Source organism: Anas platyrhynchos, chromosome 14 (assembly GCF_047663525.1).
Source record: "Anas platyrhynchos isolate ZD024472 breed Pekin duck chromosome 14, IASCAAS_PekinDuck_T2T, whole genome shotgun sequence".
NCBI classification, from domain to species: Eukaryota; Metazoa; Chordata; class Aves; order Anseriformes; family Anatidae; genus Anas; species Anas platyrhynchos.
In genome coordinates, this window is record NC_092600.1 from 19,790,068 (window position 1) to 19,934,246 (window position 144,179).

General features: G+C 40.0%; 3 protein-coding genes and 2 long non-coding RNA genes across 14 annotated transcripts; 2 read left to right on the top strand and 3 right to left on the bottom strand.

The window, feature by feature from the left end:
• Positions 1-524: 524 nt before the first annotated feature.
• On the bottom strand, positions 525-4,418 carry LOC106015182 (uncharacterized). 2 transcript variants are annotated; one of them, XR_011803380.1, is made up of 4 exons: positions 4,069-4,418; positions 3,642-3,701; positions 2,813-2,894; positions 525-2,507 (listed from the first exon to the last, which is right to left on the bottom strand). It is a non-coding gene; the product is annotated as an uncharacterized lncRNA (long non-coding RNA). The 2 variants fall into 2 exon arrangements; XR_011803381.1 differs by lacking the exon at positions 525-2,507 and adding an exon at positions 2,514-2,708.
• Positions 4,419-4,473: 55 nt separating this feature from the next.
• Positions 4,474-34,429, top strand: PWWP2A (PWWP domain containing 2A). Of its 3 annotated transcripts, none has more exons than XM_027465309.3 (3): positions 4,480-5,315; positions 16,872-17,839; positions 31,730-34,429. In XM_027465309.3, the coding sequence occupies exons 1-3, from the start codon at positions 4,618-4,620 to the stop codon at positions 31,741-31,743; spliced, it is 1,680 nt and encodes a 559-aa protein (XP_027321110.3). In that variant the 5' UTR covers positions 4,480-4,617; the 3' UTR covers positions 31,744-34,429. The 3 variants fall into 3 exon arrangements, with proteins under 3 accessions (XP_027321107.3, XP_027321110.3, XP_027321109.2); XM_027465308.3 differs by lacking the exon at positions 31,730-34,429 and adding an exon at positions 10,913-11,025 and having other exon boundaries at positions 5,181-5,315; positions 16,872-19,713; XM_027465306.3 differs by lacking the exon at positions 31,730-34,429 and having other exon boundaries at positions 4,474-5,315; positions 16,872-19,713.
• A 7,343-nt stretch (positions 34,430-41,772) lies between these two features.
• LOC119718352 (uncharacterized) lies at positions 41,773-44,065 on the top strand. The gene is made up of 2 exons (XR_011803382.1): positions 41,773-41,985; positions 42,684-44,065. It is a non-coding gene; the product is annotated as an uncharacterized lncRNA (long non-coding RNA).
• Positions 44,066-44,829: 764 nt separating this feature from the next.
• Positions 44,830-78,337, bottom strand: TTC1 (tetratricopeptide repeat domain 1). 7 transcript variants are annotated; one of them, XM_027465314.3, is made up of 8 exons: positions 78,103-78,337; positions 77,366-77,716; positions 65,960-66,020; positions 64,004-64,116; positions 61,631-61,667; positions 59,762-59,910; positions 53,678-53,732; positions 44,830-45,447 (listed from the first exon to the last, which is right to left on the bottom strand). In XM_027465314.3, the coding sequence occupies exons 2-8, from the start codon at positions 77,705-77,707 to the stop codon at positions 45,314-45,316; spliced, it is 891 nt and encodes a 296-aa protein (XP_027321115.1). In that variant the 5' UTR covers positions 77,708-77,716; positions 78,103-78,337; the 3' UTR covers positions 44,830-45,313. The 7 variants fall into 7 exon arrangements, with proteins under 7 accessions (XP_027321115.1, XP_027321114.1, XP_027321112.1 ...); XM_027465313.3 differs by having other exon boundaries at positions 78,064-78,336; XM_027465311.3 differs by having other exon boundaries at positions 77,985-78,142.
• Positions 78,338-95,762: 17,425 nt separating this feature from the next.
• Positions 95,763-113,871, bottom strand: ADRA1B (adrenoceptor alpha 1B). Its single transcript, XM_005009311.6, has 2 exons — positions 112,419-113,871; positions 95,763-96,995 (listed from the first exon to the last, which is right to left on the bottom strand). Exons 1-2 carry the CDS (start codon positions 113,419-113,421, stop codon positions 96,433-96,435), a joined length of 1,566 nt encoding a protein of 521 aa, XP_005009368.2. The 5' UTR covers positions 113,422-113,871; the 3' UTR covers positions 95,763-96,432.
• Between the last annotated feature and the right edge of the window lie 30,308 nt (positions 113,872-144,179).

The window sequence follows — 144,179 nt, forward strand, 5'->3', positions numbered from 1 at the left end:
TACATAAGGCCTGAATCAGGACCGAGTTGCTTGCCAACTTAAAGCAAGACATACTATTCAAACGGAATGGAAAATAGAGACTTGTTTGTAATCAAGAAAAGGAATGGAAAATGGAGACTGTTAAGTCATGGAACTTAAAGGATTGTTTGTTACCTTTTCTGATTGTACATATGTATAGGCGTACTCGGGTTTAGTATGTAAAGCAATGTTCTGTATATTTAGAATGTTTGATGTTTGTGTGTGCACTGTGGTAGAGCATAGACTCCCTGCGCACCCAGCGCTGTTTACTTGCCTTTTATAAATATTCTTTTATGTTACTAAATTCAGAGTTGAGACTTCATTTATAACACCTTTTGTACCTTTTATAAGTATAAATATTAAATTCAGATTGAGATGAGACTTTATTTATAACAAAACCATACGTACCACACAGTTGAAACATATACATGTACATGCTGTGACTGTTCACATGCTTCAAAATTTCCTATTCATATTTACTTCAGTCCAACAATACATTCCTGTCAGGACAGAACACATCAGTATCATTAATTAGTATCTGGCAGCACAAGCCTTTAAACAGTCAAGTCTGCCAGAGGTGATCCTTATCACATCCCAGCTTACTCAAACAATTCTTCCAGTGCTGTATACTAATACATACAGATACAACCATATCTGCTTCTTACAGGAACCACACAACCACATCACATCCGTTCAGTCACTCAGCTCAAGCTTACTACAGCTTCTCCTGCCACCCCCAGTCTGCCAAAATGCAGTTAGCACATCTTCATATAGCTTTGCATTTTCCTACTTTCAAATTCATGATACTTACTCCAATTTTATGAGTTCCTTCCTCTCTTAAATTCTTTTGTTTCTTTTGTACTTATGGCCTTTCTGCCAATTGCTAAACACAGACTCACTTTAATCTACAGCAAGTGTGCATGAGTACAATTTGTTTCATTAACTTTATTCATATGATTTTGGCAGCTTGTAAAGGCTGCAGGATAGAAACAAGGCCCCAGCTATGCTAATCACTATGCAAACCAGCCACAGGAAGGCAAACCCTATTCTCAAGAGACTGAAGGCTAGATTTAAAATAAATAGAAATTAAGTGGTGATCAAAGAAGTTTGAGATGGAGTAAAGTTAAAAAGCAAGAGCTTTTTTGTTCAATGAACAAGTTTCATCCTGCATCTAACGTGCCTACTGTTAGCAGGCTCCCATCTAAGGGCTACCTATGGTATCATATTTCTGTTGGCCACTAGATTAAAGTGGCGTACAAATGTCTTTATTTGCCTCTTTTTAAAAGCACATATAGCACCTTTGAACATGTAAATAATATTGCCAAAGAGCTGTTTACATAGCATTTTTAAGACCCTCTTGCTGGGCCAGGCACATTAGCTCCTGTTTGTTATTACAATGATACAATTCAAGCACTGTTAACAAAGCCATACACCCAAGTTTGTTTCCCCTGCTTTGCATAAGGACTGCTGGGGACTCCAGTAGAAGTAAAAGATTAGTTTTAGCATTTTAATGGTAACTGTCTGCCATAAGCAACACCTGATGAAAAGCAGAGTGGCTTTCAGTAAGCATTAATCTCCCTGAAGTTTTGGAAGAGGAAATGTTCTGTTTTATGTTCATCCTTTACAGAAGCTGAATTTAACATAACAAAAAGCTTGCTGGGCAGAGCTATGTCCCATTAGGTCAAGGGCTGAGTAGTCTTTTCCTATTAGTTGGTAATTTCTTGTAGGCTCAGAATTTACTGCTGTTCTTCGTTGCCACGGCAGAGCAGCACTAGAGAAATGAACTGTGGCTAACTGAACTGACCAGAGAGCACAATTCCCCAACCACATGAAGCACCTACAAGCCATGCTGTTTTGTAGTAAGGACCACACCAGTTCTGGATTCTCCTGAATGAAAGCTGTTTGGTAGCTTTGCTTCTGCAAACTTCTCTGAGCTTCCTGATAATCAGAAGTTTTTGACCTCTCTTGAGTAAGTCAGTTGAGCATAAGATAGAACAGATGTAAATAAGCATCCCTGCACCCTGCCAACCCTACTAACCAACCTGATGCCTTTTCCTCACAATATCAGACTTAGGTAGAACAAATAGATTACTGTGAGTGTGAGACAGCGTAGGGAAACCAGCCTTAGAACAGCTGAGCATACCTCTGCGTATGCAGAGTATGGTTAGGTCTACTGGTGAAATACAGTTGGAGTACCTCCAAGCACAGTCAGGTTCTCTGCGTAAGAGAGTAATATAAAAACAGTTCTGGTGTTACATATGAGCTGTCTTCACTAATGGCTTTTTAATCCGCTCTAGGACTCAGCTGAATAAGGTAAAAAGTTTCTCCTGTGTATCACTTGTTGTCACAATCACACAAACAAAATAATGAAAGAACAAGCAGATCACTTCTTTGATCACTTCTTTCTATCACGTGCTCCTTCAAGATAAGAATTATTTTTGCATCATTTTCAGCTTCTGCAAGTCTTCCAGTGCCACTCTTGCATTCTCCTTGGGCGAACAAACAGAAGAAAAAATCTCAGATCTGAACTAAAACCGAAATCCTTGCTGAGGGCTAGCTCTGAAACTAATGTAATTCAGTGGCGACACAAACTTTCTCACTATTCTCTGGAAATCTGAGAAAGAACATAATTCTGAGAAAGAGCCCGTTAGGGGCTCACGGACAGTTGCCATCTTTCAAAGTGTTACAGCCTGAGGATACAGAAAACAGGTATTTTGCAAATTTAGTCAAACAAAAATGTTTCGAAATGATTTAGGCAGTAACACTAATGGTAGGCAGTTTGTGGAAAGCTTACCACATTCTTTCAAACCACAGATCATACGCTGAATCCATCTGCTGTTTCCCTGTGATACTGATTGACAAAGCTGCAAGGAAGGCTGTGAAAAAATAATTAAAAAAAATCAGTACCTACTACTCATTCCCCTAATAAACACATTCTAGTCTACCCACTCATACTACCAAACCACTGATTTAATAGATATGGCAGTAAAACATAAAAAGGTATTAAGCAGTTTTATTTTTAGCAAATTTAACTCTAGTTCTAATCTGTCTCCAGAAATACGCCTGGCTGTTCTTCCTGATGTTCCTGTATGTTTCTTATACACTTCGCAACACCATGCAAAGAAAAGCATTATCAGACACAACAGGCAGAGACTTTATGTGTGTTATGTAAGTCAAATCACAACGTTCAGGTCAACAGAGTAGGTTAATCATACCTATACTATCTACTAAAATCCTATAGCTTGCACGATTGTGTTTTACTAGCTTTTTACTAGCTTATATTAAACATAGCTTTTTTGCTTTTAAAGAATACTCCAAGACCTCATTTATTTTAAGAATTGCTTTTGTTACTGTAATCCTTTAACGACACATGATTTTGTCTTCCTACAATGGAAAAAAAGGCAAGTATACTACCAGGCCTTACACTGGGCCAAGGATTTCTCCATGTACCTCTTGCAAAAGTTTCATTAGTACCTTGTGTCCATTAGCTATAAGCTTCAGGAAAAAGTTGGATGTAGCTCTATTTCTAGCTTAAGTATGTGCTTGGTAGCAACTTCAAAACCTGAAATAGAAGCCACTAACTTGAAAGAAGAAGAATATTTTATTTTTCAAGAGATTCTTACAGGTTTTACTTGTTACTTTTCAGGAAGTTCCGCTTGTCGCCGAGCAATGCATCCCTCACCCTAACATCAGAAATAAAACCCTTTTGTCACTTTTTTTCCCCTCATCCCTCCTTAACAATTCCCTGCTTTCTAAAAGCTATCAGGTTCCCTGAACGTAAAGCGTCACATGAAACAACTAACTTTCCTTCAGGAAATACAAGATTTCCTACCTGGGGGGAAAAAACGTGTCCAATATCCCCCCCCCCCCCAAATCAACTACCGGCCCCACAGGCAGAGGGCCCCAGACCCGGCACGCCAGGTGGGCAAACGCTCGCTGCTCTCCTCCCCTTGTCGCCACCCCGCTCTCCCCCTTCGCCAACACACCCCGGTCGCCTTTGAAAGCCCAGATTTCCATTGCGACAGGAACCAAGCCCCCCGTTTCCCTCACGTTTTCTCTTTTCCTGTGCGTTTTCCGTTCATCCCCTCTCCCGACGAGGGCCCTGCCCAGCCCCACAGCAGGGCGTCCCCTCAGGGCGCCCTGCAGCGCGCGCACCGCCCCCCCGCCATTTTCTGCCCCCCTCCCCGCTCGCCGTTAGAGCGCATGCCAAGCGCCGCGCGGCTCCAGCCTCGCGCCCCCCTGATGGACGTCAGCCCCTGCCAATCAGCGGCCTCTCGCGTGAGCGGCTCCTCCCTCCGCCAATGGGGCGGCGGGACGGCCCCAGCAGCCCAGCCCCTCTGGGCCGTAGCGGCCGGTGAAGCGCGTGGCCACGCCCCTTCTTCCTCTTCCCGGCTTTCTATTGAATGAAGTCCCCGCCGGCCAACAGCAAGTTCCAGGCGGGCTTGACGGACGGCTCCTCTGTCCAGTAGGAGCAGAGAGCCGCGGCGCGCCCGCCAATAGGCCGCCGGATGCGAGCCTAGGGGGCGGGCCCTCCCTCCCAGGCGGGCGGGGGAAGGCCGCAGCTATCGATCCCGCTGCTGGAGGGAGGCAGCACACAAAATGGCGGCCACGGCTGCGGAGGCGGCGGCGACTGCGGCGGTGCCGGGCGACGGCGGGGCCGGCGATGCCGAGCCCGAGCTAGAGCCCATCCCGGGCAGCGAGGCCGGCGCGGACCCTCTGCCCGCCGTCACCGAGGCCGTGGAGTCGGCGGTGCCCGACGGGGAGGAGGCCGACGGCGGCGGCGGCGGCAAGGTTGCTCCCGGTGAGGCCGAGGAGCCGCAGCCCGCGCGGAGCCCGGCCGGGAGGCGGGAGGCGGAGGCGCAGAGGCCGGAGAAGCCGCCGCCTCCTCCGCCCGCCGCCCCGGAGGCGGTGCTGGCGGCGGCTGCTTCGGCCCGGGCTGAGCTGCGGGGAGCGCCCAGCCCGGAGCCCGAGCCCTGCCCGCCGCCTGCTGGGCAGCCCCGACTTCCCGAGGAGGAGCCGCAGCCCTGCCCGCCGGCTACTGGGGGCTCCGCGAAGCCGGAGCCCGGGGAGGAGCCGTCCCGGCCGGAGGAGGAGGAGCCGGATGCTGCTGCCGCCGCCGCTGCCGAGCCCGAGTCGCCGGTGGCCGGGGCTCCCGGCGAAGGGGAGGCGGAGGCTCCGCTGCTGCCCGGCTCGGAGGTGCGGGTCACCCTGGATCACATCATCGAGGACGCCCTGGTGGTCTCGTTCCGGCTGGGGGAGAAGCTCTTCTCCGGGGTCCTCATGGACCTCTCGAAAAGGTGAGATCTCCCGGGGGAGCCAGCCCGAGCCGCCTCTTCGTTCTCTTCCCCCTCCTCCCCTGCCTCCCCAGGAGGCCGGAGCCATGCGGAGCCCCCCCTCCGGGGGCCCTCAGCACCGTCCCCTGGTGGGAGCTGGGCACCGTTGCTCCGGGAAGGGGGCGAGCACTCGGGATCCCCCTGCTCGGGGGTGGGGGGGGGAAAGCCCCGAGCTGCAGAGGTGGGCGTGCATCCACGCCGGCTGCCAGACCTGGAGCTCTGCAGTGCTTCTCCTCCTTGGCTCGTGTGTACCATTGCCTAGGTAACCTTAATTGCACTACCTGCTTTTTCCTAGAATAGTGGTTTCCAAGCCAGGCTGTTACGGTCCTGAAGTGTGGTTATTAATGTTAATTGCTCCTTGTGTGCAGAGAACGAGGTGAAGTTTAGGGTTTTTATTTTATTTCATTTTGGGAATTGGTATTCTTTCAAAGTAACTTATCAGATTGCAAGGTGTGGGTTTTGGTTTTGTATTGACTTCCTGTAGCAGAGGGCTCTTGTTAGTTACAAGTTATCATTGTGAGTCTGTATTTATAAACACCAACTGCTATTTACAGGTGTAAAATCTCTGTTCTTGTTTTGTTTTATGAACATATAAATGCTATGCAACTACATGGGAGAAAAGTGAAATTTGACCAGGGTTATTTTTAAAATGAACTGCAATGTGGAAAATCTAGATTTTGTCAAAATTTAGACTGCACATGTGTGTCTAATTACCATCATCTGTTTAATAATTTCTGTAATAACAGTATTGACAGTGTTTTCTAAAAGAAAGCTATTAGTGACCAGCACTTTTGTCCTGGACCTAGCATCTTGATTGCTTTTTGAAACAGAAAGTCTTTTGTGAAACCTAAATGATGGATAAAGTCATGGAAGTAAGTTTTAAACGTGTAAGTCATTGGTAACTTTGCATTTCAAATCACAATTTGTCTTTTCAAAGCCAATTACTCGAATATGATCTGCAGTCTGTATTCTTTTGCAGTGTGAAATACTGAACGCCCCAAAGAAGGCCAGGAGGAGTTAGGTTATAATGCTAGTTAACATCTGTTCTTTTGTAGGTCTGAAGGTCTGGTACACGGCAAAATCACATTATTACCTTGGTTAGGGAGGTGACTGAGTACGTGCTTCTGTACTTCTAGGGATCTGTGCTTGTGAAGAAGCAAAATGAGATGTCTGCTCCTTTACTCCTAAAAGAGATTATATCTTTTTATACGTGTATTGACCACAAACATCCCTTACTTGCCTGAGGTTTTGTTGTGCACTGACGATCCTTTTCTCATGCAGCAGATCTACTGCAGCCCTGTGCATTAAAGGTCACCTGTGGCAGGCAAACGCCCTGCTGCTTCTGCATTGTGGCTTTGGTGGAAGCATGCATCTCAGTTTCCGCTGTTTTGAAGTGCAGGCCCTGGGGAAAGCCTTCATCATAAGGACTGGGGAAAGTGGCGTGTGAAAGCTTGTACTATTTCTCCCAGATACTCTTGAAGTTGAACTCTTTATTTCTTCATCTGTATGATCCTGGACTTACTTCAAGGGCACTTGTTATATGGGAACTCACAAGGTGAAATTTGAGGTTAAATCAAAACCACCTCAATTTCAGCATAAATTTACATGAAAAAGGTGGGATTTCTAGTATACAAGAGGGGTGTTTAGGGATAGATGTCTCCCCTAGGTCATCCAAGTACATCTTATAAACTTTCCTAATGCAAATTTTGTTTCCTGTAGAGCAGTATCGGAAGGCCTCTGTAGGAGAGTTCTCGTTGAGTAAATGTGAAATTTAGTATTGAAATACACTCATTTAATAACTTCAGAAAGTGGCTGATGTGTTCACTACACAAACTAATACTGTTTTCGTTATATTTTCAGAAGAAAATAATTCCTGGTCCTTTTTGGATCTTAATTTCTGCTTTTTTCTTCATGGCAACAAAGGTGCTTATTCTATACAGCACCATGAAGAGTACCTTTTAATGAATGTTTAGAAAAAAACTGTCTACTGAATTCTTTTGCCTTTTCAAAGCATCTTCTAAATTTTGGAGAAAAGGAAAAGCAAAACTGTCTCATTTTTTTTCCCAATTCTGTTTCTGTTGTTAAAATGGTGTTTTGACTTCACGTTTTAATATCGTGGACCTTGATATGAAGTTAATGGTGTATTAAAGGTTTGATTTCCTTCTGTTCCCCTTTACCACCTGCCCACCATGAATAGGATGTTCATTTAGGAGTCCGTAACACAAGGATATGGGTACCTCAGTGTTCAGTGGACTTTCCTCTCACCTTTATTTGAGGTAAGGAAGTAATCTCTCTGCCTTTACTGATGGCAGTGTGATGTACTGAAGATCAACCTGTCAGCTGCTGCACTGGAAGTTTTGAAAATAGGAAGCCATGTCTGTCAATCCCAGATCAATATCTTATACAGTAATTCATCCTTTCAGTAGGGACATACCTCCTTTATTTATTTATTTATTTATTTATTTTTTTAACTCTGAAGGCCTACAGTACAAGTTAAAAATGTGATCCTACTGTTAAGATATAATGACAGCAGCAGCAATAACATGTAAGTGCCTTATTGCCTTGTATGATGAGGTTCTGATGTGGGTTCCTTGGCAGGGACATGATGGAGCTGTGCTGATAGAAGAGGCAGGAAGCGCAGCCAGCCATCAGGCAGGGGAAGGCAATTGAGTTGGTTTGTCAAAGCAAATACTGGAAGGCTTCGTGCAAGAACGTGGTTAATTTTCCATGCCATTGTTCAAATTTTCATTGAAAAGTCCTTGTTAGGCCTAGATAGGGCTTTTAATCTTGCTGTATCCAGCATTTGCTAGCTCTGTTTGCTTAGGGTATATGAGATGTTAATGCCATCTGCTGGCTTAGAATTACTGTAAATCTTGCTCTGCACCTGGAGGAAATGTACAGAAGGAAATAACTGATGAGAACAGCATCTATAAATCTGAAAGCATAGGATTAAAAAGTTCTAGTTTTAGTTTGTTCTTCTGGAGAGAGGATAACTAATTCTGCACTGTTCCCCTCCTGCCTTTCTAAAAACTAAGTGCTGGGGGACAGGTGAAGATAATTACATTTATATTCTGTTGTGTAGCCATCAGCCAGGACTTGGGCTTCGTATGGCTTTACACTTGACTGAAAGTTTGCTTCTCATCCTATACTTACGATTGACACTTCTAGAATCACAGAATATCCCAAGTTGGAAGTGGCCGATAAGGATCGAGTCCAACTCATGACACTGCTCTTGTCTACCAACAATGCAAACCACTCTTTCTCTCTAAGCTATTTTCCCTCTGACTTGCATGTGAACGTTGTAGCTCCTGGGGGAGGAGGCAGTGGGAGAAGAGCAAAGGGTTGTTTTGTTACCAAAAAGCTGTAGATAGCCAAAAGATGCTCAGTTTATTGCTAGAAGACAGGTGTTTAAAATTACATCATAATTGGGGTTTGATTGTGGAAGAGAAAGAAAGACTTCCTGCAAGGCATGCATTTAATCTAAGATGAAAATAAACTATTATAGATAGGTTCAAATTGTGATAATTTTAGTAGTAGTTTTCATTTATAGCAATCTTTCTTGGAGACTCTCAAATCCTGTGCTTCTTCCGATTTATTCATTGGACTTTCTACTGCAAAATAAAAAGGTTAAGTGAACAATTGCATACATTCCCTACTTTGTGTTGTCTCAATCTGAAAAACGTGTTATATTTTTAAATCACTTACATTTAACACTTCTTGAAACTTGCAGTCTACATACACTGACACTTTGTTGACATTAACTCTGCAGGGTGAGTCTAGTGCATTGTAACTCTATGTGCCAAGGGAAGTGGAGGGGGTGAAAAAGCTACTCCAAGTTGTGAAAGATTCAGGATGTGATGTGAGGAAGAAGCAGCAGAAGTGTTACCTGGAAAAAGATGTGGTGCGTTTGTCTGTGCTGAGTTCTCTTTCCCTGCTAATTTAATAAATAGGGACTGTTGTTCTTTCTTGGCAAGGGAAAGTTTAAGCTCCATGGAAGTACTGGTATTCTCAGCAGTGGAGAAATGTCTGTGTTACTTGGGGTTGTGGGTTTTACTTTTTTTTTTTTTTTTTTTTTCCTTGGTAAATTTATACCCAGTTTGCAAGATGTTCCTAAAAATCATCCCCTATTCTCTTTTGTTGTTTCTCAGAAGTATGAATGGGCTTAGTGGAATGCTAGCATTTAAGGAATGCCCTTAACATTTCTCTGGCATTTGCTTTGTCCCTAGAACACTGGAAGCAGAGCTCTGATGTGAATGTGTGTGGTTAAGAGCATAAATTACACGTACGATTCAACATAACCTGTCAGTCAGAAAGTAGAGTGTCAGATTTAGCTTCAGAGCACAGGGTTGGATCAGAGGACCTTGTAGTATTGCTTCCAACCTAAATTTTTCTATGATTCTGTAATGCTTCAACTTTTGTATATGAATATAGCTTCTCTTGCATCTCTATCTACATCCAAAACTTTACTGAGCCTTATTTGTGGTCACTTCTCAAGTGCTTTTTGAAAGGCTTACCCGTTCTGTATTTCCACATAGAAAGTAAAAATGGCTGACAGAACTGGACCAGCTTTTAGGGGGCTGTTAGTATAGGTATAAAACACGTTAACAAGTGCTGCTTAAACTGAACAGACAGACTTTCCAAACCCCTTCTGGCTTTGAGTGAGTACAAAAGTGTGACATTTCTGTCCCCTGCCCCTTCTCAAAGCAGTGAGCCTTAATCTCCCTGGTATGTAGGGTGTCTGTGGATCGTGTCTCCAACTTCCATTCCTTAAAGTATTTGTAGTCTATGACTGGTCTTTATTGGACTCCGATGCACTGGATAAAGGCTGAACTGTCATTTCTTCTCACTGTATGCTTTCCTGTATTGAAATTATGTATTTCTGCTTGAGTTACATTGTTTTCTGAGGGCAGCTTGACTTAGCTCGAAGTATTGAGAGCCAGAGGATTTTGAGAGCTCAAAGTATTGAGAGCCAGTGAAGTTTTCAGTATATTTTAAATGACTTATTTTCTTATGTTTCTATGGGACTGATGAAACTTGTACATCTAGACACCGAATTGATTTAAAGTTCCTCCATTAATAAATCATACTCCCTTCCACGTTTCTTGGGTTTGACTGTTATATGGGTAATCTGGAAGTGTATATTAAAGATACCTTATCATAAAGCTTTGTCATTTTGTAACATGTCCAAATATATCAGTAAAGCATCCACTTTAAAATGGAAACCATGTGTGTAACTAACAGTGACAACAGCTGTAAAAATTAAAAGATAACTTGAGTTTCAACGGACATTCAGCCTTACAAACATGTCAGTACAATTGCAGTAGTTAGCAGGAAGCCTAAACTTAAAACACACTGTATCTTTAAAATAAGTACTTCTGCATCCTTGATAGAACTCATAAAGTTACAGAGAAATGAAGGAAATTCTGGGAATTCACATGTAGATTCTTTGCAATGAAAAAGTGAAAGGTGCCTTTCTCCTTTTGGGGGGAGGGAAGGAGTAATTAAGAACCATCTGAGTACCCTTCAGGCTTGTCAACTTAGAGATTGTTCTGTCTCTACAGAGGCTAATTCTTCAAAGTCTGCATCAACATCCTGACTACATGGACTTCTGTGATCCAGTTTCATGGAAGTTGAAGTCTTTGAAAGGACTTGTAACTTTATGGGGAGGTGTGCTGTAAGTTAATATAGCCTTTGGTATATTTGCATATTGTTTGTAATCATTAGCTGGTTTCTATTTGTGTAGTGATTGCAGTAGGATGATAGTAGTTAGCATCTGATTTAAGTCATTCCTACCTTGAATACTTCTAACTGGCTATCTTGAGATGCTCTTTCAAGCTCATTTCTATGCATACCCTGTTTTTCTCTTATATTGCTTGGGAGGTGAGTAAACCTTTCAGCTGATAACTTGGCTTATGCATATGCTTTTTTTGATAAGGTGCCTGCCACTAAAACCAACGTGTTCTGTAACATGCTGTATCACACCAACTAATTCCTATATTACCAATGTCACTGCATAATCTGCATCTTGGATACAGATCATTTTCAGGAGTTAGGAAATACTTTGTGTCGAAATAACTACCATCTAATTGTTTATTACACTGGATATTATAATTTAAACCTGCAGTTTGGATATACGCATGAAGCAAATATACTTAGCCCTACCCTTACTTAAACACAGTATTATATTCCCAGCATTCAGTCTTTGAGCCTTTATCCATGAGATATAAGAAATCAATTTTTCCTGTAAGGATGATACTGAGCAAATAAGAGCAACACATTAAAAGGTAATCAGAGTTTACCATAGTCTGACTTTATAAAAGCTCTCATCTTCACCATTATCATTTCGAACAGACTTAACTTAACACAGGAAGTTACTGTGTTTTGTTGACATCGACTCAGTGCTTGCAGACAAATATGAAATACGTGTGCTTCTGAACCCCTTCTGTGGCTCTTGGCAGAACAATGTGCTTTTACAATTCTTTCCTTTTTTTTTTTTCTTTTGGAGAAGTAAAATTGATTCATTGGAGATTAAAGATGAGAACATAAGACTTTACATTTGAAGTAGATACTCTCTGCCCCAAGATGTATTGTTTAGATATTTATGTATGTGTAGTTGCCAGTTTAGCTGGGATTTGTTCCTTATCTCATGCTTATTTAAAAATACATTTCAACGGTCCTCTGCTTTGAATACAAATTGTATAGTAATATGTATTCATTGTAGTAATCCTACTGTAGGATTTAGGTATGAAAGAAGTGTTCTTACCTTGCTTGAAGTACCAAGATTTATATATCTAGCATCCAAATTTATATGGCTGTAAGTAACAGACTTCTAGGTTTGATATCAAAACCATCTTTTAACTAACTACAAAAGATGCCATGGCTGTGTATTAATTAACCTGTGGTTGACAAACTCGGGAAGTAAAACTTGACTTTTTAAATCATATTTCTATCTCTGCATACCCTAGCCAATTGATAGGTTTTCTTTGTGTAAAGATCCCCAGACTGTTAGAAGGGGTCTCTTTTTTACCCTGTTACTTTTATTTTTTAAATGTAGTCCCTGCTTCTCCTGTTGCTATTTATTATTTGCCTTTAATGCATACATATGTGTGTGTATAAATATATAGTAGAAATATGATTAGATCCTACTGATTACTCTGGTTACTTTTAAACCTCCTTGGAGGTATATTTCTTACAATGGGCTGTATCTGTATTTTCTTCTAGAAGTACTTTTTCAGAGCAAAAAGAGACAGGACAGTTTTATGAGGGAGGATGCTTGGCACCATGGAAAACTGTTTCTAATTTTGAATAGGTACGAAGCAGCAGTGCAGTGCTTTCCAGAAATGCCTTGATTATGGTTTTAATGCCTGTTTCTTACTCTTTTTTTCTAACGGTTCGGTTTCAGAACCTCCATCAAAGAATCTCTTTATTCTATCAAGTAATATTCTAAAATAGAGCTATAAATATAACGTACTATCTGCCTGTACAATGAACAACTGGCACTTATGCACAAATTGACTTAAGCAAATTGTAACTGTAGCATGTCTTTCCAAGAACAGTCTTTTCTGGACAAAAATAATGTTGTAGTAAGGACAGGTTATATTCCAAAAAATGTCACTTGTTAGAACAAAGACAAGGCAATTCCTTGTGGCATACAAGCATGCGACATAAGAAATACATGTAGGTAGTTATCTCATTGATGTAGCACCTCTTTTAAGAGGTGATCTACTATTCCCTAGTCAGCACTGACTGACTAGGACTTGCAACTCTTATGTGTGACCTATGTACGTGTGCTACTCACAGATGTTTCTAATGTGTAGCTGGTGTAACAGAAATCATTATTGTGACTGTACAGAAAGCACTTGTCTTCAAGGTCCAGAGGTATGAAAATAGGGCTTGAAATTCACATTGCATATTGTATATTCAGTAAATACTCAACTTCATTCAGGTGCTCTGTCAATGCCTTGTCTTGAATAGGTTTGTTTTGGTCACATATTCATTCTGTTTCTTCTAGTAAGAAAATAAACCATTGTCTGTTTTCTCTGTCATTCTTCTTTCTGTCTTTGTACACTGTTCTGTGTCGTTTTCTCTTTTCTTAGGTCTTTCTGCCGTTGTTCTCTCTTTAGTTTTCATTTAATTCTTTCAAGTTACATGGCTGGAGAAATTTACCAAGGAGGAATCAACAGTCATGTAAAAACTGAATGTTTAGGAATGTAACCTGCTATTGGATGGGGCCAAAGAAAAGATGCAGTCAGCTGCTGGAAGTAATATTCAGTCTCTGGGCATGCCCAATTTGTCTTGTTTCAGATCAACTATGTATTTGCTAGTCAAGTCTTTACATATTAATGCAGAATTTACACGAATGGTCTTCCTATACTCTTACATAACCGGTACCAGGCAGTAGCTGTGAATGTTCTATAATCTTACAGATTCTATTTATTTTTATTTTTTTTTTAAGGTAGACAGGGTCAGCAGATTCTAGCTCATTTGTTAAAACAGTACCTCTTGTGAGACAGGCCATAGCCTCAAAGATTTGGTATGGATTGGTTTTGTCTTACTAAAGCAGGTTTGTGTCTTATACAAAAATTCCACTTCAGCTGTCCTGTTTGTCAACTTTTTCACTTGTATATTACAGAAGTCATTGAATGAAAAGATCTATATTAGAGATTCTTGATGGAAAAGATAGTCTGAGATAGATTAATGATCTTAAATGACATAATTGTTTCAGTCATGTGTGGAGCTTTCCATTAGGCTCTTTTATGTGTTTTGAGTGCTGATCATGCTGACTTTGCTTGTGGCACTAGAAGAAAAATCTAGAAGAGATGAAGTACTTGAATGGAATGCTTCTGAAGAATCTCTTTGCAGTCTTCTGTCTTATTTCTTCTCAGATCATTGCTGATAATGCTTCATGTCCTAACATCAAGTCGGTATAATTGTCCTCTAGAAGAAAGGCTTATGTATTGGGCTATGGATGTGTCTTGTAAACAACTAGGAAATACAATTCCTTAGAGAAAAAGAAGTGTAAGTGATATACTTCTGTATGGAGTTTGCCCTTTAAATATCACAGTCCTATCAGTTCTACTTTCCTGGCGTTCATCTGGGATTTAAATTTTTGCAGCGGAGTTCTCTCCCTCTAGGAGTTCTTGTTCTCAGTTCGTACACCAGTTTTCCCAGCTCCTGTAATCTTTATCAGGTGGCAAAAGATGGGATAGAGATCTTTTTGCTGTAAAAGAACCTGAAGTTCTTGATGCAAGTAACACTGAAAATGTTGCCAATTTAATTATCAACTGATAGGTGTATGTGTGATTTTTGTTGCTTTAAATCCCACATGGAGCTCAATAACCTATTCGTAATCCTTAAGTGGAAGGAAGAGTGTTTGTAGCAAAGCGACTTGTTTATGCTTGGTGGACTTTGGGACTTTAGGGAACTTAAAACTTAGTTATGAGTGAGTCTTTGATAGATTAATGCCAAACTGTGGGCTGGAGAAATGCCTGTATCTGCTGCTAAATGTTTGTAACTCTTTGTAGCTATCAGTGGCAGTAGACTGCATTTAATTGTAGCGGTCGGGGCAGGAGGGACGTCTGGAAGGGGCCCAACCCTGAGAAATCAACTTCTTTGGGGCGGGAGGATATTTTGTGGCAAAGAGCACTTACGGACAGATGCAGGAGGACAGAACAGTGCTGGTGAGGCTAGCCTGGCTCTTGCCTCTGGCTTTAGAGTTCAAAGGTAGCAGCAGAACAGCATCTAGGGGTAGGGGAACAATAGCGCTGATGCTGATACTTTTTAGCTGAAAATTGTCATGGGTACAACTGCTGCTCTTTTTATGATTAAGAAAATGGTTGAGATGCCCTTTGATTAGTTATAATAGAGTGCGAGCTGGATGGGTAAATCAATCTTGGGTTGCTTGCTTAAATAACAATTTTAAGTGTAAAAAGTAGCTTATCAGATATGCAGAAGGGCAGATAAGTGAAGACTCTTGCTGGTGACAGTGTAAAGAATCTTCTAACATTAGATGACGCATTTCTTCAAAATTTCTTTTGAAAAAGAGCATGTAGGCATTTGAATAACCTTTATGTTTATTGCAGGAAACTACACCAGTATTCAGCAGTTATTTTCAGTTGAGAGACAACCACAGATTGCAAATAAATTTCAGTTCAATCAATTAAGATGCTGCTACAGTTAAAGAGCTGAAGAGCACTGTGAGGTAGTGTTAACCTGAAGACAAATCCTGGATAATGGCTTAATTCACATGTCTTGTGGGATAAACGCGAATGGTGTTCAGTGATTTGGAATGGATGATTTAATATTTGAATTGCAACCTCATCTGTCATGTTCTTACTGCATCAAGCTAGACCATTAAAATATAACCTCTTGTAAGCCAAACACTTCTGTGTATATTGGAGCTGGAATCAGGCAGAGCTTGGGTGCTGAACAGTCTCGTGAAAGCTCTGCTGAAGTTGATACTTCAGATGGCAGATTCTAGTGTAAGATACAAGAAACATTGAACAGGCTTTTGTAATCCCTTTCTCCCCATTCTAGGTTTTGAAAGACACGTTGAAATATGAATGTATTTATCAGATGGCTTTTCTCTCTAGAGCAAGCAAATATAATGCTTTGTAGGCTGATGAAATGTTTCCCTTAGCATAACCTTTTGCAGAAGGTACTGGTTACCTGTTGAGCAGGCCACGTCTGTTAGTACAGGAAAGCTGAAGTAGTGCCTAAGACTTGCTGGGATTTTTCTGTCATCTTAATCAGTGAGAAGTCTTATGTGTGTGTCAAATAAGGCAGCAGATATCATAGAATACTTAGAGCTGCCTGCTCTAAGGTAGGCAATATCTTAAAATACTGATTGTGTGCAGAACAGAGGGAAAGGATTTATACAGCACTGAAATTATGAGGGTAGCTTTGCTGAAAGAAACTCAATCTACTGGGCCAGCAAGCTTTGGGCTGTCATGCATCAGATGGTCAAGTACTAATCTTCTGTGGGTATTTATTGTACATAAAAAATGATAACATTCTCTTAAATGCCAGTACTTACACATTGTGTGTTCAGCTTAAATCTGGAATAAATTCAGCCTTTTGTGCTGTGCCACAAATTGAAGAACTCTGTAAAAGTTATTGAAGATGCCTTCCTCACATAAGTTGAATTAGTATGGAAATTAATCTTGTATAGATTTAGAGTTGATGGGATGACTCGCTGAGTGTTTGCGTGCGTGTGTTTTCTAGAAGTATAAGGTTAAATTTTTTAATACTCTTCTAGGTAATACTTTTTCTTAACAACAATCCCTGAAAATATAACAAGCATATAAGTGAAGTTACATACTTCATGTTCTCTGCTGACTTGGTTATTGGTATTCTGCCTTTTCAAAATTTACCATAAGGCTTGGTGTAATGCTTCAGTTTTGCCCCGAATTCATGTATTTCAAATGGCAGTTATGTAGCATGGACAGGCTTTCAAATGCTTTTTAGTAAATGCAGTGAATGATCCCTCAAAACCTTTAATGTTCTTTTGTTTTCTTCAAGGTTTGGGCCCCATGGAATCCCTGTGACCATATTTCCTAAAAGGGAGTACAAGGATAAACCTGAAGCCATGCAGCTCCAAAGTAAACCATTCCAAGATGAGGCACAGGTGAAGTGTGAATCTAATGCTGCAGTCCCTGATGACTCTTCTCTCACGCAGCCATCAGAACCAAGCTTAGCTAAAAGCCTATGGACTTCTAAACCACCTCCTCTCTTTCATGAGGGAGCGCCATATCCTCCTCCTTTGTTTATCAGGGACACATATAACCAGTCAATACCTCAGCCTCCGCCCCGGAAAATTAAGCGGCCCAAGCGTAAAATGTACAGGGAGGAACCCACTTCTATAATGAATGCTATCAAACTACGACCCCGGCAGGTCTTATGTGACAAGTGCAAAAACAGTGTTGTTGCAGAAAAAAAGGAAATAAAAAAGGGTGGCAATGCAAGTGACTCTTCAAAATATGAGGATAATAAAAAACGAAGAAATGAGAGTGTGACTACTGTGAATAAAAAACTTAAGACTGACCACAAGGTGGATGGAAAAAGCCAAAATGAAAGCCAGAAAAGGAATGCTGTGGTCAAGGTTTCAAATATTGCCCACAGCAGAAGCAGAGTAGTTAAAGTTTCTGCACAAGCAAATACTTCAAAAGCGCAGTTAAATACAAAAAAAGTTCTCCAGAGCAAAAACATGGATCACGCAAAAGCTCGGGAAGTCTTGAAAATGGCCAAAGAAAAGGCACAAAAGAAGCAGAGTGCAACCTCCTCTTCCAAAAACACACATTCAAAGGTCCACTTCACACGGCGTCTTCAGAACACCAGCTCAGGTTCCCTCCCACCTCGATTGCGTTTAAAGCCACAAAGATATCGGAATGAAGAAAATGACTCTTCTCTCAAGACAGGACTTGAGAAAATACGGAGTGGCAAGATGGCAACTAAGCCCCAGTCTCGCTGCTCCTCCACCCGCTCAGCAGGTGAGGCCCCTTCAGAAAATCAGAGCCCCTCAAAAGGCCCTGAAGAGGCCAGCAGTGAGGTTCAGGACACAAGTGAAGTGCATGTAACTGTTGATCAGGATGAACACCAGACATTGGGCAAGAGAGGCAGCAAAAGCAATATAACGGTTTACATGACCCTTAATCAAAAGAAATCTGACTCTTCCAGTGCATCAGTTTGTAGTAGTGATAGCACAGATGATTTGAAATCTACCAACTCTGAGTGTAGCTCTACTGAAAGCTTTGATTTTCCTCCAGGCAGCATGCATGCACCTTCCTCCTCCTCCTCTTCAAAGGAAGAGAAAAAGCTCAGTAATTCCTTGAAAATGAAAGTCTTTTCCAAAAAAGTCTCTAAGTGTGTTACACCAGATGGCAGGACCATATGTGTAGGGGACATTGTTTGGGCCAAGATTTATGGCTTCCCTTGGTGGCCAGCCCGTATTCTGACCATAACTGTGAGCCGGAAAGATAATGGCCTTTTAGTTCGACAGGAGGCTTGTATATCGTGGTTTGGGTCCCCAACAACATCTATTCTTGCTCTTTCACAACTATCCCCCTTTTTAGAAAACTTCCAGTCGCGCTTTAATAAGAAGAGAAAGGGTCTTTACCGCAAGGCCATCACAGAGGCAGCTAAGGCTGCTAAGCAGCTGACTCCCGAAGTTCGGGCCCTGCTGACACAGTTTGAAACGTGAACATGGAGAGTAAGGTAGGCAAGAAATCCGGAGGCTCCACAAAATTCATAGCCTAGTTAGAGAACTACCATGAAGGACTTGCCAAGTCAGAAGTTGCACTCGGTTGAATGCTCTTTTTATACTAAAGTTGTTCCATTTGTAGCGGTTTCTTGAAAGTTAAACAAATTGAACATGCAATCAAAATTAGCCTAAAGTGAGAATTTCAGTATTTTTCAAGTGACAATTTTTTTTAAAGAAAAAACTCCTCCAACACCCAATGCATAGGAGCCATAGCCTCAGCTGAAAGGCAGCTTATTTGCAGGGAATTTTTTAGTAGTTTCTACCCAATATGTACCTAGTTGCTGTGTGGCAAAGGGTTAACACAAGGGATGAAAAGTAGTAGCTGTGATACTTTATTTTTTTCTTTAGGTGGCCCATCAGGGAAGTGTAGAAATGTAAGCCTTGTCTAAATGGTCTTTAAACATTATTTCAAATACTCTCTAATGTGTTTAGTCTGGCCAGTGCAAATTGGTTTGATGCATACGTAAACATTTCAGAGGCACGTTCCAATCCACATAGGCCAGTTTAAATGCCATTAGGAGACTTGCTGAAATTTTTAAGGAAGAAAAATTAACGTAACTAAAGACCAGATTAAATGGGGTTTAATCTTAGTGACCAGTTCTTAAACACTCAGCCTTTCTATGCACATGGGGGCACAAATATTGACACTTCAGGGTCTGAGAAGCTGAGAGGGATGCCTGTAGCTCTAAGACAAAGCTGAGAAGTTGCTCAGTATTTGGGATCAAGGGCTGTTAATGCTGCATAGGTGTGAATCATAACTTCTGGTCTTTCTTCCTGACGAAGTCTTTCAGGCTATTTGCCTGGAGTTTTAGATTAAGAGAGGCTTTGTTTTGAATGTGTAAATAATTGATTGCTGAAATTGGTCAGATTTTCTCCTGACTGGTTGTTCCTAAATTCTTAGGATACGTCCTAGTTAATTACACTTTGTGAATTGTCAGATGTGTAATTGTTGCATTTTGGATGTATCTAACTTCATTTTTTTTAATATTTCCGTTTAAGGTATCTGTTTGCAGGTCAGAAAATGAGAATATGTAATTGTGTAATGCTCTGAAATGTAAAAAAAAAAAAACAAACAAACTGTAAATAAAATTGACTAAATCTGAATTATTTGTGTGTGTTTCTCAAAAAGCTTTGAAAAAATCTAGGATGTTAGAGTACTTTATATGTATGCCGTATTTAGAGGACACCTTTTTTTAAAAAGTAAATAGTCCTTTTTCACTCATTTTTAAAGATAACTGCTTGATGTAAAGTACTATTGGTGTACTTCAGTCTTAATTTTGAGATTAAGCAATTATCTCTCCCTTTTTGTTTCAGAATTAGCTCTGTAGAGGGCTTTCTGTAAAGTTTATCATTTTTCCCCCATAATTAGATTGTTCCATATATTTGAATAAAGATTGTCATTTGTACAGTGGGGAAACGTTTTCAGTTTTCTCCATTTACCAAAAACTAAGCAGACCCACTCACCACTGTTACTTCAGCTTTTCTTGCATGTCTGTTGCTCAACGCAGAGCATTTTCATGCAATCAATTATGTTTTTTGCTCTAGTTTTGGTCCTTATCTGACCATAAGAATTGCTCTCTTCTTTAACCCACTCCTGTTTGAGCCTTGCAATGACTGGTGAAGAATCTGTCAACATTCATCCCAAAGCAATTTTCATCCTGTTTTTTCCATAATTGCCCAAGTAGGCAATCGTGACATGTAAAAACTTAAGCTTAGACTGAAAATTGAGATTTTAAACAGACATGAAAATGGGGTAAGGATCTAATCATCAAACCCTTAAAATCTTTTAAACTTGAGATAAATTTCATATATCCATGATAGTGTCTGGTCTTTGCAAAGCATTTGCTTTCTTTTAACCTTTTAAAATTATTCTGTTGTGCTCACAGAACTACTTGAAGCCCAAAGTGTTGAATACATGACCATTCAAATTTCTTCAGAAGCTCCTGGTGAACTCTGCTAGGTGCTAGTTCAGCTTCCAAATATATCAGCTTTTCCTTGGCATTCTAACAGTTACAAAAAAAAATCAACCAACTGGTCAATGCTTTTTGAATGTGATAAACACACAATAAATTTCATAATGCAGAAAAAAAAATCCTGTTTCACTTCTATGTATTCTTTCCTGCAAACAGAAACAGTTACTTACTTATTTAAGTAAATAAGCCGTATTTGTTACTGAAGCAGACTGCTTTTTGAAGCCAAGAACCCATACAGCATGGTTTAGATGTCTATGCTGGTTTCTTGAGGTTTAGAATCTCAAGCAAACTGGTTATAAGTTAGAGTTGTTCTGACTTAAGTAGTGGTAAAATCAATATTTACACTGTATTTTTTTAAATACTTGGAAGCTTTGTATTCAAGCTTTGTATTCTTTTATTTAAAGTTAGCATAGTACTAGAGCATACGTAGTTGAAGTTTGATCAGGTGTTCACTGCTAAGATTGAAGAGCATGAAGTTTGAGGGGGTTTCTTTTGATTGCTTTATGTTCAAACAAACTTTACGAAAGGTGTTTAATGAGTTTGAGTTTTGTAGGCGGTCAGTCTTAAGAAGTCTTTCCTAAGTTTTATAGTGTATACTAAATGTGCAGTATATCATTGCCTCAGACTTAACAGATTTCGAAACCACCAGAGTATTTTTTTTCTTCACAACACCATGCTACCTTATATTGAAAGCTACCTTATATTGAAAGTATCCTATTCATGGGTCCATGGTCTTTCTTTTCACTCTGAAGTAGCCAAAACTCTAGACATAATAGTTGATAATAGAGAAAATGTTGGGCTTAATGCAAAGTCTGGTTCTGACAGTAAGTCACCTTAATTATAGCAGTATGTATGCTGTGTATAAGATTGGCTTTGAAAATTTACACAGCACTAGGCTTTGTCTTAGCTTTAAACTGCAAAAAGCTGCTTTCTTACGTGCCTACCTGATCCCAGCAGTGCCCGCAATCTGAGTGTGAACTGCTGTTCTTTCTACCATCTCTGAATTAGCTTGACAGTTTAAATGACTTATCAAATAACTAATGACAGGAGCATGCCTGTATGTTGCCAGCATAGTGCATCTGTGTAATTAAGCCGTGCAACTGTTGCAAGCAGGCTGTGCATTACGAACACAAACAGTAGTGTAAAGGCTGACTCTGTTAGTTTTATATCAGCTTAATATAATGAATTGCAGATGATGCCTTTTAGAATTAAAGAAAATCCTCAGCATGGTGGTTGTATATGCAAGGTATGTCAATTTGGAGTAAAAAAAATGTGATAGGTAGTAACGAGTCTTTTATACAAGCCTACTATTCCCTAATATTCCTTTGAAAACCTTTAATTTCAGATGAAATGTTTTGCAAGAGGGTAGTTATGTCAAAACACAAAGATTTGTTTGGGGTGTTTGGAAGTTTGATCGTTTCATGAGTAAAGCCGGGAGCAAATGTGAAATACTTATTTTTCTGGAGTTCTACAGGAAATTGAACAGATATTTGTTATTTTTCTAATCAGAGTTGTAATTTTATGTCAACACTTAAATGAGATAATTACCTCTGATACACCACTATTTTCCTCTTATTGTTATCTTTAGTTTGAAAGCTACGGGACTGACATCTACCTCACTAGCAGGGACATTGGGGGTGGGTTTAAGTCAAATGTGCAAAGCCGAGAAGACTTTTTCTTTTCAGCGTGTTGTAAAATACTGTTTTTGAGAGTAAGAGAGAAGCTTCAAGGTGTGATTAGTTTGAAAAAATATCAATGGAAGTGATGAGTTGCTTTTTTCACTTCTGGGCTTGTTTCTCATTAACTCTCCTGAAGTTAACTTTCCCAAGTCTTGAAACTAATGGCAGTTCCTGTCATCTATAAGCTTTTGCTGAAGTTGTTAGTGTATAATGCAAACACAGTTTTTGAAAGTTAAATCCAAGTAGCTTGTCCTCAGTAGCAGTATCATATGTCCTCAGGCACGTTCTGTGAAGTACACAAACTGAGCAGTCTTGGCCGAGGAGCTCCACTACAAAAGAAGCCAACAATCGATGATGGCCATTTCGGTTCTTCTCTTTCTTATAATTGGATTCTAATAAATTCCTACAAAAACAAGCAAATTCAGCCAGTACAATGGGATCACTGTACGCTAATTTGTAGATTAAGAGTGTGAACTGGAAGAAAAGTATAGTGAGTTTACGACTAAAAAGACAACTATTTTTTGCCATAAGCCATTTGGTAGAAGTGTTGGTATATTATTCAGAAATGAACTTGAAAGGGGTCTTACAGCACAGAACTTACAGTGGTTAAAGGCTTAGATGATTTATCTTCCGTTCTTATTTTCAGTTTACTTTTTAAGTATATAAATAGAAAGGTCATAGGGAAGCTGAAGGAAAAAGAGAGGAACTTGGTATATTGAGTTAGATGTGATACTGTATGGAGAACTAGGAGGATAGCATTGAGACTAATATGTTACTCTGCAAGAGCAGTAGGAGGGAATAATTCTCATATTTGAGGGATGTTACAGGAAAAAAAATAGCAATGTGTGTCCTTGCCCCATGGCCAACCGTTCAGACTTAACCTCATCTAGAATTTAATTCAAGTTTGCAGAAATAGAGTGCCTTTGTTACCAGATTTTGTCAGGTGAGGCTATGCTTATGTGAGGTTGGTTTACTGAGGGGATTTTTTTTTTTTCAAAGAGAGGATACAGTAGGATACCTTTTGGAGATATAGACAGGTTATACTTGGCAATAATATGATACAATTATCCCTATAGATAAAAATAAGCTATCAGTACCAACAGAGGCCTACTTGCATAAATGCCTTAAGGCTTCTGTCATGGCTGTGGTGATGACTGATCAGCCACATTTAGCAGCAGGGTGGGTAGAGGCCTACAGTATCACAGCTTCTGTAGTAGCCGTTAAGGTGTCTAAGGCATTAGATTCAAGCTTTTGAGATGTGGATCTAAGTATTCAGCTTCAAATTGTTAATCTGTAGTGGGAAGAACCTATGCTTCATGGCCTTGACAGTCTGAGTCAATGCTGAGTTCCTACTCAACGGGTATAATACCTCAGTTGCTGTCCTCTGTGACAACTCGGTATTTTAGTTTAAATAGTTCCCTTAGTGTGGTGTTATGCTGTAAGTGTATTTGTAGAATGTGGCCATGTAACTGGACAAAATAAGATCCGCTTGTAGGATGTTTTTTTTTGTTCCAAGCTCATCTTTACCAGCATTTTTTTTGCACCTGTTCTTGTTCGAACTCATCTTTCTTTGACATCAGTGGTAAGAACTGTTTATAGTGATTTAGATGGGGTTTTGCAAAACTCTTAAAGTGTGGCAGTCACTCTTCCCTAAATCAGAAATCTCTCTGGAGATTGTTTTTTAGTTGTTAGATCCTAGTGGTAGCTCATAGTTATCCTGTGAGTTACTCTTATGTTTCAGGTTTTCTTCAGTAATACCTCGAATACGTATACCGATCCATACTGTAATTTAGCTTTATATACATATATATAAGCTATACATATATATGTTAGCTTTATATATATTTAGCTGAATATTATATATGTGTGTGTGTGTGTGTATGTATATAAAATCAAATTGTGACACACTTGCCCTTCTGTGAACACAAGGGAAAACAGCGGTTCCCAGGCTTGGCTGTGGAGACACTGCTTTGCTGTCCGTGGTGTTGTGCCTTTTCCCTGCACAGTTTTGTTGCTGGCATCAGATCTAGCAGCTGGGGATAACTCTCAAGGGTGGACCTACAGCACTGGCTGGCTCACTGCCAGTTACTGCTTGTGGAAGGGAACTTGGATCCATCGCTCCATGTACGTATGTATTTTTTCGAGAAAAAGCATCAGTGTGTTCTTGGTGTGGAGTAGGATAAGCAGCAGCATGGAAAATAAATGTAATCGATAATACAGGGTCTTCTACATCACCCTCTTGGGTAGTTTTCATATGCACAGTGCTAAAAACTTCTTACCTACCTACCCGTGGTCCAAAGGGATAATATTAACAAAACAGGCTGCAGGTGTATGTTGGAGCAGGGAATGTACCAGGATCCCCTGTTCCAAGTTTAAATTCAGGCTCTGCTCTTCCACTGTATGAAGACAGATGGCTCTATGGAATTTGTCTGGGCTACAATTGAGAAGTTATTTTCTAAACCAGGACCATGCACATTTTGAACAACCATAATACAGTTTCTATGCCAACGATCTTGGCAGAGAAGGAATAAAGGGCTGATGGAAATGAGGATATTGGACGTCTGCGAATACCTGACAGACAGGTGCAGAGACAAAAGGGAAATACATTTCTGTTTAATTGCAACTAGGACAAGAACTACTAGTAAAAATCACAAGACAGGGAGTTAAGATTAGACACTAGAATATTTATTCCAGTTAAAGCAGTGAAATCCTGGATGTTGTTGGGAGAGCTGCATAGCTTCCGTAATTACAAGCTTTTAGAAACAATAGGTTAGGCTAACCTCTCTCAGGAGTGGGTTAGTTAAATTTATCCTGCGTTTGGGTATGGGATAGAATTGATGACCTATCCTGGCCCTGTCATAGTTTTGTTTTCTGTAATTTTGTCATTAACAACTCAGATTTAGGAAAGAGAATCTTTGCAGAAACATCCAGATAGGGAATTATCTGCCCCATGTGTCCTGTTCTCAGTTGTGCAGGTCTCTCACTTCGTATAAGCTCCTGAGCTGCACTGTATCCATGCCAAGGGGCCTCTACTATGCAAAATAATGTTTGGATGACATAATTTATATCATATGCCAACCTTAAATGAGTTGTTTCTTTTTTTTTTTTTTTTTTTTAACATCTAGGTCAGTTTTCGTGTTTACTTACTAACGGTTCTGATGTCAGCTATACAATATGAGTAAAAAATATTCTTACATGTACCAGCCATGTACTATGCCTTTGAGATTTGGAAGGCAGGCTGTGTTCCCACCAGCTGGTTACCATCAGCAAGAGACTCGGTGATGGAAACGTAGCATAATTCTGGTGGCAGGCTCTGCCCTGATGGCCTCACCTGTCTGTGTTTTAGCAGGTGCACAAAGAGGAAGAAGGTACCTGCTTTGTCAGTAAAGCAAGCATGTACAATTCCAGGCAAATTTTTACTTAAATGCTACACTGCTACAGTGGTTCAGAATTATAAAACACATGGTGCAAATATAAAATAAAAATCACTCCCCCCAGCCTTTGTCTCCCATAACCCTTTCCACCCACACAAACTGTTTGCTTATATTTCTCTATGAGAAAAAAGGAAGTTTTTTGTTGTTCTTTTGCGTTGCTTTTTCCTGTATATGTTGCTGTTAAAATCATAGCTAAAGGTTTTGAGCACTGAATATTTTTGGTCGTAGTATTGCATTAGCACTATTTGATTATTGTAAGGAAAAAACAACACTTACCTTGAGATTTTTCAGACGTTGAGGGCTTTAGAGACCTAATCTCTTCGGATAGGTTTACACAGAAAAGCTGGCTTTGGCATGTTTTTAGAAATTCTTGGTACTGTGTTATGTATTTCAGAGAATTAGGCACATAAACTGAAGAATGGGTTGTTGCTCTTGGTTTGCCTTGTAGTTAAGGCCCAGTTGCTGAAAATCATCTTAGCCCATATGGGAATATGACAGTTCTGCTTTCTTTTAGTAATCCATAAATTGGAAGAGAAGCCTATTTTAACTCTTCATGCCTTCATAACTTTGACTTTGTAAGTCGAAGTTTGAATTTGTTGCAGTTAAATAACTTTTGCCCTTTCTTCTGTTACAGAGTTTTGTATGTAGACCATGCTAGCAAGCCGATGACCTTGTTTGTTACTGTAATTATTTAAAATTTGAAGTGATAGACTTAAAGAACTAAGTATGTTTTCCTTTGAAGTTTTTGATGGGAGATGCTGCTATTTTTATTCTCCTTGTCCTTCCCAGCTGCCTTTTCTCCTTGCTGGCTGGCCTATTGTTTCTCTGCTTTTCCTTTGAAGAGCAAAACAAACACTTTCAAAAGCAGTGTTGCTCTCTGGCCATTAGTGAATGCATCGGCCCTGTGAAAAATTTCATATTAGAAGTCTGTTTTTCAGCCATAACTCCCAGGAAAGAGACTGTGTAAAACAGGGTGGAGCGGGGCAGACTTGGGCAACATCAGCAGAATGAGGCCACCAGCTGTGCCCATGCTGGTCCTGACACACATGCTTACATCTCTCACTGCCAGTGGTTTTTGTGGTGGCTCCACAGATTATAGCAGCTGGATGAAGTGACTTCAGGCCGGACTTCTGGACATGCCCCCTGTCACGTGGAGGATGGGGTTCCTCTGTCACTGATCTACAGGCCACAGCTGATACAGGGAAGTGAATGAACACAGGGACCAAGCGGTTGATGGGACGGGCGGCTTGCTGCACCCATCAGGGCCAGGGAATGCAGTGGCAGATGAGGAGCTGACGCAGGCGGCCTGCATGGCAGCTCGCTCTGAGGAGCTGGGGCCGCTTGGTGCTCTGTGGCACCTCGGCTCCTTGTACCTTTGCTCCCTGCCTTGCCAGCACATGCACAGTGTGCCATGGGGATGAGAGAGGTTCCTCTACAATATAGCTGGTGTGGTAGTAAGAGAAGAAACTGCAAGTGTGGGGGGTTATTTTTCAGTCACTAAATCCAAGGAGACTGATTTCATTTATTCCTGCCCAAAACAGTTTGTACACAAAACACTGCTATTGGTCCAGATAAAAGTAGTTTTGACTGGACAGCCCCTTTGATCAGACATGCCCTAGTCAGTTTATGTACCTTACAGCAAGGTTACTCCTCGGTTATTCCAAGGTTATTCCGTGGTTATTCCTCGCTGGTTTGCTAAATCCACACGCAGTACTCTTAACACCCGGATAACAGCAACAAGACAAAGGCTCCATCTCAAAATATTCCGTATTCATGAATTTTCCCAAACGTGCAGGTAACAAGTGTATGTTTAGTATGTATTAGAATAGCAGATTCTGCAGTAGTTGAGTTTATTGATTTCAAGAGAGTATTTCTATCTTTTTCATCAACTTTTTTTCCCTGGATCTTTGGCTCCTAATCATAATAGGCTTGTGAGCAGCTGGTCCATTGCTCTTTCACCTTTTGTTGTCTCAGATTTCTTCTATACTATAATCTTTTCCATGAAGATTATATTGCTACTGCCAGAAAGGCTCTGAATTTCAGTTTCTAGGCTGTGAGGAGCCAAATGGGGATAGTTGTTAGAATACTTATAATAAAGTGAAGCAGCACACAGAGAGACTCCAATATACTCTACAACTGAGAGTCATCTGCTTTTCTGTTAAGTGACTTTAATTACTATAGTAAAGAAATGCTGGGTAGTTTGACCATTGCTGATGAGGTGTACACAACTGTGCACAGTTTTATGTGAAGACACAAAGCCAAAGGAAGATGCAATTTCATCTTTAAGGTTTTTACCTGGAAAGGAAAACTGGTGTCTCATCTGCTTCATGTTCAAAAAGGGAGAGGAATAGCTGCTGTTTTTCACATTTTAGAAATCAAGACAAATATAAGACATGGAAGAGAGTGGTGATTAATTGGCTTTGGCTACCAGCTGTATGGCTGCAATGGCAAGTTGTCTGCCTAGCTGTCATGCTTGCTTTCCTTTTTCAGTAAATGTGGTTTTTTTTCTTTTTTTTTTTCATCTTTTTTAGTAAATCTGGTTTATCACAGGCTTCATTACAAACTGGATGTAAAATGTCATTGATTTTGAGTAGACAGTACCCTAAGTTTGCTTTTTTTTTTTTTTTTAACTTCAAAATATAGAAAAGGTCACAGTCACCATGAACTGTAACCAATTGCTTCAATTTTAACTTCAGAGAGTTACTTCGTGCAGCACAATTTCAGAGTATTGCTCCATCTTTGAGCACCAAAGTCTTCATTGGGCAGTACAGTGTTTGCACAGGTACGTTGCTGGTGTTGACACTTTGTTTTGCTGTCTGCTAGTTTGTTTGCAAAATGATGTGTTATTTCCCATGAAGGTAAACTCTGCTGGTAAGGTCTAGTTTAAGCACATAAAATTAGTATCATTTTTTTTTTTTTTTAGCATCTTTTCATGGTATGGTGTTTTCTGGAGAGCAAAAGTAGTCTACTCAGTAAGAATTCAGGCAGACAAGGAGGTTACTTGTTTTTTTTCCTCTTTAAAACATCACAAATTCTCTACTTCCATTGACCAGATTTTGTCTACCATAGATCTCAACGACTGGCAGCATTTTACATCAGCCTGAGTCCTGCTGCTCCCTTGCAGTATCTGACAGCCTGCTGTGGATTCAGGTGGGGGCTTGGGAGCTCTCTGCTCCCCTGCCTTGGGAGAAGAGCACATTTGCCAGGAGGTACTGGCTGGGCCAGAGGTGGTGAGCTGCTGGTTATTTTATTTCCCTCTTCTATTTGAACACTTTGGATATAGCTGTTTCCCCTGACCTGCCCTAATGTCAGGATGTACGTGCATGTTCTTGAAAACAATCACGTTGTTTTTCTTAAACAACTTGAAGACTTGCATTAAGTGATCAGATTAAGTAATGTGGCAGGCATAATGTAAAAGTAAAAAAGAATAATTTAAAAATAAGATTTTGTCTAAAACCAGCCATCCTCAAACACTATTGTTACGCGGATCACATCTTAGTAAGAACTGCCTTGTGGCAGTTCATCTGCTGCCTATGATTATAGGCACTGCTGATGTGTAAAAGTAGTATTAGGAAAGAAGTTAGTAACTTTTTAGTCTCTTTAAAAGGAAGTTTAATAGCTAAAACAAGGAAAAGAATTGAAAACATGAGCAGGAAGACCTTGGTGGAAAACTTAGTAGACATATGGACTGTAGTTAGTGAGCTACTGTTCTAGGAAAATGAAGTTTATTATCTTTTTTTTTCCCTTGTTCTTTCCAACCTCCAATCTGAGGGAGAACCCCCATTTAGGGAAACACTTAACATGCATGCTTAACTTGAAGCGCTTGCCTAAGTCCATTAGGAAATACAAAGCGTGTGTTTAAAGCCAAGCAAATACTCAACAACGTTGGGAATTCCAGTCCAAGTATGTACTTACTGCTTGGATTTGATGTGCAGGTGCCTTGTAACTCTTGAGATGGAGAGAAAATGGGGCAGTGAGGAGAATACAGTTGCTGTAAACAGAGCTCGGTTTACACGAAGTCATGATTTTTACTGTAATATAGTAATGTAAAAAGGTGTGATGCAGTTCTATGTCATTGCATTAGGTCTGGAATTAGTGGATATGCACTGGTTTTGGTTTCTGTAAGCTGAGATTTGGTGGTGATCCACAATGCTTTTCAGATCCACAGGATCTGCAGGAGTGTGGATCACACAGGAGTGTGGATCTGAAAAGCATTGCAACCACATCAATCACTAATTTGGTAGATGAAGTGTCAAAACCAAAACTGCGTGTCCTCAGAAGGAGGGAACACCACTGTAAAGTTAGCTGTTTGTTTCCTTAGACGTAGCTGTAGTTGTACGCTCACTCAGATAACTAGATTCCTGTCTTGCCTTGTCCCTTCATAGACCATGGATGTTTGTGGGCTAGGAATTGTGTCCCTGAGGCTGGAGCTGGGGAGCACAGGTGCTTGGACATACTGGCTGAACTGTCATCCAACTTTTTGTAGGATTTTTGATATTTCTTAGTAGTGTTTGGTTCTCTGACAGACTGTAAAAGCTTCTTTTTCAGGACTTCATGGATACATGGTACTAATTTAATGTTAATCTTATTTTGGATAATTTCCTATTGGCTGTGTGCTTGAAGGCCCAGTACTGGTTGTTTTGCTGCCTAGGACACTGCGGTGTTTAGTTCCCTGCACCAGCAAGTTCTGTTGAATATGGGGGGACTTTGTCTGGCATACTTCTCTTTACAGAATGGCTATGCATGTTTATTTCATTTATCTCGGAGTGGAACACACTTAAAATAGATTAATTCTGTATCAGTTCTGAGTATCATAACCAAATGAGGATCTATTGGGTATTAAAATGAATGCCTACACGTTTGCTGTCAAAGTATAGCACCTGGGTGCATCTTTGCCTGGCCCAGTTACATTTTGTAATTAGTCCTTGTTTTTTCTGTATCAGCTTTCCCAAAATTTCATTCCTATTTGAGTTCTGTCTCATTGTATACAATGTGTTCTCTGCTGTCCTTTTGTGGCATAATGAGTAACCGAGCAGTTGACAAATTCCACATTTATCTCCTGTATCTTCCCTGCCTCCTCTAAAGTAAGACCTGTTTTCATGAATTCTTCTCTTTTGTTTCTCATTTTATATATATTTCTTTTGGATATTATTTGGGAAAGTTATCTATTCAGAAAGAACTTTAGAATTTTCTCATCCATGGTATGAGTCTCAGCTGGATTATTCAGAATGTCATTGCCAGTACTGCAAAATGTGCATATACATCTAAAATAGCCCCAGCAGTCTGAAGCTCAGCATGGTGGTAAAAGGAGCTAACACGGCTGGCTGGGTTCTGTTGGAACCTCTTTTGTTCTCCTGTGTTTTTTTGATCAAAGGGGTTGGACTAGAATACCTCTAAGAGGCCTCTTTCAACTTCGATATTATTATTTTAGAGAACTGTTTTCTCCACACTACAAAAGTGGCAAGTCAGTGCAGACTGTATTAATTCTCTACTGCCCTGAACAGTTGGGGTTCTCATGCAGAAGCTGTTACTTGGACTGTTTCTCCTGCCTTATCACTTCATTTGAGTTCTGTGGAACAAGTGGGAGGACACAGTGAGCAGCTTTATTCTTTTGTGCTCCCATGCATTTTTTAGGTCTTACATTCAGAGTGCCATTACAGCATCAGTTTGTCTTATTCTGTCAACTATACATCATTGGATAGCTCATTGTATAGCTTTTGTGTATTAATTTCCTTCCCTTGCTAAAAACCTCGAAACATCTTTAAAAATACAAGTTCTCTCTTGATGCTGAAACGGGGTGAGACGTAATAGACTGGTACGGTAGCTTCTCTTAAAACTCCGGTCAACTGAGGAGTTTGTTCACTTGTGTATGTCTTATGATAACGTAAATATATTTTTTTGTCTTCTGCACACAAGGCACAAAACTGATCAGGCGAACTGGTAACTTCTCTGGCCACCTCAGATTTCATTTACCTACTTTTGCAATATATTCTGGAAGGCATTTAACCGTTTTCCCTTTCTCTCCCCTTTTCAGCTCAGAGACACTAGTCAACTGCTGTTTTTATGGAACCTCACTACACTGCCACGAAGAGCACCAGCTCATCAGGACTGAAAGAAATCTGAGACTGAATTGTCCTATTTTTCCTCTGAAATCTTCACCAAGTAGTAAACATTTTTTGAAGGGGAAAGAGGGGGTAAATATGTTAAAGCACCCCCTCACACCCAGTTAGGGCACCTGTACCTAATGTACATTTTCTTTAAAATTTAAAAAGATGTTAGGAAATATTTTATAAAACTTTTTTGCAATAAATGACGCATGAAATTATTGAAGATTATAAGACACTTACATGCAAGGAACCACTTGAATTATTAGTATGAAGAATCACTGCAAATAACTTTTTTTTTGTAATGTGACAGTCACGTTTGTATGTTTTGATAGGTGCCAGTGATGGAGCCAATTGCCTGGGAAGTTGACTGTAACTTTTGAACTTTTATTTTAATTCTTAACTTTAGCATTGCAATTTTCCATTCTATGAGGCTTAGTTAGTATTTAGTGCAGGTGTTAGCAGAGCTGTGACCTGTGATCAAAAGCATGTCCAAAACCAATTGTATTGTAAAATATGAACAGTCCTGCTATATGAGACCAATGTTTCCCATAGAGGTGATGGAAAGGACAGTGACCACAAACTCCATGTATCTCTGTATTATGGGAAAGCTCCTTCTGTGTGAATATGGTTGCATTTTATTTATGCTATTGTAACACTTAGGGAATTGACGATTGTGAAAAATGTTAAGAAGGGCTACAACAGAGAGTAGCATTTTGCTTATGATACTATAAGATGGGAGTCATGAATGGAGAGTGATTAAATTGAATGGCATTTCTCTTTCTAACCATGGGTTAATTTTTCCTTTTGACAAAATATTTTTCAGATAGGTAACCAGTAGAGCAAAGGTTTTATTAGTGTTTCTGATGGTTGTTGATCTCAGTTATATTGGCTTGTTTGAATAGCTGTAAATCAAACAAAAACAAACACAAAGAAACAAACAAACTCAGTGGGTTTTATCCATTTTATTCCCCTCCCCAAAAAAGTGTTTGGTAAGACTTACTTCAGTGGAACTTGTGAATGCTGGACATGCTGCTGAAATACTGAGTTATTAAATATTAATTTATTTGTCACTGACTATTTGACATTGTGTGCACACTTTCTCAGCAGTATCATTTATTACAATGTTCTTAACTGGGGATTTATTATATAACCTGTGAAAATATTTGTTTTGAAGAAGTGAAAATGTGCACATAATCTACTCAAAGACAAATTTTTGTTTCTAGAGAACTGAAAAGACTTGTATTAATAAACCCTTTTCTTCCTTAATATTCTGATTCAATTGGAGAAAATAGTGTCTTTGTCCAGATCATTTAAAAAGAAAGATACCTTTCCAAGGGGCATCTGTATCAGCACAAAGACAAGTAAAGCCTTCAAATACAGCGCCTGAATTAAGTAACACTGAATTTGAAGTGAGGACAACTCCATTGTTTGGCTTTGGTGTTGGCAATGGTTTAAAACTTGTTAAGCAGTTGGGGAAGAGGGAAGTGAGAGGTGAGGACAGTCATCCAGATCCAGGAAAGGTGTATCAGTGATGCACACACACTGAGCCAGGTCATGCTTAGTGTTCACTCAATTCCTTTTTTTAAGAGGTAATTTATTTATAAAGCCAGAAATTGAATACTTACTGCCTACTTCTTAACAAATAGCTGTATAATGCTATGCAGTAGGTTCAAATTGTACCATTTTTCATAATAAAATAAGACTTTTTAAAATTTCAGATTAATATTTTACAGTGCTCCTCCTTTTCACCAGTCAGAAGAGGATCAGTGGTTTGGTCCTGTTTGTGGCCTGAGATTTAACTAGAATTTAGAAAAATGAAAATGTCTGATTTGGTGAAAGAGGAAGCAGTTTGGTATAGAGTATGTGCTAGCCTTTCACCCTCTAGTCACTAAACGCCAATTGTATTGATAATGTACAAGGGTCTTGGCCTATTAAATAATACTTTAATACACACACACACAAACACACACACACAAAAAACAAAAACACAACCAAACAAAACAGAAGCCACCAAACAACATGGCACAAAACAGTTTCTGCTCAGGAAAAAGGCCCAGGACTGTAATAGCAGGGTTATTGCACATTGGATTGAAAACTGATTGATGTTGTAAGTAGAAGCCAGTAGTGCCTGCCTGTGTGACATCTGACCCTTAACCAGTGCTCTTATTTCCTCATCATCATGAGCACTTGTGCACAGCAGCTGAAATACAGAGAAAAACAAAAACATTCAAGAGTGATGCAGATCTCTGCATTGGATAATATGGGTATATAAGCAAATAGCATAAAAATAGACAAGGTAGCTAATTGTACTTGCATTTGTTTTCACAGAAGGTATTGCAGCCGTTTTGTTTGAAACCAGATTTTCATTTTGAAATGAAATTGTCAGGGATATTCTAATGATAGAGAATTACAGTAATGTATTGCTTTTCACTTTTTTGCTTTAGTTGCTTAATATTTAAGCTTTGCTCCGTGCTACCTTCTTGTCTGTATATTGAATGATCACTATGCCTCTTTCATTTTGTAGACTTGAATGAGGAAAATATGATTCATCCTTTAAGGTTTGCTGAGAAGTAAATGATAAAGAATGTTGTGTAACATTTATTCAAATAAAGCCTTGATTTTTTTCAGTGCTCTTTTAAAGGGAAATAATGTTGAATAATGTTTTGATGTATTAGCTTCCTTGTTTTTTTAGTCCTTGACCCAAAAGCCTTTGATTTCTGTTTTTTATTCTTTTTTTTTTTTTTTTTTTCTTTCTTCTTCTTTTTCCGTGAATTAAACAAAGATTAAACTGAGGTTACTAGTCCACTGCTGGAAGTGAATCACCTGGACAAATCCCTATTCAAAGTTACATTTCACCACAGTGGCTAAAAGATGCTAAGTCACGCTCAACCAGCCGGATGCTTTCCATGGGGAAAAGCTCTTCTTTTTCTTGCCGTGTCATTAATGAGACAAGATTACCCATACTTTGTAGAGACAGATACAAAGAAATCCTAATGGCCCCATTTCATGGCTGTGACTGAGACGCACCCAGCTCAGTTGAAGGAGGAAGGTGGAGGTCCTGCTCAGAGGCTGCTGCCCCTTTGGCCATGCTTCCAGCACAGTCGGTGAGTGCCGAGTGAGCTGCAGAGCTGGGGGTGAGCTCAGGGCTTCCCTGGACCCACTGTGCAGAGCGAATCTCCCCAGAAGCACGAGGGCCGTGCCATCACCGCTGCAGCAAGGCACAACGCAGCAGGAGCACAGGACATGCTTGGCCTCTGAATACCTGCGCCCCGCCTGCTCACCTCTCCCTTGACTGTTTTTCACTCACAGCACTAACAGTTTCAGACAAGTTGTCTATCGCAGGTAAGTGTAATACAGTGTTTCTCCATTTGGGGAAGAAATGCTTTATGCTGAGTTGCATTCTCTCATCATGGTGCCCTAAAGGAGGGGAGCAGGTTGTGCTGTACCAGTTGCCTTGTGAAACGGGGCTCTGCACCTCCGGCACTGTGGTCACAGGAGGGCGGGTTGGGAGACACTTCTTCAGGTGGTAGATTTGTAGGAGATTATTATGTATGTATAAGATAGCATGTATACAGATTTTTTCCCACTTGTATTTTTATTACTGTGAAGAAAAGACATCCTAGTTGTAATAGAGCACTTAGGTAAAAGCAAAAAAAAAAAAAAAAGAAAAAAGCTCAGGTAAATTTGATTTCAAGGAAGTTCTTCTTTCAAGGTAGTATTGATTTTCTTTTGATGCTCGGTATGCGTGGAACTAGAGGGCAAGACAGAGGTATTAACCCTCCTGTAAGTCAGGCATTTCGTTGCAGTGACCTGGTGTCAGCAGTAAAGTCTTTCCCAGAATTGATTCAGCTCTGGAGCAGAGTGAGCACATGCACGTATGCTGTCTGTAGCAACTCTGACCTTGGCCCAGGACCTCTGTGATGCTTTTGAAATCAGTTGGTGTAACTGTAACTGTGAGCAAGTCTCCACGTCTGTCTGTGGCTTGGAACAGAGCTCCAGCATATGTTTCTCTTTGCCTGCACATTCTGTCCGGATTACAGGAACTCCCAACCTCCTTCTCTCATTATTCATTCATTCTTGCAGCAGTTCCTCTTGAATTGGTTATCCTCATTAGGGCTTGGTAGAGAGGGGAAATCCTGCTGAAATGTAATTGCTCACTAATGGCTTTTCTTTTGTGACAATGTGTTGGTAGCATCTTGCTGTGGACCCTGCTGGATTTGCTGGAAGACTGTGAAACCCAGAGGAGAGGTTAGCCATACAGCTTTCAGAGTTCTGCAATTACCCCATTGATTAATCTTCAGCGGTTTGGTGATGAAAGTATAAAAGTAATCCAACCTTCAGCAGCGAAGCCAGTCCCACACAATCCCATTCAGTAATAATGTTTACTGCTTCCCTGAAGCATCAAAAGGGTGATACTTAATGAGGGCAAAAGTGCATGTAGCAGCTGCTTAATGCAGCTTCTGGTGCAGGAAGGTTGGCGATGACTTGCCAGCTGAAACGTGAGGGATTGACACACAGAAATAAGATTTCTTTTAGGGTGAGACCAATGGGAAGACTTCTTTAGGAAATCAGATAACTCACTAACAGAGAGATGATGTAGTCAACTCAGACACTGTCACATACGCGTTATTTTTAAGCATTATGTGGTGAGGAGCCCAGCGAGAGGGAAGCCAGTTACCTGCCCGAAGCCTCATCTGTAGTTAAGGAAATCACACACGGGACTTCTGCATTACCCTTGTGCTCCCTGGTGATGGACTGGGCTCATTTCCCTGATAGACAGTATCCTCCAAGGCTATTAAAAGTGTAAGGGATTGCTGAGATATGCATGGTAAAGTCATTTTGCAGCTTTTGCAATTCCTAGAAAGTTGGGAGTGCAAGAAGCTTGGAAGCTGCTCTGCTGCACGGCGTTGGTGTGGTAGTGCCATGCACGGAGTGCTCACAGTGCAGTAGAGATGCGAACTGTGCTGTAAGGGAGCGCCTGCCGTGGCTCAGTTGGTGGCACTGCTATGCCCCAGCTGCCAAATGTTAACGAGTGTGCCAGGCGACTCAGCAGGATGATGCAGCAGCATGGCTTTGGTACCAACTGCCCCTCAGTGTTACCATTTTTCTCTTGTTCTCTTGTCCTTGCTCAAGTCGTTGGAAGTGGATTTGTTGTTTTCCCTCTTTGTGCAGGAAAGGCTGCATGGAGGCACTGCCTGGGACAGGCAGAGCGTGGCAAGGCTCAGCACCTACTGGGTGGCATTAGAAAAAAGCTCAGGTTATTTCCTGTTTCATACAGTGCTGGCTGTTTTTTGTTTGAGTCCTGCAGTCTGTTTTTACGGTTCTGCTCAGGTTTTTCCCTTGTATGTTTGTGTGGTTTTGTTTCTAGTCACTTGCTGGAACCCAAGCCTTGGGCGCTCAGGGCTGGGCAGGCTGTGACCGGTGTATCAGCTTTTGGGCTCTTCTGAATTTTGGGCAAGTATTCAAAGCCAAGGAGAGGTAGTTCTAACTCTGAAATCCAGATTTTCAGCTAAGAGTTCCAAGTCTTAAAAGCTTAGGGACTAGAATTTACAAATGTGGTCATCTTGGTCATTAAATATTAAACCAAGGCTGTGCCTGCTTGAGGGCTCACTCGAATACTGAAGTACTCTGAGACATCAGAGAAAGGGGTTGGGGCTCTGGGGTGCAAAAGGAGGAATATTAGACTGTGCTAAAGATGAGATTCCAGAAATACTTCCTCTGTACAGACTGAGAAGGCTAACCCTCTCATGAGTCACTGTTTGCTCTGTTTGCCTTTTCAAAGCTGTGAGGACAGGGACTAACATCCATACATCATGTTTCCATTCTTACAGTGAAATTGTATCAGAGCTTTCAGTTGCGTCTTGGCTTAGTAAACTTGCTTCTGGCTGCAAGTATCATTGCCTCTGCTGCGTTTGATGTGGGGGACACAGGTACTTTGGGGCGGAGAGCTGTCACCTAAAGGGCAGGGGCAGGCCCTTGGCCAAACGCAGTGAAGTGCCCACACTCCCGGCCTCCTCTTTCCACAGGTTCCCAGATGCTGCAATTCTCAGTTCCCTTCTCAGATAGAAAAGTGCCCCAAGATGGAATGCTGCAGCCAAATGAGCTAATGGAAATGTGTCAATCTCACTGAGATAAAGAAAGATGCAATTGTTGGGAGCAGTGTGTGGATGCAATTAGCCCAGCAGAGCCCTGCTGCCTCCCCAGGGGCCCGTTTTATCACTTGGTACCTGCCATCACCACTCCAGGAATATGTTCAGGAAGCTATTCCAGCAGTCAGGCTCAAATCTACAGCCCAGGCTGGATAATACCATTTCCCCTCTCGCTAACATCTCACCTCACCAAGACATCAGCTGGCAGCAGGGCTGTTGTTCAGCAACACCTCCCGGACCGCTGCACTCAGGGCTGTGCCTGGGGGACGGGCTGGGTTCACATTCAGGAGTGAGAAACAGAACAGAAACCCACCTGCCCCACAGTGTGTGTCTGGCTTGAGTTAGGGAAGGCAAACCTCTTCTCTTTCTGCCGTGTCCATGTCGGAAAGGTGGCTTTGTAAAAGGCCTTCTCAAGGGCCAGCCGCTGGGAAGCGGGCAGGTATGGGGAATCCTGCCTGCTTCCAGGCTGGAGCCGGAGCTGCAAATGGTGAAGGCCCCAACTGGGAGGATTAACCACTGAACATGCAGGGACATAAAAACATGGTTAATGGCTTTCGGCTGTTTTAGGGCATTGCAGCTATAAAGGACTTTGCTCTGTCAGGGTAGGCTGTGATGGCTCTGGCTGAATGCCACAGCTGCTGAGAGCCTGACAATTTACTGTGCAGGCTGTGTCTCTGACAATCAGGCTACTCAGAGCCTCTGCTGATAGAAGACACCCCCAGCACATACAGGCATCCAAGCAGGAGGCTGAGCAGGCTTGGATAAAAATTAGGCTGCTGAACAAGAAAAAGCTGGGATTCTTCCAAACATGGAAAGCTTGTGAATGAGCAACGCATTAATGCTGTGCATTAAATGTGCCTGTAGTCATCTTTACCTCCTGTTAAAAAGAGGTGGTACTTCGATATAATTGCATCTTGGCTGCAGCAGCCGGCAGCAGAGCTTGGCTGTTGCAGGAGTCCCTTAGGAATAACACAGCTAATTAAAGCACAGGAGCTGGTGACCGGCAGCTTCTTCTTTCTCTGCAGCTGCCTCTGTGCTAATCAGAGGTAGGTAGAGCTCAAGGAAGTTTTGTGCTGAATCGTGCTAATCAGGGAAGGAAGGATTCGGCTTCAAAGCTTGGTCCTTTATGAAACCCTAAATATTCTGGTGTGAGGAGCTGAGAGAGATTTCAGATCCCTGCTTACTGGCTGGGTGGGAGGGGATCAGCGGCACTGTGGTTACAGTAAGACATGGGCATGGATTATGTTAGTCCCAAGGTCTCTTTTCCTAACTGGAGACTCTTGCCTCTTGCTTAAGACTGGTGTTTTGAAAGACAGCTCTTACAATGTAAAGGGAGCACTTTTTATTGTTATTATGCTTTAAAGCAACGTTAAATCCCTTAAATCCTTGGTGAGGTGGAGGGAACTGCAGGTGTTCGGCTCCTCTGAGCACCAGGCCTTAGGACTCTCATGGTCAGAACCCAAAATCAGGTGGAAAAAACATGCTTTGGGCTCAGAAGCACCACACCCCCCACAGATCCAGCTGAGCTAGGCAGGGTACTGTTTATGCCCTCTGAGGGTGCTGTGCAGGTTGAGCTGAGCTCGTGGCCCTGCTTTTATCCTTTTACCAGGGGAAAACAGCAGAGGTGGCTTTGCTGGGCACTTCTAACTCGTAGCTGGCCGGGCTCCCCTGCTTTGAGCAGCATGGTCACAGTAAGCAGTGCCACAAGGGCAATGACACAGCCAGTGGGCCCAGGAGCCAGGGGAGAAGCAAGGCTAGGGAGAGGCTCTGCCCGTAACAGCCTCGGTGAGGGAGCCCAGTGGGGTTTGAGACCTAAGCATGGATGGCCCAGGGATGCGCAAGCAGCAGTTTTGTTTCTCAGGTGTCGTGGCAGCGGTGCTTTCCCTTGGGTTTGCTCACCAGGGTACGTGACAAGACGCTTCAGGATGAGAACTCAGGGGTGCCCCACGCCCTGCTGTGGTAAGCCACAGCAAAGGGCTTTAAAAACAAACAGGATTTTGACAAGGTTTGTGGAGACCTCCTTGGTGGCTGTTTGACTGGCTGCCTTTTTTTGCTGAGGAGACTGTTAGACAAAGCTTTTTCTGGGGAATAAGTAAGAGCCTTTGCGTTTTCAGGAACCTCAAATATACAGCCTAGAGCTTTCTGAACCACTGATTCTGGAAACCTTGCATGTCTGCCACCACTTGTGTCTACGGTGTGCCTTGGTGCAAGCATCGAAATGCCAGCTACAGCTACAAGGCTGGGGGGTTACAGAGACCCAGCAAGTGTCTGCTGCTGGTGCTGAACACAGGAGGGAGAACAGCTTCTGGGACATCCTGTGAAGCTGTAAAACCTCAGTGATTGAGTAAGTGAAGACAGGCTTTGGAAACAGCCCTACGTCACTGCACGCCTTGGATTTAGGGCACAGAGAGCTCCCTCAGAGGGAAAGTCAGCTTGAGGGGGCTGAGTGTAGCATGCAAGCTCTGCTGGGACAGCTCACCTGCTTGTGGCCTGGACTGTCTGGATTTTAAGTAACTTAGGTTTTAATTTGTGCTAACCCAAACACCCACCCTGTTAACTTTCTCTTTGTCCAGGTCTGATGCAGGAGCTGGACTGAGTGGTGGTAGAGAAAAAGAGGGTGAACACAGCTCTTTTGGGTATCCCACTCCCATGGAATGAGAAAAAGTAGAAGTAACAGAAGTGATACAATCCTAAATTTAATGTAAATAACCTGCATTGAATTATCAGAGAGCATTTACTCCTCATATTCCTGTACAATAAGAAAGTTGGCACAGTCTCACAAATGAGGACAAAAAAAGATAGAAGCTGTAGCATACGGTAACGTGCTGTAATGACTAAACTAGCAGTTACTTGGTATTACCTATCCTGAAAGCATAGAACTGAAGAAGGAGTGGCAACTTTAGATACCATGGACTAAAGAGGCTACTGAGCACATATCACTGGATGTGCTGGTAAAGCTCAGGAAACGGTGCTAACAGCCCCACCACAAAATGGATGAGCTACTTTTTGAGTGCCCTCGTAATGGAAAGCTAAAGTGATGGATACAGACTGGACACTCAATTTTCTGAAGTATGTCATCCTGGATATGTTACTTTGGACCATATTATGATGTCTAGAGACAAAAATCCATGTCCTGGAAGTTTGTGGCTACAATATAGTGTTAGTCCATCAAAAATAGATCTTGTCATTGAACCAGGCTTAGTAAATTTAATTATAGAGATGCACTACCTGGCATTGCACTCAACAATATAGGTAATGTTTATAGATAAACATCCACAATATTAAACACATGATGCACACTTAGATTAAGGATCTTAGATTAATCTCAGAAAAACTTCTGCTGTCCTTCAAGTTGGGATGCTTCCCATGAGATCCTGCTAGGCCTTCTGCTAGTCAACTCTCTTGTCTGTGACTGAGAGGCAAACCAAAAGCCACTCCTGAAAATGGCGGTAAGCAACAGTGTGATAGGAAATCATACAAAACAACTTGTATTTTTCAGTAAGCTGGGCCTACCAAAGAAGACATGACTTAATTCTGTGTTTAGCTGCAGTAACACAAGCAAGGAAACTTGCCCACAGCTGCAGGAAAGAGGGGTCTGTGTCTCAGGAACCAGTTAGCCCAGAAAAGGCTTAGGAGAGGTCTAAAACTTGGCACAGCTGTTGCCAAAAGGGCTTACTGAGTTTGAGCACTTAAACAAGGAAGAAGTGAGCAAGAACATATAGAGCAGAACGGAGACAAATCTCAGCGTCAGTTCTGATGTCCTCTCTTCAATCTCAAAAAAAAATGAAGTTCCAAGACACAAACATTAGGGAAAGCCTGGAGAAAATTCTTTGTAGGGAGAGACTTGAAGCCCGGTCTCTTCAGCTCATAGAGAACATCATCAGGCCCCCTTATTACTATGCAAACATGCACAGGGAGAAAATGCCAGGTACTAAAAGCATTTATTCTTGCAGAGGAGTAAGAAGGAACAAAGGCTGGGAGCCAAGGACAGACAACACCAAGCAGAAAAAAGGAATGTTTGTTGAAAACACAAGGTGAGTAACTATTGGAAGGCAAGGGAAGTTGTTGGTTTAGAGCATTTATATTTAAAAGATTGTTTCATAAAATATTTTTTCCTATTAGAGGTTGTAAACCCAATGCATGCGCCTCAAAACATGCTGGCAATGCAGTGGATTTGCGGCCAATTACAACAGGAGGAAGTACCAATTACATTTCTGTTGACAGCTGTGATGAACAATTTGGACATAAAAAATCCCTTTAAAAATAAAAAGCCCAAAAAAACACAGCTGTTTATGATTCGGACAATGCAAAAGGGCTTCATCAGGCAATTAATTGGAGTTTTACCTAGAGGAAAACTTGCTGTAATGTCAGATAATACAGTCCAGAGGTTTCTATTCTAGCACTAGAATGGCACTTTGAGTACATCTGACCTATAGATTTGAGTCCTCTGTAACGGTGCATGCAATTTCCAGTGACATTAAGCCACCTCTTTCGCACAGTGAAATTAAATTACAAACACAAGTGTGAAAAGCAAATCAACTGCAATCATTCAGCTTCATTTGTTCTTCCTTTCATTTGGAAACTATAGGCACACATCAGTCATTCAGCAAGGAAGTTGCACACTTTTTTTCTTTTTTTTTTTCTTTTTTTTTTTTTGTTTTTTTTTTTTGTTTTTTGGTGCTTGTGCAGCAGGTAGAAATATTAAAAGTTTTGTTGTGCTTTTATTTTCCAGAATAACTGAACCGGCCTCCCCCCAAGAAGGCATATTTGCAGCCCTCCAGGCCTTCAAAGATATGAAGCCAGAACAGAATGGAAGGAAGAATATTTGTCACCAAATTCCTTTGTAAGACAAAGCAACAGCTTGCTAAGTCACTGCCTGTAACTTTGCACAACAGCCATACACTGGTAAATAATAGGTAAGCACACACAGGCTGAGTAAAGGTAGCCGTTAATTGGTAGTAAAGGATACAAAGAAAACATACGGTGTGCACAGTAGCTTCCACATGGTTCCATTTACATGTGGTCTAAGAGCACGTACATATATTGCAGTTGAGTGAAGCTCAGAGTCCAGACCTAAGCTGCCTCATGCAGTGATGCAGGACTACTGCTGCTGTTGCTAAACCAGACAAAACCCTAGATGTGCTCCTTTCCCCACCCTTCAAGGCATTACCTAGTGAAGCTCCTCAGTGGAGCCTTGCTTCAGCTCCAGCCAGACCATACCACTTCCAGGGCCAGCTGCTTTTCCAATGTGGAGTCTAACAGCAAGTACTGGCATCTCTATCTGGTGTGTGCTCAACTGGGAGCTCTGGTGAAGCACAATTCACGTTCCCCAGTGGCTCCTCAGTTTGGGCTCAGGCCAAGCTTATGCATTCCAGCCAGCTCAGCACTGCTTCTACCCAGGGCGCCTTCGGAGCTTGGACACCTCTGCTCCATAGTACTCCAGGTTTCAGGAAAAGTTAGCAAGATTTATACTAATCCCAACATTCTGTCCAAGCTAACAAACCTTCCCTGAGCCTGAAGAGCTCAGTTCTGAAAACAGGATGGTTTTACAGCTGCCAGCAATAAGCCAGCTAACAAGCCACTCTGGACCTGCAGACACTCCAAGTGTGAGCACGCTTCTCTCCCAGCACATTCTCTCATAGCCCAGGTAAGCTCAGCCCACCTCCCTTGATACCAGAGCCCAACACACCCAGCATCAGGCTGGCAAACACCTCTCCAACTCCTGCTACCTTGTGGCTGCTCCCAGGAGCAAAATCTTTCTTTAAAACCTCCCCTTTACACACCTACCAGTCTGCCTGATTTTAGGTAAGACAATTGAGCCTTGCACGATTGGAATAGTACTCCAGTAAAACAAGACATGGTTACAGTTTAAGCATATGGAAATCCTAGAGGCTCTTTTTGTTTAGTTAAGTGACATTTTAATTATGCAGAAGATGTTAAAGGCAGCTTAGGCCTCACTGTGAATTAGGTCTTCTTTTGACAATGACGACATTTTACTTCCCACAGATATAATACATACTCCTTGCAGACATGAAATGGTTTATAAACAGTTAACAACAAAGTCAAAACTAAAAATGCATGAGAATACAGTTAACAATTAAAAAAAAAACAAAACAACAAAACAACACCCCATGCCTCTAAGCATGCACTGTCAAAATGGAAGAAAAGCACCAAGAAACCTTAGCATGAAAGACTATTCCTTTCAGGCCTATCAGTGTAAAGGCTGGAGCTCAAGACATGCAACCACTACGATTTCAGTCCTGAAGGACACAAAAAACGCTTCTTGAAATGTAAGATGATAACTAACAAACAGCTATCAAACAGCTGCTACTAATTACTTAAATCATATACTGAAATCTGCATGGAGACAACTGAAAAATGCCTGCAATGTAAACATTTCAGCATTGATATAAAAACCAGTTAAGTAGTAAATACAAGACACCCCTTCAAAACCTGAAAACCCTTGAAAAACCACACACATGTATATGTATTTCTTTTTATGCATCTATTTATAGATAGATGCTTCAAAGTTCTCAAAGTCTACAAGAATCTTTTGCAATCAACTGTAGTATCACTTGTTGGCCACTATGGTTAGCTGTAATATGAATGAATCTCAGACAAGCAAATTTCACTAACTTTAGGGCACTGTTACAAGGTGTATATATATTGGCATGTAACGTCCATGTCATCTTCAAAATAAATAAAAAGTAAACTAACTCTGAGGTAAGGGTAGTCTCTGGTGCTGCTATAAGCAAAAGAAAAAAACCTCAAATGGTTCAAAGTAATGTCTTGCAAGTATGCTATTTATAAGCATTTTTAACAATACTACCCCCATGGGAACGAATCATACAAGGCAAGAACTTCACAATACAAACCAACAGAAATACTAAGCCTTTATTACAAAGAAAAAAATATTCCACAGAAGAGGTCAGCTTGGTTCTATGCATGCTGTCAGTCATATTCACCTGCTGAGTGTGGAGAAGTGCTTCTGCTAGATGTATTAATCCCTCAAGATGCTGTTAGGCTTTGTTCTTAGCCACAAGTGCACGGGCATTTTGATTTAACTGAATTACTTGTTAGAATGTTGTTGCCAGCATTAAATGGGCCAAAATAATGAACCTGACTGTTGGACATGCCAAAAACTGCAAGTGAAAAATCACACACTGAACATAGTTATTACTAAGAAATCAAATTACTTTCTGTACATCCACACTGTAAATAATTTTACAAGCAGGGAAATGAAAATGCTTGAGTCTATCTTCACTTGGATAGCGTGAAGAATGTCTGCTGATTCCTTTTAGTGGTACGTGCAAGCACAATGTCATAAAGCCTGAAAGCCAGCAGAACTAGAATGAATTCACATTATCTATTGTTGTTTGGATTTTGAACAAAATTGATGGAATATGAACCAGTTGATGAATCTTGTTTTATCTGGAAATTTTCTGTTGACAGGCCAAAGGGGCGGAGAACCAAATTCCCAAGATCTTTCAGTTTGCCTACAATGAAAAAGAAGTATGTGAGTAGTAAGCAGAGGGAAAACTCCCACTGAATTATGCCCAATTACACAGTCCAGCTCTATTAGTTTATCTACAGACTTAAGGTAAATGCTATGGAAATCTCTTCAGTTAGTTGAATATTTAAGCTCTTCCATGAACTTAAAAAAAAAAAAAAAAAAGCAGTTATGATGTCAACTTTGGGGGTTACAGCTGTCCAGAAGTTCTTTGTTTCCCCAGGTCATAAGGTCCTAACTAAGGAGAGTTGAACAGCTCACAGAAGAGGACTGGTCTCCCCTGTACTTAGATGTAATTTTGATAGCTGCCAATGCTCAGTTTTCTAACACAAGTTTTTCAGTTCATGCCACTTTTGGTGCAGCTACAGTTCTATAAAACATTCACATATGCTATAACTGCCCGTTTTCCTAGACTACCAGAAGAAACAGAGAAAACCAAAACTCAAACTCTGCCTACATGTAATTGCTACAGATCCCTTTTTAAGTGTGTACATTGATATGAAGAACATTAAAAGAAATTAATCCACAGAAATGTGCCTGCACCTGCAAACTAAGCAGTTCCCTTTGAAGTATACAACTTTATAACTATTTTGCTTGCAAAAACTTGGCAGTGTCATCTGACGTGTTATCATGAACTTGCCTTCCAAACTACAGCTCTCTGTAGCTAACTTATCACTGGAAGGAGTTCTAAGCACTCATTATTTAATTAGTACTGATAAATACATAGACAGTATGATAGTTAATAAAATCTAAGGGCTTTGATTAATATATACTACACAAGGTTTCTGACTCTAGAAAAGGAGTCTTGCTACCACCTATAAAAGAAGGACAACCAAAGGACACCATTGAAAAATAATAATTATATAGATTGTAGAGTAAATAAATCAAATAGATACAATGCATAAAAACAAACAAAAAGCAGAGGTAGCAACATTATGTTGGCTAAACACAAGCTAGCTGATCCCTGGCATAATAAGACAAAGGAGAAAGATGGTTGGTTACCCACAAATTATTTTTTTCTTGGCTTCAATGCACAGAAGTAGACTAACTTCCCAAAAAACAATCAGAGGCGTTGACAAGATGAAGCCTACCCTAGGTTTGCATCCACAGGCTATGCACCACCTTTTAAAAAGCCTACTACTTTGGCAGGAATGATGAACAAATACAGGAATGTACAACGCCAAGCCCTACACAAAGAGATGAACAGCATTTACATGGCACAAATAGATCAAGTCATTTGCCTTGCATGATGCTGCAGCCCTCTGACTGTGCTCAGAACTGAAACTCTATCAGTCTCAATTTAATCAGTGAATGTAAGAGATAAGGGGCATGCTATTTGGAAACCGTTCAAGTAAGGTTAATCACCACCCCAATAAACCAAAATAGACTTTTTTTAATGACATCTGCAAAACTGAATGGGGGGGCAGGGGGAACTTTTTCCTGAGTACATTCACAGAAAATACAAAAAGAAACAATCCAGGGGAAAATGTAAACATTTTAAGGAACAACTCAATCCTGCATACAGAAACTAACAGTGTTACTACAGTACTCCTAAGCATGCTAGTGTAATTAAGCTTTTGCATTAAAGTGCTGGTTCACAACTGGATATCTTTCAATATTTGTGTAACTATTTTAAAGCAAGATTGGTCTTTGTGAGTCAAAATGGAAATTCTGTGGCCTTTTACAGGAGAAAAAAAAAAAGAAAGCAACCTTGATCTACAAAAGCAGCTAGTTGGTAGGACTATTTCTTCAATTTGATTTTTGCTCCTGTTTGGCTTTACAGATGAGGTGGCTGAGTGGTCTGGCCAAGGTTACTCCAGTGGGTGGCTCAGCTGGGATTAGCTTCCTTCTACGGTTTATTTATTTATTTAAAGCTACACTGTTTGGTATAAATTTCTAAGTCAAGTTCATAATTCTACGCTGCATCCTAAATGCACTCTGGTTATAAAGCTCTACAGATGTTCATAGCATCTCTAGGATGGGGATGAATAGTTGCTATTGTACTTTTAGACAAACACTTGGTCATTGCTTAGCTCCATGTTTTGGGGTGAGATGCATCTTTGTCTATTGGTGGAAGAATTTGGCATAGTCTGGCATTCCTACAGCCAGTTGTAAACAGTTTACAAGTTATCCCAGCACTGCAGCTGGCTCAGGAGCAGGCAGACAAGTTTGCCTGTTTCCTGAAACACTGAAAGGCCTTTTCTAATTGGAGTATGATGGCTCTTTTCCGGTCATGCCAGAGCCAATAAACACAGAACAACCGCCTTGGCATTCTTACTTGTAGCCAGGCCAGTTCTTTGGGAGAAGCTAAAGATTGTATGATATATTTAATCCTTTATTCTTTGTCTCACACAAGCTGTAACTGAGTATTAAACAATACAGTTAGAGGTCACCAGCCTATCACTTAAACCCACATACTGCAATGCCTTTTAGTGCAGACACATTTATTGAATTGTTAATAAAGCAGAAGAAAGCCTTGCCTTTTCCGGGAACTCAAGCCCCAAGCACTGTTCCTGCTGCTTGAAGCACATAAACCCATCGTTGTAGGAAAGCACTATTTCCTCCTCCCCCACTCCTCTTTCATCCTGAAATTTAGATCTGTAGTTAAGTCCAACCTCCCCCTTTCCCCAAAGACAAGTTCTCTTAAAAGGGAGACTGTGCTTGCAGGAGACAAAAAAGCCTGTGGGGCTGTGACTCAGCTGCAAGGAGTTCTTAGCAGTCAAGCACTCACTTGTCCTGGAGCAGGGTCACTCTCCTGAGACACTATTTCCATAGACCTTGTTCTTTGTGTATTAAAGAGCATACGTCTACTTCTCACCTGGAACTCCAGCATACATGTATCAAATTTATTCAGCAAAACAATATTCAGAGGTTAACAGGAAAACTAACTAGTAAAAGTCAATTTAGGGCTCAGAAGTCTGTGATTGATCTAAACTGAAATTTAATGTCCTATTGCAAAAAGGCAGATGCACAAAAGATTTCTCACTATTTATTCCTGATATAACAGCCAGAATTGACTGCTGTTGAGTCTTCTTGGTGATTCTTTGAATATAGTTCCTAGTGTTAATGTGTTGTTTGGAAGCTGAAAAGCCATATATATTTTTAAATAAGTTCTGTGGGAAGGTCTCATCTTTGTATAACTTTTTGCATTATTAACATTTAAGTAATTGAAAGAATCAGGACAAGTCATCCTCCCTTCCCTAAATAATAAGGGAAGGACTGAACCCAAAGTAATTGCACATCAGATCTGGTTTGAACTATTTAAGTGACCTCATGTTCTCCCTACACACCGTACAGGGCTTCAGCAGCTTAGCATCAAATACACTATGTCCTTCAGTATCAAAGAAGAAACTCATTCTTCAGGCATTAATCCTAATAAATATTTTCACTAACCTTATGTAGTTGGAAAGAGCTCTTACTGATCAGAAAGTCCAGGTGATGTGCTCTGATATGCCTTTCCATTAATCACAGGTACATTATTTTCTGGAAGTCACTTATTTTATAAATTAAGCTGAAAGCTGATCAGATTTGATGAATTATTTGTATAAAATGAGTTACACAGATTGGCATATTCCATCCTAATTTTGTATATCCAATATACTTTGCTATCAAATGGCAATGCAGAAAATTGCATCACCACCACAGATCACAAGCTGTTAAACTTTGCTGAAACATGTCCAAGCTTCCTCTCATCTCATACCCTCTTCCCAAAGGTGATGGTCCTAGTTATGCTCCATGCTCAGCAATAAAAGCTGGAATAAAGATGGAGGAACGGGAGACATTGGGAGTGATGGCTGCTCTTGGCTTGGACTGGTGCACGCTTCGTTGGGTTAGAAACTGGCTGGATAGCCGGGCCCAAAGAGTCGTGGTAAATGGAGTCAAGTCCAGTTGGAGGCCAGTCACTAGTGGCATTCCCCAGGGCTCGGTGCTGGGGCCGGTCCTCTTTAATATCTTCATCAATGATCTGGGCGAGGGCATTGAGTGCACCCTCAGTAAGTTTGCAGATGACACCAAGCTAGGTGCGTGTGTCGATCTGCTCGAGGGTAGGAAGGCTCTGCAGGAGGATCTGGATAGGCTGCACCGATGGGCTGAGGTCAACTGCATGAAGTTCAACAAGGCCAAGTGCCGGGTCCTGCACCTGGGGCGCAATAACCCCAAGGAGAGCTACAGGCTGGGAGAGGAGTGGTTGGAGAGCTGCCAGGCAGAGAAGGACCTGGGAGTGATGGTGGCTAGTCGGCTGAATATGAGCCAGCAGTGTGCTCAGGTGGCCAAGAAGGCCAACAGCATCCTGGCTTGTATCAGAAACAGCGTGACCAGCAGGGCTAGGGAGGTGATCGTCCCCCTGTACTCGGCTCTGGTGAGGCCGCACCTCGAGTACTGTGTTCAGTTTTGGGCCCCTTGCTACAAGAAGGACATCGAGGTGCTTGAGCGGGTCCAGAGAAGGGCGACGAAGCTGGTGAGGGGTCTGGAGAACAAATCCTACGAGGAGCGGCTGAGGGAGCTGGGCTTGTTCAGCCTGGAGAAGAGGAGGCTCAGGGGTGACCTTATTGCTCTCTACAGGTACCTTAAAGGAGGCTGTAGAGAGGTGGGGGTTGGCCTGTTCTCCCACGTGCCTGGTGACAGGACGAGGGGGAACGGGCTAAAGTTGCACCAGGGGAGTTTTAGGTTAGATGTTAGGAAGAACTTCTTTACTGAAAGGGTTGTGAGGCATTGGAACAGGCTGCCCAGGGAGGTGGTGGAGTCGCCATCCCTGGAAGTCTTCAAAAGACGTTTAGATGTAGAGCTTAGGGATATGGTTTAGTGGGGACTGTTAGTGTTAGGTTAGAGGTTGGACTCGATGATCTTGAGGTCTCTTCCAACCTAGAAATTCTGTGATTCTGTGATTTGTCTTCCCAAAAAAAACATTACGCATGCTGAGCCCTGCTTTCCTGGCAGTGGCTGAGCACCTGCCTGCCCATTGGAAGTGGTAAACAGATTCCTTGCTTTGCTTGTGCAAGCAGCTTTTGCTTTACCTAGTGAACTAGGCAGTAAACCATGCTTTTTCTAACAACAACAATTTCATTAATGACATATGTTACCATTTACATGCAATAATTCATAGCTAGGTAGACTGGATAAGAACAGCCAAGGATGTATACCCTGGTTTATTTACATATACGCACTGGTGAAGTGGTTTCAGCTTCTGACAAACTGCATGGTAGTGAGCCATAGCACTAGAAAACAGGAAACACACTTGGGGAAGGAGGAAGATACACCTTTTTTTTATAGTATACATACATATGTATGTGTGTATATTTTCTTTTATACACAGCTCCAGTTTTCATGGCATTACTCAGCTGGGTAGGTGCACAAGTGCTTCCTTTCAGTTGTAAGAATAAAGACCTAGAAAAAACAATGTTACTGACTGATTCACTAACTAAAACAGGAATTCAAGGCAATATCCAAACTTCAAAAGGAGCCAAAGCATGCTGAAGTGTTACATTCTTTCCAGAATATGTTGTCAATTATTGAACTTCAGTGCAAGTGCTCCTGGACCAGGCTGGCTCTGGAACTATTTGGATGATCTCACTTGCTCCTGGAAATCACAAAATCTGGGGTAAAACTAGACACCACAGGTGGCTCTCCTGTGAGCAAACAGGTGAATGAATCCTTGCACACCTGCCACTGTTTAACCAATAATCCCCTAATGGATTACAGCAAGCAATTGTCTGTTCTGACAGTACTTGATGGGTAAAGAGTATTAATGAAGTTCTTGAAAAATAGTTGAAGCAGCTTAAAACAAATTCAACAAGAAGAATCCAAAGAAATGCCTGACCATGCTGCATCAAGTTTGTCATGTTATACTCCTAGACCTCCCACTTAGCCCCCCCAACCCTTTTTCAGTTGTCAGGTTTTTATTTAACCTCACACAGAGCAGCAGCATTTTGAAAACCCAGAGAAGTATCTCCTTCCCAGGCCTGCATCACTAGATCCGTGACATCACTGCTGCCTCTGTTGAATATGAGATATGGCATTTAATAACGCTTAAATAAATGAGTCTTGTTCTCGCCCATATTCAAAATTTAATTTCACGTTTTCTGTTAACAGAATGTATTACAGAAAAATATCCCCAATTTATAAACACACTAATGATCACAACCAGTGCCAAGAATAAATGCCCAAATTATACCATGTAATTATGACAAAAATGTGGCAAATTTATGTGAATCCTGTCACACAGTTTGTCAGTGAAAATAGGGTTATATGCTATACAAACCCACTCTTAGTGGGATTTTCCTGACTGTTTACACCAGTAAACATCAGAACATCCCCTTTCACATATTTATCACCACCAAGAAGGGATTCCCATCTCTAGGATTCCAATATACACAGCCTAAACCGGTTCCCAAAAGGCCAGTCCACTTCTCAAATCCTAACTGCTACTGGATCAACAATTAAGTAATTTCACATCTACTCTGAAATCTAGACAAAAAATACCAATATAGAATTAGGTTTGTAATGACAGTTTGTAATGCTGGATTTACTGTGTCAGTGCAGGCCCTTCAAACATCGTTAAAGATGGTACAAGGGGAGAATTCTTCAGAAGCTGTTTTCTTACTGCTCGGTTGAAAACCATCCTCATCCTACAAATAGTTATAATCCTTCTGAATGTTTTCTGCATTTTTCATTTATTTATACCACTACCACACTTAACCTTCTTTATTTATAACTTAATCTAAGCACAATGGTGGGAACAAAATGACAAAATACGATGCACAGCAGCTCTAATTTAATAGGTCAAGACAGATACAAAACAAGAGCAAATCAGACTCCCTGCACAGCAAGGAGCAAAAATTAAAGGAAAATATCAACTACAGCAGAAGCTCTTGAAAAAGTCTCTTCTTCCCAAGTATTTTTAGGAATTAATGCTATTGTATGCAAGACAGACTGAGTTTGTTTGACCTGATTCTCCACAGAATAACAGAACACTATCCCAAACTGACAAAGCCTACTCATCTTAAAAATGCTTTTCATCTACTTGTCACACCTAGAATGAGTAAACACGTAACTGCTGACAGCTGTTTCTGAAACAGGTCAGGTACAGACAGTTTCTCTTTTTTATCTTACACTGTCATTTGTCCTTGCTCTTGTGTGTGGATTTTCTAAACAGCACAAATGAAAAGATGTAGAAATAGAAACTCATTTTAAAAAGCACCAGACTGTCAGAGTAGCTTCTGCACTATTTAGAACCTATAAGAACTTAACACATCCTTCTAACTGGGAGGCAATAGACAATGTTGGCAGAAGTCTTTTTTTGGGGGGAGAGGTGGGGGGGGAAAGGGGTGTCACCCTAAAATCATTGGTTTAATCATAACTCTGTGAGTTATGCACAGAAGTGCTTTATACAAATTAGTATTACACAAAAAACAATTATGCTTGGGCAATTTTACTGAAGTAGTTACTCTTTTGAAATAGAGCAGTCCAGTTACCGTGCTATCCAAGCGATACCACACAACACAATGCTGGAGACCCACGCATTCAAATGGCTTATATTAATCACATTCTCTTTTCCACAAGTTCAGTCAACAGTATCGTTTACTATGAATTGTAAAAGTCAAGATATAATGAGCTAAGTAGTCAGAAAATCCAATTTTATCTCAGCAAGGCCTGTCTGAAACACAAGGGTAGGCCTAATCCAGCCTTAACACAAACAAAGCTGAAACACTATATAAACCAGGATAAACATGAAGACTTGGAGGTCTATAGGTGGAAAATGCTAAAGAGAACTAAATTTAGTTCTTCAGACACAAGATCAAACATGCTCAGTTATTACAGCTGGTTGACTTTTTTTTAAATGTATGGTTTAGTGAAAACCTGTTTTAACCCATTCATGGGAATGCCTCCTTCAAATACTTACTTGCAAAAAGGACAGAGCAGTTGGTCTGTTTCAAACTATTTCCCCCTGCTTTTACATGTTGTTTTAGAAGGTCTTGAGTATTTTTGTCTTTAAATTTAACTAATAGCCTTTTCTGTAGGGGAAAACTATTTGGCTAGAACTTACTGTAAGTAGAACTAAACAACGGAGAACTAGAAAGAAATTGTGAATTTTGTTTAACACAAGTATTTCCTTTAAAACTTACCTTCTTTAAATTTTATATTAGATTCTAGTCACAAATTTTTATCTTCCTAGTAGACTACAACGATTATTATGCAAGTTACATGTACATGCTACTTACCTAACATTTCTTTCTTTAATTTTTCATTCCGTTCTTCAATTTGCCTAGGTAATCGCTGTGGAGAGGAAGAAAAATTGGAATCAGATCCACGCTTTCAATAATACTATAGTTTAAGCTTATGTAATTTTCATACACATACCAAGGATATACAGTTTACAGCTTAAAAAAAATCCTTACTTCAAATCAACACTTATCTTATTTTGGAAACCTGTCATTCATTCTATGACATCAATTCATATAAGCAGTAAGTGATAACTTGCAAATGCAAGTTTCATATAGGCATGAATTTTTACTACTGAGAAACAAATCTGATCTGTTTGCCTGGTATTTTGACTGAAAAGTTACTGAATTTAAGAGATTTACAATTAATGTACATTTTAGCCTTATCTCCTCTGATGCACACATTAAATACGTTTAAGAGAGGTCAGAGGAATTAATCAAACACAGAATAACATCTATGACACCTGCTCCCACTGGCGTGCTGCTTCAGGTAAATCCACAGTGAAAACATGAAGGTCTACATACAAGTATTTTATCAGAAGATCACTGAATTGCAGGTTGTAGTTTAATATGCAGCACCTTATTATGCAATGTTGGCATCGCATAACAACGAGTAAAGAGTATTACAAATGGGTAGGGAACTCCCAACAAGTTCATCCTGAGCAAGGTACTAGTCCAAGGAACAGTTCATTTATTTATTTTTCTCTCCTCAAAACCGAGGAAGTTAAGATTTGTGCACCATCATAGATAAAGTAGATAAAAGCTTCTCATGTTTCTAATGAGCATTACATAACTGCACATCATTCCTATAATTTGAGATCCCCATTTACACCTAAACCAGCTGTGACTCATCTCCCATCTTTATACAGTGTTTTACTCAATGATTGTAATCACCATTTAGAATTATAATTTTATATTTACTACAACTAAGTTTACAATTTCATCATTTATGTATTCACTTTTCATAAGTTAAGTATTATATTAAAACAATATATTGTGAATGAGAGGTTTTTTTTTTTTTAAAACCTTTTTCATATTTTCAGAAGCAACTATTTCAATTTTTTATACCATACTTATTACTATACAATCCTGGCAGGTCAGAATGCAGTTACATTCTAACTGTGCTGTTTCTTCTCATGAAGGTCACTGTAGATAAGGCAGACTTGCTGTAATGGTGCTATCAGTAAATTAATTACGGTCACAAATCATGGTAACAGGTGTGCAATTCATTCCTTATACATCTCACTTGTGATAATTGGCTTCTGAACATAGTTAAAGAATTTAATTTCCCAATCTTGTTCCTTCCTGTATTTTATAGCTCCAGTCCTCACAGAGCATCAAGAGTTTGTCATTCTGATATCATTGCTACAGAGAAATAAGGTGTTCTCCTCTGGAGGAAAAAAACCAGAACAAAACACAAAAATAATGTGCTGCCAAGACTGTCTGACTATTCTTGTTCAAAGCAGTATATACACTGATGAACACAGCTAAATACATTCATATTCTACACTGATGGGGAAGAGAGGTGGTATACCCCCATAAGAACTGAAAAATGAACACTAAGGAGTACAATGCACATACACATGGATGGATAAGTCTGAAACCAGACCAGACCCAGTATCACCAGTGAGCCAGATTTAATTAGCCCAGTCAGACCTTATCTGACTCCTGCTGACTCAGAGGGGCTTATTAAGTTGGGTGCAGATCTGGACCTAAGCTGCCTGCATGAAACATGTGTGGATATCCCCAGGCTCCAAATTTGGTTTGCACTGTGGCTGTCACATCTGCTGAGTCTTGGATTATTTAATATACACACAGTCTCTCATTTGGAGATAGTGCTTTAGCAGGAAATAAAGGCACAAATAACTTGATTTGGAATACATGTTCCATGTTTTGGAAGTCTGAATAGTCCTAGTCCACAGACTCAGCACTTCTCACACCAGGAACATACCTGCAAGGCTATGTATCTATAGAAAGGTATCCATAAACACAACTATTTATCTGGTGTCTACAATACTTTTCTCCAAGTACAGCTTCTTTTGGTAAATAAGTTTATCTGGTCTGCCACTCCCTCAGAAACTGTGCCGAAGCTAAACTTCAGCAAACACCTGCATAAAAACTTAACGATTGATACCACATAATTAAACACTTTCCAGGAAAGGATCAATAGGGATTATTTGACCACAAAACGCTGTAATTTCCAACTGTTTAATTTGACATTGAGGATGTCAAAAGTAACTGAAGTGTGTAACAGGGGGCTTTAAAATCAAAACATTAGCACTGTACTCCTGAAATACAAACTATACTGAAGTTTTAGAGCAATTTAAAAATCAAGAATCAAAGAACTACTGTGTATTTAGTTCTTTTTTATAACTATCATTTAATAAGATTATGACATTCCCTAAAGCAGCATGTGAAATATTTTCAACAAATGGGAAGAAGAAAGATTGCAAATTAGCCTCATTCACTGTTAGAGCCAGATTCTCTTGATGTATCATTTTCATTACCAGTGGGGGCACAGAAGTGCTGTACTATTTCTGCAAAGAGCACTGCACTTTACATTACAACAAAGCAGAGCCTCTAAGTCCCCCTGTGTATTATAGACATGCTAACTACATACGTGGAATCTGGAATTGTTTTTTGTTATAGAATTTAGATATTATGGATATTTTTAAAAGTGTAGGACTGGCTTTGTTAGTATTTCATTAACAGATTTTCAAGAGGTGAGATTTAAGCCGCAATCTCATAAGACTGCTTCTACCCTGAAACTTGACAAAGAACAGGATCAACTCAGAGCAGAATGCCCTACAACCCACTGCAGTGTAAATTGAGGGCATTTTGTACAAAGTGTTCTGCACCACATGTGAGCCTAAAGTCTCTGCCTAGTAAAAGGAGGTTAAGGAGCAAAAGGCACGTGTATCAGTCAGCGTTTGTACTTCCTAGCTACAAAAATTAAGAATTACTGATCATTCTAAAACATTTCTGAAAGACAGCCAGAAAGAAGCAGCATTTTTTATGATCCTTTCCTAGAACAAGTCTCCAGTGGTAACTGAGCACTGGCACTTTTATGAGATTATTAGAGGCAAACTAACTGAAGGAAGATTGTGGTATTATAAGAGATATAAAAGAGACAATACCTATATTTTTAGGGAGTTCTGATCAGCCAAAATATAAGTATTTGAAATGCTTCACACTTTAAACCAACTACTGACAGTGTTCCCAAGTCTTAATCTGTGGAGTCCTGACTAGTGGTTCATAACAAGTTGTCTGATCTATCACAGTCACTCTTTGTATGGAGAGCTGCTGAAATGCACTAACGACTACTTTACTAAATAACTGACTAAATTACAATAGGCCTCTTTCTGGATCTAGGCTAATGCTAAAAGGCTAAAAGCTACAAAAACCAAATCCTGTCGTTTCGTTTGGAAACATCAGCACGCTCCTTGGCTGAATTCCTGGATCAAATAAGCCACTGTCTCAGCTAAAAGACTATAAATGAGGCCAATACAAATAATCTTTTCTAGACTATGATAGATGCATCGCATTCACTATCCATGCAGTAATGATGTTTGACAAGCTCATCATTTATTAAACCATTGTCGTGCATGCAACAAGCATCAGGGGGTTGTTTCACAGTAGGGTAAACTGACCTTATCACTGGGTGCTGCCAGAAGTGATGGCCCCAATTCCTGCACTGCCCTGACCACATTTTCTTTCCTTCTCACTAGTAATTGCAGTAGATCTGAGTCTGCATTTGCCAGCAGAAAGCCATGGTTATATAAAACTATTCACTTTGGCGGTTATTGGTTGCTGGCTTTTCTTTCCTCGTAGATAATTGGTTTTCCTTTTGGCATATTATACATATAAAAATAACCAGCTATCCATGTAGGGTCAGTCATGAACTTGTACTAGCACTAGCGCAAGGAAAGCAACTGGACAGCTTTTAAAGCAGCTGGCAGTTCATGGGTTTATCTGTTCTTACCCTTAACACTAACAGGAGTTACATGGTTAAGCAGAATATTTTTCTGCCGTAAGTGCAATTGATCCAGTCCCAAAGGAAGTAATTTTAGGCAAGCCTTCTTGTCTAATATGCTATTAAAGCAGTTTCTAATGTACCAGTACAACACCATAGTGGGGGGGACGAGGGAGAAAGAAATTAGAAAATAAAACTGAAATCACTACTAATAATTTATCCACATGGAAATTAAAATAATTAAACAAACCTTGCAAATACATTTCTTCATTAACACAAAGTTGCTTTAGAGATAATTTTGTTAATTTCTAATTTTTTATTTTTAAGGGAGTAGAATAGGTTGCATGTTCACTGATATGAAGCTGAACTTAAAATAACGATGCCCTCTGAAAATTTAACAACCTATTAGAAGTCAAGTACTGTCATATGGATTTGCACGCTTAATTGTGCATTATGTTTTAAAATTGCATCCATTTATCTTAAAAGGGAAGAGATAGTTCAGTTGTTTTCCCTGCAGAAGATGGTCAGCTCTTTCCAGACTCTCTAGTGCTTGCAAGTCATTCACCCACTGTGACCTGAGACTCCCACTTTGACATAAAATGACCACTACTGTACGTTTGATAGCAGCTACCTTCCATTAGCATGTTCCTCCAAAACCACATGTTGTCTAGCTGCATACCTACCACATTTCAACACAGCCTCTTTTCAAAAAGAACAACAGTGTACACAGAGAGCTTTGTGCACGAAACCAAATTGCCCTTCTTGCTATACCAACTCTTGCAGAAAGACCCTTTGAACTTATCAAAATCACAGCTGTTTTCCATACCAAGCATTAGCATACTAAGTATCACTAGAAAAATCCCTTCCTGCTTGTATTTTACACAAAGTTATTTGAAACCTCAAATGAGCAGGCTGCAGCAGAAACTTTAAGTCACCACTGAGTAGGGATTATTTACATGATAGACTAGAATTTCAAGACATCCTAGATGTTTACCTTTGTTCATCCAAGCTGCCATATCCTAAAGTCCAAGGTAACTTTAAAGCATTTTAATATACTTCCAGAGATATGACAATGTTTCTTCAAGAAGCCTTTAATACAGAGAAGTATTTGTAATGTTGACTGAAAATGGACACTGGAACATAGTACTGCAGAATTTGTGTGTTTGGGAACAAAAAAGTAATTTAATCAGAAAAGAGTGCTGTTTGCAACTACAAAGTTCCACCTTCTTCACATGGAAGACTAAGTTTTTGAAAATTAATAGCAGACTTCAGTCACATAATTCAGACAGCTACAAACAGATCTTGTCTACGCTATTCTCTTAATCAAGTCATCAAAAAGTATCTATTTTATAATTATGCCATAAAGGCATTCGACTGCAAATTCACTAATCAGAAAAATAATTCTACTAAAAGAAAAATTGACTCCCACTAATTAAATAGCTAGCAAGAACTGATTATGGGGTACTTGTATTCTGATTTCCAAATTGCAGATCCTTATTGAAGTGATGGCTACTAAAATGCAGCAGTGGCTCACTAACAGAGTCAGCACTGTACAGGTTCTGACCTAAGCAATCTTTTCTAGTGCATGTATAAGTACAATTAAAAATCTTAAGCAAAATTTCAATGTTTAGTAGAAATTTATCAGAAATTTATTTGTATTTGAAAAAGCATGTATTGAAATACCTTTGTTTGAAAAAAGTTAATGCATTTAAACAGTTCCAAGATATTCCTAGTAGAGAATCAAACTAGAAGAACTGTGATGTATTAATCGATAAGTTGTGTGGGAGGTGACCGCGCATGCACACATATGTATTGTGGGGGACATAGGGTAGGTTATTCAACAGGTGAAGATGTAGTTTACAGAACATACATTTACTTCCACTCATTTTATAAAGGTTAAAAGAGGACTATGCTTCATGGACCTAAGTCTTGTCATTACATTTCATGTAATCTTTCTTATGTATAGCCAGAGGAGAAAACCAGTATACTTTTTGATTCAAAGTTATCATCACTGTGTATGAAGCAGCTTGCATAAACAGCTTTAAATATTTAGACTAGGAAAAGAAAGACCTTGTTTTAAAGTTGTGCCAAAGTACACTGAAAAGGCTTACCATGCAAGCTTCTCTGGCCTGATGAACTGAGGGGTCTTTTTCTAGGACTGCTTTATAATCCTCCAGAGCTTCATCTAGTTTTTCTGTTTTTTCATATAGTTCTGCTCTCCTCAGTAAAGCTCTAATATAGTTAGGATCTAATTCCACTGCTGGAAAATAAGAACACAACACAGTATTTTACTTCAAACGTTTTTATACCCCCTCAAATAAATTCTTAAGCCTGTATTAAAGTCTTAATGTTAATAGATGTTTTAACGCAGCTTAGAATCAGAGTCACAGTTTAAGAGAATTTAGGGAGGCACCCTTTACACCCACCTATGGAGGTCTAACGCAATTGACCATAGATCATAGACATTAGATGAAATATCACTATATAGAAGAAAGCTCTATTTGTGCATTAGAAATCATGTGGCACTTCAGAAACATGAAGAATCCATAACATTTTTCAGTTTTTGCATATATAATAAGTCTATATTATTAGATTACACCTAAAGTTAAATGTACCTAAAGATATACATAGTAGGGAAACCAAGCATTTCCTTGCTTATCTCACTGCAAGCTGAGACTAACTCCAGAACAACTACTGGTGTTCTTCTGAATATCTCTAAAAAAATCAAACAGTTAAAATTGGGTTGGGAAGCCACAAAAGTTTATACTAGCTCTACAAATCACCACAGAGGCATTCAGACTGAATTTAATCTTTTCTTCTCCTTATACCCTTGGCAATTGTGAGCATGCTTACTGGTGCAGTTAGGATTGAATGCTGAACTGAACAGTAGCCTGTGCAAGGTAATTTCTCAAGGATTTCTTCATCCATTTTTCATCACATGAAAAGGAAATACAAAAACCTGCCCATTTTTTAATTGCTAACCCATTAAAATTGTTCTCAGGACAGCTGAACCCCAGATTAGGTAAATATTCTAGTTTATTTATTCTGGAAGGAAAAAGAGAACCCTACAATCAGCAAGTTGCAGGTTAATGTGAATTGCTTGGCTGTGCGCTAAGATTTGCATTGCAGTTTGTAAAAAATAAAAAACATCCCTGGGCAGTGTCAAATGATGGTTAGTTTAAGTCTCACTGCAGTAAAACAGACCTGTTCCCTTTTAGCCACCAAGAAATTACCAGGAGTGTTTTTCAAAATGCACCACCACCAAAACAAGGCAAAACTCCACAGTAACAGAGGTCAGCTAGATTTTGTTACTTTCAAGATTCCTTTTATAACATACAAACTGAGATTTACTGTACAAGCACCACTGGCACTCAGCCATTGGATTAGTTTTTTGGTTGGTAACTTTGGACATTTTTCCCCAGCTGTCATGTGCAGTTCAAGAAATACTTGAGCATGGGTGAATGGGTAGAAGAAATAAAGCAATACATGGCTGAAATGATTTTACTAGAAGTTGCAAAGATAAAACTATGCAAGACAAAAACATGAGAGCATAATCCCTTGTGACCAAGCAAAAGGCTTGTATGAGGACTTGATAGTGCTTTTAATTCTGTGAGGCCCCACACGTCTTTGGAATCTCAAATTAAACCAAGATTTGGCAGGAATAGCAGGTGGAAATATGTTTAAAATAGTAGGTATAAGGAAACAGCTTCCATAAAATATTTCATTTTTTTGAAAAAAAAAGTACCAACAGCAGTCTTATTGTCACAGGAGAACAGAAAGTAGATTATTATAAGCAGTAAGTTTAGCAGACATTTTAGAAAACATATAGTTTTAGATTCACGTGTCTTTCACTATAGCCTTTCTATAAATTCTTCATATAGAAATGCCCAAAGTTACAGCTCTGTAGTAAAGCACTAACTGCTTAATTTATCCATGAAAGATCTGGCAGAAGAGTGATGCACAGGAAAAAAGAGTCATACCTTTGCTACAGTCACTTAGGGCAGCTTCTGTCTTGTCCTAGAACACAGAACATATAACAAAATTGTATGTCATATTTCTTGGGAAACAGCTTGTTTACAATTGCAAGCAAAAAGGTTTGTCTGTCATTCCAAGGAATAGGGATGTTCATGTAATCAAGGCTTTTCATACCACTGCTTCTGATTTAAAGCCCTTTATCAGCGATTAGCTTCCTCTCTCTGAAAGCTGCCAGTGTTCAGATTGCACGGCTGCCCCACTAATCAGTCTGCACTGAACAGACAACAGCAAGCGACTGTCAAAAGGCTGAGTCACATCTGCAGGCCTTGGCTGAACCAAGCTACAGCTTTCCTACATTTGTCAATTAATTAAGGGGTTGGAATAGGCAGTTCCCAGGACTCCCAGATAAATTCCTGTCTGTAAGAACAAAGACATTTGGAAAGCACATACGATACTGCCTTTAGCACTAATATAGGCATTGTCCCTTGCAGAGGAAGCTGAGACTGCCAGGAGTGGTAGGGACAAGATGTTAGTGTGCTCAGACAACCACAGTTAGAGGATGAGAGTCAGGTAATCTGCTTATAAAGATAAAAAAAAAAGAATGCTGAGACAGAGATCCTGTTTTCATCTAAACTAAAAGGGCTTCAAGAAAAAAAAGAAAACAAGAAAAAGGCTGTTCTGTGCCTGTATTGTTGATTGACGCAGTAGTATTCATAAGGGTAGTTCCTGCATTTCTATACCCCAGGAACTATTTTCTTCTCCATTAAACGGAAGCTGCCTCACAGAAGAATGCCTGACAAGCTTTCATGGTAGTGCAAAGCAAATGGGTGATGGAAGTATAGAAGTAAAAATACTTAATGGGGGAAGTTAAAAATGTGGATCTATTTTCAGCGTAAGGTATGGGTCTGTGAGGTTCTACTATCTATACAGGTGATACAGTAGTTTGTGCACAGTTTTTATTATCCTGTGCTCATCTGGGAAATATTGCATTGTTTTCCTAGCTAACATCTGGATTATGAAGAGCTTTTTCAGGTTACAGCTTTCATATTTGAAAGGTTTCAACATCTGCTATTGCAGAATTCCATTTTTTCCTTGCCTGTTCAATTTAGTATCCCAAGAGTGAATTCTAGTTGAGCAAGAATTTATTTATACCTAAATATGGCTGCAAAGTACACTTACAGACAGAGCTGCATCTGCATCAATACTGGAGGAAAAACACAAGGAAGTTCACTTTGCAGGAAGATAAAATAAGCATAGGAGTTACTATGCTATTTGTCCATAATAATATAAAAACCAAAGCAAAAAGAGGGAGTAATTTTTCTTCAACTCTTATTTTCACTTATTTAGAAAGAAGAGGTAATTTAGCACCATGTTTATAGCCCAAAAAGACAGTATTGAAAGTATGATAATAAGCAAGACAGAAAAGCTATATAAGTGTCTCAGGCAACTAAATATAGACCCTCAATGCCTGTGAGCCAGAAAAGTATTACTGAATGCTTGTTGATAGGTCCTCCTAGCTCCTGTTGTGGTCAAATAGTAGAATGTGTGAGCTGTATGAAATACACATACTAGCCGTATACTACTATGACTGTACAAGATCAAACAGGCATAAAGGTTCTCCTCTCACTCCTCCTGTTATATGGCAGTCCAGCAACTTATTTGTAAAGATGAGATTCTCAATTCTTTAAAATCAATTATTAGCTTGTAAGTTAAATTGTTGGCTTTCCATTGTGCTTACAGTACATTTCAGATTCTGGTAACATGTGGGCATCTGTCCCTGGACATGGAATAGAAAGTAGATAAGAGACAGCTGTAGCCATTCTCTTGGGACAGTGCCCTATTACACAGGGTCCATGCTGCTATATAGCAACTGTGAAGGAAGCACGCTAACTGAATTAATAGTCATAGGAAGCCCTACTTATGCCTGAAAGCATCAAACCAATTATTTGAAGACAAGTCTGACTATCCAGGTTTAAAAAAAAAAAAAAAGGATAAAAAAACTTGATTTAAAAACAAATACTACCTAGTTACATTTCTAGACAATCTAATACATGGGTCTGTATACATTAAACATGCTTTAACACATCTGTTCCACATGAACTTTGAATTTATTTGAAAGAAAACAAAACAATCAGTGTTTTAAATATAATGCAGCAAAGCAACTTTGAACAGCTGCTCCAATTGCAACTTTCAGTTTTGAATTAATCCTCAGTAATCAAGTGTACCAGTATTTCTGCTGGAAGCACGAGAGAATATACAAGCAACAAAGCCTGCAAACAGTTTAATACTTTTCCCCTCCTTTATGCATCCTTAATGACTTCATAATTTCCTTTGACATATAAACAATACTTGTCATTTCATAAAACAAAGATATTCACCTGCTTCATTTTTGCAGCAGCTCTGTTTGAAAATAAAACAGCCCTATCTTTCTGGAAGCAGGCTGGACAAATCTGCAGAGCCTTTGTATATGAGTCTTCTGCCTCTCCATAGTCTGCAGATGCAATAGGGAAAAGAAACAACAACAACAAAAAAAACAGATCATTTACTTCAAATGCCAGTATGGTCAATGAATCATATGGCTAGAATTTCTTTGGAAACCTTTCTCAATATATGATGCAGTATTTAAACCAATAATCAGAATCAGCTGCTTTCTGACAAAGTACACTACTGACTACTACTTGTATCAATGACAACCAATTATTTTTTAAAATCAGCACCCTCATAGGAGCAGAAAAGCAGTCCTGTGCTTAGCATAACTACTGCAGCATGCTGTGCATTAATTCTCACACCCGAATTTGTTTCATCCTTTTTGTTCAGAGCTTTAGGGTTTGAATCTTTTCAGATGAAATGTATCCTTGATCTGAAAGGAAACGCATCTTGGGACATGTTACTGCACCAATACCTGCCCACAGCAGCTAGGGAAATCTCATTTGTCAGAGTATCTTTCAAGGACTGACTTAAAGGTCAGTCACCACAAACCTATCAATTGGCACCTGAAGGTCATCCATCTTCATGTCTGATCTAAAGCACAGACCAGCGATAAAGCACATGAGATGATTAAGTTGTTTTCCAATAATGGTAGAGTCAAAGAATGAAAAGGCCCTATAGTGATCCTGAACAATGCCCTGCCAGCTGACAAATGCATTCTCCTCAAACAGAGCAATTCTTTCTGCATACTAGTCAGTGACCGACCAGACAGGTGCTTAAAAAGTCGTTCATTTCCAATGCTTTGACAGGCATCAGCAGCACAGGCACACTGAACACATCTGCCAAAGAATTTGTAAGGAAAAGGCTATGGATAAGATCTCAAAAGATGACTGAGCCAATACTACAGGCTTGCTACTTCCATAGTCCCAGCAGCTCCTTCGTGCCTGCTCTGACACTTGCCTGAATTGGTAAACCAGCAATCTTGGTCTCTTAGAGATCTCCAGCAGGAAGATCACTGTCTGGTTATCAGGATATGCTTCTGGGAAGCAGAAGTTACTCATTTGTGTAACCCTGTTGACTGAGGTAAGCATTAATGTACATTTCCTTATTTCTTTGAAAATCCTCTAACCATCAGAACGTTACATGAATGGTAGGGGTCAAAAATCCCTTCTCCCTTCATGTGCTTTAACTAAAATCATTGGTATTATTATTTACTGGAGACATGTTGTTACAGATTAACTATGTTAACAACATATCCAGTTCCAGTGTAAGCTAGAAGTTTGCACACCTCTAGATTTTTTTTTAAAAATATGTATCTATATATTGATCTATATATTTATGTATATATGTGTACATCTCCACACATAGAAAAATATACACACATGTATGCATAGAGATGCTTGCATGTATATATACACATATACACACACACACGATATATAGTGTATATATAGAGATATACACACATACAGTGTACAAAGAAAGAAAAGGGCCAGTGGATACAAAGAAACATACAAAGGTACAAAGCTATGAGAGTCATTGAGACACTCAGCCTCCATCAATTTTAAGCAATTGCATTAGCAGAACTCAATCTGGTGGAAGCCTTTTTTTGCTTAGAAGAAAAAACCCTGGCACTTGGAATGCAGTCAATTCTGTATCACGTTCTTGGATTTAAACACAGCTTTCATGAGAAACCTGCTTTAGCAATCCAAGATTTTGTGATTTAAACTTATCTCTTAAGGAAGTCTCTCTTTCTGTTCCCTAGAGCTGGGTGAAAGATATAGATAACTTTGAACGATGATAGGTGTGAGGTCTTCCTAGAGGTTTTCTGCAATATCACTATAATGGTAAAGTATTAATTTGAGATTCTCTAACTTGCACACGATATTAAAAGATTATCAACACACCTCCTTTCTTGAACTGCTCATTTCCTTTCTCCTTCAGTGTTGTGCTCTCCTTTCTTCGTGTCTACAAAAGAAGGGACAACGTCTCAAAGTATTTAATTGAAATGAACAAGTAGGTCAGCTGTAGTTCCAGATAAGCTATGAATGGAAATCAGAATAGTATATAACCTGAAGAATTTTAACTAGTACCAAGATCACTTGCTTGCATTTATTGTGGCATGATATGCTTTATAGATCCATAAAACACTGGAGTATACCAATGAGGCAGTTAAAAAGCTCTAGTTCATTAACAACACTATGCACAAAGAGCATTCATATCAAATTATATTGTTTAAACTAGTATGCTAGCATTTTAGCTGTTTGCTTGCTTCTTAATTCCTTTTCAATTCAACTGAATTCAGTGTAGCTCAACTATGTAACATACATGTTAGATGTAAAGTCTCAAAACATTTGCTTGAAATAATTCTACCTCAGAAATTCAGTTACTTCCAGAGATGTACAAAGCACACTGAGCTTACTGAATCAGAAGCAGGTCCATGGATAATAGTGCCCTGAAAGAGTTCTTATGCAGATTGAATAAGCCATCAGAGCCTGAGACAGGAAGATTGTTCTGCTACACAGTGAAAATTGCACATGCTAAGAAGAGTTGTATTCTCATCCATGAATATATTAACCATACTCTTGGCACAAGCAAAGTTGACATGAACGCTCTTAGTCTCTGACACTGAAAATACAGGATGTCATAAAGCCATCTCTTACAAAGGAAGCCTTCCACATGTAGACATACCTCACAGAAGGAAAAACAAAGCACTATAAGACAATATCAACAAGCAGCAATGCTCCTGTTCATGAATCATTTCTATGGTTAAAAAAAACTAATTTGACTGTTGACTTTGCCCCCAAAACATGCATGCATAAAGGACTTAAATGAAGGTGGCTATAAATTACAGATCACTGAGCAATTAAAAAGCCAACACTAGAAAAAGGAACAGTTTCCTTTCCTGCAGATTCTGTAAATCAAGGATTAATGCAATTATCAATATCACACAGAACATCTCCTTGGAAACAGCTAAATATAGTACCATGGAGCACTGCACCATCTCACTGCTATGCCAAGTAACTGACAAACAATACAGGATCAGAGGTTCTCTCCTCTTACTTTTATTGCTTTTGGAAAGCAGTTCACTTGACCACTGTTACCATCTTCATAATAACAGATCACAGTGCTCCAAAAGCAAGGCTTGAGAGAAGTGGCATTTGGTGGTCACACACGCAACTACACACTAAAATCTCATCTGACCCTTTTGATACATGATTGGATCATTCATTTCCCCCCCCCCCCATCTCCTATTAATACTCATTGTTCCTCACATTAAAAAAACAAAAACAAAAACAACACATGGTGGACAAAATACATCACTACTTAGAAATCTGCTTTCCTCCCGGGTGCAATGCTAGATCCACACTGGTCCTTCCACAATGTCACTTGCACCAGCACACACGAGCCAGTCAGTGGTTTCTGACTATGAGCATAGGAACGAATTTGAGCACCTACAGCACCAACGGCATTAAAAGCACACGTTCATTGTATATATGTGGGATTTGGCTGCTCAGCACAGGGAATAAACAGCTACATTTGAAAGCTGCACCCAAACGTGGGAAACGCTCGACAGAACTACTCCAGCAAGGTCACTGCTACGCACTCATTTGTCCCTCCACAGAAATACCTTTTTAAAAGATCCTGAATGCACATTGAGTAGAAATTTCCACAACAGAGGTAGCTTTCACACCAGTGAACAGCACAGAGCAGGTTTAGAGATTATGACCTTAATGGAAAAGCAGAGAGATTTAGAGACAATCCTCATCCAAGATAAGAAACGCTTGAAACACCAGCCCTACTGACTTCATTGCTCATGACCTATTTAGAGCTGGCCTTTAAGTTCTATTAACTGATTCACTGTTGTTTAAGGTCAGGTTGTGTACAATGTAACAAAATATTTTTTCCTATGAGAACTACAGCATGGTTACGGTACTCCTGATGCAGAAATCCTAAAAATCAAGGGATACTGGATGAAAAGCTTTACTTGCATTAGCATTTGGATAATTATCAGTTGGACTTGATGATCCTTATGGGTCCCTTCCAACTCGGGATATTCTATGACTTTCATTTTATTAAAAATACTACAAAAGAGTTTATGCTTATCCCAGTCAAGTATTAAATCCTAAGAATTGCTTTGAAGCGAGGAGGCTTTGAGAGACTAACCTTAAAGAAAAAGGAATTAAGTTTTGAATCATGGGATTCCTTCTCTGACAGTCAAGAAGGTTGTGAGCTAGAGTCTCAGCAGCACAGATGACCAAGGTACGGCCACATTTGCTGGGGAAACATGGACAAACAGAAGTCCTGAGCAACTGAGGAGCTTAAGGGCTGTCACACTGGGAAGCTGATTCATTCAATTCTCCTCACCTGAAAGCCTCCTCTTTGGTATCTCCTTTTGTTCACAAATCCAGCTTCACAAACTAGAAGGGCGGTCACAGAACTGTTACAGAACTTAGCCACAGAACTGTTACAGCCATACAAATGTCAGCGAGTGTCTCACAGTCACTTTGACTATTTGCCCAGAAGTGTTGTCTAAGTGTGTCTCAGCAGCTCTGGTAAGAAAACCTTATATGGCTTTGCAGCTTACTCAGCTCCCTGGAAAGCAGCTATGCAAGCAATGCAGTCCTGCTTCAAAACCAGCATTTCTGCTGCAGCTTCACCAACATCTTCATATTCCTGTATTACATGTTTCAGGCTGTCACTTAACTTCCAGACTGTACAAGTTTTCATTGTGTTTTCAAAAAAGGTGAAGACTGCGGAATACCTCATGCATCGTTCTTTATTTGCACTGGGAGCGTGACCCATTGGTGATATGTGGTAGCTGACTATCATTCCCTAAAAGCAAATGCACAGGATGTCAAAGCATACATGTTAGAAGTCACAGCCTAAATGCACTAGGCTCTAAAGCACACAATGTATTTGTAAGAGAAATAGATGATGTGTTCCTGCATATGTATGCATTTCTTTAACTGAAAGTCACAATACAAAAGCAGCAGAAAGATGACTATTCTGGATTAATTTACATTTAACTTGATTTGAAATTTACATTTACATTTAATTTGAATGGATTCTTGGAGTGTGTGCTGCTCAAATTAATGCTGTTATAATCTTCTATTCAAATTCAGAATTAAAAGAAATAAAGCACCTTTAGAAAATATAACCTCTTTGTTCAGTATGCTGCATTTCCAGCTTTGATAGACTGGTCATCGGTTTGCTGTGATCATATCAGCCCAGAGAGGAAAAAATTGCATGTGACTTGTCCTTGGGACAAATTTTGCACAATGTCATTTCAGTGTCCCCACCCATTCATTTTTCAGCAAAAGATTTAAGTAGCTGCAGGGCAGGCTACCCATTCCTTAGCGAGGGAAGTAGGTCAGACTGAACTCCTTGAATAAGGCCTCAGGAACAAAGATCTTGACCCACTACATTCCCATAGGCTTCTCACATACAAGCATGGGGTCAGGCACAACTTCCCCAACTTACACTCCATTAAGATCCTCTGCCATTCAAAAGATGTGAAACCTTTTGTATTGCTTTTTTCAAATTTTAAGATGACAAATTCCAAGTGGCAGTCATTAATTTTTGATGTACATTTTCTTTTATTAACCATGAGGAAAAATAACTATATTTAACTAAAAGCATAGTTTTTAAATGATCTGATTATAAAGGTTCACAGATTTGGATACTGAATTACAATCATCCGTATTGTGAAGAAATTAGGATCTTGACCTAAACCCACCTGGCAAGCAAGAGGTGCAGAGAATCAAGGCCTGATCTGAAGTAATGAGAAAAAGACAGCTTGGTCTTCTGACAATAAAGTACAACAATTCCAAAAAAAAAAAAAAAAAAAAAAAAAGAACAGAGCATCATCAAATACAGTCCTTTTGCTTCATCTTCTCTGCCAAAAAGCTCACAGTTAAATAAATTAAAGTATTATTCAAGTATTAGCGAGAGAGCAACCTACACATTTTTGCTGTTTACTTTGGAAGGAACCAATCTAATAGTGCTGGCAATGAAATTCCTAAATATAGCTGGTAAGAGCTGGAGGTTGAATACCCACAGTTTGTAATGCTTCCTAGCACGCTTTCTCTGGCTGTTCCTATGCATTTTATTTGCTCAATTGATTTAACTTTGCAAGGGAACTGTTCCTGGCTCCAGTTTTGCGAAGAGCAGCAAGCATACTCTTTCTCCTCTCCCAAGCTATTTATACAAGGTGACAATGTACATCTGCATCTTGTAAACTCTTATGTATGGGCATCCAGCAGCAGTCATTTGAAGTTACTGGGGTTCAAAGGATCTGTGGAAGCAAGCAATTTAAACAGATAAGGAATATACTTTTCAGCTTCAAATACCACTTCTAGTTACAAGCCATCTATTAGCAGTCATCTGCTTCCCCCTGCAGTTTTGTGAAGCTATTGCTGTATCATATTCATTTAAGGAACTTCAATTTAGGTTGTATTCACTCAAAAATCTTTTTTCAAAACTGGTTAGAGCTGTCACTTGAAAACTATACCAAATCTGTTCTCTCTGCTCAAGAGGTAGAGTAATTGGAATTGCTAGACTGCCCAATTCCTGCTCATCGTAACTTCATGGTAAAGATAGATTTAGTCTTTCTGTTGCCAATCACTACTTCCTCCTGAAACTGTAAGCAGCACTTACAGAAACAATAGGGCACATCCACTAGCAGCAGTCACTTTAAGCTAGCGTGCCAGACTGAAACCTGTGCCTATTCCTGAGTGCCAGCCTGTCATTACTGCTCAAGGCAACAGTCTCCAGCAGAAGAGTGAAGCTGACCACTTAATCCATCACCACGAGTCAAAACCTTTAGTCATGCATAAGCCTCTCAGTTTTCTAAACTAAAAGGTCTTGATTCTACAGTATCAGCAACTTCCAGAGAAATGCAAAATGGAATACAAGCATAAAAACAGCAGCACTGCAAGAAAACCAAAGGTACAATTTTTCACTCTATTAAATTGCCATCCAAAGACTTTTTTAAGTTTATAAATGCAACTGTGCAACTGAAACTATGAATCTCATAGGGAGACCTATAACTGCAGACTTTATACCCAGGTTCTTCTCACCAGCACTTGGAATTAACTACTCTAGCAGATACAAATAGACTTTTCAGATATGCTTTAATTCAGAAAACAAAACAGGATGTTTTGTTCTATTTTTAATATCATCAGACAGGGTCATTTTAGTCCAGCAATCGGTCTTTTACTCTGATTTGACCAAAGCAACAACATACCTAGTGTTACTGCTGTACTGTATACAGGATTCAGGTTACTAAAGTAGGTTATCTTAATAGGGGAATCACCTTTAATTACATTTCCACACAATTGCATTATGACCCCTTCAAAACCCAATTATCTTGCAAGTTTTATTGCTATGCAAAGTAATTTTGAATGCTGATTAGAAGTGTTAACAAGTACTGTACAGTCAGTTGCATTGTCTCATATTAATTATCTGGTTTGGGTCCAACCAGGTCATTCTTCCTGAAAAGTTCAAAGACCATCTCTAAGTGACCAACACCGTCTGCTCCACATTACGATGTACTTGTTTGGATCTTCTCCTCCACTTTGTACCTTACCTTTTATTTTGTAACTACTGCAGATACAACAGCTGAATTTTCACAGCCAAGGTTACTATACTGTATTGGGCAGATACCTGGAACTAGGAAAACATCAAATACTGAAACGAATGATTTTACTCAAGAAGCTATCTCAGAAGAAATCCCAGATCAGTTCTTCAGCCCCTGAAAAGCAAGTTCTATACAAAAGCTACAACTTATGGAAGAGCAATGGGATCAACTTGAGGCACAGGGAAGAAAAGGGTGAAGAGGCAAGCAGTTTAAAGGAAATTTCTTGATGAGGACAGATCTTCTCTAACACATCCTAGAATTTCTGGGAAAAAAAAAGATTTACTGTTTAGACCAGAACTGAATATATCTCATGTATAACTTAAAGAAAATATATATATATTTCTCAAAGGTTGGTTTTACTTAATTTGTACAGAGTTGCTAACAACACTAATGAAGAAACTGCTCTACTAGAGCTGTGCTCCTCATCTTGCTGACTTTTCCTGAAGTTTAAATAGCAGATGAGCATGGTAAGACAGCTGTAGCTCTAATGCACATGCAACAGCCCAAAGAAGGCAAGTGCTTTTGAGGAATATTACATATTTATTACAGGCCTTACAGCAGCTAGAAAGGAGTGTTCTATATCCATGAGAGCTTACTAGGCCAGGTGCTTAAGTCTTTGCCAGACAAAGCCCAAAGAACAAGCAACATCTGTCACAATGGAAGAGCGTGAGGGATTCAGAACGCTGCTGCTGGATACACTCATAATTAGTGGGTCCTCCAGAAGAGGACCAGGTCAGACTGAAAAAATTACCAAGTAACAGCTGCTGGGTGTCCTCTGATTAATCCTGCAGACTAGACCAATGTCAAAGCCATCACTGTCAATGGCAACTAACCAGAAAATCTGTCTGTAATGCATCAAAAGCAATTTACTGCTCAGTGCCTCTGCTGAGAAAGCAATAAGCATACTTAAATAAAATCTTATAAAACAGAATTTCGTTTCAGGCTGTATAATGCTTAAAAAGCTCAGACTTGCAAGTCCAAGCAAGTAACCCAACTCCTTTCTAAGCTACTTCTGCTTTTTAAGAAATTTTCTTTCAGGTTCATGTGTTAATAAACTCTTTTCTTCCTGTTTTTATTTTACTTCATTGTGCAGAAGAAACTTATGTCATCCTACTGCTTCCCTGGAAATAATTTTTATTACTTAAAAATCAGAATTCTCACTATAGAGTGCTCTTGAAACATAATTCAGAGAAAACACACAGCTACTTGCTCCTCATCTTTGATCTCCTCAGCAGCTTCTGCATAGGTGAAAATTTTTACTCAGGGCTGCTACTGTGCTACACAAAGGATGTGCATAAATGCAGTGCAAGTACTAAAATCTGTTCCCACATCTCCAGAATAGATTAGTCTTTTTCTACAGCCTAGTTATATGACAACATTATTAGAAGTACCAATTTATTAAAACTGCTCAAAAACAGCATATTTAGTTAAAAAAACTACAGAGATATATATACTTCATAATTTGATTTGAGCAGGGCTAACATCCAGCTCTTGTTATTACAAGTATTTTGATTATGTATTTTACGGTTGATGTTGCAACCACAGTTGACACAACTTTCTCTTGGTTGGGCAAGTATTCTAATCAAAGAAAATCCATCTACTCTGTACGTAAATGCCATTATGAGACTTCAGCTTGATGCCGACTCCCAGCAGCATTGCCTGTGATCTAAAAATACAGACTTTCTTCCATCTAAGTCAGTCCCTATAACTGGTTCACTGCGCATTCACAGAGAGGTGTGCTGGCATAATGAGGGAGGCAGCAGGGGTTCAGATCAAGGACTGCCAAAGCAGCAAACAGAACTGCTGCTGAGCGTATTGTCACAACCTAGTAATACTATCAAATAAACAAGTTCTGAATATTTCTGCCTCATTTTCTCCAGCTGCAAAAAAATCATGTTGCCCTTCTTCTCAAGAAAATCTTTGAGTAATTTGTGGTTAAAAATATTTGAAAAAATTTAATAAATAGATGTGCAGCAGCTGCCTGCAGACCATAACAGAAGTATTTTTTTCTTAGAACCTGCATCATTTAACAGATTTTCCTTATAACCAAAATATAGGTTTCACTTTCTAAAATAAAATAATTTTAAACAACTCTAAGTATTATACATCTAAAGAAAACTAAGAGTGGAAATTCAGGAAATGATCTATCCCCATGTTTTTTCTAAACAGAAAATATACAGTGATGTCAAGTAAGAGTGTGCTAAGAGATTACTTCAGTAGTTGTAACACCTGCTGCAAACTTCTAATTTATCTCTCATTTCCGGATTTCTCAAGCTGTACTTGTAACAGATACCAACAATATATTGTTGCAGAAAAAAAAAAAAGATGTATTTTAAAGACTGCTTACATACTTTACTCAGAAATCTCCCTAAGGAACATAATGTTCACACTACAAACATTGCTGATCTAATAGCTATGGTGATGCTACAAGATGGATTCTCTCAAATTCATTAGGTGTAATTGTAAACCAAGCTAGAGGGCATAACCTCTCAATGCTGCTGAAAATAAAAATTAGATATCTTGCAGAAGGATATCTGCAGCTGCTAATACTTTCTCTAAAGAAATCTCTCCAGCTTTAAATGATTTTGTAATTCCACAGCATCTTTCAATGGAGAATATAACAAAGAATGTAATTACTCAACATTCTTTTGCTTATGTTATAGAGTGCAAAAATTACTGTGAGAACTTAAATGATTACCTAGTGATACAACAAAAACAAGGAAAGCACAAAAGCTATGACACTACATTTCCAGACCTGTTTCTCTTTCTGGTGCTTAAAACTGACATAGTTTTCACCCTGAAAGTTTAGCATTTTGTCTATGAATCTCTCAGACTGCCTTTAAGCCTCATCAAGACACATGCTCACAATAACCCTTGCCACACCAGCAATAAATACAGGTAAGAAAAAGGGACTTTTTAATCTAAACCAGAAAAGTTGCAAGGGCAACATGATAAACTGTATCTGGAGAGTGTCTGCTTATAGTGTTCTCCCTTCCCGATCCTCCATACAAAAAAAAAAAGACATTGACTTCCTGAATAGAGTCCAGTAGAAGGCCCCCAGAACAGTCAGGACACTAGAGACATGACCAAAGCAGCCTGCCTATGAGAACCGAGTCCCATCCAGGCTTAGGAAAAGGTGTCGCAGGGAGACCTGGCTGCTAGAGAAAATGGAGACAGACTCCTCCTGTAGGCATGCAGAAAAAACAAACAGACATGTCCAGGGGTCACAAGCTGCAAAAAAGTAAATTCTAATTAGATACAAAGAAAAAAAAAACACCATGATTGGTTAAACACTGGAACAGAGGCCTGTAGAGCCTGTGCAATCTCTAGGCTGGGAGATGTCAGCACCATTCTGGGTAGCCTGATCGAGCTGATCCAACTTCCAGCAGGGGTTACCACTAAATAATCTTCACAGGCCCTTTTGAGGCAAAGTACGTACCAAAAAAAAAAAAAAAAAAATCAAGATTTTTTTCTAACTCTTCATTATTAAATCTCAAAGCATTACACCCAGTAAGCATTATTATGCCCATTTCACAGATGTCAAAACTGAGTGAGAGACTGAGATAAAGTAATTTCCACAATGTCAACCAAAAGAGATGTATTATTCTCAGTTTCATTCTTATTTCAAAAAGACTGTGTACTATGTTCCTCTCCTCCATGAGTTCCATAGTTTTCCCACCACATGGAACTTTTACATTGACATCACATGCCTTTTACCTTCACCAATGTATTTGGGTCAGAAAGCCCACCCTATCAGCAAGGGAGCTATCTGAGCCACAGCTCGATTAAATTTCTCTATACTTGCTTGTAAAAAGAATTTAGTTTTCGGTTGCCTGTGTGATCTTAGCTCTGTATATTTCTGCTCACCATTCTCTATTTACATGAGCTGACAGTAAGACCACGGTATAGTCAAGTTACTGCCTAGCCCCTCGCTCTTTCCAAGTTTTTTGGGGGCAACATACAGACATCTGTTATTTACTTACATAACATAGACAGGGATAGTCAACAGTTAATAGTGGCACAGCTTTATTAAGTGAGTTGAATAAGAAAGGACCAGCCTTCCTGTACAAAAGAAGTACCAAGCCCCTATACATTCACTGACACATTCATATTTTATGCACTTAAACAATATGACACTTCATTTCTTCTTTTCCTGATTTTGATAGCCCACGTCCATTACCATTGGTAATGATGATTTAGGAGTTTCTGAAACAAGCCATTCAGTACACTATCTTCCCCTGTGAAGTAATGTTTTCTGGAGATGGAGCCTACCCTCTCATTCCTTGCTCAACTCTCTCCATCCCTCATTATAATCAATTATGCAATGCTATCTATGATCCAAGCTGTGCACCTACTTCCAGTAAGGACTCTATCCCTCTTATAGAAATAAGACCACAGAATGGTTTGGGGTGGAAGTGACCTTGAGGAGCACCAAATTCCACCCCCCTGTCACAGCAGGGACACCTCCCACCACACCTTGAGTTGCCCCAAGGCCCCATCCAGCCTGGCCTTGAGCACTGCCAGGAATGGGGTAGCCACAGCTTCTCTGGGCAGCCTGGGTCAGGACCTCAGCACCCTCATAGAAACTATTTTCTTTCTCATGTCCAGCCTAAACCTATCCTCTCTTAGTTCTAAGCCTTTACCCCTTGTTCTATCCCTACATTTTCTGATAAAAGTTCCTCTCCAGCTTTCCTATAGGCCCTCTTTAGGTACTCTCTCCCTAGAGGCTTTACATTCATGCCTATAGGACTATAAAATGAAGTTTGCTGAAGTCTTCCCCTCACCTGAAATTACAATGGGGGAAAAGGTGGAGTTCTGACCTAATTGCCAATAAATATATGAGTATTTTTCATCAATATGTCAGTTATTAGTATAATTAACTGCTCATCTGGGTAATGCAATCAGGTTTTAAGAGGCTGGATAAGGTTTTGGTTTAGTATTTTTACTTCCTCACCATTCACAAATTCAAGTTGCAAGAAGTTTTTTTAATCTAATTATATGATGACCATAATACCCTAGAACCTTGAAAGCTAATGGCTATCAAGTAACACCACTGACTAAGGGTCACACCAACTGGTTCACACAGACTTACTGTGGCATAGACACTTTTAGAGGCTGCTGAACAAACCCTCAAGCCTATTTCATTATTCCTCACAAGCTCACACAGCCTGCTACCCAAGCATTTTGCCCAACATTGAAAACAAACAAAAACAGTTAAAGCATTTTGTTTAAAGCCTCAATAATCTATAGGGATAAATTTCAACATTAATCCCAAAACACTAATACACCAACTAGCCTTTCAGATATCAAAAGTATCTGAAACCCCTCCCTCCCTGAGTTTTTGGAAAGCATTCTGCAGATAATCTGGGGAAAACAAATAATGCACAACTCAACAATGTGAAACAGGGAAAATTTTGTTTCTTATAAACTGTCTTAAGTCACAGCAACCTTACACACTGGTGAAAGTAGATAAAAACCTGCGACAGAATGTGATGATTAGCAGCAGTAAGCAAAACTAACAAAATAATAGGTACCAAAAAGAAACTGGGAACACTAACATTAGTCACATACAAGAGTTTTAAAGGTCCATTTTCATGCTGGTCACAGACCATTCAGAGAAGTGACACTGAAAAGGTATCTTCTTATATTCAATGTGGGTACTTTGAATTACCTGTTTTTCTTCCTCTGGCATATCTTTTTCTAGTTCCAGTAAGTATTCTTCATCTAGTTCTGTCTGCTTCCTTGTACTATTCTCGTCACTCTGTATATTCCCTTCATCATCCAGTACAGGTTCTTTCACTTCAAAGGAGTCATGACAGTCATGGAAACACTCATCTGCTATCGTGGGATCTTTGGTTGAAGATGCTGCATAGCCACTTCCCATATTTTGGGGATTGTGGATATCTTTAGGGCCAGAAGCCAACGAGCTGGTGCTCTGCGATGCCTTCTGATCAGAAAGCTTTAAGTGACCAAGTAATTCTTCAGGCGGGCTTCCATCTTTAAACTGTTCCATGTCAGAGTCCTTGGAAAGGTTAGATTTTTAGAAACGAGAAAGAAATCACCCAATACAGCAAACAAGTATCTAGAATGCTTATAAACGCACCTAAAGAACCGAGCTATTAACAGATGACATCACCCGACGGAACCCATAGCCCCTCTAGGGGAGGACACCAGCAGACATCCCTCCCAGCCGCCACACAGCTGAGGGGGGCACCGCTCTGCCGCCACACCCCCGTTAAGCCCCAAGCCCAGGCCCCGGCCGTCCGGCAGCAGGACCCCACCGCGCCCACCTGCAGCCCGGGGGCCCGGCCACCCCCACGGCCACCCCGGCACGGCCTGCACCGGGCCCGGCCGCCCCCAGGCCCCGACCTGCGCCTTCTCTTCCGGCTTCCTCCGCACCCGCCTCACCTCGCGGGGCGCTTCCTGCCTCTGGGCCAGCCAGTAGAAAGGGGGCGGTGCGCGCGGGGCTTACTGGGGCTTGTAGTCGCTACGGGCTGACGGGGTCTCGGCTTCTGAGGTTTGCTGGGATTTGTAGTTCTCGGCCCGCGGGCCCGCCGGCGGGAGCGGAGGGCAGGGGAGGGGAGGGAGCCCTTAGGCTGGGGGGTGAGAGGGGGCGTTACAGCCCCGAGAGCCCTGGGTAACGCCGTGTAGAGCCTGAGTCAGAGCTCCGTCAGGGCCCCGGCCGTGGTGAGGCCACAAATAAGGCCTGGGGGAGGGCTGGAGGGAAATAGGGAGGGCCCGGTGGGTGGGCAGCAAGAGGGCTCGGGCCCTCAGGACAGCTGTGTGGCATGTCACGGCTGTACCGCCTGCAGGGCACCCGGAACTGGTTGGCTGCGTGATGCACTTGAGGTTTATTTATCTTTTATTCCAGTAGCATGTGGAAAACAAATTCTGTGTAACTAAGCACTGGAATAAAGCCCTCTGTCACTTTGCTTTGCATCCAGTCATTCCGTACCACACAAGTGTTGCACCTCAAACTTAGAAACAAAACTGACTTTTCTACAAGTTTTGACTTAGGGAAAAGTATGTGAGGCAGCGCCTTTTTATTGAAAATCGCTGTGCCAAGCCATGAGGCAGTCGGCATGTATAATGAGGCTTTCATTGCTCTAAGCAGTTTTTCAGCAAGCTTTTCAACAACTAAAAGATCTCTGCAACATATAGAGATATGTTCCAGATTCATATTGGGTAGAATTTGTCCTGATCAGCAGGATGTGATTGAGGAGAAGCCTCAGTGAATATGGGTTCTTAAAAAAATAAAAGGTAATTGGTCTTTTATGAGGAAGGGGATTCCCTTTCTTCTTTGCCTTTATATCATGGCAAAATATGCTGAGACTATTAAAGCTGAGCCAGCTCTTTATGTTTTCACACATAGTTGTTAAAAAGACCAAGAAAATATTAAATCTCCAGATCTCCACTGGTGGACTGAAGCGTATCTAGCACACATGAGCATCCTGGGGAGGAGACAGGTCCTTAAGAATATTTTGAGACCTGTCCTGTCTTCCAGAATTCTAAATGTCACCACACTGATTCAAGTCTGAAGGGCCTGAGGGTTGTTCAGCATTTCAAAGTTAAAGTAAAAATTGAAGATCTAGATACTAGATTCATCTTTGGTCTTCATTGGTTTGATTTGGGCTTCTAGATGAACATTTCTAGTAACCGAATGTGTTGGTATCAGTAATGGATGTGGGCATTAAATTGTATTGAAGCACTTTGCAGTAAATTGGCAAGAAGCAGTAAGTTGGCTAGTTACAGTGAAAGCAAACAAAAAGTCTATGGCTGATTTTTTTTCTCCTCTCTCTGGATAAAAAAGTAGATTCAGCATTCTGCAACATCCCAGCTGTAGTGATTTAGCCCACAAAAATGTGTCTTTTTGCTGTTCTGCTAGCACTGTAATTTATTCTGGTTTATGTAAAAAAATATTTCTGAACCTTTATGCTATCCTGTTAAATATCGTTTCATTTGAAAAGGGAGAAAGAAATTACAGTTGTGGTACAAAATCAAGCTCTGCAGTTTTAAATTGGATAAAATGCTATTTAAAACTCCCCTGGCTGTGCAAAGAGCACAGGGGTTTGGGAAGAATCACAGAATCACAGAATTTCTAGGTTGGAAGAGACCTCAAGATCATCGAGTCCAACCTCTGACCTAACACTAACAGTCCCCACTAAACCATATCCCTAAGCTTTACATCTAAACGTCTTTTAAAGACTTCCAGGGATGGTGACTCCACCACTTCCCTGGGCAGCCTGTTCCAGTGCCTAACAACCCTTTCGGTAAAGAAGTTCTTCCTAACATCTAACCTAAAACTCCCCTGGAGCAACTTTAGCTCATTCCCCCTCGTCCTGTCACCAGGCATGTGGGAGAACAGACCAACCCCCACCTCGCTACAGCCTCCTTTAATGTACCTATAGAGAGCAATAAGGTCGCCCCTGAGCCTCCTCTTCTCCAGGCTGAACAAGCCCAGCTCCCTCAGCCGTTCCTCGTAGGACTTGTTCTCCAGACCCCTCACCAGCTTCGTCGCCCTTCTCTGGACCCGCTCAAGCACCTCGATGTCCTTCTTGTAGCGAGGGGAAAGAAGACACAGGGTTCCATCCCCCAAAAGAACTGTACTGTTGAGAATAATACTGGGCATCAAGGGTTTCTCATGAATTCATTTTCTCATGAATCTTTGCTCTAAATCTAGCAAGAAGGGCAAGCTTTCCAAGGGTCCTAGTCCATTAAAGATGGGGGTGTCCCTAGGCATCCTTTTTAGCAGAAGGGACTACAGTTTATGATTGTTGATGTTAGCCATGAGCACATGCAGCTCAGTGAAAATCTTCAAATACCACTTGTCTAGAACTGTCCCTCAATGCCACTGTGGAGTGGAAGCCCAGAGAGTTCACTGGTGTCCAGGGGATGAAGCCACCAGAAGAACATGAGGGGCTCTCTGCATTCTGCAGGGGGCCAGTCCTCCAGCTGGCAAATGAGCTGAAAGACTCCAACTCCTCATGATGTACCAACATAGTCAGTGCGTGTGACTTTTGTCCTTAAGGTTCCTGAGCGCTGACAACTGTATGTCTCACTTTCTCTTCATTGCACTTGAAACTTTAGAGAAGTGCTGTGTTCATAGGTTGATTTATGCTTGGAAAACAAAGAAATAAATTCTCTTCTAGTATCTTCAAATATACACATTTTAGTAAGAAACACCTACCCTGGAGGTTATAGGGCAGTTGTCAGCTTTTGATGCTAAATATTACTTGTTCAAACAGAACACGTTACTGCCTCAATCCACCTTTTAGAATCTGTAATTCATTCCTTTAAGTAGAAGTGTATGAATAGCTGAAGCTACATACACATAAACAAAAAATGAAATCTTAGTATCAATAAGATTTATTTAATCTTCTTGGTGCTAGCGGATTTTTCAGAGCAGTGACGTTTATTTAAGTGAACAGCTGTTGAAAAAATCAGGAACATATAATCCTGCATAAGTAGATATGTTTGGATAAAAGTTGAGCAATGGAAGCTTCAACAGGTCTTGTTGAGGTTCACTCCCTGTTTTAAATGGGATTACCTCCCTGGGGTAAGCATGCAGCAAAATGCAGGGTCACTAAGTACCTCAGGTGAAACATTTTAATATTACAACACTTTTCTTGAGCCAGACGTAAGCTGAAGAGGCAAAAGTCAGAGAAAGAGTCTATATCTCAGTACTTTCTTCCACCAAGACCTTCTTTGTCTTTCCAAACTTTTTCTGTTTCTTCACAAACCCACAGCCTGAGGAGGATGATGTTATCTGGCATGATAAACTGAGTCAAGTGCAGTGTAGTGTGTGAAAAGACGAGCTGCAGGAAGTGAAGACTGTTGAGTTAGCGTTAACTTTCTCAGTAGTGCTGAAAGAAAAAAAGGGATGAATATGAAAGATTTATATTCTTTTGTTTCTAACTTGAAAGTTTTCTACTAGATTGTGTATATATATATATATTTTACTCTTTAGTTCTTAGATTTTACTCCTTTAGATTTTGCCTATCTTTTACAGCTGTCATTGCTATTACAGAAGACAAGAGGGCAGCAGGGAAGTGTAGAGCATTTTAGATTGTTAAAATCCCATTTTTAGAATTGATAGTAGTTACTCTATTTTGCAGCAATGCCAAGTTGGCATTTGGTGAAACGTCTCTGCTCTTTCAGTAAAGTTATGGAAATTCATGTCCCAATACCCTTGAGTTGACTCAAGCATCTTCTAGCAAGACCAAAGATGGTCAGAATTTCTTTTATTTCCAAGGGTAAAATGTTCATAAAACCTACTAGTAGACATAAAATAGCTTTAAGTACTGAAGACCAGATGATTTTCTGCTGAACAAACTCCTGAGAATAGTACCTGACACTAAATCTCACACTGGGAGATTGTAGCTCCAGTATTTATGGCCAGATTTTCAAGACAGCTCTGTATGTAACTAGGCATCTAATCTGTATGAACAACTACGGTGATCTGAGGGACCCACTGGGTGAGAGTTTAGTGATGAAATTCATTTGTTTATTCATTTGTCTGATTTATATGAGAAAGGGAGAAAGCTGACCATAAAAAACAGATATCCGTGCATTTTGAAAAGTCATCCTTAAAGCATTTTGTTTGTTTTGTGGTAAAAAAAAACAACAGCTTTTTGCTCGTTAAATCTTGCACTCCATCCTGCAGACTTGATACCAATCTATTAAACATTTCTCTTTGTGGATAACGATTTTCTAATATTTCATTCCAGAAAGCTGTGTTGTTTTTCTAAGTTTCCATGAACTGTTACTTATTCATGTTCTGAGCTCCCTTATCTGATAAACAATTTGTATTCATATCACTCAGGAATATATGGATTTTCCTATGTAAGTTTGGGGTGATCCTGAACTCGTTTGTTTCGTAAAATATTAAAGGTGTTCAGGAATTTCAACTCTGGGCCTTCAGGAAGCTTTGAATTTTAGCAGTAGACAGAACCAAACCTCTAACCAAGCAGCCAAAGACTACGAGGGTATGCATTTGAATGTTGCAGGCTTCAAACTTTCTCAAATACTAACATTTAAAGCAGAAGATTCACAAGGTAGGGCCAGCGTGAGGCCCACATAGTGGGTGCTGTGTATGCATGTCGGTGTTTCTTGTTTGTCACAGAATGTGTGAGATTTACAGGAGGAGCACTGCAGGACCAGAGCATTTTGGGGTTCTGAGTTCTGCCTATTGAAAAGGCCTTTTCCAAGCAACCTGACCCAGGCTTGTTCTTTTGCTCATCTTGCTCATGCAGCTCCTCTCAGTTTACATGTTGCAGTAGGATCCTGGTCAGGTCTCAATCATGAAAGCAGGAACATTTATTGTTTGGTGAAAATGGCCAAATTTACAGCCAATTTTATAAAGTATATCTGCTGGTGGTCATTTCTGATGTATGTTAAAAGCATGTATTACTTGAGGAAAAAAATCAAATTGGTGTTTTTTAAAACAGGAATAACGTAAGTGAACGGGCATACAAGAGTTTATTGTGTGGGTGTCGAAGCCTTAAGGAGCTTCAAGCCATGTGGCAGCAGCGCTGGCACCGGACTGCCTGAGGTGCTGCTGGGCTGCAGGTAGGCCAGTGGGCATGTGTGGAAGTAAAGTACAGTGTGTGCTGCTGAAATTCAACATTCAAGACTGTAGCTTCTCTTTCTTTTTTCAGGATGTTAATAAACCTGTATATGTTACACAGGAAGCAAATTATTTTAGAAATGAAGGCTAAATAAGAGAGTTTCTCCTAAAAGAATGCATGTTATCTCTGGAAGCAGCTATAGTTTTTTAAATAGGTTTTAGTTCTGAGTTGCCTGTACAGCATTTTCTGTTCAAAACAAAACAAAACAAAACCCACACAGAATAAAATTTTAAGACATGAATTTCTATGGAAACTAAATTGTGGCTTTAGATGCTTACATTTTAAGGAGGGTATTTTTTTTTAAAGGTACTTGCAGAGTTCAACTAGCTGACTTTTTAAAATGTAATCTTGCAAATCTTAGCTTTAATTCATGGATTTTACTGTGGAAAATAAACATTTTTCTTAGACAAAACCAGCTGAGCTCTGTGAACTCATCACTTCTGGGAGACACGCTTGCTGCCTTAAGAAAAGATCTTCCTGATTCACTGTTAAAGAGGCTGAATTAGTATGTAAACTCCAGCAAATTCTGAGCTGGAGTACAGTATTTGTGAACCCCAACTGGAATAGAAGTCCAGTAGGTGGCGATGTTGGATTTTCAATGCTGAAGTTCCCTGTTCTTTGTAAACCTGATGCAGTTCTCATGGAAATCAAGGCTGAAGATTTAATTGAAACAGGCAATTACAGGGTTTTTAATTAGTTATAAGTTAAAGTTCTACTACATCTACTTTTTAGTTTGATTTATTCAAGAAACTGTGAAGGACACTTACTCATTTAGACTGTCCATTCTCTTTTTATCCATGCCTTGGCTGAAGTCCTATAAAATGGATGGAAATCAATAAATAGGCATATTGTTCTTCGCTGGTCGAGCTATTATATTTTAACATCAGAAATTTCCAGTAACGACACTAGATTTCCTTTCCCTGTCATCTTCCAGTTACCTGAAAGACCTTATGCCAATACCTATTGTTTTCATTTTGACTCAAATTCAGTGAGTATAAAATAAAATCCCAGCCTGTTAATTAATACTATTCTTTGTCTTTATCATTGTTTACATGATTTGTAGAGCAAGATGCTTGTTATTCAGCCCGTGTTAATGAATTTGTCTCATTAGATCTCAAAACTATGCCAATTCACATAATTAGAGCGTCTAAAACAGGATTTACCATTGTGTGTGAAGTCACTGATTCATCTAGTGGCCAACAATGACAATACTAAACACTAAAAAATGGAGGGGTTCAGACTACTATAAACAACCCTCTGAGGACATATAATTCAGGAATTCCCAAACTGTAATCTGTGGCTCTCACAGCTGGTCAGCAGATTTAGCTCTAAGGAGTGTAAAGTGGAGTGGAGACACCACAACTAGGCTCTGTGATCAGGTGGGGACTCGATTCTTCTTGTGCACACCACGACTGATAAGCTACACTTTTTGCTACCCTGAACCAACAACCTGTCATGTTTTGACAAATGCTGTACTCTAGTGTACTTTTGCTCATTATAATATCATTATAATACCAAAACACACCTCCATCCCAAAAGCTACCCACCTACAAGGTGCGACCACCCCTCACTGAGCATGCGCTCTGAATTTCTTGGAGCCTATTACTTTAAACAGAGAGAGGAAAATTTTTCACCAGTCCTAACTAAGATATGCTCGACTAGAGTCACTCAAGCTCCACCTAAAAGGTAGAAAATAATTTAAATTGGCCTAAGAGAGTGGGGATAGTGGGGAAGATATTACTGTTGGGGGAGATACCATTCTGAGGACCTTCTGACCCCTGGGATCAGTTGACAGGCTGAGCCTCTCTTCCCCCCCCCCATTGGGACACCTTTGGGTGAGATCTGAACACTTGGTTATACTGTGTGTCACTGTGGAAACTTAGAAATCTCTATAGAGTCTTTGTGCCGTTTAACACGTTAATTTCCAGGCTGCGCACCTTTGTATTTCATGCATGCTGGCTCGCTTTTGCAGACAGTAACTATCGCCTGCAATCCAAAGAACCTGTGTACCTGTTGCTGTAATAAATTGCACTTAACTGCATTGTTCCTAGCCGTGAAAGTTCTCATTGAATGTGACTAGAGTAAGGGTGGCTATACATTATTGGTGAATCCGTGACCGAGTCAGTTCACTGCTCTGAATCCGACCAGACCCATATGGGTTAATGCATTATTAGTGAATCTGTGGTTGTGATGGTTCAGTACCCTGAATCTGACTGGACTCATAACAGTTAATCAGCTACACCCCTTAACGCAACAACATACTGCTTTTTCACTTGGTTTCAGACTTACACCCCAAGTGGTGCTAATGGAAAAATGAAATTTCTGAGACATGTTTGTAATCTCTGTAGAGTTCACTGGTTACAAGAATAAATAAAAAAATGCAGTTTTACCATTATCCCAGTGCTTGATTAAAACCAGTGATAAGCACATCATTGTGAATGATTAAAAAAGTAGGAAAAAATGTTTCTGATACATACCTTATTAGAACTGTGCATTCAGTTTTGAGTATGATCTTCCTAAAATTATGGATATTTGAGGAAAAAGCCAAACCATAGATTGCAACTGAGTATAAATTGAACCTAACTTCATGCTTTTACAACTAAGATGAGAGAACAGAGGAATGCTGATGCATTAGTTAACATATAGTGATGTAAATGGACATAATAGTCCTGCTTTTCTCTACAGGAACACTACGCTTGTTTTAATTATAAACCAGTCAGATAAATGTGTTATAACAAGTTTTCCAGTGACTATTAGTATAAAAAGGGCTGATTTCCTGTGGATTTGTGACCTTTATTTCGTAACACTTTTCTGTTTCACTTAGCGTTTTCAGCGCCTTCATTTGTCTTCCATGTTGTCAACATGCCCTGTTCCACATTGCCCTGTTTCATCAGGCAAATGGGAGCATGTGGCTTAGCTGCTTCAGGGCTGTATGTGTGCTGACTAGCTAGTCAGCATATACAAGCTTAAGTAGCCAGCAGGCTTTGAGAGTGATCAAGGGACAGACTTACAAAGGTCTTCATCTGAGAGAAGACACTAGTTTGGGTCCCTTCTACTCTGCCACCAATTTTCATAATATGGAATTGATAATCTTTCTTAATTTATTTTCTGGTTCAATTTGGTAGAAATCAATGAAGAGGTTCAAAGGCTAATGAGAAGAGGATGGGAAAGGAAGCTGACAGATGGATTCAGCATGACTGTGTAAGCCTCAGTTCTTTAAAATGCCAGGGTAAAGCTTCATGCAAGTTAATGAGCCATATATTATTCACAAACTTACATACATATCCATGTTTTCATCCATAACCAAGGTGAAAACAGCTTTGCATAAGATATTGGAATAAGGACCATCTTCCTGAATCTAGAATTTTCTATGAATGGGCTAAACCACATCTGTTTTTATATCTAGATTTCATTCTGTGTTTCTCAGAAAATGTTATATACTGTTCAATGTATATGAAATTTGTTGGTTGTTTAACCACTTTTACCACAGATAGCATGGTTAATGATGCTTTGATTACTATGCATTCAGAGAGAAATTTCTCTCTCATTTCATAGACAAACCAATAATTACGCTTCCCGAGAGAATAATGAAGGAATTTAGAGTTGTTTGTGTATATATGTATACAAACCTAAAATAGTAAGTAATGGATAGAGAGAGCTTAAAAAGGTAAATAATTTCTGTCTGTTTGTAATGTTAGTGAGCAGATGGCTCCAGTGAGGCACTTATATGTAAAATAGCTTCTCTTCTTTCTTCTGTGAGCCTTTGGAGGTTTTCCTTCATACTTAATATATTTGCTGAATGCTATGCATAGGTCTTCTAGAAAGTATTATACTTTTGCAGGACAAGTGTGTGGAAAAATATTTGTTAATAAAAAATATCCATGCATAAATAAAGATTATCTAGGATGCTAACAAAACATAATGAAATACTATTGTCTATGGGTCCTATGCAATGCATGGAGAGAGTTGTTTGACAGTGGGATCTAACACGTGCTCCCTGAAACATGCGCTAAGCTGAAGGATGTCTGCTGGCACGCACTAGGACATGCTGGAAGGAGACGAGGAATCCCGAAAGGGCCTTGTTCAAGGACCTTGAATTCTGCAAATGCTTAGGATCCACAGTCTAGATACTTTTGCTGAGGGTAAGCACTTTCAACTGTTCTTTATAGGGGAGAGTTTTCCAGTTTGTTCTCTTCCATTTCTTAAAAAGAATTTTCTTTTTAAAGAACAGAACAGAATGGCAACTAGCATAGCAGTCATTCTGTAAGAGAGACCCTTGGCTTCAATTTTCCCATCACTCTGGGGAGTGCCTTAAACCCTAGAGAAAACGTTTTGGTGGATGTTTCCTGTAGAAGCCATGCTTCTGTAGCATGTATAGCTGGGACCTCAAGATGCATTGTGCCAGAGGAGGATATGTCATTAGTGCTGTGCACTGTACTGGGTCTGGCTGGAATGTTAACTTTCCCGGCAGCAGCCCATACAGTGCCGTACTCTGTACTTGTAGCTGGAACAGCAGTGTTATCACACCAGTGTTGTGTCTGCTGCTGAGCAGTAGTGGCACAGTATTGGGCCTTTCTCTAACCCTCCTAGGGGATGGGCAAAAAGTGAGCAGAGAAACATCACTAGGGCAGCTGACCTAAACCACTCAAAGGGATATTCCATACCATGTGATGTCACACTCAGCAATAAAAGGTGGAAACAGGAAGAAGAGGGGAAGGGTGGGCTCTCGTTGAGAAGACGTCGGTCCTCCTCTCGAACACCGGCTGCGTGCGTTGAGGCCTTGCTTCAAGGACGTGGTCAATCATCGTTCATTTGTGGGAAGTAGAGAGTAATTTCTTTCCTCTGCACTTCCATATAGCTTTCATTTATTTTGTTTGTTTGTTTTCCTCCCTTCATTTTATTTTTCCTTTTCCCCTCCCTTTTCCCCTTTCCCTTTTTATTTCCCCTTAGTTAAATTGTTTAGTTCATGGTAGTCTTCATTTAATTATTATAATTATTTTCCTTTAATAATTATTTCCCTTTAATTAAATTATCCTTATCTCAACCCATGAGTTGTACTTTGCTTTACTTCTCCCCCTCCTCATCTAAAGGAGGGGGAGTGAGAGAGCGGTTGTGGGGTTTAGCTGCCCAGCATGGTAAAACCACCACAGTCCTTTTTGGCACCCAATGTGGGGCTCGAAGGGTTGAGATAACAATAGAATTGATTAAATGCATATAACTAACACGCTTGCTAGTAACCATGTCCATTGCCCTGTTAATAATAATAGCTTTGTTCCTATGTCATGCAATCCGTGTCATATTCTCCTTTCTCCTATATATCCGATCCGACCAAGTGCTACAATCTGTGTTCACTTTTTTTAATTCGCTGTGCTGCCAAGCACTGACCTTGGTTTTAATCTGGAATTCAGGCTCTGCGCTGTTATCATTTGGGTCCCATGGAAGCTATCTTTCAGAGAATATTCAGAACTACACTGCCTTCCTTTTCTCATCTGGACACCAGTTTATTAATAATATTAGGAATGGTACCTTTCCCTTCTTTCACAGTGGGCTAATTACAACAGTTTGGGAGTATTTTGAAGATCCATCTGTAACCCATGTATTGCTATTTCTAATTCTGAACAGCAGGTTTCATTTTCTCTCTAAGATTAGTCGATTGTTTAGAAAACTTACTTGGGAATCTGTCCCGAAACAGTCTTGTGGTGAGTGGCAAGGTGTGTGGGATGATGTTAGCAGATACCTGTCACGAGTGTCTCCTCCAATAGTTTTGAACTTCACCCCTGAGCAAGTGCTAAATCCTAAAAACTTGGTAGAATGTTTGAGAGTTGTATGTCCCGACCCTGATAATGCCGGAGAATGACAGCTTGCAGCATTGTGCTGGGTCCTGGCTTATTCCTATCAAACACTGTTTAACATCATCCAGCAACTTGAAGAGAGGGAGGAAGTCTCTGAATCTGATGACCAAGTAACACACGCTTGGTATCAGTCGCCCCCATAGTCAAGTCAAAACAATGGAAATGGAGGTCAGCTCGTTTAGTAAGGGAAGAAGCCTCTCCTAAGAAGGAGGGAGAAGGGGAAATGGCAGGCACCTCTAAAGCAGAGCCATCACAAAAACAGCAGGAAGACGAGACGGAAATCATAAAGGAATCAGAAATCACTCGATCCTTATCCCTGAGTGAGATGCGAGAAATACGAAAGGATTATGGTCGACGCCCAGGTGAACACATCCTCACTTGGCTGCTCCGATGCTGGGATGCTGGGGCCAATAGCCTACAATTAGAAGGCAATGAAGCCAAGCAGCTGGGATCCCTCTTTAGAGAAAGAGTAATCGACAAAGTAATCGGGAGAGGAGCACAGGCCCTCAGCCTCTGGAGACGACTCCTGGCAGCTATGAGAGAAAGATATCCCCATAAGGAAGATATTGTATATCACATAGGCAAGTGGACCACTATAGATAAAGGTCTCCAGCATCTGCGGGAATTAGCTGTGCGGGAGATGATTTATAGTGATTTGGACAATGCCCAGACACCTCAAGACCCCGATGAAGTCCAGTGCACAACATCCATGTGGCGTAAATTTGTGCGGAGTGCACCATCAGCACATGCCAGTACCCTGGCAGCAATTCACTGGGATGAGGGGATGGGACCAAGAATGTATGATCTGTCTGTCCTGCCAGCTTCAAAAATATGAAGACAATCTCTCTGCTCCGCTACAGTCCTGTGTCTCAGCTGTGGAGAAACTGTCTAAAGGACTTGACAAGCTTGTGGAACGAGTATATTCCCCCTCATTTAGACAGAGTGATACTTCAGCCACTAAGAATCAGCATTCGCCTGCTCAAGAGAGAGAGTACCCAAGACATACACCACCTTGTGGCACCTTGTGGTTTTATCTGCGTGACCATGGGGAAGATATGAGGAAATGGGATGGTGTACCTACTTCAACCCTAGCTGCTCGGGTACGTGAACTGAAAGGAAATACAGCAGCAAGAAGAGGGGCTCCTAAGAGAAATGCTGCTCCAGTTTCTATTGGGCAGTACCCCAGAGGCAGTAGAAGAGCTGATGTTATTCTTGACCCTGATGAAGAGACCTCTACCTCTCATTTGCAAGAATTAAGTGGCAGACGCTCCAGCCAGGACTAGAGGGGCCCTGCCTCTGGCCAGGTAGAGGAGAGGGATAACCGGATTTATTGGGCTGTGTGGATCCGATGGCCTGGCACATCAGAACCACAAGAATACAAAGCTCTAGTGGACACTGGCGCACAATGTACCTTAATACCATCAGGCTACCAAGGGACAGAACTCACCTGTATCTCTGGAGTGACAGGGGGATCCCAACAACTATCTGTACTGGAAGCTGAAGTGAGTCTAACTGGGAATGAGTGGCAAAAGCATCCCATTGTGACTGGCCCAGAGGCTCCGTGTATCCTTGGCATAGACTATCTCAAGAGAGGGTACTTCAAGGATCCAAAAGGATACCGGTGGGCTTTTGGCATAGCTGCTTTGAGCACAGAGAAGATTAGGCAGCTGTTTACCCTGCCTGGCCTTTCAGAAGACCCTTCTGTTGTAGGATTGCTGAAGGCTGAAGAACAACAGGTACCAATTGCTACTACAACGGTGCACCGACGGCAATTTCGCACCAACCGAGACTCCCTGATTCCCATCCATGTGTTGGTTCACTGACTGGAGAGTCAGGGAGTAATCAGCAAGACTCGCTCACCCTTTAATAGTCCTATATGGCCAGTACGAAAGTCTAATGGCGAGTGGAGGCTAACAGTGGACTACCGAGGCCTGAATGAAGTCACGCCACCACTGAGTGCTGCAGTGCCGGACATGCTAGAACTTCAGTACGAACTAGAGTCAAAGGCAGCCAAGTGGTACGCCACAATTGATATTGCTAATGCATTTTTCTCCATCCCTTTGGCAGCAGCATGCAGGCCGCAGTTTGCTTTCACTTGGAGGGGCATCCAATACACCTGGAATCGGCTGCCCCAGGGGTGGAAACACAGCCCTACCATTTGCCATGGACTGATCCAGTCTGCGCTGGAGCAAGAGGGAGCCCCTGAGCACCTTCAGCACATTGACGACATCCTCGTGTGGGGCAACACAGCAGAAGTTTTTGAGAAAGGGAAGAAAATAATCCAAATTCTCCTGAAAGCTGGTTTTGCCATTAAACAGAGCAAGGTCAAGGGGCCTGCACAGGAAATCCAGTTCTTGGGGGTAAAATGGCAGGATGGACGTCGCCATATTCCAATGGATGTGATCAATAAAATAACAGCAATGTCTCCGCCAACTAGCAAAAAAGAAACACAAACTTTCCTAGGCCTCGTGGGATTCTGGAGAATGCATGTGCCAGGCTATAGTCAGCAAACATCTGAGAGGGAGGAGTACTGTTCTTTGCTCTGTGCAGTGTCTGTGCAGACTATATTATACACCCTGCAGGTGAAATGTTAAAAAAAAAACACATGCAGAGGCTGCAATTTTCCTAAATGCTGACCACTATGTTATTGCATCGGGTGTTTTTCCTGGTCTTGTTAACCATGATTTACCTTTTGCATTATAATATGCTTCACATTGAAGGTAACTAGTACTACTTCAAGACCCAGAAAAATCTTGGTGGGCAGAAACGTTTTTTGGTTACATTAAAGTGACTAAAACTATCACTATGTGACTTCATGTTAGTGATGTAGTCACATCACTATGTGACTTCATGTAGCTACACTTCGTGTAGCTGTATCCTTTTTACTAATTCAAGATGAAAATGACATTTCTTTGTATGATGCATCATCCCCACAGTACCATCTTCTGCTTGATGAAGTGTGTGAGTCATAGCACTGCAAGCCTGATACGGAATTAAGGTAAGTGTATCTGCTGTAGAGTGTACCAAAACAGAGTCCAGTTTATTCTCTTGGGAATAAGCTGGCTAGTTTGTGGTTACTGACAGAAATAAGCAGTTGTTAGTATACCAATACTTTCATACCATATCTGCTGTGGATTATCATCTCTTGTGATGTGCAGTTTTATGCTCATTTGTGTCAGGTGAAAGTCAAGCGCACTGACTGAGAACAAGGAGCATGTCTGTTCAACAGAAAGTTACTATTTTTGCATTTTCCAGGCTAGAACTGCACTTTATAATATTAATGTCCCCTCTCCTCTTCCTGTCACACTTGAAAAGATAATAGAAAACTGCATTTCCAAAGACTAAAGAATGTAGAATGCTCTAGAGTTTCAGTCTTATTCAGTTGGATTGATTTTACCATAACTCTTTTCAAAAATAAGCATTTTCATGATAGCTGAGTGCACTGAAGCCTAATAGGTTTAATTTATGTGCAGCTGGGCTGTAACAATACTCTGTGAGCCATTACAGCTGTGCCTCTCAACTGAATGGCTTTGTACAAACCTCTAGTTAGTGATTAAGCTCCACGCAGTAGCTTAACCTGGAGAAATTCACAGTGTTTTACGAGCAACTTCTGTGCTAAATGGCAGCAACTCCTCTTTGGAGGCAAAGCTTTTTGCCCACAAAATGGGTTAATGAGCAGGTCTGTTATTATGCAGAAAAAAAATATGCATGACAGACTGTAGTCGTATCTGATAGAGTGCCATGGTGTTCCAATTGCCATTTCACTAGATTTTGGATGTTCTGATTGTCGAGTGAATTTTGGCTGTACTAAAAAAATGGGCTAATACGGGCGTGTCCCACAGGGTTTGATGATGATGCCCTGACCCAAATAGTTTTTCCTTTAAAGGCAAACATTGCTACAGGTGAAGGACTAATGGATGATGGTGATTTGTACGGTCTCATTTGGCTTGGCAGTCATAGAAGATACCAGTAGCAAAAATAAAGACATTTAGAATGGATTCATTCTAGAGAAATCAGGTGGCCTTGCAAGGATTTCATATTTTAAGGTGAGTATGGCAGTCTTTCTCTTCTGTAAGCCTCAATGATGCGTGCATTACTTTTTTTCCTGTATTAACGATCACTATGGTTGCCTGTATCTTCATTGAAGCTGTGGCTGGAGATGAAGTAAGCTCTACATATGAGCAGATGTGACACGACTCTTTTGAAGTCTTACGTGCTTTTAGCAAACTTGCACTGGTTGGTTCCCACTGGTGCAGCGTTGCTCAGTAAAAGAACAGGCTGTATGAAAACTTACAAAAATAGGAACTGATGAGGTGAAAGGTAAAGAACTTTGAAGATGAACAGTGGTCTATTAGTTATGGAAATATCATGTAATGTTATGTATGGCTGTGGAGAGCCTGGCACGGGTGCGATATGTTTGTGACCTGGAAAAAAATCTTCCAGAAGAGAAATGTGTTTTGGAGATGATCCCTTAGGATCATCATAGGATGTGGCCTAATGAATATACTAAGAAAAATGAATCTGATGGAAATATCTGTCTTAGAGATAACAGAATATATTTGTTTTGATTGCCTATGATTATTTCCAACTTCAATAAACTTTTTTCACTTTCTTGTTTTCCCTAGTATTAGAGATTCCAAAAGCCCCTTCCCTTAGTTTCCTGTTTCTTGTCAAAGCAGTATAACTTCCTCATGTCCCCAGGCAGGATGGTCTTAATATACTTGGCGGGCTTGGGCTTGAGAAAGGGAAGCACTGCAGGGGAGAGGTCTTGTGGCTCTTAGGCCTCATACATTTTGCATGCAGTTCAAATATGCCTCTGATGCTAAGTAAAACTTTATGATGTGAAGATCAGTGGTGCTGTAGCTGGCTATGAGAGCAAGCATAGTAGCAGGGATAGATGAGTCTATATTGCTGTTCCTGCAGAGCCCAGTAGCCTTCTCAGCCCAAACCTTTAGAAGAACAGTAGATCTTTCGGGAAAAATATTACAGTCTGCCTGTGAATGGCTTCTCTTCTCCATTCTCTAAGTCTTATAGGACACGTGTCTTGGGGTTTTTGGCACTCTGAGGATTTTGGCCTATGATTCATAAGATTAGGGGCACTGGCTATTGTAAATGGCATGGATGAGCATGGTGTTGATGCATATCTTTTCTTCCTGATCAGTTACAGTATTCAGGGAAAGCTGTCTTTTCAGTACTAAAATAACAGAGACTTGCTTTTTGTAAATTAAAAAAAAAAAAAAAGGTATGGGAACTTTCCTTGCAGGTTTTGTAATATTATATATAAAAAATGTGCAGGGATGATACATAAATTTAGCTGAATTGTGCTGTCAGGTGGTTACGCAAATTTATTTTCAATTAACATTAACTTTTAAGGACTTCTGTGGGTTCCCTCCAAAAATTATAGCAGATATTAAAAATACAGTTCTCTCCCACATAGAGGCTCAAAGATGATAACTCCATACTAGTATATCATAGGTAGATAAAATATTCTTTATGGGAACCTCGATATGTGAACACGAGTCTGTTTATCTGTCTTACAGTACTTTAAAATTTCATAAGCATAATCCTGTTAAGAGGAAATTACAGCCTTCCCTTCAAAATGGCATTATTTAAATAGGAGATTTGCCATAACTATAGTGGGATCAGGGTAAGACTCCAAATGTACTTATATGGTTCTCACTATAACATATGACCATGGGAAGACCTTGGAACATGACTTTCCTATCTTTGCTCAGTGAGCTGGGAGATATTTAATCTAACCACAAGCCACATCCATTCCTGTCAACTTAATTTGAGAATACACGTTTAAGGAAACAAAAGGAAATGGCTCTCCCTTGGGACCTAGCATTGTTCCACTGTCCCTGGGTGTTTTAGTACATCTGTTTATGGTTCATTCTCTGTTTCAGGCTTTAAAAATGTCACTAATATTCCAAAGGGGGAAAAGTCTCAGTTGGAGAAAGGAGTAAATGCCAATTTTCATGGTTTATACCACTTCGAATAAAATAAATAAATAAAAAATCAGTCATTAGGTTCATGATTGACATTTAGTTGCAAGAGACAAAAGTAAATTCCAAATATGACCTAAAATGTCATAGATGATATTCTTGGGAATTATGTTACAGTATTGTATTATTGAGCACAAAACTATTAATGGCAGTGAAACTCTTATAATACTGCATTGTTTCTATACCTTCTTTTCTTACCTAAGTGGCAAATTAAAAGCCTCTAAGAGAGCAGTGCTGTTTTCCAACTGTGCTGAAAGAACCAAGGGCTCAGCACATTTGTTTTAAAGCCGGGTTTTGGGCCTCCAGCGGTCAGTGCTCTTTTGTACTGAGTTCACCACACTGTTTATGAGGGAGGGATTTACGAGTGTTGCTTTTAGAAATCAGATCTTCTGGTAGCCTGTACATTTTTCAGGACAGTTACTGATGTGCTGACATGTAGATTCTGAGCTCTTATCATTGGTGGTATTTTCAAACTTACAAAAAAGAACGCGGTGAAGGATAGAGGAGTTCACAACTGTTGATAGAAGGGAATGGCAGGGAAGCAACTCTAGAGAGATTCAAGAACATCCTAGGAGTTACAATGGTAAATTTAACTGCCACAAGTGTTTTATTTTGGATTTAGCATTGTGGTGAGGGAACTTGGCCAAATTCCAGTTCTATAGTGATATGTGCAAGTGCTTAAATTGTTGCGAAATTACTTTAATCTTTAATTAAGACATTGTCTTCCATTTCTAAAGTGCAAATGTACAGTGAAGTACAACAGCAAGATTTTTACAGGCAAAATCAGTGGCAACTAGTACCCTGGAGAGGTACAAACAACACTACACAGCTGCGTTGCTCACTTCCACTCTCAGGCATCCAAATATGCAGCTAGCACACGTGTACACACACACTTTCATACACATTTCCCCTGCCCAATCTCGTATTTATACTTTTTTTATATATACATGTGTGTTCAGCTGTTCTACAGCACTTCCACAATAGCTAAATAATTGCCTGTGCACTTCCCTGGGTTTATCCAGCTCCTTCCATGCATTCTGTGCTTGCTTCAGTAGCCTCTTTGGCAATTAACTGGGAATACGGTTAGCCCCTAGACTTTGCCACTCTTGTGACATTAATCTGCCTGTTCCTTGCTGGCTTCCTTCTAATAACATGCTGGGAAATTGTGCAAAGGTCTCTTTCTTCACCAGGGCTAAATGTCAAACAGATAGCATATGAAGAGACCTGAGACTGCGAAGATGGTTCAGAATCTGATCAGTCCAGCATCCTGTTTGCTTTGCAGTCAGTTTTACCATTCAGTGTGTCACAAATGGCCTCGGGGTCCCTGTTGCTGGAAGCTTGGCTGCTAGCAGCAATGTGTCCGTTGTGCTCTGGTAAGAGATTGAAGGTGAAGAACTGGTATGGATCCTTTTGTCTGCTGCTTTCTTGTAAGGGGCTCAGGAACGAGCTGGAGTTTTTCCATTCCTGGAATGTGCACATTTCCATATGTGGGTGAGTGATTTTGCTCAGGTAACCAGGGCTGGGAGATGCTGAAGATAATGTCCTTTGGCTGCCACTTAAGAAACTCCCACTGTCTTCCAGAGAGTCCTTCCTAGGGTGTTCAAAGGAGCACCGATTCCAGTTTCTGTAGCTGTAGGCCCACCACCCCAACTGCTTTCGACGGTGGCACTGACATTTTAGGATCTGTATGAACGCCCTCTTGAACTCTTTGCTTGAGCAAGGGTAGATGATTGGATTCAAGCAGCTGTTAAAGTAGCCAAGCCAAAAAATCACCTTGAAGATTGTTTCAGGGGGCTTCAGAGCTGAAAACAGAGATCCTGTTCAGAAGAAACAAGCAGAGACAATATGTGAGATAAATGGTTTGTCTGTTTTTAGGAAAGGTAAATGTCCCATCAGATCACTGTTAGAATCTATTTGTTAAATATCTTTAATGCATGCAGCTTTCATTTTTGGTCTTTTAGTAATAACATGCTATCTGTGTTATTTTAAAAGCTAACAAGGAACTGCTTTATCCACCATCCAAAATATAAAGGAGCACGTATTTAATGTAGAATTAAAATAAAGAGTCGTGTAGAATTAAAATAAAATACAGGTGAAAGACACAAAATGTTCATTGTTCGAGCTGCTGTATGATGCACACATAGAACAAGGTCATGCCTTCTGCAAAGAGCTATTAACTATCACCTTTTGAAGAAAAAGATCTAAATATTCCCAGGCTTCTGGGAATATATGTGCCCAGATGTACCTTACTACCTCTTATACATACTTGTGCAGCTCATAAACATCACCGCACTAGATTATTAGAGGGGTACAAACCTCTTGAAACCAGAAGTTAATTGTGGTAGGTCATATATCTCAGCCAATTATAAAAATGATGTAACCCAAACAAAGAGATTATTTCCTCTTCTGTTCATGACCAAATAGTTTACCTACAGAAGCTGCCCAAATGAAAAACACGTACTGGGAAATCCATTTCATGTACTTCTAGCATTAAAAGCATTTAACTGATCAACTATATTTAGCAATTGGAGCTCTATAAAAGAATGTCTGAATTCTTTTAAAGCAGAGCAGACATTCAGTAGTTATCCATCTGGGAAAATACCTTTGTGTCTGGTAAAGTAATCACAGAGCAGGGGTTCAGGGGAGAAGCCTCCTTTCAAGAAGTGGAATTTGATTTGTAGAGGTTTTTCAAGTGGAAGGTGATGCTCAAACCCGAGTGTCACATCTCTGAGAAGTGCAACACATATGCTGGAGTAGTTTCAGATTCCCTGGGCTGTGAAAGCAGCTGAGTCAGTTGTGACTGTCAAGATGCCTTAACGGGGAGGAGTGTGATTCTAGGCATGTTTCCCATGTCTCATAGCAATGTAGAGGCCATGGCTAGTGCCTGAAAACTATGCAAAAGCATTTCCCAGCTACTTGGGTAAATAACTCTTACATGTCACTGCGGATACTGTGACATACAGAGGGCAATTCTGACCAGGTCCTGACTATAGGGGTCCGAGTCTCCTTTGCTCACAAGGAAGCCAGGTAAGTACATGTTGCTCCTCACACATCCGCTGACCTCAGTGTGTCAATTAGTCCCTGAGCTGGCTCAGAAAATAAGGTACTAAAATGGTATTGACTCTCTGGAGAGTCTGTTTCCCTCCTCCCACCTGGGTAACAGGATCCAGGACAGATCCTGTGGATCCAGAATAATATTTTTTTCCCCTGGTTGCGTATGGGGATGCTGCTGCTTAACACTATCTCTGCCTATGACCTTGGAGCTAAGCATCATGTCACCCCTTAAGGTTAAAATGGAAGTTTTAAATTGCAAGGTTTATAGTACTTCTTTTGTAACTCCTACACTTGGTTTTTATATCACGTGCAAGACTTTTGTAAGCTAAATTCACATCCCTTCTTGCTTTGTTACTGCTAATGATGTACAGGGTTTGACATGTGTCTTCTCTCCATTTGTTTGAGATCCTATGTCTGCGCTGATTGATACTGCAGAAAGTACTAAGTAGAACATAAGAAATACTGGAGAAACAATGAGTTATGGCTGATAAATTTCCAGTCAATTAATCAAAGTGATGCAAGCACTTAAACTGTGTATTGTTAGTGTTAAATACTATTTGATGAAAGATCCAGAAACAATTCATGTGATTGCACCAAATAAGCCAATAAATTATTATCAGATTCTTATAAAGCTTTAGAAAAAGTTGATCCAAGTTAAAAACTGCAACCAAGATAAGGAAGATCTTCCAAAATCTCCCACATGCACAGTTGCAAACCTTTTCAGGATTCATTTTGTAAAGAATTATTAATGTTTTATCTTCGATTTAGAGAAAAGCTTTGTGACCGTACAAAACAAGTAAAAAATATAATTATGTACACCAAGGAACTTAATGGAGCTCATCTTGATAAATTTCTTAAATTGTTTTCTGGAGCTCCCCTGAAATGTAAATGATTTTTAACTCTTAAAACCCAGTAAACTTCATGAAGTGGCTGAAGAGCTTCCATTTTTTCTTATGTGTAAATTTTGAATGGACAGTGATGACTTCTTCCAGATCAGTTGGTTTGCCTTTCTCTTATACTCTAATAATTGAAAATCTATGGGACATTCCTCTTCCAGACTTAAGTATTTTTTAGGCAGGTTAAATACAGACATAGTAAATGCTGTTGTATAGCTTTCAATAAAATATTAAGAATATTTACTGAAAAAATTTGTGAAATTCCCTAAGGGCAAATAAAATAAGCTAAGCTATCGAGGAAAACTGGGAACCAATGCAGACAACTGGGTTATACTTGTGTAATCAGTATCACACATGAACCAAATATAACCACGTACTGTAAAAACTAAGAGACCAAGTAGGGAAAAATGTAAAAAGCTGAGTGCTGAAAAAAGCTTAATCTTTGTAAACTGCTGGAAGAAATATGTGTTCCATTTTTTTTTTTTTTTAAAAAAAAAAGAAAAAAAGTAAGGAGCTTATGTCTGTCTTTTACAATAATCTGTTTTTCAAATGTCATTTGGAAAAAAAATGACAGCAGGCTATTTTCAGCAGCTGCAGCAAGCATTTTCAAAGCTCTTTTATATTAAAGGGCAGCAACACAGAAGTGTAGAGAGCTTCCTCATAACGACCCTGAGTGACAGAGGCACCTTGTGTTCTGTCCTGATTCTTGAAAAATTACTAAGCACCGATTGATTGTTTAAAAGCTATTGTGACCCTAGATGAGTCATGAACAAGAAAACTTGGAAATACGTTAGTTAGGAAAGTTGCGTGGTGGTATAATTTAAAAATAAGCATCAGAATTTAGTTACAATGGTAGAAAAGTTCTGAAACTAAGAAATTTGGGAAAAAATTTCAAGGAGTTAATGATCATTAATGACTACTTTGTTCTCCACTTTGTGCTGTTTGCAGAACCATGAAAAATGTAAATGCTGCTTGTTTAAATTATACAGAAGCTATTGTGTTGTTTTCACAAGAAGGCAAGGAAGAAATATGCTTTTCTGAACAAGGAATATTAATTTGATTAAAAAGCTGTTTTATATACCAATCTGTTAATGTCTCATTTCTTTTATTTACATTAAAGCTTGACAGAATTCTACATCATTCTTCTACTCTTCCTTGTATATATGTGTGTGTATATATGTACACTGCCATAAAGGGAGAAGAACTTTATCTATGAATTTTGTCTACCGTATAATGCACTTTTACTTCCTAGGTTTTCAAAAACCAGGTGGAAGGCAATTATTCCAAGAAGGCTGTAGCAATAAGCAAGGTCACTGTAATACAAGTGAGAATAAGTTCACATATGGGAGCATACCTCACTTGCTGTCAGGTAGCACTTTTCATCTGTCAATCATCCTGCCTTTATACCATCCTCCTGATTTTACCAGTGGGAAATAAGAGCTGGAGGAAGGTAAAAGCAATCAGCTGAAGGTCGTGTGCTAAATAATTTTCACCAGGAAGAAAGTTTTTGTTTTACCAGGAATGAAACCATGAGATCTGGCACAACTCTTAACTGCTAGAACACATGATGGGCAGTACAGTGCATTCAAACAGTGTTGGTGACTCCTGCTACCTTTGCCACCACCCAAAGAAAAAGCAGAATTCAGGAGTATTTCCTGAGATCAACAGAAACTAGTTAATCCCCATCTCTGGCTGTACAGTTGTATGCAATTGCTACATGACCTTAGCAAAGCCCCACCTATGAAGGAATCCTTGGCTAACAAAGAGGACCACTAGTGAAACCTACAAATGCTATGAAATATAGCAATTTTGAGATACATCATAGTGAATAAAAAGAGCTGAGAAGAGACTCAACAATTAGTATTTAAGAGCATAAAACTTATATACAAAGAGGAATTAAATTATTATTTTTTTCCATGTCCACAGTGGCTAATATAGTGAGCGCAGTGATTCAAATTGCAGCAAGGCAAATCAAGAGTACAGCTTGGGAAACACTTTCAGTCTACCAAGACAGGAAAGTTCGGGAACATACTGCCTTAGAAGGGTGTAAAAATCCAACCCTGGAGGCTCTTAAAAACAGAGCAGACACGCATCTCCTGATTTATGTATGGCTGACCCAGCCTTTGGGTTGGAGGATGCCCTGCATGACCTCTTCAGATCCCTTCTTGTCCTGCTTTCTCTGATTAGCTCTGCAGGCTATAACTGTTCATCAGGAAAACTTTATGGCTTAAGTTTTGGCAACCCAGCAGAGTTTTACATCTGCAGTACTGGAATCCCACTTACACTGAAGTCTTAGATCCCGTTGGTAAATATAACCACTATTTAGGCTGAGGATTAACTGTTAGAAAAATGGAATGTCCAAGTCCAATATTAATTTGGGCATTTATTTTCTTCAAGGCTTTGGAAAGTTTGAGTTTTTTGTATTCAGTCCTTCCTTACTGGTTGGAATCCCAGCCTGAATTCTCTACACAGAGAGAAGAAAAGATGTTCTGAATTATCCAGAAGGTGGTTTAGTTGCAAGTCACTATACGTGCCATGTGCTTCTAAATATGGGTTAATTTGGTGACTATTATACAAAGCACCACTGCCTTTCACCATATAAAGATATGAAAAATATTTTGATGAGCTTGAGTATTTTTAACATTACCCTTTTCCCTACCTTGTTCTGGGAATTAACAACAATACCTTTTATTTAACTGGACACTGGCTTTACCTCATAATTAACCTGTCAGGAGAAAACAACTGGGGGCTATTTTGGTACCTTGATAAAATGATAAAGCTAAGCCTACCACACACTCTCTATAAACATCAAACTAATATTTCCTCCCCTAATCTCCAACTATTTTCCCATCACAGCCTGATAAACAGATCAAGTATTTCCCTGTACTGATTTAGATTGCTTTTCAAAATGGCTGAAAAATGTTGCCTATTACTATCTTCTGGGTGATTTATTTGTGAGGTGAGTAGCCAGAGTGACTCCCTTGCTCAAAATCTCTTTCCTGATGCTTCATGTTTAACAGCTTCACTCAAAGGGAATGTGTATTCTCTACCCTCTTATTTTGATGAGCAAAACCCTGTGATAAATTAAACATAGCACCACAAACTAACCTCTGATTGCACCTTTTACACCGCTGAAGTTTTTGCAAAGCCTGCATCCAGCAAAATTGCAGAACAGGAAATATTTTAGAAACTCAATCAACTTGATCAGGTTTTATTGTATTTTGACCATTAATTTAACAAGCTGTGCTCACCATACTTGACAGAGCTATTTGGTCTGGAAACACACTGAGCAACAGCAAATATCATGAAAAGGAATTAAGAAATATTTCATTTAGTAAAAGGTAATTTCATTTAGGGTCTGACTGTTTTTTATAATGAATGTTTTATTACGCTGAAGGTAAGTAAAGCACCCTCAATGAGATTACGGGATGTTGTGGGAAACAATTTGGCATGTCAGTGGTATTCACACATTCTGCAGAGTTACTGGCCAGAACATCACTGAGCTATTAACATTCAGAGTCCACTGGAGTCAGTGGGAGTACTTGAAAGCCTTTGTAAAGGCTCATAAAGGCTTCAGTGGAGTTTGGAACAATCCCTAAATTAGCAGGGTGAGCAGCAGGAAAATCTTCTGGACTGCCTTAATCCCAATCCTTTTAATTAAAAAAACTCATCACTGAAGGAAGTTTTGATGTTGCCCTCTACAGAGGTGAAACACGTACACATGTGTAAATAAATACTCCCACACACTGCTCTCTCATATTTTTTCCTGTTCTGTTACTTTTCTTCTATCTAAATATCTGCTTCATTGCTACCTCTCTCCACTGACCGCTATATTCGTACAGAAAGGAGGGTGGGAAAGTTAAGACTTTCTATTTAAGGATCCTTAACGTAATAGTTGGTGAGGTTCCTGATGAAAGAGTAGTACACAGGACATGTTTGAGTTTCCACTTCCACTTTATGAAAGAAAGAGCTTAGCATCAAAATTAGACCAGTCAATGCAACCAACTCACCAAGCACTCCCACCCCTCCAGTTCCTTCCAGGAAAAGGGACAAAACGTGCTCCAGTTGTGTGGAAGGTGACCACGTACTACAGTAATTAGCTGGAGTTTAAGCCTTAAAAGTAAGATATAATAAGGTAATGTTTATGAGTTAAACAAAACTTTTACAAACACTTCTGATCTTTCTGTGCCATTGTGCTCTGTGAGCTATTTCCAGCCACGCAGAGGAAATAAACAAGTGTGGATAAATGACCAACAGTTGTTTGTGACACCAGATAGTCATCTATGAAATATCCCTAGGTTCTGCTGTGGTTTTATCTCCTTCCTTCATCCTTCATGCAAGGAATATATATACATATATTTATACTTTAGACCAAAAAATCAAGAAGTTGATGCTTCCTTAGGTCCCCTGAAGCCCTCCCTGCTCCATGCTGAAGAAGCCCTGTCCCTTCAGCCTCTCCTCACACAATATGCTCCAGGCTCCAACATCCTTGGTCACCTCCACTGGACTCGCTTCAGGTTATTGTCTTACCTGTAACACAGCTTTCTGCATGGATGCCCTGTTGCAGACATGCTCTAATGAGTGTTAAATTAAAAGGGCACAATCACCTCCCTCCATCTCCTGGCTCTGTTCCTGCTGATACAGCCCAACGTGCTGCCAGCTTGCATCTGATAGGGACATCTGAATAGTTTTACATCCTGTGTTATATTCATCTGAGTCATCTTCATAGGCAAGGGTATCCTGTGAGTGTGGATTTTCAAGAGTGCCATGTATTTATTATTTGTACCTAGTGGGAGCAACATTTTACACTATTGATGGTTAATTAATCCAAAATTAGGCACATTCTCCTTTACTGTCTGCCTTCTCTTTAATACCTCTGTTTTTTTCTTTTCCCACCTTGGTGTATTCACTTCCCAGTTATTTGTTTCTTTCTTTTCATTTTAAATAGTTCCTTCTCCTCTCATGTCTTGTTCAGTTCTTAACTCCAATGGCTCATCTATTTTCAAACCACTTTCTATTGTGATAATTGCTTTTCTATTAATTAAACATCCATTTTTAATATAAGTTGTGTATTTGATAGCAATTAAATCTATAAATTACCCAGAATTATCAGTTGTATTCAGAATGAAGTATTTGATAATTAGATTAGATAATGGTTGGGCATTTGAGGAGGAGTACCACCATGAATTTCCTAGATTTAAGGATAAGAAATCTCTATGAATAATTTTGGGTTGTCATGTGATATGTTTTCTACCACTTACAAAAATTCATATTTCAAAAACTTTAAATCTGGTTCTGCTTAGCTGTGAGACAGACTAGGGTGAGTGGATGTTGTTTACTGGAACAAATACAGCATTTGTTTTTACTGAAACAGAATGGTCTGGAGTTCAGTGCTGTGCTGTGTGTCACTTGATATTCCAGTAATGGCAAACCAACTACAATAAAATATGTTGTGAAACAATAACCGTGTAGAAAGAGAGCCTCACTGCACTGGTTTCCACCATTGTCTTAATCTTTAAAACAAGACATAAAATTTGAAACTACTTGTGCCTATTAATAACAAGTAGAAAATTTAAAACTTGTACTGCTGAATGGAGGTATTTTGGAGAGAACGCCACCATCTTGTCTGTATACTATAAAGGAGAAGTAGGCAGAGAATTTGCTAATAAGTATTTGGAAGTTTTCTTATAGAATCTGGTCAAATGTAAATGGTTAAGGTATCCCAGGAAGGCAAACATAATCCTCCTTCATTCAGCCCAGATGACTATTACATTTTATTGCAGCATGGAGCCTTTCCAACCAGAGTTAAATCTGACCTTTTCAATGTTCTCCGTAGGAGAAAATTCCAGTGTTTTAAAAATTGCTGTAGCGTTGAAAGCATTGCAAAATGATAGCGAGTCCTGAAACATGAAAAGCAGGAAGCATCAGCGATATCAAACCCCGTCTCTCAACCTGTTCTCAAGAAGGCAACATTTTGCAAAAAATGAAATGCAAGAAACTTGTTTTATGCTGGAAATCATCATTGCTCTGAAAAGAGCCTTTTCTTGGTGTTAGGCAGTAGATGACTGCTGATGGCCTGGCCAGGAACCTCCACCTCTCCCCTGCAGTTCCCGCTGCGATTCCTGCTGTATCCATACCTGTTGGTAGCAGCTGAGTTACGGCTGCTTAATGAACAGGGAAGCTACGAGTGCTACATGTATATAGCTAGTAAAACTCTCTCTATAAAACTAATAAGCTGCCTCTGACCAGGTTTATTGTAAGTTTACAGAATGCGGAAAGGATGTTAGTCTTTTATTTAAGCTTTCTGTGGTCCTTTTTACTGCATGCTTGGCCAAGTTGGCATGCCAAGGTTTTAAAGCTAATTGGATTTCTCAATCTCCTAATTTTTTTCCTTCCAGCATTCAGTGTTTGTTTACATTCCACTGGATATAGGAAAGAAACCCCACAGTTTACAAACATCAGAGGACGAAGTAGAGAGAATGGTTATAAAAATAAGAGCCAATGGGACTGCAGACCTTCTGGAGAACAGTGTCAGTATAACAGTGAAAAAAAGATCTTGAGAACTAGGAAGAGCATCCAAAATCAGTAGAATAAAATTCAATAAAGAAAATGAAAGGGAAGATAGTTAAAACCGCTAACTGCAATCTGGTAATGATAGTGAGCAATTTGTATGTGGCTTTGGAGTACATTGGTGTGTCTGTGGATTGCCTTAGGATGCATAACTAAATAAAAATGCAACAGAGCTGAGGTTTTTCATGCCCTATCTGTATCTGTTATGTTAACAAAAATTCTGAGTATGTCTTCAATAACAAAATACGGAGATATGAGTGAGATTTGGAAAATACATGAGATATAGAAAAATCCATCAAGTGCTTAGAGTTTTGACACAAACTCCGAACATCCTTGTTAATAGGTATAGCTACCGCTTCTCTGTCCAGAATGCCTATGATGGCGTACACCACAGAGAGAATATACTTTTGTAAACTGTGTTGCCATTACAAAAGTATGGTAAAATCAAGAACAAGTTTAGGAAGAATCTTGTTCAGCACTCTAAAACTGACAGTAGGTAGGGACAGAGATAGAATATTGTTATTATTTTGTCCTGAAGAGTTACAGACTTCAGCAGCTTGCTAACTAGAAAGAATATGGGCTGAGCTTATGCTTGTTTTGCAAAGGATTAGCTGATTAAAGGAGTCTAGAAAAGCTAATCTAAGTCTGCTGACATTTCATTTATTATACTTAAATATCTTCAATTACTGGGCATGCTTCGGTGTCTTTTTCTCCCCTTCTCCGTTCTGACACAGCTGAGGCAATCTGTCTTGGACATCACTGGTAAACAATAGGACTCTAGCAGGGAATTGAATAACACTGCTACAAAGATGCTGTATGAACTTCCATTATATTTTCTCCTTTGCAACTTGAGACTGATTGTTACTGCTTTTCAGTTTCTAGGTGTCACATAAAAGCCCATCAAAATAGCTCTAAATCTTGCAGTGGATGATGGAGCAGGACTTTAGTGAAGATACTAAAAAAAGATGAATTTTTTGTTCATGTCTGTATTTCACAGATAGGTGCACTAAAGAGCATACAGCTGATATCCTGTGGTATGGCCTTGATGCTTTAGCACTGTATGCACATGTATTTATTTACTCAGTGCTTTCATCATCATCATGACTACTAACCTGATCAATGGCATGTGTTTGCAAAAGCCCATAGCACAAGAACCTTGTGTCCACTGCCTTGCTGGATGCTCAAAGCAGTGTTCCCTCTCAAATTCTCACTTCTCTCCTGTCTTTGATTTCAATAGTTTTGAGATATCCTCTTGCTATCCAGTGGCTCTGTCCTGATTTTTTTTTTTTTGCCTTGGAGCTTTCTGATTCAATAAAGAACACTACTGGGTCTGCTTTGTGGGCCTGGAAACTGCAGTATCTTTTTCTGCTATCTCCATTAAGAGTCCCTGGTGTTTAGCCACAACATTTTTTTTCTAGCGGCAGACATGGTTTGATGGAAGTAGTAGCAGGACTTTGTTCCTTCATTACCACTGCTGGTCTGGTTCATGCTCCTATGTTATGGTCATCTTGCAGTCGTGTTCTTGAGAATCCCATCTTTCACACCTGAGACAGGAAGATGCCCTGCCATTGAGCAGTCATCACAAGTGGATTTTTCTGTATTCACATTTCTCTGTACTGCTTTGCAGATTTACTTTCCTAAGGCTGTATGCTTTCAGATTGCCCTTTGGTCCTCTGACCTGCAAATGAAAGTTTGCATAAGAAGTGCCCAAGCCTTTGGAATTTGTGGAGTTTCACCTGCTTTGATGAAACATATTTATTCTAAAAAGTAGAGCTCTGTAATTGGTAACTGGGATCCCAGGGATGCAATTTACTTTTGGACAGAAGGCTCAAACCAGGGCTTAAGGGAGTTTATTTTAGTAGTAAAATGAATCACCTTGAAATAAGCTAGTTCTCCCTGTGGCAAAACATGCTGTACGGGTCAAGAAGTGCTCATATTTAGGCTTCTGGCTAGAAAACAGGAGGAGAAGGTTCCTGCTGTCACCTGTGTGATTGGACGTTGTACCAGATGCACCTACAAGAGGGCAGAGGGTCAGATTGCAACGCGTATCATTAAGTCCTCCCAGTCCTGTGTGACCATTACAAGAAATCTAGAGAGTTAGGCTACTTTGTGAGGTGAAGACAAGGCAAGACAAAAATGAGGTGGAAGACAAAGCAGGCTGGAAGCCTTGCAGAAAGCAGAAGCAGTGATAGCAGTGGACCTAATGCCTGGAAATGTTTCCCATGGGAAACTGAGCAGCCTAATTTGGTATTCTTGGTGCAGAGATGCAGAGGTTGGCCTGATGTACCATAAATCTACATACTGTGCTCAAACAACATTTTATTTTAAGAATCATTTTGTATTGGCTGACCTGTAGCATGCAGAATATTTTTATGTTCTTTTTTATTATTCTGTAGAGAGGCTTCAAAAACTTAATATATAAAGATAGTCAAAACAGTTGTATCTTCATTATGAGGCTCTTGGGACTTTATCCTACTGCCAGTTAAGATATGACAATTTTATTTCTGACTTTAGTGGATAAGATGAAAGGTTTTCTGGGAGCAGGGGCAGTTAGGTTCTGAGCATGGAAGCAAGTAAGACTGCTGATCTCCACTAGAGTTAAGCAATGGGCTGGGGAAGTTCATGTGCTTTGGTGAAAGTAGTGGAGGTGGTGGGTTTTGTGTATTTTCATTTGTGTGTTGTGTGAGGTCTACAGCTGGGAGCTGGCAAGCTCTGTCTGATGCCTCATTTAACAGGAATGGGACTAAACTTTTACCAAGTAGCTAGGGGGAAACATATGATCTTTCATTTCTGATTAATTTTTTAAATAAAGTTATTGGCATAAACTGGATCTTTGTTTAAAGGAGGAAGTTTTACTGAATGATACCTTATATCTGCTGAGCTCTAGTCTTTGGATAAAAATCCTTAATTTTTCTTTCAATTTTTCAGCAATGCATATTTAATATAGTTCTGATAGCCAAACACAAATTTGTATGAGGGGAAAGAAAAGAAACATTTATTTTGAAGAAGCAGGATATTTACTCTTCAAAGCTGGGTCACTGAATTTGTGGCACAAGCAGTTGTCTTGAAGACACATATGTCTTCATTTTATTTTTTATGCTGTACCACAAATAATTTTGGGTTGCAAAGATGACAGTTTACAAAGCCATGGAGCATTTATGAATGTGCACAACAAGGGCATTCCGTAGCTCTATTTCTATCTGGAAATGATATCTGATAAATAGTGGAATAAAAACAAATTCTCATTGATACCAGTTTTGCTGCATTATCAGGTGCTTAACACCAAAGGAAGTGTGGTTCAGTCATCCAGCTCTGGACAAAAAAGAGATTGTGGGTCATTCTTTGCGCTGATAGTTTCATGATGCTCAACACATCACAGTGTCAGTGCTCGAATTCCTCCCTGTAGCTGTATACAGAACTCTTTCTTTCAGAGCTTTCCTCACAGAGCCTTTTGATTCCTGCTTGAAAACCACTGTCAGTGCTAATATTATTTTTTTCCTTTTTTTTTGTGGAATATTTATTCAAGCAATATCCCTGCTTTCAACACCATGTCGGTTCCCAGTATACATCTGCCACCTGATGCAGTGATCCTTTGTCTGGGATATCAAAATGAGTAGCTGTGGAGTATATTAAAGTGTCACAACTGAAGAATTATAATTTTGGCTGGCAAACTAGAACAGCTGAGAACACTTTTGACATGAAAAAAGCTACATATAATCAGATTTATTAAGACATGGTTTTGGGGTGCTGAAGAAATGAGAATTACTGACTTGTCAAATGTTTTGTGGTTAAATCCTCAGAAGTCCAGAGCTGCTCTGCTAACACCACTGTGCAGAGTCATTGCATTACTGAGTGAAACAAGGAGCACAAGTTGTAAGGATGTGGATATGATGGTATGATTTAGATTAAAGTTGCAGATATAAGGTGTGAAAAATACAGACTGAGGAAGAAGCCTTCCAGTACAGTGAAGGTAAATATCTAGTCTAGATTCAGAAGCAGAAAAGGTATTGTAGTTTGCAGTCCTGCACTGACAAGCGGGGAGACTGTGATTAGAGTAGCCCAGGGTGCCTATAGAGAGTTTCATAAATCATTGATATGTTTTCAATTCTGCCTGTCACTGAAAGTGATTCTATACTATTGTGGGCTTTTTGTAAGGGTTCTTAATAGCTTCTTGTTTAAGTTTTTGTCTTCAAGATGCACAGCAGAAGATTTCTGGTATGAAAAATACAACACACAGCTGTATTAAGCTCTTTAAAAAGTCCTCCTCCGCTGATCGACCCAGTCCTCCAGTTAAGAATAGCTGAATTATGCATGTCAGGAAAAGGTATTTTCCCCAACTGCATTAGTATGCAATGCTTTAGTCATCCCTAACACCATTAATGAGCTTTGCACTGGTACACAGACACAAGAAGTACAAGGTTCAGGAGAGTTTAGAAAAAGAAATCAGGGACAAGGAACAAAAACAGCCTTATTTCAAGTCAGCAAAACAAAGAGGAGGTACCTACTATTTAAATTCACGTGGATGTAATGTTTGATACTGCGCATACCTTCATTTCCTCCCTTTCATAGAAAAAAGGCTGTCAGTAAAGAGTTGCCCCCCTGAAATGATTTCTAAACAGAGAACAGGAGAGCCAGCAGTTTACACTGCCGTACTGAGATGATGATTTTTTCACTCTTCTAATACTAATTAACAATAGCAACTCTTTCTGAACCACAGCTCAGTGAGGCACCAGGAGTTCCCAGCTCTGGTGTGAGTGTGCTAGGGGTTGCAGACATGCAGGCAATGCCAGGTCAGAGCCCACAGCAGCCCGTTAGCCCTTCAGCCTGCCAGGCACTGCTGCCAGCATGCAGCCTGCTGCAGTGGAGGCTTGCATCCTATCACCTCACTGGAGCCTTGGACACAAGTGAGATGAGAGAGAAAATCAAACTGTGACAAGCAATAACTTCTCCACTCAGGTGTATTAAGCAGTGACCCATTAAACATCCTGGGGAAGTCCAGGACTTTCTCCCTCTAAGGGGAAACTGACTCTTTCAAGAAACTTGTTTCTCATGTTGGTTCTGTCCTGCTGTGAGCAAAATGTTTTTAATGGACTGGTCTGCATCTGTGTTTGCTGAATAGCATCAGGAACAGTACTGGCTTCTGCTAGCTAAGGATAGGTTCTGTTGTATTCATGCTGACTTTTTTTTTTTTTTTTTTTTTTTTTTTCCCCTGAGTTCCCTCAATAATTCAAAATCAAGGAGGAGATGCTAACCTACATGTACTTTATTGGGTAATCATGACCAACTCGATACATACCTGCTGCTGCCACTGGTTGTGCTGCTAGCATATGTGGTGAAAACATGTTTCTATTCATTTAGGTGTGTATTTTTGCAATAGTTGGAAACTTGTTCTCTGTCATAACCTTTCTTTAAGAGGCAGTGCAAGGACTTAAACTTCAGTAGCCAAAGATAACTTTGCTCACAGTTTTCCTTCTGTTTGGAATATGTCACATTCTCAGTATTAGCTTTTTGCAGATCTTGAGTTACTAAGATTTTTCAGCTTTAGATACACTAAGCTAGAGATGATAAAGTTGCTCTGGAGTAGCTTCAGTATTTGTCTTGCAACAGAGATTCTCGTCTAGATGACATTACATACTTACTGAAATCGTAATTCTAAAACACTTGATCAGGACCATGCAGTTGAACTCAGTTTAGGTTTCTACAAGTCTCTAAAAGTATTCACTTACCACTCAATTAGAAATATTTTGGTATGGTAACTAAGTAAACACGAATACAGAGCATTAATAAGGGCTTCATCTCCCTTTTTTTTCCCCCAACTCTTTCCATATTCAGTCTGCCAGATTGTCTGTGTCTCAGAGAAGTGAATTTTTGACAGATATTTTTGAGAGCTAGTAATTCAATATTAACAGGTCTTAAAATGTTCCATTTCAGAGCTGATGCCTGTATTATAGACAATACAAGCAAATTTCCCGAGGACTTGAGAATGCAGAGCACTGTAAAGGCTACACTGAATGCTTTAATAATATTTTGAAGCTGAAGTGAACAGAGTGGTTGCCACAATGCATGTGATAGTCTCCTGAAATGCCTCAACTAAGACCTACTGAAACCAAAGGGAACCTTTCTGCGAGAATCAGTGGGCTTCACAATTTGCTTTTGGAATTTGATCAATAAAGTTTGAACTGAGAACTAGAGCTCTTTCAGCTTCCCAAAGCTCAGGGGAGTTTTGCATCTCATCATTAGGTCAGGCCCATTTTCACCTAAAACACCTAATAACGCCAGAAGACTTTCTGAATTACACTTGGACCATCTAACAGTGAACTAAAACAAGAACATTTCAATGCTGAAACTTTTTGCAAACCTATCCAGAATTTTTGTTAAAGCATCCTGTAAAGATATTTACGAAAGCTAATTCAATCAATTAGAGGGAATTTAATATATAAACTTTGAAGGTATCGTCCCCTGATATGTCATCTGCTGCACTCATGAGGAGGGCTAACAGATGAGCAGGCTTTCTGCAGGCTGCACGTTTTGCAAGGTTTCTGCTTCTTTAAAAAAGCCAACATCAGAATTAAATTACTTTCACTTCCCTCCCTTTCATGTGTTCACTGCAGTTCTCAAAATATGTACTTATCATTCATCTGATTTTTTTTGTGACATTTTTGTAGTAAACAACTAACCTTCTTCCTCCCCCTCCCCACAGTCCCGTGAATACCAACTTACCTAGCGGCAGAACAATGAAGAAGGGTAGCCAGCATAAGATAAACATGCCGACCACAATTCCCAGTGTCTTGGCTGCCTTCTTTTCTCTAGAGAATTTAAAAAGTTTGAAAGCTAAGGAGTTCCTGGGATTGTGACCCTTGGATTTGGTGCTGTTTAATGTATCCTCATGAATGTTCCTGTAATGGATCCGTAAAGTCAGCTCCTTGGAGTTGGACATCTCTTTCATAACCCCAGCTTCCAGGTTTTTAGTAGTCCTTTTGGCCACTATGTAGACCCGGCAGTACATCACAAGAATGACAATTAAGGGAATGTAAAAGGACCCCAAGGAAGAGAACAAAGCGTAGAATGGTTCTTCAGTGATGCGGCACTCCTTATCGTCCTTGGGTGCTGGTTCTTTCCAGCCCAAAAGAGGCCCAATAGAAATTACCATGGAAAGGACCCAGACACCTAGTAGAGCTAGAATTGCTCTTCTTCTTGTTACCAAAGTTGGATACTGGAGAGAATAACGTACTCCTATATATCTGTCTATGGAAATCGCACATAGACTTAAAATAGAAGCTGTACAGCACAGCACATCAACTGCTGCCCAGATATCACAAAATATCCTCCCCAAAATCCAGTAGCCGAGGATTTCCAATGTAGCAGAGAATGGAAGGACAGTAAAACTCAGCAACAAATCTGCTATTGCAAGGTTAATTATGAAATAATTTGTAGGGATTCTTAAATGCCTATTGCAAGCAACAGAGAGAATTACCAAAATATTACCTATAATAGCAAAGAGTATAAAGGCACCTAGGATGAGCCCCACAGTTATCGCCCTACTGATATCCAGGGTGGGTGAATCCAGGTTGCTTGTTGTCTCATTGGAGTTGTTCGCAGAAAGGTTGCCACTATTTAATGCAGAAACTTTCAAATATCCAGGTATTGATGAATTGGATTTCTCATCAAAGTAGGTATTCATCTTTAAAATCATCCTCCATAGCAAGGTATGGTTGGGTCCCATGCACAGCACACAGATGGTTGGGTTTGGTGGAAAGTTACCTCTCTACCCAAGAAGTTACTGAAATGCCCCAGCCAGCTTTGGATTGAGAGCTCATCTCTCCAGCAAAGTGTCAGCTTTGAGCACGTAAAACTTGCCCAACGTGAAGTCCTCTGAAGCCTGTCAGAAATAATAGGCTGTTCAAACTTGCTTAATTTCTCCTCTCAACTCGTTGAAACAGAAATTAGCAGGCAGAAGGCTTGGCTGGAGCTCCAAAGTAGCTGCTTTGATCATGACGTCCCTGAAATAAAAAACAGGTTTACTGTTCTCCCTTGTGCATCCGTGGTCCTGCTGGAAGGATGCCCCTGTCTAGCTGCTGTGACATGCGTCTCCAGGAAGGGTTTGTCAGCACTTAGGCAGCTCTGCATGAGCCGGCTGCCTGCGCTCTCGCTGCCTCTGCTGCTGACATCACCGGGGCCAGCCCCGGCGCAGCGCTAGAGGGCAATGCAGTTCAAGTTAAAACTTCTAGATCCAAGTCTGAAAGCTAAACAGATGGAATATATCCGCCCCAATTAAAGCATTTGCTACATAGAAATCTGGATTGGAAGCTTTTTTTTTTAAAAAAAAAGAAAAGAAAAAAAAAGTTTCATAATCTGAGGAAAATACACTCAGAGGGTTATGGTGAAAAAAACAATTTCAGTATGAAATGATCTAGCACCCTTTGCCTTTCAGTCACTAAATAAATGTCTTTGGGTTTATTTTGTAATCAAAGTGAATCACACGCCATGTTAGAGATGGCATGACTAATCATCTCCCACTTTCTAGGGAGGAACATGTAGGTTCCAAAAATCCCTATTTTATTCCTAGATTCAGTATTTAACAATGACATAGAAAGGTAGTTTGTTTCTAGTGGTAACCTTTCTATTAATGGATGATCAGAACTCAAATCTGTAGTAAGGTCTTTATGTTTGTTCTATATTTGTGTATACCAGCCACATCTGTGGCTTCATCTCCTCTTTTCCAGCTTGATAACTTTTGCAAGCACAGGTAGATTGTGAATCCAAGCCCTGAAAAGAGCTGAGCATCCGTACCCACAGCTAAAGGGAAGGTAGTGAAAAGTGTTCAGGGGTTTTTCAATGTACTCAATAAGCTAATGGGTCTTCTTATATCTTTGCAAGGGCTATGAGATCATGGAGACAGGGCCTGTTGTTAAGCTGTTGTAGCTCTGGAAATACCTACAGAACCCTATAAAGAACATGATCACTAACAAGTGATTTATCTTATAGCACTGGTAGTTTCTCCATTTTGTGTAGCTTTTGGTCACCAGGTAAGGAGAAATATCAGATCTTTATAGCCTGGTACCATGGAAAACAAAAAGTGGAAGGTTAACTGAACACACATCTGCCAATATGCTGTTCTTAACTTTCTGACATCAGATTATATCCTACAGCTGTTGTCTGAAGTGCTCTGGGTTACTGTATATTGAATTTCCTGTTACAAAATGTACTGTGTTTAAAATAAAAAGTTCATTCTTAGTTAGGCAGCTATGGCTGAAAGTTGCAGCTGAGTGCTGGTTTTAAAGGACAAACCATATAAACAAAAGCTCTGGCTGAATTTTATTTGAGGAGTGTGTGGCAGATGTTTTTATAGCCCTTCCCAACAGCAGTGACTATAGCAAAGCACCATCATTCAAAAAATTTTCTTTGAAACATTTACAAGAATGACATGATAACATGTCATGGAGTCACTGAAGGGAAAAGGAACAAACACTCGATTTATGAGCTTAGCCTCGGCTTTCTGTCTCTGCTCTCTCTGAGACAGAGCTTTCACTGCTAATGAATGCAGTTAGCAGCCCTTGATTTGGGACATGTATCATTCGCACTTACCCATTCTCTCTGGACTCCACCTAACCTCTCTCAGTTTTGTTTGTGATTGCTGATTTTGCTGCTCTGCCTTTTCTGTTCAAAGCGTGAATTCCTCAGGCTAGGGCCTGCTCCCTTGGGAAGGTGGGGATGCGGCTGGTGGCACCACTCTCGGGCAGTAGCAGCCTCAGCATCTCCCTGGGGTCACCCAGCCTGCACATTCCTGCTCGTGGTACTTCTACAAACTTGGTTAAAGCTGGTTTCATTCAGTCTGCACAGGTACTAACACTATCTCTGAATACAGATTAGGTGCAGGCCAAGTGTGTAAGCAGTGTGTTTGAAAGGAAGTGTTTTGATTTCTCCAGGCATAGCAATGTTTCAGCCTTTGGCATGTAAGAAGATGCTATAGCTGCAAAATGAGGGGGTTGAAGAAGAAAAGATCAGCAAGGGAGTACACAGGTTTACTCCAGATTTTTAGCTGGCAGCATGAGATGTGCCTAGCCTACCAAGCATAACAAAGTGGCCTGTAGCTCCTCCCTGGCTTTGGCCACACCATGTTGGGATTCTGTCGCCCCAGGGAGCCAGGTATTTCAGTGGTCTTTCAACAGTGTCTTACAGGAGCCAGCTGGTTCCAGCTTGCTGGCAAGGACCAGGACACTGTGCCAATGGCTGTGGCAGGAAAAGGAAGATGGAAGGGGGTGGGGATTCTGACTGGTAGTGCCCGGACTATCAAGCACATTGCTTTGTGCTGTGTCTTTTGCTGGCAGGAGTACTGGGCCCAGTTCACTTCCCTTACTAGTGCAGCTTTCTATGCTTCCCTAGATGAATCAACAACAACAAAAAATATTTTTCTAGGAGACAAAGTGGAAGACAAAGATACTGCTTATCTCTTATGACCCTAGTGAGAAGTCTGCCATGCTTTCACGTCTCTGTTTACCAGCATGTGTAATAATGTACTGGCTGAATAGTCATTAGGCTCAGCTGATCAATGTTTGCAAATTGCTTGGAGATCTTTAGTGACAGGTGCTATAACTCAACACCATGTACCGAAACCCAGACATGAACATTAACCAGTTAGCTGCCTTTGGATGAAAAAACAGAAAAGGTAACATGAAGAATAGTCTACTTTTTCTGCAAGGTTCAAGGTAGCACTTCAAGCTAGTGTGTTCAAAAACATCTGATCAGAAAAATGTAGATTATATTCATTTCAGAGCTGCTTTCATTCAGATGATTCATAATTTTCAATGAAAAAGTAAATTTAATAACATGGAGATTCTACTCAATATTATTTCATTAATGATATACACCAAGACAGAATGCCCTTTAGCTGTTTAATGTACTTCTGCTGAAAGCTTGCAGAAGCTTGCTGAAGGAAAAAGCTGGATACAGAATATATTTGAAGAAACATGGAGAACATCTTCATATGTTCTCAGGCTAGTTCAAAATCTGAAATATGCTTAACTTCTAAAATATAGTTTGTTGTGTCAGTAAAATGATGCTATTGTCATATCTCAATTTTCTAATAAGCTATGTTCTTTTTCTTTTATAAAGTGATGTTAAAGGTGTGTATTGGCATTTTGATCTGAGTGCAAAAACACAGCAGAAGCACTTCCAGAACACTTTGCAACAGCAGTGAATAACAACGCAGCCTGCTCTTAATTGGGCTTGGGAACCAACCATATGAGCCAAAAGAGACTTTATGAGAGTGTATCTATGTAGAGTTTCATATAATTTATCTTAGTTCTTTGATGTAATTAGAAACCTGTGATTGAAGAAAACAAGGCTGTAGTGTCAAAAATATTTTCACTCTGACATATCATGAATATGCTATCATATTTGATACAAATGTTCTTGCCATACCAGCACAAACCAGAATACCTTCCTCTCGTCAAAGAGGTATGACAAACAAGAAGCAGTGAGGAGGGCATTGTAGGCAGCTGTAGAAATATCACACTTCCTTGCCGCTGTCTCTGATACTAAACAATTCACAGAATTTCACAGAATTTCTAGGTTGGAAGAGACCTCAAGATCATCGAGTCCAACCTCTAACCTAACACTAACAGTCCCCACTAAACCATATCCCTAAGCTCCACATCTAAACGTCTTTTAAAGACTTCCAGGGATGGTGACTCCACCACCTCCCTGGGCAGCCCGTTCCAGTGCCTAACAACCCTTTCAGTAAAGAAATTCTTCCTAACATCTAACCTAAAACTCCCCTGGCGTAACTTTAGCCCATTCCCCCTCGTCCTGTCACCAGGCACGTGGGAGAACAGGCCAACCCCCACCTCACTACAGCCTCCTTTAATGTACTTATACAGAGCAATAAGGTCACCCCTGAGCCTCCTCTTCTCTAGGCTGAACAAGCCCAGCTCTTTCAGCCGCTCCTCATAGGACTTGCTCTCCAGGCCCCTCACCAGCTTCGTCACCCTTCTTTGGACCCGCTCAAGCACCTCGATGTCCTTCTTGTAGCGAGGGGCCCAAAACTGAACACCGTACTCGAGGTGCGGCCTCACCAGAGCCGAGTACAGGGGGACGATCACCTCCCTAGCCCTGCTGGTCACAGTGTTTCTGATACAAGCCAGGATGCCGTTGGCCTTCTTGGCCACCTGAGCACACTGCTGGCTCATATTCAGCCGACTGTCCACCATCACTCCCAGGTCCTTCTCTGCCTGGCAGCTCTCCAACCATTCCTCTCCCAGCCTGTAGTTCTGCTTGGGGTTATTGTGCCCCAGGTGCAGGACCCGGCACTTGGCCTTGTTGAACTTCATACAGTTGACCTCAGCCCATCGGTGCAGGAATTCCCAAGAAGTGGGGTGAGGGCATGGTGGGTTTGGGGAAGGTTTTTTGTATTTTTGTTTTTTTTTTTTCATTTTGGGTGTGCATGTAGACTTGTGTCAGATACATTTGGTCTGGTTGATTGGCACCAGATTGTTTGCTACATAGTACAGCTTTTTTGTAGATGATGTTGGTCATTAAAAATATACTGATAGAAACATGAACCTCTTGACTGTTTTAATTAAATAACTTCACTGTTAGTTACATAGATCCACTTATTTGTTTCCTTGCTGTATTAATTGCAGGTGTTGCAAAATGTTACTAGTCTTTTGGCACAAGTGCTCCTTCTGAAGTCTTTTTTCCTTCTGTTAGGACCCCTGGACTACCCTTAAAATCCACAGACAGATTCACAAGAATTCTTTCTTTCCTTTCTATTACTGTGGATTAGCAGATCTTTGTCCAATACAAGGCTCTTTGGCTTAGTCAGAGTAGTGCAAAATTTCCACTGGCATTGGAAATGCACAAGATTATGTAGTTCCTTGCATTTCATAGCTAAACAGAAGCTAGTTTCATTTGAATGTGTGTGCACACACCCCAAACCTCAGGAAAGGATCAATTTCCATGATAAAAGGAGAAAATTGTGCATCTAAAATGCTAACTTTTCAATTGTCGAGTAATGTTATTTAAAAACTTCTGGTCCTTTGCATTTTCGGAGTCAGAAAAATGTATCATAGAATTTTATGAAAAGCTAAGTTTATTAACTTGAGCTCACTAAAAGGAAATTGCCAACATTTGCAATTTTAAATGATCTTTTTTTTTTCCCTGCTATGATTCAATGCTTGTCATTTTTTATGTAAAAAACCATAAAGAGTATTTTCTAATTAAAATGTAGTCAGTTAACTAAAATACAGTGCTTTTTATATTGTCAGTGGCTCTTAATTCCTCTTCCAGTTTTAGGTTTTGTGGACACATTTCCACATTAAAGCTTATTTTCTCTCACATTCCTTCAGTTGTGTATTGCTGCTAGAGCTGTGCTGAAGACCACCAACATTGACAATTACAGATACAGGCCCCATGTCAGAAACAAGCTTCACGAGAATGATGCCAATTGAACCTTTGTGGGCAGAGGGTAAAGGACTATGTCTTTAGGTCTGGTTAAAAATGAGTATTTGGAAGCCTGGAAAAAAACAAAACAAAACAAAACAAAACAAAACATGTCCCTGTCTTCAAGAGAGAGAAATAAACACAGGCTCTCTCTCCAGCAACAGGAGGAATAAATGCTTGTCACTGTGTAGTTTTCAGCTTAAAAATGCTTGAGAAGTTGATTGGCCCACTTAATGCTGTCAGTCTTTATAAAAATGTCACAGAGCAATCAAATTTCAAAAATCTCAACAAAGACATGCCAATGGGGATTTCACAGTACTGCAAATTGCATCATCTCTGAAGACAAACCAAGTGTTACGGGTTGTCTCTGAGACAGTTTGGAGGATGCTGCTCTTTCAATGCAAACTCTACTTTATCAGAAATTGTAGGGCCAGTTTGGTGCCCAGGTTCCCCTCCTGTGCAGCTCGCATGTGCCCTGCAGGGAGTAGCTTTAGACAGACAGATACTGATTTGTGTCTTCTGCTCTGTCTTACCTGCCCTTCAGGTTAAAACCAAGCACTGTGCTAAGCAGACCCACAAAGAGCAAAGTCAGGGAGGATCTGTTAATCTCAGCAAGCTGCAGGATCCCTTTTTCTTTCTCTGTGTATCCCAACATAATATCACCATAGCATCCAGTCAGCACAGATGTCTGCAAGATGTCATCCTCCCCAAAACAAGAGGAAACAAGACTAATGAGGTGCTACAGCTGAGTCTCTTCTGCCTTTTCTTTCATGATTTATCTAAACTATGCATTTTTTTTTTCAGTTTATCTCCATGTTTTGATCATATGCTTTCCTGACCACTTGCTTTCTTTTAGCACCTGCCTTCTGCTCCAAAGAGCTGGGGAGAAAGGAGAGGGCAGAGCACCGGTACTCAGAAGAGAGTATCTATCATCTTCCTGCTGCTCCAGTAGCAGCTGTGGCCTCCCCTCTCCTGCTACAAAAACAAAGCAGCACTCGGCCAGTAGCACCATAAACAGGCTCCTTCCAGCTGCTTGAACTAGGTCGTTGGGTTGCTGACCTTCAAAAACACCCACACTGCTTTGCCCTGCTCTGAGGTAATATTGAAAGCATCTTCCCAGGAGAGGACTGAAACTGCTGGAAAAGTGACTACAGAGAAATATCACCAGAGTATGAAGAAGAAAGTGAGAACTTGTGAAGTCTGGACTTTTTGTAATGGTCTGCTGGGAAGCTGGCACAGAGAATAGAATTTCCTTATTTATGACCCTCTTATCAATTCGTGCAGACAACTTATTTTCTGCTTGTGGTTGCAGTGGGACTATCAGTGAAACAAAACACATGGTTCTGTCCTATAACTGCCTCTGTCTTCACACACAAACACACAAATCAAAATATTTCTACAGGAATGATCACTCATTTGGTTCTTCTATAAATTGCAGGTATTTTCTTAAGTATTTCCACCCACTGACGTTGAGTAGAATTGAGCAACAGCACGTTTCTGGGACCATCAAAAGAAATTTTTGTGGTGAAAGAGAATTTCATTTTATTGAGTCTCCTTTGACTTTTTCCAGGAAGTCATTCTGGCTGGGATCTCATTGAAACTATGGGGAGATCTATGAGCTATTGGAAGATAGTATTAATTGAAGAACCATAATGCAGTAAAAAGAACCAGTCAAATAAAAATCAAACCTTACTAAATTACTGATATAAAGTGTAGGATATCCTTACTAGAATAAGAAAAAGCAATGAAGCTGTGTTTGCTGTGTGCAGGACTATGGTGTTGTACCCCCCCCCCCCTTTTTTTTTGATGAAAAATAGTGAAAATATGTCATAGAATATCAACGTAGAGGTGCTTGCAAAAATGTCTTGTTCTCAGTGAGCTGACAAGATGGAACTGCCCCTGCACCATATGTGCTGCTACTCTGATTGTACAGTGTCTTGTTTGGTTTCACTTCTTCTCTATCTAAAAATTTGATCACTTAATTGCTATCACACTGCAGTGTGTCTGACCAGAACAACATGAATTAAATCCATAAATGCAGGAGGAGAAGGGGCAATTTTTCAGACAGTACTGTTGTTTTCCCTTAACTGGTGCTTGCAATATGCATGCCTTGCAGGGAAACCAATCTGCACCCTGAAATATAGCTGATAGCCCTTGTTAACTGTACCTTGAAATTAAAAGGGATGGAAGGAAAATGTGTGTTAGGTTCAGGAATTAATCTCTAATTCCATGAGACTCCACTATTTAGCAGTTTATTCCCCTTATCTTATTATTGAGATAATCTAGAAATTTTAGTGTTTCAGTGGATGTTGGGCGTTAGCTTCATCATTAGGAGCTGTTTTCACAAGGATCAAACTTTACAGAAGCTAAACAGCTTTGTTTAAGGCCATGGACTTGTAGTGGTGAATCCTGGCTAATTGGCAATGCAGGTTAAAGTGCTGCCTGTAAAGAATTTCTAATAATGATTGATGCTTTGGCTGATCAGAAGTCCTTTCTCACTTTCTTCTCTTCTCATCTTTCATCCTTTCTTAATAGTCAGATTTTCCCTCAGTCCCGGCTATGACTAAACTATGTTTAGATTATTTTATAACCCTATCGATTTGTTAGCTAAGAATTGATTTGAGCTCCAGCAGCCTGAATATTATATACTACAGTTTGGCAAGGCTCAGTTGCCTGCAAGAAGCCCTGACTCTAAGTCAATTGGCAGCTTCTGCCAGGCATCACCTGCCATCCAAGGAGCTGAACAGCTTGGGCCATTTGAAGGACTCACACTTGAAATGAAACACAGCAGAATTACAAAGTTATTACAAAGTGAATGAGTCTGCCTTTGGTGGATGTAAGACAGACCTGTAGTGAAAGTGTGGTGGTTGGTCTCGGCTGGCTTGTATCCCTTCTGCAATGATAACCTGCACAGAGGCTATCTGAAACAAAAGGTAAATCACTTGTGATGCTGTTCCAAACAGCCCCAAGGAAAAAGGATTTCTTCCTGACCCCAGCTAGAGATGAGTCCTAAGCCTTAGAGAAATCTGACATGTGCAGTCTTTGAGAACTTTATTCCAATTAATGGCTTTAAACTAAAAAAGGGTGGATTTACCTCCGATATATGGAATACATTCTTCCCTCAGAGGATGGTAAGCACCTGGCCCAGGCTGTCCAGAGAAGCTGTGGCTGCCCCATTCCTGGAAGTGCTCAAGGCCAGGTTGGATGGAGTTTTGGGCAACCTGGTATGGTGGGCAGTGTCCCTGCCATGTGGGTGGAACTAGATGGTTTTTAAGTTCCCTTCCAACCCAATCCTTTCAGTGCTTCTGTGCTTCTTTGAGTTTCTCCACGTTCTGCGGGAGCCGACTGAGCTGCACTCGGTCTCTGTTTCTGGCCTCTGGCAGACAGCTCTGGGGCTTGTTGACCAGAGCTGGCCAACGTGTGGCCAAGGTATGAGTGCAGTGAGGTTGGGTTGTCTATGCCTGCCCAGAGGCCACCCTTAGGAACCAGTCTTCTTCCACACCTTGCTGCCAACCTCAGCAAGACTGACCGAGTTACAGAGATAAATAATGTTTCATTATGAATTACAAGTGGCTATATGTGAAAATTGCAAAATTACACACCCATCTCTATGGATGCTGGTGTGCACTGCCAAGTGGTTGAATTATGCTAGTGAGGCTGAAGGGGAATGCCAGGCTCTCCCAAAGGAAGCCTTTTCTTTCCTGTACATTTAAGCTATCTCATTATTTGAATCCTTTAGAATAGAATTACAATGAAATGAACATTTGGTTTCCATCTCCATATTATAGTCTTTTCTATACCATAAAAATTAAAATTAATAAAGACTGCAGTCTTTTTTTTTTTTTTAATCACAACAAAAGGAACATTGCTGGATATATTCACTTACATAAATAAACCAGTCTTCATCTAAAATATTTAATGTGACATTAAAAGGACAAAAATTAAATGCTGGAAAAAAAGGAAAATGTTTTTAACACAACACATAACTCATGTTACTCACTGTCATAAAATAACTTTGTGCCAAGAGCTGTGCAAGATTAGAAGCAGATTAGACATTCATGTGGCTAATGAAACAATCACTGATAAACTAACTAAGATGACAGCCAAGTTATAAATCTCCATGCCTCAAGAAATAAACTTGAAGGTGAATTCAGGCTGGCTAGAATCATCTCACACTAGCAGATTATGTCATAACTAATTAGTCTCATTTTTGTGCCTTGCTCTGAAACATTTATTCATTCTAAAAATTAGGTGATGAGTGTTTAGGAACTTCTTTAGCAGAGCAGAAATGTCGCGGAGAAAGAGATTATTCAAAAATGCTGGCTCAACAATGCACTTGGACTGAGTCGGAATTAGTGCTGGCCTGGTATTTTCAATCTTCGCTATTTAGCACCAGAACACCTTATTGGCCCTTAGGAACTTCTGAAAACCTCCCTCTGGGACTGTGCATGAGAGCCGGGACTACTTCTGAACCTGCTGATAGCCCTTCCTTTGTTTTTAAATATCCAGATGGCTTATTCTACCTCTAGCAGGTCATAGCAATTTGGGTCCCAAAGTACTGGGATATTTGAAATCTAAACTTGAATTTTACAGCTTGGGAGATTTTTGTGAAAGGTCAGTTATTTCCTTTTTTTTTTTTTTTTTTTTTTTTTTTTTTAAACAAACAAACAAACAAACGAACAAACAAAACCTTATTTCTCATCTCTCTCTGTTTCATTAAGTTCTGATCATGGTATATGCAGTACTTCATAACATTTTTATGGCATTGAGAATTTGCAATTGCCTCATAAACATCTTATGGCCAGTAAGTGGATGTGGACTTACTGCCAATAAAGTCTGAAATTAATTTTGTTGTGGTGATATACCAACCCACTTGGATGTTTTGCCTTGATAAAAATGCCTAGGAAGGGCAGTGACTGAGGTTTATATAATACAGGTCTTAAAATATGAACCCTAGATCTTCATTCAAATAAACTGATGCTAATTTATCATCTAATTTCATGTATTGTTTTTCAGAAATCTGTAATTATGTGTACTCTGGGGTGTCTATTGGAATCAAGCCATTTGTTTATTCTTGTGGAAACATTTTAGACTTACAGTTTTGTTAAAATGTAGATATCTGAGAAAAAGCAGCAATTCTAGGCTTCTTGTCTTATTGGTTCTCTACTCCAACTAGAAATCCTAGGGAAGCTAGAAACTTGTATTTCTCCTCCATATCTCAGTAGTTATGCACCCTTTCCTTTGCTGAACTCATTGCTGTAGAAATGATAATAAGAAATGGCAGAATTGCTCAGAGAAAGATTGCAAATGGATAGACAGTTCCTTTGGTGCAGCGTTGAAAACTTGAAGGTAATAATGACAAAGAGGATCCTTGCTATACAAGGAGGTAATGAAAGAAAGAGAAATAAAAGGTTTTGCTGTATTAATAAACAGAATTGGTACAGTGACTTGTATCTGCAAATGTGCTGCTCCTACCTTGTCTGTTAGTCTAAAGAAAGTTTTGCACTATCCTGGTGTAAAATCTGAACTTGCCAGGAAGGACCATCTCTTTTGTCTCCCTTTCTGTAAGGACAATTAGAAAATCCTATTTAATTAGTGAATCGAGATATTCCCTCTTCCCTAGTACTTTACTAAGGCTCAGCATGATGGCCAGGTATTCAAGTGTTACAGATTCTCTTCTTCCTTCATGATAATATTTTGAATGCATATAAACATTTCATAATAGTTATAAATAAACAGTAGTGGTTTCACACAACTCAGTAAATAAAAGAAGAACGTGATACTCCATCCTTTGATATAAGAGGAAATATAAATGCATTTAACAGTATTAGCCAGTGCATCAGTGACAGTCAAGTACTTGGGAGCTAGAACATATACTTACACATGGAACTGTGAGAACTTCAAAGAAAAGAATTAGACAGGGTTTAGCTGGTATTTTTAGTTAAAATTAACAGTGGGCTCTTTTTTGAATAAATGTTAAATATTCATGGACCTGCTAATTTTCCACATTTTGTTCTTGTGAGAGGCCTTAAAAATCTGTAACAACTCTTTAATTCTCCAGAGAAAAATTAGGTGAAAGGAAACATCTTTTCTTAGTCTTTTTCCTGTCAAGATTTGAAACAATTATGTCTACTAATAAAGTGAATGCGAAAGACCTAATGCTATTTAATTCTAATTAAGTGTGCATTAAATACAACAGTGAACTGCAATGTGTGTTGTCTCATGGTTGACAGTAGTGTCAGAAAACAACAAGAACAGCTTTATTTTGTAGAACTAAAATGATCTCTATGCTTTTATATTCCTGTGGTTTCACAAAGGGACATGCCACATCTGACTGCTGCTTATCCACACGTGTCCTATGGCAACGCAGCACAGGAGAGGGCAGGTGGCTTGGGAATCGTTGTGGAGCTGGGTTCAAGCCAAGGAAATCGCCTCACCCCTCTCTATATTGCAAAGAAGAGATAGAAAAAAGGTACAAGGCTCCTTTTCAGGTGTCACTTTGGATGTTTAAATATTTTTGCAATGCCTAAGGAGTCTGACTGTTTGTTGTAGATTGCACAGGTATGTTGTGCCCACTGATGCACTGCCCTAATCTGGTAACATAATCTGGAGTTAGAAGTGTTCACCATTACATGGACCTTATGCTTTATAATCTTTTTTAACATCAGTAACTAGCAAAAGCCAGAAACAAAAAATACCCTCCAACAGGAGTAAAAATCTGATTGAGAAGCACGAACAATGCTCCAATGGCCAACTCCTGCTAATGCCACCAGGCAGGAAGGCTGGGGACAGCCTGACCCTAACTACCAGAACCTCTGAAATTTCATCATTGGGAAAGCTTGCTGAATTATCACAGTGCTAAATGCTGCAAGAAAAAGAAGGAAAGCTGATGGAATTCAAGCCATTAAGAACTTTACAGTTTGTAACCAGCACCTTGATTGCAACCTGAAGTTTCCTGGCAGCAGAGTAGAGCTGGTACGGAGAAGAGATTGCATAGTTCAGTAGCACTCTGCCTTAGATTCCTCAGAGCTATCAATTTATTAAATGTAAACACAACTATTGATTTGTCATTTTGTTACATAAACAATGAGAACTGTAACACCAGGCATATGAGATAAGGCCCTTTTCCAGAAAAGGACTATAACCGCATGAATATGTACTCTTGGATTGATTTACCAAAAGCAAAGCAGAGTGATTCTGCAAAATGCAGCAGCTTCAAGCTATTGCTCAACTGAGATAAAAAGTTGGGTTTTGATGGAATTTGCATTTTTAGACACTCATTGGAAGTAATATTTGTGAAGTTGTATGAAGTCACTGCATCAGAAAGAAAAGTTAGCTGAGGGCAACAGTTTTGACCCATAAGGAATAGTTTCGCTTTCAGAGAGTTTTCTCAAGATTATCCTATATGTTGTCCCCCACCAGCACTGGGCAGTACATGATCTACAGGCAGTCACAACCACCAGACTTCTGATTATCTTGCCAGTGTTTGGTGTAAAGAACTAAATGATGGAGGACTTTGTGTCTGGGGAAAGATTAGAGAAATATCTGAGAGCTTTGTGAATGAAACTGAATGAATCTGTCAGAATTATGTGAAGGGACACATAATGGGAGTATTTTAGAAAAGCTGAATGCACCCATGTCTACTGTACATTGAAATTTTTGAAAAAGAACTAGGCACTTGATAGCATCCTTAGAAATTCTTGTTTTGAGATTTTGCCAGTGACGTCCAGCCTTGGAGTTTAATAGTTATGCAAAATGCCTGTTTCAAGTAGATAGGAAATTATCCTTTAGAAATAATCTGTTGATGAACTGATATACAGGGTGTAAGTCGGATAATTTGTGTCCCCACCAGGCAGTGCTTCTGCAGACTTTGTCCTTTTCCAAGTCTATTACTCAGACTAATATTTGTAGTAATTAAGAATGACAGTTCTTGACGCCAGAGCCATACATACCCGTTAAAAACAAAGCAAAACAAAACAAAAAAAACAGTAAGGCGTCGACTAGCTTACAAGTTAGAGATGCCAAATGAAGTCATTAGACTTGTCAGTCAGTGTGGCACCGCTCTTCTGATTATCAATTTGCCTTTTTTTGGACAGGAATCACCCCACGGCTCCATGGCTTCAGGAGATTTAGTTCTAACCAGAAACTACTCCAAGAGTCTCTGTTTATAAAATAACTCACCTTTGTTTAAGGACATCTAAGGAAAGAGTGTTCTGACCTACTTCTGACAGCAGCTGGTCACAGCTTCTTTCCTTCTGCCCTTCTGGGATGAGAATGAACATTTGCCCGTGATGAAGATCATGGAAGAAAATATGTATGAGAATGAGTCACTGAAATTTTTGTTCAGAAAGCAAGATCCAGAATCCCTAGAGATCTTTATTTATATCACGACCAAACTCAATGGAGAGTTTTAGAAGGACAAATAAAACTGTAGGAGAAGCTAAAGTAATAAATAATGATAACTCAAATACACTATTTCCATCAGAAACTAAACAGGCACACTATAGCAGTGAAACTGCTAAAGAGCTGAGACAAGGTTAATTCTGTGGAGCCCTGCAAGAGTTTTTGGAAAATACATTGGATGAAAGGTTGCATTTCACTTGTTGCTTTTACCTTCATTCTGAATATTCAGAATAATACTGCAGTCTGCATCCCATCCTTGTGACTTTTTTCCAGTCCTACCACCTCAGAGTGTTGATACTACCACAAATGTATTGAAATATATTCAGGGACAGATGTATTTACAAGGCTGAAATCAGACTGCCTCGATGCAACATCTTTCACCCTGGACTGTAGGCATGAAGTAACTGCAGTCAGATTTAGATCCTGGACTTCTCCAGAGCTGATGCAGGAGAAAAAAGTTCCTGTCATGTGTGTTATTTTTGTTTGTTATGTTTGCCTGTGTATATAAGCATGAGCAAGGCCCTACCAAGCTGGCAGAAGTGTCATGGACATGAAGTATGTCACAGATTTCGCACCACAGTTCTCAGCTTTCAGGCTGCGGTCTCTTCTCACCACACCAATTTCTGCAACACCACGCCTCTGGGCTCTGGCGCAGAGAAGCAGCATTGCTGCTGGTTAGGGCACTGGCTGGAGCATGAGGATACAGCAATTGTAGTTTGTGCTCTTCTAATGGATTGCTGAGTGAGTTTACAGAATCACAGAATGACAGAATTGCAGGGGTTGGAAGGGACCCCAAGAGATCATTGGGTCCAACCCCCCTGCCAAAGCAGGTTCCTTAGAGCAGGCTGCCCAGGTAGCCGTCCAGGCGGGCCTTGAATATCTCCAAAGAAGGAGACTATAGAACCTCTGTGGGCGGCCTGTCCCAGTGCTCCATCACCCTCACCATGAAGAAGTTCTTTCGCATGTGGGTGCAGAACTGCCTGTGCTCCATTTTGTGGCCATTGGCACTTGCCCTGTCCCCACAAACCACCAAAAAGAGTTTGGCCATACCCCTCTGTCTCCTACACCTTGTGTATTTATAAACATTGATAAGATCCCCTCTCAGTCTTCTTTTCTCCAGGCTGAACAGCCCCAGGTCTCTTAGTCTTTCCTCATAGGGAAGATGCTCCAGGCCCCGCATCATCTTTGTGGCCCTCCGCTGGACTCTTTCCAGGAGATCCCTGTCCTTTTTGTACCGGGGAGCCCACAGCTGGATAAAAGACAAGCCATGTTCTCTTCCAGTGTCTCAGTTTCTCATCCTTTCACAAGGAAATGATGCTGCCTGTCCTTTATGTAAAATACATTTAGATCTTTGGCTGAAAAGCAATACAACAGTAGGATACTATTACTAGCGGGGAGAGAAATATGTGAACACCCAGGTTTTCCCCCCTTCACTCATGCACATACATATATACTCAGACCCACTTTAGTGCAAGTGTGATTCCCTTCTGTTTATACTTACAATCATGATTCCTGTGTCTGCTTCCACTAGAGTGAATCTTTCACAGAGCCTGTGGAGCCTTTTACGCATACTAACAGGGTGAGTGCCTGTTTGTCTCTCATGTGACTCTGAGGCTATTACAGAGAGAAATAACATAAATGTTTAAAAATAAAAGAGCAACTGAGAACTTTAGTGAGGTACCTGTCTCTGTGACGTCCTCCAGTCTTGGAAAAATGGAGCAGTTGGAAATGTAACTTGGGTCTTTGCGGTGGAGGATGGATCAGCTGCAGCGTGTGCTCTTGCTGGCTGTAAAAGGAGTATTTTTGGAATGGATGAAGGGGTGATTCTCTTGCCTTGCCTTGCACGTCACTGTGATCTCAGTGCTGCTGAATATATGATGCATCTCCAACTGCAAGTCTCGCTCACAGCAGCTGTGTGGTGAATGCAAACTGCCACTAAAAGAAATGCAGGTAACTCACAAATAGGCAATAATAGCTATTTTTTCACTGTTATTGCTGGGCTGTACCACGAGAGGTTTCCATATGCCTAAAACTGTGTCTTTGGTAAGCAAACATTTTACAGAGATGCCGATCAGAATTTTCCAAGGAAAGAGATTTCCACCACAAATTCTTTGAAATCTTTACAAATTCCTTGTAATTCTTTGTAATCCAAACTTCCCATGGGAACATACAGATTTTCCTAAAACTTCACTTACTGTTAAGCAGCAGGGTGGAAGTTCTGCTCAGTATCAGAGAGATAAAGCTCCATCATGAGATGGCCCTTTCCAGAAAAGAAACACTGGCTGTAAGTGAGGCAAGGCCCCGGACTGTAGAGGGCATGGAGGTAAAGCATGAGAGGCAAAAAGCAGAAACTTTTATTCTTTTGCAGGTCCATGTCTGAACATAGAATAAAAGCTAGCAATACTACAGTAAAATTCTCCTTGCTGGCATTTATTCAGAGTTGGACTGATGAGGCTGCTGAGTGCTGGAGTTCTCGGCTAGTTACAAGTTGCTTCTCTTCCCTGGCTGCTGAGCAAGTGAACGTTTCGCTGAAAGGCTGCAGCTGTTGGCTTAGCTGCTGCTGGCATGGATATGGAGATCCACAGCTGTGGTGATGGTGATTTAGAGCAATCCAACCTGAAGCGATCTTCTAAAAATGACAAAAGGGGGCTTCAGTTGCTGGCATTCTGATGAACAGGAGTATGATTCCCTACTGTTCATTTTGCTTTGAGATATAGCTGTATTTAGAGTAATTTATGCCAGAGACTGCCTGTTCTTTAATCCTGGGGTTTTGGGATCTCACCATAAAATATATTCTTTGTCTTCCTTAGGACTTTTCTAACTGCATAATCTAACTCCAGTTTTTCAGGTAGCACGTTGGCCCTGTAAGTAAATGGAAAACTAATTAATGGCTTAATATACTGAGCAAAAAGAAGTAATAAGTAAAGAAGTAATAAGATGTTTCACTGCACAACATTTTTTATCAGCTATTTTCATTTTTGCTGTGATGTTGTCATTACGCCTATTTGAGGATTTGTTTTTTTATATAGCCACATTTTCCACATATCAAACCTCAGCCTTCATTTCAGAAGACACAAAACCTTCTTACAGGTCTTTGATCTTTTGTATGTTAGCTGAAAAGGCCTTTGTAGGAAAAAACAGATCTTATTAGTATACTTGCATCTCTTAAAAAGAAAATAACTTTCTACAGTAAATGCATTTTGCCTATTTATTGAAAATAATGTTTTCACTCCTGTATATATGAAATGAGTTGAGCACATTACCTTCAAATAAATAATTGACCTGCATTTGTTACTGTTCCACTTATAAATGTTATCTCTCCACACACTAAAAATGCATTACTATAACTGATACAGGTAAAATGCATTTTAAGGAGAAAGGCGTGGTTGTTATGTTAGCTGCTTTTCTTATTGCCTTATCTAGAAAAACAAGTTCAGATAATAGAGCGATGGTAAACCTCACAAAATTAATAATCTGAAAAGACAGAGTCTTTGATCAACTGGTAGTAAATAACAATGCTATTTACTTATGGTTGTTGTCCGTATCATACTGAAGCCTGATTTTTTTCCTTCATTCTGTTTTGCCATATATGGGAGTGCTGTGGGATAGCTAGAATAGTTTTTATTAAATATCACAGGTAAAACCAATAAAAGCCTAAAAACAAAATCAAAAACAAAAAACTAAAGAACACAATGGTCTAATTTTTATTGTGTGCAAACCTCATGTTCTGACTAGAGTCATCCTTTTACAGCTTTGTAAATAGGAAGTATCCTTAATCAAAGAATGGCTTTGTCACCTGGGTTGCTCATCTCTTTGGGCTCATCTGTAAGCAGATGTAGTGTTTCTTTTGTATTTGATAAGTTCAATAAGGCTTCGAAATACTACTTAGTTAGGATACAAGAAAAAAAAGTATCTGTATGAATAAAACATCATTGCTCCTCAGTGCTCCTGTTCTTATGGACATCAAGAAAATGGCACTACTCTATGTTAAAATAGGTATGATAATAAGCGTAAGGAATTGCAAGAAATGTTGAGATGTAACATTAACACTGCACCATATATATAGTAGCTTTTTTTCTGTATCTCAGGGTGCTTTCCAAAAATCAATTTAATTTTGTAGTGCAGTACTTAATGAATACTGAAAGTTCATTCCCTGTCCTGTCTCTCTGTTCCATCATCCCTGCTAAGTTTTTGTTAGTTTAACCTTTCATCCTCTAAGAGACATACACACATATTTCCTGACTCCTAGACTTGGAGGAATATGTGCAAACCATTATAAATGTTCTTAGATAAGAAGCAACGTTAGCGTTTCATGTCATAATATTTATTTTTGTAAAACCTTATGCCAGCTGTCCCATGTTTTATAGAGGTTTAAGCAAGGACAACATGCTGTGTCATCTGTAGGCATGCTGTTGACCTACTTGATTTGACAGAAACAGAATTTATACTACACTGGATATCTCCAAAATGGTCTGTTTCATTTGTGTTCATCAAAAGATATGATGCAGGGTATTTTTTTGCTTGTTTTAATAGTTTATGAACCTTCCCACATTTCAGAGGGTTTTGCTAAGCATGCTGCTTGAACCCATTTGGGGATTTCAGCTGATTGTCCAATGGAGCTGCTAAGAAAGGCCAGCCAAAAAAAGAGAAATATTTTCAAGAGCTTTGCCAATGTTGCTGGGAGGAGATGCCCTGCAAAAGCGTTTGGCTTTCTGAGACACAGGCTTCTAGGATTTAAATGTAGCACTTCTGATACAGACAATCTGGACAGAGAAGAGCTTGTTATCTGCGTAAGTCAGTACACCGAAGGCCACAATCCTCTGAAAATGTCACCTCTGTCTCATTTTGAGTAACCCCCATTCCTGCAATCCACCTGTTTTGCACACCCTAGGCCAGATCAGGGTGTGCAAAATTCTGCAGCTGCTGAGGAAAAACCTGAGTCCTGGGTTTCTCAGTACAAGTCTGTGGGCACACTGACGTAGGGGCAGCCAACTAAATCAGAAGCACTTTGAATGAAGTCTGAGAGGCTCGGCGCATCACAGAATTGGGAGAACTAGGAGTGTTACTGTCAGAATATGGGGCTGTGAGGCAATGACAGCTTTCTGAGCTCATGTGGAAAGGATGGCAGAAACTGAGCTTATTTAAGAAGTGGTGAAAAAAAAAAAAAAAAAAAAAAAAAAGACCATGTCATTTCAACCCTCTGTTCTTGTACTTATAAACTACTGTGTCTTGCTTCCTTTCTGAAAGCTTCTAACTCTTTTAAATGAAATTAGTTCAAGTTTATTACCCCCCTGAGGTTGAACTTCTCCAGACATTGTTTCATTTGTGTGTTTTACCCATTCCGTGCTGTAATGACTACTGTTTCGTGTCCTATTATTTCAGTCAAATCATGGTTACATCAAGTTGGTTTAACACAGCAGTGATTTACATTTAATGAGAAGACTGCTGCTGCAACTCACAGCTTGAGTGCTGCTATTTCTACAGACCTCTGTTTCTGATTCACGATTCTCATCCACTTCTCATTCAGGCATTTATGGATTGGATAATGAGCATAGTGGGTTGATACTTAGATGACTTTTCAGACTTATAGCAGATAGCTTGACAGAGTTACGGAAGTTCTGGATTATATTTAATGAGAATTTAATGAACATTTTACAAAAACAAACTTAGTGTTTTGTGGTTGCATGGAGCAAGAACCATCTATAAATTTGTGGTCAGGATAGCTTAAAGTTCATTGCAAATTTCTTCTTCCTAGAATAGGAACTTCTTTCTCAGCACCATGACATAGAGCCAGGAGGTCACAAATGCAGTTAAAGGCTTGTTTTACAAGTGAGAATACAATGCAGAATTTTAGCCAATTATGAAGAATAACATTTGGTAGCCACTTTGATCAGTTAAGAATGATAAATAAAATTTCAGCACACTGAAAGCCTGTGCTGATGCCAAGCCAGTACTTAGGAAAAGTGGACAAGATTCCAAGACTTTGGGACCCTTAGAAATTGACACAAATATGAGCCAGTGTTAGAGGCAGACAGTGTACTGATGATGCAGGACTGCTGTTTGTGGAAGAGGGTATATTTTTCCAGAGGTGCTCAGATTATACTCAGCCCCTGTCTACTGTCTGAGCTGGGCTGGATCTCTGACCCCCACGACAGCCACGCAGCCCAGCTGGCTGCCCTTCGCCTGGAAGACTCCAGTTTTTACATTCAAGATAAGCCTGTAGCGGGGAGTAATCCATGGACACTTCTTGGTATCCTACAAGTTTTTCAGTGCTGGCTTCTTTGCTGAGGGCCCAAGGCGCTGTCTCTAGCATGTACGCAGGCCTGTGCCTGTCAGCAGAGAGGCCTGCACTGTACATGGCTTCACGTGCACCCCTGGTGCCTCCTGGGCAGGGTGGGGGACCTGTCCTCACTGCGGAGTTACTAATCAGAGCTCTCCAAACAGCTTCCTGAGGCAGGGCTACACAATTATCTTGGCCTCTTAGGTGCCTGACAGTCTTGATTATAGAAGCATTCTTGCAAACTTCTTTAGTTTTTTAAAAACTCTTCTAACATCTCCATTGTTTGCAGATGAGGTTTGATATTCAGCAGGATGAAAAGCCCTTGCATCTTTTCATCTCCTAGGCAGTTCAGGTTTGGCTGTGTTATCAACAGTAAAAAGCCATGAGTTCCCTTCGCTCCCTTATCTTCTCCAGCACAATATTGTCAGGCTGATAGCTACAAACACTGCAACTAGATGCAGAGCTGGGTCCTTAGAGTCCTTAGCTCCTTAGAGGTCAAGAGCAGTACAAATTGTGGTGAGGGCTAAAAGGACAGAGAAAGCCCAGGCATGATTTAGATACTCTCCCCAGCAGTATATACCTGCTATATGTCCAGCCTCCCAGTTTTTCACACATGAAGTAGGGGGTCCTAGAAAGAATGAATTAAGGAGGTTGATGTGAGCTGAATTTTCCCTTTAATATATTTTCCCTTTAATATATCTGTATTACATATGCAGTTCCAGCTATCATAGTAGCAGGTATTAGTCTATCATAATCATGTGGCAGCAGTTAAATTTATTTTTAGCATATAACCTTGTCTCCTTCAATTTTCAAAATGAATGAACAATGAGAGAAAAAGTTAGCTTCAGCTTCAATAAATGTGCCATTTTGCAACCTTTAAGAGTCTGACTTTGCAATTGAAACTAGTTTAATTTAATTTTCAATGTATATATGATAAACTGAGGAAAAGTGGACTAGGAATTATTCTGAAAGACTTGGGGTCAGGACCAGAATGAAATCTAGACTAAACTATGAAGCTGATGTGAGGAAAGTCTCTGCACTTCAGCTGAGCAGACGTTAAGCTTTTCATAATGGTACAGGAACATTCTTGTCAAAGGATGCAAAACAAAGCTCTCAAGAATGTGAAAACACTCTCATGTCCTGTGCTCACACCACTGGCAACCAAAATGGTTGAGAGTGACAGTAAGAAGTGGGTTTCTCTTGTATACATTAAAAAGAAGCCAAGGAGAGGGCTGAAAGCAGGCACTCTTATGAGTGGTTTTCACATGCAGTTTTTATGTCTTCAAAAAGCATAAGAGCAGCATGAATGAAAGTTAAGCCAGTGTTTGTAAATGGAGTATAGCAGAAAGGGAATTATAAATACTAGCAAACAACGAAAGGAAAAAGCAGAGATTTGGAAAGCTACAAACACTCCTGGCTTACACTACAGTCATACTATCAGGGATTAAGGAAGATTTTCCTCAAATTGACTCCACCTGTCACCTGTGGTGGTGTTGGCTGGGGTCAGGCCGGATTTGGAGCTGGGGGGTTATTCTGTCTTACGAGGAAGGATAAGTCTTGTCTCCTTTTGATATTCTGATTTGAGAGCGCTGTGTTCATTCAAAAACATTTTGCATTTTACAGATTTAGATCTTACAAAGCTAGTAAAATAGGGACTGTGTAGATACATTCTTCTCTGGGATAATGGTTGATGGTTAGGGGTTAATGTAACATTTACTGCTGGTGGTAGAGATTTCCTGGCTTCAGTGGGCCTGAGCTAGTGTGGATAGGCCAGGTTTGCTGCTGGAAGCTTGCTGGTTTTCAGAGATCATCTGTCAAGGAATGCAGCCAGTTTTCTTTCTGACTAATTTGTTGTTTCTTTGATAGAACCTTTTGTTTGGTGTCTGTCTTTCTCCTTGGTATTTGCTGTGAGCTATGACTTAGACAACAAGCGCATCATTGAAATCCTAAGGACTAGCAGTGGCTGGGTTTTTAAAAGAATCTGGAAGAAGAGAATAACTCCTAACTCTGTTCTTGCTTGTGGCTAAGAGTTACTGACATTATTTGAATGAATGAAATCCTTAGAGATTAAAATACTATAAAAATTTTGTATAAAACTGGGAGGGTATGTGGGAGAAAGGATACAACCCGAGGTGGATTAATAGTACAAGTAAATAGCTCCAGGCAACACGTCAGTCAATTCCTTTGGGATCTTCTTGACCCTTGTTGAATAGGAAGAGAAGCTGGCTTTGGCCTGTAAACCCAAAGATATCTCATGACCTCTGTGGAAGTTCATTGCTTAAATGCTATTTCTTGGACCCGGTGGCATCAAGGGACCTACGGAAGCTTTGCTGCTGATGTGTTTCTACAGATTGCTGCCTCTGAAACATCACCCCTTGGCAGAGAGAGAGCTCAGTGCTTATGGTAGGGGACATCATTTTCTTTTTCACATCACTGTGCTGTTGACGGAACTGAACAGGAAAATCATCTGTTGGCTTAATAAAACAGATTCAATGCAGATGTCACTGGGAGAGAAGCTTTGCAGGTTTACCACATGCAAATTACATTGTCTCTAACAAGATGAAAAAGAAAATAACCTCCTTTTAAAACTTAGCTGTATTTGAAACATTTCTGGTCATGACAAGGAAATAGCAAGTAATCTTAGTTCTTTTCTCTACCCAAACTCAAATAAGATATCAGAGAGTTTGCTGCCAGAAATAATTCAGGGAACATAAAGATGTCACCTGAAGAGGTTTCTTTTAATCCACCATTTCACTGGATATTTCCCTACCGGTATATCAGCTGCTGCAGTTGACTTAAGAAAGAAGTTTGTATTTGGTCCTTGAAAAGCTGCAAATAGCTAGAGTTTTTACTTTGTTTTAATGATCAGTGCAAAATTCTGTTGGAACACATCGTTGAAGTGAGATATAGTCATTGAAATGGTTTCAACTTGCGTCTGTGGAAATATATTTATTTTTGTATCCCCTGACCTGTGGGAAAATATTATTTTGAATATCAGGATGAGGTCATGGGACTCAATGGAGAAAACATCACAGAAAGAATTAGTTTGGTTTTCAAACTAATCAAGATACATTATTTGGTATTCTGAGCCAGCTATATTATGACTGTGCTAGAGTTCCTAAATAAGCTCTTCAGAGAAATACAAAATCTAGTAGAAAAGATTTGTTGGTGAAGTACCATATGAATGTGTATTTGCTTTTGTCTTCTTTGTAGACACTAATTTGTCTTTATTCTCCAAAAAATGAAACCATTTAGGCTAATAGTAACTATATAGGACTCAAAAGATGCTACTTGAAAGACTGCATTTTTAGACCATTTTTACATCAGCCTTAGGGTGCTTAGTCTATGGGAAGAGTATAGCACCACTCAGACAAGTTTTGGTAAAAGCAAAAATACTTCCATAGCTATAGAAGCCACTGAGTTTCACTGAACATCTTTTCCATAAACTATTTGAGTTACACATCACTTTCTGAAAGACGAGAATTCAAAGTAATCAATGACATAGCTAACAGAACTTCTTGTCCAGGAAAGAAGGGATGCTTATGAAATGTTTGTAATACGCACACTACAAATAATTTGATTCCTTTAGCTAAGCTGTTTTCATTATCAGACTGTAGGAAATCCATCTTTAACAGGGATGAAATGGCACTGTCATCTGCCACTGAAACACATGCTGTACTGACTTGAAAGCAAAAACAGTGGAGATGCAACATATGGCATTCACAGCAAAAGTTTTTCTGAAGTCTGCTGTGTGCATTTTGCTGTCATTACAATCAGTTGTTCTTCACAGCCTGACATTTAGCAGAGTACACTACAGAGCAGTCAGAATTCAGTTTCAGTAAGGAGGTATGAAAGCAATTTTCTTTTCTGAACTAGTGACAGCTTTGCTTCCAAAGGATTTGAGTTAACATCCAGAAGCTGTGAAACCTTTTCATCATGTTTTGTTTCTTGATCTGATATTCCAGGGAAGTGTAACAAATTTCCTATAGTGTTTGAGCGCCTTTTCATTTGCTGTAGTATGATACCAGTTACAATGAAGAAAGAAGCGTACTTTCAGATGTCATTTCAGGCTTATGTCAGACATTTGCTGATGAAGAGCTGTAAACATGGGTGTGTAAACTCAGAAATATAGCAGTCTTGCCTGGAGAACTGGTGATAATTTCTCATTTCAAAAGGAACAATTTATTTCTTCCTTCTACATAAAATGTCACGTGTAATCTATCCAACACAAGATCAGCATTTCCTTCCCGATATTCTTTCTGAAATTCTGTCATCAGATCATTCCCTGGACAGCAGGATTATAAGGCTGTTATGGTAAGAGTTAGGCTCTTCCTTGGGAACCCTCTCATGCACAGATTGGTTGTGTCTGATACCTTCAAGATATGGAGCTCTGCTTTGCTTCCGTCTTGCTCTGGGTGAAGTGATGCTGGAGGGTAGGACAGCATTGCTTCATTTGGGGGCAAGGTATCAGGAAGGAGAAAGCCCTGGGAGACAAAAACCTGCACATATGCTTCTGTGAAAGGCTGGTGAGAAAATCTGAGTGAAAAAAATAAAACTCAAGTGAGGTAATAAATCAGAGATAAGGAACAGAGAAGGATGTGAGCACAGAATAGGGCCTGTTCTACAAACTTCTCTGTAGCTGTCCAGACCTTCAGGTCCTCATCAGCCCAGACTCCATTTTACTGCTTTTGCCTGGACAATTACCAGTCAGACTAGGAAACAAAACCCAAGGTACTGGGTTCTGTAACTTCTGAATTTACCACAGTACAGGCCAGTTCTTCTACTGTATACATACACGAGCTAAACACAAATTCTAAGCATTGTGCAGCATGGTTAATTGGAGTTGTATTACTTACAGTTTTCCTTTAGTCATGGCTGAGAAAGGGATTTTTTTGGACTTTCTGTTTGCTTTTTTCCTGAACTGGAATGTTTTTCCATTACTATTTTAGCAATGGACAGTAAATCAATATGTCCATTAGTAGTCACAAGAACAGCATTAAAGTGATTTTGTTACTCATAAGGATATATTTTAGACTCTTGTGGCCCTATAGCATAATGTGTTTCATGTTTTTGTGTTTAAATTACAGGTAGTTAATATATTGAAAGTCTTAAAAGATAATTAATTTCTGTTTTTATAAGAATTCTACCATTTTTGGTCTATCCATCTCTGGGATGTCTTTTCTTGTAAAATGACAGACTGACTTCATTATAACCAGGAAAATGAAATATTCCACCTAGCTTCTGTATGGACATATCTTCCTTTTCAGAGGTTCATAGTGGAGCGTTGAGTTTTCTGATGACAGGGATTAATTTGTTGGTTGTCTATGCAAATGAGGATGCACTCAACTTTTAGAAAAGTAGTCATTAAAATTTTCTTTTCATGTGTATGGGACTCAACTTTCCACTGAACTGATTCAATTAAAAGTGTAAATGATTTCTGGAAGAACATTCAGGAGAGCAAATAATGTCTGATGTGGAGGAGCAAGTGGGAGATCTGCCTCGGTGGACTGAAGTTATTTGCTAACAGACAGCAAATTTTAGCTTGCTTTCTCAACAAGGCAGAGAAATCTACCTCTAGTTGCTCTCAAGCCTGGGAGCTGCCGCTGGATTTACTTGCAGAACTGCCTGCCATGGAGCTCTGTGACACCTGTTTAAGCAGTGGTCTCTCTTGTAAAAGAAAGACTTGAAGTTGAGTGTAAAAAACTCTGGAACAAGCTTCCTGGTGAGGTGATTGATGCCCCATGCCTGCCAGTGTTCAAAAGGCATTTGGATAATACCTTCAATAAAATGCTTTAACTTTTGGTTAGCTCTGAAGTGCTCAGGCAGTTGGAATCAATGATCTTTGTATATCCCTTCCAACTGAACTATTCTATTTTTTTAATGTGTTTTGCAGGAAGAAAAAAAAAAACAACAACAAAACAAAACAAAACAAAACAAAAAAAAACAAAACACCAGCAGGATAAATACCTTAGGAACATTTTTTTGGGTATAGAATTTTATTCAAGTATTTTTATTAAAGAAAAACATTTACCATAAAAGTTACCTTAACTTTTGAATGGCCATAAGTAAGAAATGTTGCCAACCTTCCCGTTTCTGGAAGAACCACCCATATTGTTCAATTTCAGAGCAATTTTACATTCCAGCAACTGTGATGTAATTACTGGCTCCTTTTCTAATTCATTTTAATAACTTTAATTATAATTTCTTTCAATGGTCAATGCTTTGGACACTTCATATAATTATAAGGAATTGCTATGTGATTTTGCATTAATTAATATTCACCGGTTCTAGGGATTCTCAATATCTTTTGTTATTAAAATGTTCCAACCAGAATGAAATTCAATGATAGCTGAAAAACAGAGTGCAATGCCCATCATTTTGTAGGTGATTGAATAAATGAGATGATATTGTTTTTCAACTTCATATCTGTTGCAGAAGATGGGCAGATCAGCACTCTGTTTTGCTCAGTGAAATGGAAAACATGAAAATAGTACAACAGGTATTGATTAGAAATGGGCTAAGACACAAGAATGAATTGAATTTTAAACACGCTAAATTTTAGAGAAATTAAATTCAAATGAAGAGAGGGAGGAAAAAAGAAAAGACGAGTTCAAGTTTGAGTATCAAAGTGGTACTTGGTGATGAGAGCTTGGTTCAGACCCCCTTTTATTTCTGAGTGGAAGCAATAATGCATGGTTCTCCGTTTGCACAGCTGTTCTGCATCACTCTGCTGTGCAAATCAGCATTAAAGTGTACTTACGTACACTGAAGATAATTCTTGAGGCACCTCAATTGCTCCGTGTCCTTTTGGTGTGGAGTGGTCTAAAACTGTATTTGGAAGCAACTCTGAAATGGCAAAGTATGTCTCTATTAACGTCCCAGGAAGATTTTTTGGATTTTGTTTTCTGTTAAATGTATGGGAGGTCAAGAGTAATTTATTGGTTAGATTTTCTGATCTAAGTCACTGGCCTCAGTTATATCTCACGGGTATTGCATATTGTGTGGGTGAAGTTTTGTTTGTTTAAAATCCATAAATAAGGAAAAGGAATCTAAATTTGTTGTCAAACTGGAAAGAGAAGAATCTACAGCACTGGGAAAACTGGTGAAAACTCTTGAGGTTCTCAGAGATCCTTTCCCAGCCTTGGGAGTGTTGAAAATGGTGTTCTGAATTACAGAGCACAGGGTTTGCTACGCAGTGCTGAGATTTGGAAATCATCAGCTAGTCCTTCACACACATCCAGTCCTCTCCCTAAGCATATCCTCTTTCTGTTGGTGGTCCCATGGAAGAATAACTGTTCTATAAAATATATATATATATATATATATATATATATATATATATAAATATATATAAAAATATAAAATATATAAATATATATATACACACACCTCTTCTAAGTTACAAATGTGATTTTACCTGGTTATTGCTTTTTATAAAATGTCTGCACTGTGGGAAAATGCTTATAAATCTGAGGTTGTTTCCCTGTCAAAATATTGAAGATTTTCTGATAACAGTAAATATGTGTTTGTTTCTGTTAGAATTTCATCAGTGGTTGTTTTTTAGATGGTCAGAAGCTCAACTAACTTTGTAACAAATTCTACAGATAACTTGTTGGCATTGAGATCATCCTGTGTTAAAGTTTATGGCTCCCTCATGTCATTCAGTAACTGCTTTTTCCAAGTTGTAGTGGATTACCAGAAAAATTAAATATGTTAGAAACAAGTTTAGCATGCACAGTGAAAGGGTGTGAGAACAAAGTTATGTTTTCATGAGAACAAGTATTCTGTTATGAAATGAAGATAAATAATGAGAACAAACATTGCATTAAAAAATGAGAATTTAATGAGCTGGAATTGTGCTCAGTTCCATGGAAAGCTTTCCTTATTTATTTATTTTTTTTAAACTTATTTTTTAACATTCTATTTATTGTTAGTGAATGACTACTTGAGTGCATTACCCAAATTTACATCTGACTGTGTTTGGTAACATGTACCAAACTTACATTCGCTTAATATAGATTTCAGGTTTGCATGGAAATTTACAGCTAATTTCCAGCCAGGATGGCTGTTCTTCTTTGTAAAGCATTATGATTATAATTACAGACATGTATTTACAAAGTCACGCTCCACATTCTTTCTGATGAGCAAAGAGGTTAACATTCCATTAATGGAAACTTAATTAGATCAACTTTTCCCATTCCGGTCTCAAGTGTACACCAGTTCACTGATGAGAGTTTCTGGGAGGAGAGCACCATTCCTGGTTGGAGCCCACGTTGATGAGGGGGCATTGTCATGAGGAAGGCTCATTCTGTAGTGCTTCTGGATCCGTGCTGTCCTAGAAGCCTCCACCATTTGGGATGAATTACTGAGATGAACTGCAGAACATTCTTACAATTTTTTATTTTTAACTGGCATGCTTTATTCTTATGCTCTGACTTAAAAGAAAACTAGAGAAAACTAGGGTCCAATTCTTGTCCCTTTGAAATGTGGAGATGACCTTCAGGGGAGTCAGTTCTAGACTGTTCACTTAGGGAGATGTTTGGGATGTAGCATAAAGGTGGTCTCCTGTCCTGTCCTGAGCCAGCAGTGTGCCCTGGCAGCCAGGAGGGCCAACCGTGTCCTGGGGTGCATCAAGCACGGCATCGCTAGTAGGTCAAGGGAGGTGATTGTCCCGCTCTACTCTGTGCTGGTGCGGCCTCACCTCGAGCACTGTGTGCAGTTCTGGGCACCACAGTATAAAAAGGACATGAAACTGTTGGAGAGTGTCCAGAGGAGGGCTACGAAGATGGTGAAAGGCCTGGAGGGGAAGACGTACGAGGAACGGCTGAGGGCACTGGGCCTGTTCAGCCTGGAGAAGAGGAGGCTGAGGGGAGACCTCATTGCAGTCTACAACTTCCTCGTAAGGGGGTGTCGAGAGGCAGGAGACCTTTTCTCCATTAACACCAGCGACAGGACCCACGGGAACGGGGTTAAGCTGAGGCAGGGGAAATTTAGGCTTGACATCAGGAGGGGGTTCTTCACAGAGAGGGTGGTTGCACACTGGAACAGGCTCCCCAGGGAAGTGGTCACTGCACCGAGCCTGTCTGAATTTAAGAAGAGATTGGACTGTGCACTTAGTCACATGGTCTGAACTTTTGGGTAGACCTGTGCGGTGCCAGGAGTTGGACTTGATGATCCTTAAGGGTCCCTTCCAACTCAGGATATTCTATGATTCTATGATTATGTTTGATCTTTTCAGAGGAGAGCGCTTTACAGCCATGCTCAAACAGCAGCCTGTTTCACTCTGTTTCTTTAAAAAACATCTTGTGTTTCACATGCACTTTGAATGGGCAGGTGGGCAACAGGATCACTAAGTCCAGCCTAGTGCTGGCTGTGGAAATTCATCTGGTTTCAGATCATCAGCAACAAAACAGCAACAAAACATATTGTGCTTTAGTGAAAGCACCTGTGTGCCTAGTTTATTGGTGAGCCTGGTGTATGGAGCTAGTCACACATACCATCATCTCCAGACACCAGCCTCTTTCTGGCTCAGACTGCTAAAGAGAGGCATAAAGAGTTTGGCTGTTACATGAAAACCTGTCAGTAAGAAGTTTCAGCCCAGAGCCCATCGACTGGGAGTGCAGTAAGTGAGCTACAAGCCCAGCTTTACAAGCGGAGAGCACTGCTTTCCCCTGCTCGGACACCAGCGCACAGAAGCTGCGGGACAGGCTGGCAAACACAGTGCTTTTAGCACCCAGCTTTCTGCAGGAGGGTGTTGCAGTTGTCCGCAAGTCACCACAACAGAAAGCATGTGCACAAAGCCTGTAAACTTAGCACTAGATGAAAAAATTGAAGCTGTTAAGGCAGAAAATCTGCTTTGGCCAAACTGAAATCCTTTACTGCACTCCCAGCATCTGTCTCTCCCTAGCACAGGGAGAGAGCATGGTATAATTGTCTACCACTAGTCATTGAAAGACTATCTCAGCATTGAAGCAGGCTGATAATTTTCTTTTTCAGATAAATATATTTTTTTCTGCCAAAGTAAGACTTCTACTCATCATTCATGAATTTACAGTATCTTAGCAAAGGGACAGAATGTACTGCAGTGGCTGGCAAGCAAATAGTTTCATAAATAACCCTCTTGACACATGTGAGATGTTAACATTTTTTGAGGTTTAGGCAGGGCTTGGGGCAGAAGAAAATTTATTTGCTTGTTTCAGTTTTAAGGCAACTGGGTCTTTTATTTTACCTCTCACTGATGGGTAGAAATATCTCTGTTGGAAAGAGTCTTCTGCACTTTTCAAGCAAGCATACCGCCATGACTGACATTTGGCTACAGGTGAGAGTTTCAAAAAAAAAAAAAAAAAAAGTATTATTTA

What these genes read in the sequence shown, in the direction of transcription:
- PWWP2A (XM_027465306.3), top strand. Translation starts at nt 4,618, where the DNA reads ATGGCGGCCACGGCTGCGGAGGCGGCGGCGACTGCGGCGGTGCCGGGC. An exon ending in CTCATGGACCTCTCGAAAAG is followed by an intron (nt 5,316 to 16,871) that starts GTGAGATCTCCC and finishes GTTTTCTTCAAG; the next exon opens with GTTTGGGCCCCATGGAATCC.
- TTC1 (XM_027465314.3), bottom strand. Translation starts at nt 77,707, where the DNA reads ATGGAACAGTTTAAAGATGGAAGCCCGCCTGAAGAATTACTTGGTCAC. An exon ending in TGCCAGAGGAAGAAAAACAG is followed by an intron (nt 66,021 to 77,365) that starts GTAATTCAAAGT and finishes CTTCTTTTGTAG; the next exon opens with ACACGAAGAAAGGAGAGCAC. An exon ending in ATTAAAGAAAGAAATGTTAG is followed by an intron (nt 45,448 to 53,677) that starts GTAAGTAGCATG and finishes TTTTCATTGTAG; the next exon opens with GCAAACTGAAAGATCTTGGG.
- ADRA1B (XM_005009311.6), bottom strand. Translation starts at nt 113,421, where the DNA reads ATGGGACCCAACCATACCTTGCTATGGAGGATGATTTTAAAGATGAAT. An exon ending in CTTCATTGTTCTGCCGCTAG is followed by an intron (nt 96,996 to 112,418) that starts GTAAGTTGGTAT and finishes TCTTCTGAACAG; the next exon opens with GATCTCTGTTTTCAGCTCTG.